This window comes from Amblyraja radiata, chromosome 33, assembly GCF_010909765.2.
Source record: "Amblyraja radiata isolate CabotCenter1 chromosome 33, sAmbRad1.1.pri, whole genome shotgun sequence".
In the NCBI taxonomy this organism is placed as follows: domain Eukaryota; kingdom Metazoa; phylum Chordata; class Chondrichthyes; order Rajiformes; family Rajidae; genus Amblyraja; species Amblyraja radiata.
Genome location: NC_045988.1, coordinates 23,113,097 through 23,257,275, shown reverse-complemented (window position 1 = coordinate 23,257,275; position 144,179 = coordinate 23,113,097). Strand labels below are relative to the sequence as shown.

Below are 144,179 nucleotides of genomic sequence, written 5' to 3'. Positions count from 1 at the left end.
CTGCCTCACAGCGCCAGAGACCCGGGTTCGATCCTGACTGTGGGTGCTGCCTGTATGGAGTTCCGAGTTTGTACATTCTCCCCATGACCTGCGTGGGTTTTCTCCAGGTGCGCCGGTTCCCTCACATACTACAAAGATTTACAGGTTTGTACACTAACTGGTTTGGTATCATTGTAAATTGTCCCTAGTGTGTGTAAAATGGTATTGATGTGCGGGGATCGCTGGTCAGCGAGGATCCGGAGGGCCAATGGGACTGTTTCCACGCTGTATCTCTAGACTAAACTAAACATAGCTTCATGTTGGAAATAGTTCATTGCTGAACTTGGCTTTAAAGACGTGTGAGGAATATTTGGATGTAATAAATGGGAATTACAATGCTGTATTATAGTGTACAGTTTACTTCAGACTTTATAGGTACAGCATGGAAAAAGGCATGTGAAGATCTCAGAGAAAACCCATGCAGTCGCGGGAGAACGTACAAACTCCGTACAGACAGCACCCATGGTCAGGTTCCGTCTGGTGCTGTAAGCCAGCAGCTCTACCACTGCGCCAACGTGCCACCCCAAGTTATCTGTGCTTATTCTGTTTGGTATAAAGTATTTCACACCTTTATCTGAAGCTCTTCAGCTCATACCTCAAAAACATTTATTTTTTTCAGGACCTTTCTTTGTACATTTTGAGGAATGCCTGATTCCATCAGTGACCACAATGAATGCCTGAACCAGCAGGTTTATTAGAACATCACGATGACTGCCTGACTTCGCTATCAGAAGTTGCTGATATTTCGCTTGGGTAGCTTACAACCCAGCGGTATGAATATTGGCTTCTCTAACTTCGAGTAACCCTTGCTTTCACTCTCTCACCATCCCTCCCCCATCCTAGTTCTCCGACCAGTCAGACTATCCTCTTGATTCAATTTTACATTGTATGCCTCGTTGTCACCTTGCCCGAGCTAACACTGATCTAGTCTACATTTTCCTTGACCTTCGTCCCCTTTGATCGCTCATTTTCACACCTTAACCTTCCATATCTCTCTGTCTCCCTCCCGTCCCCTGCCTCTCAGTCTGAAGAAGGGTCTCGACCCAAAACGTCACCCATTCCTTCCATCCAGAGATGCTGCCTGGCCCGCTGAGTTACTCCAGCATTTTGTGTCTATCTTCAGAAGTTGCTGAGTTGAGCCCCTGTCCCACTTAGGAAACCTGGATGGAAACCTCTGGAGACTTTGTGCCCCACCCAAGGTTTCTGTGCGGTTCCCGGAGGTTTTTGTCAGTCTCCCTACCTGCTTCCACTACTTGCAACCTCCGGCAACCACCTGGAACCGCACGGAAACCTTGGGTGGGGCGCAAAGTCTCCAGAGGTTTCTGTTCAGGATTCCTAAGTGGGACAGGGGCAACAATATGTGTGCAGGCAGCAGTTGTAAAATGTATGACTTGGACACACTCTGAGATCAACCAGCTGGGATGGTTAAAAACTATCAATCTTCCTTGGACAATATACATAACCCAACATATCAGCAACACATTGTGATGTTCATAAAACTTAAATGCTTCTGTGAACTGTACATTGTCAGTTGACATTCACAGTAATCACTGGTAAGATTATTTTAAAAACACTGACTGTCCTTGAAATCATACTCCATGAAAAACGTACGTGCAAAAATGTAAACCAACATCTGTGTTCAAAAGGGAACTGCAGATGCTGGAATAGTAAACCAACATCTGCAGTTCCTTGTGGCCCACGTTCTCTAGAGATGCTACCTGACCCGCTCTGTTACTCCAGCACTTTGTGTCTTTCTTTGCATACCAGCACCTGCAGTTCCTAGTGTCTACATCCATTGGCATTCTACTGTTCACTCTCAGTAGACAGAAACTAAGTTATGTTAATTACCAGGCTTACTTATTTTAATCTCTTCTGTTCGATTATGGGACTATAAAGTCTGTCGGTTGTGCTCGGGCACAGTATGTTGCAGCACAGAGTACAATGACCATAGATTTAGAAGCATAGATAATAGGTGCAGGAGTGGACCATTTGGCCCTTCGAGCCAGCACCGCCATTCAATGTGATCATTGCTGATCATCCACAATCAGTACCGCGTTCCTGCCTTCTCCCCATATCCCTTGATTCCGTTCGCCCTAAGAGCTCTGTCTAACTCTCTCTTGAAAGTATCCAGTGAATTGGCCTCTGAGGCAGAGAATTTCACAGACTCACAACACTGGGTGAAAAAGTTTTTCCTCATCTCAGTTCTAAATGGCCCACCTCTTATTCTTGTGAATACTGAGTACAGAACACAGTGGACTTTGGTGAGAAAGGGACTTCAGTGTGGCAGAGCCAATAGTGATACTTTCCACTGAAAAAATTAAAACAAACAAGATGAATTAAATAAATAAATTAAGACAGGCACGGCAGGGATGATGATGTCTTGCAGCTGGAGTTAGTGGGAGCCGAAGGAAGCCTTTGAGATCCAGAGCAACCGCATCTGTTGTCCATCTTGAGCAGCTTCAACTGCGAGATGGTGAGCTGGAAATTATAGGCCAGTGAGCATTATGTCAGAGGCAAATAAATGATTGGAGAAAATTCTCAGGGACAGCATATGCTTACATTTTAAAAACATGGACATCAGGGATAGTCAGCATCGGGAGGGTTATTGAGGAAATGGCAAAGATGACCGAGGAGGGTGCTTACATGGACTTTGTTGAAGCATTTGACAAGGTCCCTTACAGTAGGCTGGTTCAGGGGAAAGAGGATACGGATGATGTGCAGGCACATGGTGTAAGGAGGAACTGCAGATGCTGGTGTACACCAAAGATAGACACAAAATGTTGGTGTAACTCAGCGGGACAGGCAGCATCTCTGGATAGAAGGAATGGGTGACGTTTCGTGTGTTGAGATCCTTATTCATGCAATTTCCCTCTACTAACACTCTCCTCCGCCTTGCACAGTGGGTCCTCACTCTTAACTTCTCCTTTGACTCCCACTTCCTCCAAATCCAAGGGGTAGCCATGGGCAATGCCTGCCTCTTTGTAGGGTATGTTGAGCAATCCCTGTTCCAGGCGTACACTGGCCCTATCCCCAAACTCTACCTCCGCACACTGAAGAAGGGTTTTGACCCGAAACATTACCCATTCCTTCTATCTGGAGATGCTGCCTTTTCCGCTCAGTTACTCAGGGTAAACAGGAGACAAAAGTGAGACAGATCAGGAAAATAAAAGGAGTGAAATGTAAAGCCTGACGGAGGGATATAGGTGCACGGGAACAAGAGGGGACAGGAATGAAGAGGGGTTAAAGTGTAAATAAAGGGAAATAAATTACTCATAGATGGCAGGGTTGAGAGATGAGCAGTGGAAGGGAAAGGAATTGGGTGACAGGGTAGTGGGAGATAGACACCAAATGCTGGACTCTCACCGGGACAGGCAGCATCTCTGGATAGAAGGAATGGATGACATTTCAGGTAGAAACCCTTCAAGAAGGATCTCGACCCAAAACGTCTCCCATTCCTTCTCTCCAGAGATGCTGCCTGGCCCGCTGAGTTACCCCAGCATTGTGTGTCTATCTTTGGTGTGAACCAGCATCTGCAGTTCCTTCCTACATAGGGTAGTGGGATAAATATGTGTGCAGCAGGATGTGGGATAGGGGAGGATTATTTGAAAATGAAGAATTCAATGTTTATAGAATGAGCTACCCGTGGGATATGAGAAGTGCCGTTCTTCCAGTTTGCATGTGGCCTCATCCTTGCAATGGAGGAGGCCGAGGACAGAAAGGTCAGTATGGGAATGGGAAGGGGAGTTAAAATGGTTGGCAACTAAGTCATCTAGCAGCCCTTGGCAGACCGAGCACAAGTATTTAGCGAAATGGGTGCCTGGACTACACTTGGTGTCCCGAGGAGGCCATATACTATAGACAAGGTTGGATGAGATGCAAATAAACCTTTCTCTCATCTGCTGGGGGTCTCTGGATGGAAGTGAGAGAAGAGGTGCTGCTGTTCCATCTCCTATGTTTGCTGGGGAAATTGCCTGCGGATGGGACGGTTTGGGAAGGGAAGAGCAAACCAATGAGTTGCAGAGGAAGCAGTCTCTCCAGAAAGCGGAACAGGATAGAGATGGGAGGGTGTGACTGGTAGTGGGATCACATTGAACCTGTTGAAAATGCTGGGAATATTGTGTCGGGAGGAACTGTGGATGCTGGTTTAAACCGAAGATAGACACAAAAAACTGGAGTAACTCAGCGGGTCAGACAGCATCTTTGGAGAATAGGAATAGGTGACGCTTCAGGTTGAGACCCTTCTTCGGGCAGTCAGGGTGCATTTGTATGCTGTTCTGTTCTGTGATTCTGAGTTCGACAGCTGGACCAAGTCTGCCAGAACTCGTTGCACTACTTTGGGAAATAAACAAGCGCAAGAACAAAGCACCTTGGATTCGTTTGACCAGACTGTGAAATCTTCTAACACATCCCAGCTGCTATTTGCTGCTGTTTGCAATTTAAGGTACATTCTTGCTGTTAAATAGTAATAACGAAAACATCTAACGTAGCTGCAAAAGATAGACACAAAAAGATGTAGGTGGGACAGGCAGCATCTCTGGAGAGAAGGAAAATGTACTCTGTATATAAGTCTATGAGTGAGTGGAGAGGCTGGACGGGAGAACAGGCTCGGGGTCCGGAGATCCTGCTGTTCATTAGCAGCATCTCATTCTAAGTTTCTTGTTCTGTTTGTTACTGAGTGGCCAGATGCACTGCTAGAATGGTGGAGAGTCGATAAAGGGGCCAGATGGTTAGGTGAGGCGGAGGCAGCTTTAGGGATATCAGGAGCAGTGTGATGACAAACAGGAAGGGGAGAACAAATGAAAGATACTGCAATCGGGAGCCAAAACAAACTGCTCGAGAACTAGTTTAGTTCCTGACTAGTAGTTTAGTCTGAAGAAGGATCCCGACCCGAAACGTTACCTATTCCTTTTCTCCAGAGATGCTGACTGACCCGCTGAGTTACTCCAGCTTTTTGTATCATCTTAATTGCACTTTCTCTGGCGCTGTAATGCTTTAATGCAATTATACTGTATTCTGCACACTGGCATTTTTCTCTTTGCGCTACCCGTTGTACTTGTATATGGCTTGAATGTACTCATGTAACGTACATTTGACTGGAGAGTATACACTGCATCTCGGTACTCCTGTCAATAATAAACAAATACCAATGCCCACGCTGACCTTTCTGTCCTGGGCCTCCTCCACTGTCAAAAAGTGACGACACACACAATTTGGAGGAAAAGCACCTCAAATCTCGCTTGGGCAGTTTACATCCCAGCAGGATGAATATTGATTTCTGTAAATTCAAGTAAGCCTTGCATTCCCTCTCTCTCTGGCGCTCCCCCACCCGAGTCATCCTGCTAGTGTCACTGTTCGTATCCCTTCTTTATCATCTTGTCCACAGCCAACAATGGAACATTGTGGGCTCCATTTTTCCTGGGTCACCGGTACCGGCTCTGATTTGTTCTCTACCTATTCCCTCTCCCCTGACTCTCAGTCTGAAGAAGGGTCTCAACCAGAAACGTCAACTATTTATTTTCTCCAGAGATGCTGACTGACCCGCTGAGTTACTCCAGCACGTTGTGTCAAACGGCCAATGTACCAATACATTGAAGGGAGGATTAATTAATATTGACCACTGTAATAATCTTTATAAATTATCTCACACCTCCTGCACTTCTTAGAACAATTTGCTTACAGGTTACTGAGCAGTTAACAATGTGGAACATGGGGGAAGAACAATGGACAATGGGGACCCGGCACGAGGGGACCTGCGAGAGGGAGAGGTGAGGGGAGGGGGGGGGAGGTGGGGGGGGGGGGGGTGGGGAGAGAGAGAAAACGGTGTGCTGGCGCAGGGGGATTTATAACTTTGTAAGTGTCCTCCATGGGCGACTATTGCATACCTTGGCACGGTATGCAAGCAAAGAATTTCACTATGACTTATCATATGTGACAAAAAAGTATTCATTCATTCACATGGGACATGATTAAGGGTTACACATTAGGGCTGTGCAGACAGCATTGTGATTTTGACTGCTCCAAGCAGTGCTTCATCATTTTTAGGAATCGAGGCTAAATGAGAGCTCAAGAAGGTGCCTAGTTTGTCCTGCTAACAACTCCCATCGCCATTTCACTGCCAACTTTTACTTATACTCCAGCAATCAATTGTAAATCAGTTGTACTCCAGACAAGTAATTAACTAATGACTCAATGCTACCAGTGTTTATAAACAGTTGTGGGTGTGTGTGTGCTTAATGTTGTTTTACATTCCAACTAGCTGCTCATTGCCAAAAATATCTCTGACTAGTAAAATATATTTAAAAAAACATAATGAATCAAAATACTGTAATTTATACGGCATGATGCAGATCAGTTATGTTAAATACGGAAGATAGACACAAAAGGCTACAGTAACTCAGCGTGTCAGGCAGCATCTCTGGAGAAAATGAATAAGTGATGTTTCAGGTCGAGACCATTCAGACTGGAGTTCAGAATAAAGTATGAAGAAGGGTCTCAACCCAATATGTAGCCTATTCCTTTTCTCCAGAGATGCTGCCTGACTCGCTGAGTTACTCCAGCAGTTTGTAGCTACACAATGTGGTTTGGGTGATCGCTCTAGGCTAGCCTGTAATTCTGCCTCTAATAAAGCTGTTTGTCAACACCCATTGTCCAGATATGTTTCCTTTCAATACAGTTATGTTAAATACATCGTTATGGTGCTCTGGGAAGCTTCTCGTCCATTCAGTACAGATGGCATTATGCTGCATGAAATCAAACACTTTTGTCACATACAACTCAGATGTTTCTCATCGCACATCTTGTGATTGGAAACTATGCTAGGAGCATCCAAAACTTGGACATTTGTGTTGAGATATAGAGGAGAAACAAGGAATGAAGATGCTCTTTAACCAAAGAAAGAAGCTATGTGCTGGAGTAACTCAGAGGGCCAGTCAGCATCTCTGGAGTACAAGGACATTGGGCGACGTTTCGAGGTGGGACTGTTCTTCAGACTGACCTTTGTGTTGGTTGCACCAGTCTTTGTTAAATGCCTCAACTAAACTCTGCAGTTAGATAGACAGAGTTGACGTGGATAAGCATTTTCCATTGAGAGTAGGGAAGATTCAAACAAGAGGACATGATTTGAGAATTAAGGGACAAAAGTTTAGAGGTAACATGAGGGGGAACTTCTTTACTCAGAGAGTGGTAGCGGTGTGGAATGAGCTTCCAGTGGAAGTGGTGGAGGCAGTTTCGATTTTATCATTTAAAAATAAATTGGATAGGTACATGGACGGGAAAGGAATGGAGGGTTATGGTCTGAGTGCAGGTAGATGGGACTAGGTGAGAGTAAGTGTTCGGCACAGACTAGAAGGGCCGAGATGGCCTGTTTCCATGCTGTAATTGTTATATGGTTAGTGTGTTAGTCGGATGTTGTGAATGGCCTGTTCATGAATGAATGGGTTTCCAATTGTTGCCTGAGCTTGGGGAATAGTTTGTCGAGCTGATTCATGTATTATAGACTTCTTGGGATGAATCCAAACAAAAAGTCACTCCATTTCTGTCGAGTCTTTTGCAAAAACACATTCTGTGGGAATTGGGTGACAAATTCTTTCCCACTGCAGTCATCTTAACGGCAGCATGCTGATTGTGCAAGAACAATCTAAAAAGCTTCGAGACCCGGGTTCGATCCCGACTACGGGTGCTGTCTGTAGGGAGTTTGTACGTTCTCCCCATGACCACGTGGGTTTTATCCGAGATCCCTCCCATGCTCCAAATACATACATGTTTGTTGGTTAATTGGCTTGCTATAAATGTAAATTGTCCTTAGTGTGCGTGTAGGATAGTGTAAGTGTGCAGGGATCACTGGTCGGTGTGGACTCGGTGGGCCGAAGGGCCTGTTTACGCACTGCATCTCTAGTCTAAACTAAACACAATATGCTTTAGTGCCTTTATTGAAGGTTCTGCCTATGAGATTTTCTGTCATATGGCTCTGTCAGTCTTCTTGAGGTAACGTTGACAAAACCTTTTCTAGGAAGGTGCAGGGTGTTATATGCAGAACCCTGGTGACTTGGTATGGATCATGGTGCCTTTTCATGATAATAATTTACATTTGGAGAATAAACAGTACAGCACACAAACAGGCCATTAGGCCGACAATATACATCATGCCAAACATGATGCCAAGTTAAACTAGACTCATCTACCTGCATGTGGTCCATGTGCCTCCATTCCCTGACTGTCCATGTGCCCATCTGAAAGCCACATCAATGCCACTATCGTTTCTGCCACCACCACCCCTGGTAGCACGTTGCAAGCACCCAGCACTCTGTGTAAAAACTTGCCACGCATATCTCCTTGAAATTTTACCTCTCTTGAAGCTATGTCTGAAGACAGACTTTATTTATTCATGTGTGTATATATTTATATAATGGTATATGGACACACTGATCTGTTTTGTAGTCAATGCCTACTATGTTCTGTTGTGCTGAAGCAAAGCACGAATTTCATTGTCCTGTCAGGGACACATGACAATAAACTCACTTGAACTTGAGACTCAAAGTGCTGGAGTAACTCAGAAGGTCAGGCAGCATCTCTGGAGAGAAAGGCTGGGGTATGTTTCAGGTCAGATCCCTTCTTCCGACAGAAGAGGGGTTCCAACCCGAAACACCACCCATCGTTTTTCTCCAGAAAAGCTGCCTGACCTGATGAATTATTCCAGTATTTTGTGTCTATCTTCGGTATAAATCAGCATCTGCAGTTCCTGCAAAGGTTCTGATGGTCTACACTATCAATGCCTCTCATAATTATATATATTTCTCTCAGGCATGCCAGAAAAAAAACAATCCAAGTCTGTCCAACCTCTCGTGATAGCTAATACCCTCTAATCTGGGAAGCATTCTGGCAAACCTCTTTACAATGCATCGAAACATTCCAATTACTTCCAAAATATTTCACAAGATTATTACAGAAATATTAGGATCTAAGGCTTGGTCAAAGATGAGAGTTTTAAGGATCGTCTTAATGGAGAAAACAGAAAACTGAGATTTTATTTTGTAGGGTGGGGGGATTTCAGATCCTTTCATTTTGGCAGTGAAAGCAAGCCGCCATCAGTGGGGTATAATGTGAAGGTGATCAGACTCTACAAAGAGAGGTAAGGACACAGAACTCCATTGTGGAAATAGGTGGAGGTTGAGAAATACAGCATGAAAACAGGCCCTTTGGCCCACCGAGTCAACGCTGACCATAGATCATCCATTCACACAATTCTATGTTAACGTACCTTGATATAAACTTGCGACACACGTGTTGCGCAGCGGTAGAGTTGCAGCCTTACAGTGCTTACAGCGCTAGAGACCCGGGTTCGATCCCGACTACGGGTGATGTCTGTACAGAACTTGTACGTTCTCCCGTGACCACGTGGGCTTTCTCTGAGATCTTCGGGTTCCTCCCACAGTCCAAAGACGTACAGGATTGTCGGTTAATTGGCTTGGTGTAAGTGTAAATTGTCCCTAGCTTGTGTGAGATAGTGTTAATGTGCGAGGATCGCAGGTTGGCGTGAACTCGGTGGACCGAAGGACCTGTCTCCGCACTGTATCTCTAAACTAAACTAAACTAAACTAAACTAGGGGGCATTTTACAGTGACCAATTAATCTACAAACGTCTTTGGGATGTGAGAGGAAACTGGAGCACCCAGAGACAATAGACAATAGGTGCAGGAGTAGGCCATTCGGCCCTTCGAGTCAGCTCCGCCATTCAATGTGATCATGGCTGATCATCCCCAATCAGTACCCCATTCCTGCCTTCTCCCCATATCCCCTGACTCTGCTATTTTTAAGAGCCCTATCTAGCTCTCTCTTGTAACCATCCAGAGAACCCGCCCCCCACTGCCCTCTGAGGCAGAGAATTCCACAGACTCACCACTCCCTGTGAGAAAAAGTGTTCCCTCGTCTCTGTTCTAAATGGCTTTCTCCTTATTCTTAAACTGTGGCCCCTGGTTCTGGACTCCCCCAACATCGGGAACATGTTTCCTGCCTCTAGCGTGTTCAAACCCTTAACAATCTTATATGTTTCAATGAGATACCCTCTCATCTTTCTAAACTCCAGAGTGTACAAGCCCAGCTGCTCCAGAGAAAACCCTTAGGTCACAGGGAGGACATGCAAGCCCCACACACATATCACCAATTAAACCCGGGTCTCCGGCACTGTGAGACAGCAGCTCTACTGCTCTGCCACTGTATTACTCGAGATGGCCCACGGATGGTTTGAGACCATGGTAGGGTTTGAACACGGATGAGAATTCTAAACTTGAGACATCCTTCAATCAGATATCAACACGGAGTAGTCAAATCTGAGGGTAATGAAGGCTTGAAAAAGGCACAAAAATGTTAGAGGAAGTTAATGGAGTAATTCAATGTCAGAAGAATGTATTTCCGCACCTTACCCTTCCTTATCCCTGTGACTCCCTCTTCCCTGACTCTCAGTCTGAAGAAGGATCTCCACCCAAAACATCACCCATTCCTTCTCTCCAGAAATGCTGCCTGTCAGGCTGAGTTACACCAGCTTTTTGTGTCTATCTTCTGTGGGATAACGTGAATGGGTGATCGAGGGTCAGTATGGACTTCATGGGCTGAAGGGCCTGTTTCCATGCTGTATCTGTCTATCAGTCATTCATCCATTCATTCAAAGTACAAAATCAACATGGTAAAAATGTGAACATCTAGTTGTTAACCTTTAAGAGGTGCCGGTACACTGTACTAGTTTGCAATGTCACAAACAGAGCACTGGATATAATGTGGGCCGCAGAGAGACTGACATAATATTCTGCTGTAGGAAGGAACTGCAGATGCTGGATTAAACCGAAGATAGACACAAAATGCTGGAGTAACTCAGCGGGACAGGCAGCATCTCAGGATAGAAGGAATGGGTGTAGGGTCTCGACCCGAAACGTCACCATTCATTCTATCCTGAGATGCTGCCTGTCCCGCTGAGTTACTCCAGCATTGTGTGTCTATAATATTCTACTGAATTGAATCAAAAAGTGATTCCTTCCTCGTGCCAAAAAATGGGTTCAACTTTGATAGATTAAATAACTGAGAAAACCTACAGAGAAGTCAAATCAGCAAATAATACCAACATGTGAATAACTCTTTTCACTAATGTGAAAGCAATGTATTCTATGTAACTTAATTCAAGACATGTGTGATTACATGTATGTGTACATTGAGGGAACAAAGATGAATGGAATATGTGTACCTTTGAAGCTCTTCGTATGTTTATATTCTTTATGTGTAGGAAGGAACTGCAGATGCTGGTTTAAACCGAAGAGAGACACAAAAAGTTGGAGTAACTCAGCGAGTCAGGCAGCATCTCTGGAGAAAAGGAATAGATGACATTTCGGGTCGAGACCCTTCTTCAGTCTGAGAGTCAGGGGCAAGGGAAACAAGAGATATCGATGGTGATAATGAGAGATATAGAACAAATGAGTGAAAGATATGGGCCATTGCTAGCTGTGGCAAGGTGAAAATGTGTTACAAGCAACGAGACTAAAAAGACAACGTTGGGACTCAACAAGAACAGAGATGCTACCTGTCCCACTGAGTTACTCCAGCATTTTGTGTCTATCTTCAGTGTAAACCAGCATTGTTGGTGAGTCTTATCTTAAACTTAAATCAAGATACATTTTTAAAGGCATTGAATTTCATGTACATGAGCAGCACATTTAACTCCATGGAGATGGCACAGATCTAAAAAATGGGGAAATAAATGTATGAAAATGTAAAGTTGTCCAATTTTGCAAGAAAATGAAGAACACATATGTGATATGTGACTGGTGGAATGGTGGCACAGCGGTAGAGTTGCTGCCTTACAGCGCCAGAGACCCGGGTTCGATCCTGACCAAGGGTGTTGTCTGTACGGAGTTTGTACGTTCTCTCCATGACCCCGGGTTTTCTCCAGCAGCTACTCCGGTTGCCTCCCACGCTCCAAAGACATACAGGTTTGTAGGTTGATTGGCTTTGGTAAAAATTGTAAATTATCCCTTAGTGTGTAGGATAATGTTCGTGTATGGGGTAATACGCTGGTTGGCAAGGACTCAGTGGGCCAAAGGGCCTGTTCCCATGCTGTTTCTCTAAAGTCTAAAGGGCAAGAAAGAAATATTTTGGATCTTATAGAAACTTACAAAATTCTTAAGGGGTTGGACAGGCTAGATGCAGGAAGATTGTTCCCGATGTTGGGGAAGCCCAGAACAAGTGGTCACAGTTTAAGGATAAGAGGGAAATCTTTTAGGACCGAGATGAGAAAATCATTTTTTACACAGAGAATGGTGAATCTGTGGAATTCTCTGCCACAGAAGGTAGTTGAGGCCAGTTCATTGGCTAGATTTAAGAGCGAGTTAGATGTGGCCCTTGTGGCTAAAGGGATCAGGGGGTATGGAGAGAAGGCAGGTATGGGATATTGATTTGGACGATCAGCCATGATCATTTTGAATGGCGGTGCAGGCTCGAAGGGCTGAATTGCCTACTCCTGCACCTATTTTCTATGGTTCTATGTGATAGACTGCAACACGATGAGATGTGGAGTGATGAGCATCCTTGCACATGGGGTAGCACGGTGGCGCAGTGGTAGAGCTACTGCCTTACAGCGCCAGAGACCCGGTTTTGATCCTGACTCCAGGTGCTGTCTGTATGGAGTTTGCACATTCTCCCCGTGACCTGCCTGGGCTTTCTTCGAGATTTTTGGTTTCCTCCCACACTCCAAAGACGAACAGGATTGTAGGTTAATTGGCTTGGTAAGAATGTAAAAGTGGTCCTAGTTTGTGTAGGATAGTGTGTGCGTGCAGGGATCGCTGATTGGCGCGGGCTCGGTGGGCCGAATGGCCTGTTTCCATGCTGTAACTCTAAACAAAACTAAAAACCAAATTTCACAATGGCTACATCTAGAATAGCATGGACAAATTTGGTCTCCTTCTTTAAGGTAGGAATTCAGGAAGAGTTCCGCAGGTTGCTGTCAGGTTTAGGTGGGTGATCCGATGAATGGGTCACCCACCCACAATCTGCTCAATATCTGCTGAACTTTAGTAGAACGAGATAGGACTTAATTGAAGCCTAAAGCACCTGGAGGAGAATTTCCTCATGAAAGCATCGAAATCTAGGAATTGCTGTGGGATTAATGGGATGGGCCATTTAAGACCGTGATAAGAAATATTTTCTCTCGGAAGGATGTAAGTCTTTGGAATTTCCTTTATCAAAGGTCCGGAAGCAGTGCCTTTGCGTATTTAAGGCACAGGCAGATGAATTCTTGACAAATATGTGGATGAAAGGTTACCAGTGGAATGATTAGGCTTACGTTTAGGTTTAGCTATATATTATTGTCACGTCTGATGAGGTACAGTGAAAAGCTTGTTTTGTGTGCTATTCAATCAGATCAGCTAATACTATGTGTGCAGGAAGGAACTGCAGATGCTGGTTTACACAGCAGATAGACACAAAACGCTGGAGTAACTCAATGGGACAGGCAGCATCTCTGGATAGAAGGAATAGGTGGCATTTTGGGTCGAGACCCTCCTTGACTGATGTAGGGTCTCAACCCGAAACATCACCCATTCCTTCTATCCAGAGGTGTTGCCTGTCCCGCTGAGTTACTCCAGCATTTTGTATCTATCTTTAGCTAATACTATACATCAATTCAATCAAATCAAACTCAAATACAATAGGTAGAGCAAAGAAGAATGTACAGATGACAGAATATAGTACTCAGTATTGTAGTGCACCAGTTGCATAGACAAAGTACCATGCCTGCAATAAGGTAGAGCTGGATCCTGCAGTACCCTATGGAAGGACCGTTCAGAAGCCTGATAATGGAGGGGAAGAAACTGTTCCGTTGGTCTTATGTTGCAGCTTTCAAGCTTCTGTACCTACTGCCCAACAGGAGCAGGGAGTAGGAGGAATGACTAGGATGGGGTAAGTATTTGATTATGTTGGCTGTTGTCCCGAGGCAGCATGAAGTGTAGATGGAGTCAATGGTGGGGAGTCTGATCTCTGTGATGGACTGGGCTACATCCAAAAACTCTGCTATTTCTTGTCGTCTTGGCCAGAGTTGTTACCAGATCAACCCAACCGTATGCTTTCCTTGTTGCGTCTGTAGATGTTTGTAAGAGTCAATGGCGACATGCCGAATTTCCTGAGTCCCCTAAGGAAGTAGAGTCGTTGGGTGTGGATTCTTTCCTTTGCTTCAATCTGGATGTTCCATGACAGATCGCCGGCAATATTTTCTCCAAGGAACTTGAAGCTCACAATGAATGACACTTCAGCACCATTGATTCTCTGATTGGCGCATGTACTCCACCATGCTCTGATGTTTTGCTGACATTGAACGAGACGTCATTGTCCTTTTAAGTTGAGGTTATAGCCAGAACTCAGCCAGAATCTCAGTGAGTGCTGGAACGAGTTCAAAGAGTTGACTGGTTTCCTACAGCCCACTGCTTGTACATTGGTATCTTCATCTGTTGCTGTGGTTAATGGGAGAGCAAAGTGTGTGCAAAACCACCAGCCCAACGTGGATGGTTAAATTCATTAACAGACCTAATGAACAAAAAATAAAATAACAATTTCAGATGCTAGAAATCAGTAAATGCTGCAAACACTCGTCAGGTCAGGCAGCATCTGAGGAAAGGGAAACAGAGATAGCATTTCAAGTCAATAATCATTTATCCAAACTGGGATTATTTAGTTTAGTTTAGAGATGCAGCGGGGAAACAGGTCCTTCAGCCCATCGTGTCTGCACCGACCAGCGATCCTCGTACATTGACATTATCCTACATTAGGGACAATTTACATTTATGCCAAGCCAATTAACCTACAAACCTGTACGTCCTTGGAGTGTGGGAGGAAACCAACGTTCTTGGAGAAATCCTATGCAGGTCATGGGGAGAACGTACAAGCTCCATACAGACAGCACCCATGGTCAGGGTCGAACCTGGGTCTGGCGTCGTAAGCGCTGTAAGGCAGCAACTCTACCGCTGCTCCACTGAGCCGATTAAGAGAAAGTAAGTGGCTTTAGGTTCATAGTATCGGCAGGACATTTGGCACAAAGACAGAGGCACAAGGAGCTGCAGATGCTGGAATCTCAAGCGATGCACAAAGGAACTCCGTAGGTCAGGCAGCACCTATGGAGGGAATGGACAGACACATTTTGGGTCAGTGCCCTTCACGACTCATCAACTGTCGAGCAGAAAATGAAATGTTTTCTGTCCAATGCCCCAGGTACATCCAACTCCGCATTTTCTACCAATCCCAAAGTAATCTTGATTCACAGTTGCACGGTGCTGGTATCCATTGCTGGTGCCACTGAGTTTGTAGCAGGCTAATCAACTTTAAAGGCAATTATAGTCAGTTATGTTTGATGAAAAAGCAAGGGTCAAAGCTTTAGCTGAGTTTCTCTCTCTACCTGGGAGTTACTGACAATGAGTGAAACATGTAAGACGTCATTATGCAGCTTTCTAGGACTTTGGTTAGACCGCATATGGAGCATAGCACGCAGACCTGGTTACCTCATTACAGGAAGGATCAGGAGACTGTGGACGAGGTTTACCAAAATGCTGTCTGTTTTAGGGAGCATCAGCCACAAGAAGAAGTGTTCAAAAAGGAACTGCAGATGCTGGAATATCGAAGGTACACAAAATAAACGTCGCATATTTCCTTCGCTCCATAGATGCTGCTGCACCCGCTGAGTTTCCCCAGCAATTTTGTGTACCAGCCACAAGAAGTAGTTGGTCAAACATGTATTTTCTATGGAATGTTGGAGATCGAGGGGAGGCCTGAGAGAAGTGTATAAACTTATGAGAGGCCGCGACAGTCAGAACATTTTCCCCAGGGGTGGAGATGTCAAAAACTAGAGGGCACAGCTTGAGGTTAGATGAGCAGAGTTGAAAGGTGATTTGTGGAACAAGATTTTTTGCTGTGAGTATGGTGGCTGATTAGAACCCGCTGCCAGGGGTAATGGTGGAAGCTGATAGTAGCGTTTATGTGTCTTTTAGATAGATACATGTCCATGCAGGGGATGGAGGGATATGAATCATGCAGGCAGATGATTAGTTTGTCTTGGTATCATGTTCAGGTTGGATATTTTGGGCCAAAGAGCCTGTTCCTTTGCTGTACTGTTCTACATAAGAAGGAACTGCAGATGCTGGTTTAAATTGAAGATAGACACAAAAAGCTGGAGTAACTCGGCGGGTCAGACAGCTTCTCTGGAGAAAAGGAATAGGTGACGTTTCAGGTTTGAAGAAGGGTCTCGACCAAAAACGTCCCCCATTCCTTCTCCCCAGAGATGCTGCCTGTCCCATTGAGTTACTCCAGCATGTTGTGTTTATCTTCAGTGTAAACCAGCATCTGCAGTTCCTTCCTCCACACATATTTAATATTGTGCAGGAAGGAACTGCAGATGCTGGTTTACACCAAAGATAGACACAAAATACTGGTGTAACTCAGGCAGCATCTCTGGAGAGAAGAAATAGTTTGACGTTTTGGGTCGAGGCCCTTCTTCAGAATTCTTCAGATTTAATATGATTTTTCCATTGAAATTAAATTAACCAAGAACAGACATCATTATATTGGAACAATTACATTAAACCAGGACTGTGTATGTTTCAACTTATGACTTACTGAAGGGAATTTTTGCAGGCAGGGAGATGAGATCGTGTGCAGTAGATATAAGTCTGTTTAGATACACGTTTGAGAATGCGTCTGGTTTATAAGATAACCTTACAAATAGAGGGGACTGCTGATAAAAAAAACAAAAATGTCAAGGTGCTGACACAGCTCAGTTTGAACTCTCAGTGGAAATTACACCCAGTTTCCGTGTCGTTTCCTGACAGCCTCCCAGCAGCGGATAGACTTACATCCCAGACGTCCAAGCTGAGCTAAAAATAAAAACCATTCTTGAGGGAGCGAGAGCACAGCCGATCCTGCCGCTTACTCCCACGAACAGCGTCTAGAGCACAGTCCCAACGTCACACAACAAACTTATCTCACAGGCCAGAGGCAATCTGAGGATCAGAGAGGCTGCAAAATCTGCACCACACACTGAGTTGCAAACTTATCTGCAGGAGTACAGGTACACCGTCAGCATGTGGCTGGTGACACCGACTGCCTTTGGCACCCCATGATTTATGACCAGGGCCGGCATCAGTGTGGCTGTGAAACAATCCATCGTGTTAATTGATAAGGTTGACTGTTTCACCCAGACTCCCACTGCTGTGCTGCCATGCAGACCCATAGGGAAGAAGCTGTCTCTCAGCCGCTGTCAGTCTCCGTCTGTGTCTCCTGCAGAGCTCAAAACCCCTGATTCACTGACGTTATAGTCGTCTACCCTTTTTGTACAAGTGTGGTTTACTTTAGTTTAGAGATACAGGATAGAAACAAGCCCTTCGGCCTACCGAGTTTGGCTCACACCAGTTTGTTATCTCCCGTTCCCATCAACTCCCTACAAAATAGTTCATTTTGATTAAAAATAAAGATTTCTGAAGCAGAGAATATCATTGAGGAAACTCACCGTCAGAGTGAGGCCAAACACAAATTGGAGGAACAGCATCTCATATTTTGCTTGGACAGCTAACGACCCAGTGATTTTCTCTGCTTCAGAAATCTTTATTTTTAATCAAAATGAACTATTTTCAAAATAAAAAATATATACCAAACAAGAACTGTGAAAAATTCCTCCGTCATTCTTTGCTACATTTGTCAGCATTATATTTGGTAGTCTTCCCAAACAGCAATAGACAATAGATAATAGACAATAGGTGCAGGGGGAGGCCATTCGGCCCTTCGAGCCAGCACCACCATTCATTGTGATCATGGCTGATCGTCTCCTATCAATAACCCGTGCCTGCCTTCTCCCCAAATCCCTTGACTCCACTAGCCCCCTAGAGCTCTATCTAACTCTCTCTTAAATCCATCCAGTGACTTGGCCTCCACTGCCCTCTGCGGCAGGGAATTCCATAAATTCACAACTCTCTGGGTGAAAAAGTTTTTTCTCACCTCAGTCTTAAATGACCCCCCCTTTATTCTAAGACTGTGTGTGGCCCCTGGTTCTGGACTCGCCCAACATTGGGAACATTTTTCCTGCATCTAGCTTGTCCAGTCTGTGAACGGCAGAGGTGATGTGTGGTGTAGGAAGGAACTGCAGGTGCTGGTTTAAACCGAAGATAGACACAAAATGCTGGAGTAACTCAGCGGGTCAAGCAGCATCTCTGGAGAGAAGAAATGGGTGACGTTTCGGGTTGAGACCCTTCTTCATACTTCAGTGATGTGTGGTGTCTCAGTTTGAAGTGGCATCATGACACTGTCCATAAACACCCACAGAAACCAGTTGCCCAAAGTTCTTCGGCTGGAGGAGAGAGATCATGGAGTGATAGAAGCATATAGCATGGAAACTGCCCTTCGGCCCAACTTGCCCATGCTGACCCACTGCCCCGTCTACACTTGTCCCACCTGCCTGCGTTTAGCCCATATCCTTCTCAATTATCTCCTATCCACTTACCTGTACAAATGTCTTTTAAATGTTGTTATAGTACCTGCCTCAACTACACCTTCTGGAAGCCCATCCCATACACCCCATCAGCATCTGAGTGAAAATGTTGCTCCTCAGGTTCCTATAAAATCTTTTCCCTCTCACCTTAAATCTATGTTCTCGAGTTCTTGATTCTCCTGGTCAGTTTAGTTCAGTTTCAGTTCAGTTCAGTTTAGTTTATTGTCACGTGTACCGAGGTACAGTGAAAAGCTTTTGTTGCGTGCTATCCAGTCGGCAGAAAGACAATACATGATTACAATCGAGCCATTTACAGAGCATAGACACATGTTAAGGGAGTAATGTTTAGTACAAGGTAAAGCCAGCAAAGTCCGATCAAGTGTCGGCCAAGGGTCACCAAAGAGGTAGATAGTAGTTCAGGACTGCTCTCTGGTTGTGGTAGAATGGTTCAGTTGTTTGATAACAGCTGGGAAGAAACTGTCCCTGAATCTGGAGGTGTGTGTTTTCACACTTCTGTACTTTTTACCTGATGGGAGAGGGGAGAAGAGGGAGTGGCCAGGGTGCGACTCATCCTTGATTATGCTGCTGGCCTTGCCGAGGCAGCGTGAGGTATAAATGGAGTCGTGTGATGGATATAAGACTGTGCATCTACCCTATTTATTCCCCTCAGCAGACTGCAGGGGTATATCATTCAGAAAATGTCTGCTTTTCAACATCAATTTTGATCCAAACAAGCTTGTAAACGTCTTTCTGCCGCTGCAGTACCTTATACTTCCTTTCTGCTTTGTAATGTATGTAATCATGCTGCTTTGATGTATCCTGCATCCTCCTCTCTTTGCACAAGCGTTGCCTGAGACCCACTGACTATTTCCTGCATTTGTTGCATTTTTATGTATTCTTTTCAGATCAAACGTCTGGAGCTTTTTGCTGCCTCGATACAGAGTACCAGTCTGGTGGAGTCCATGATAAAGTCAGACATGATCAGATAATCAACGAGGAAACCAGATCCACTCTCACAAAGACAGACACAACATGCTGGAGTAATTTAGTGGGTCAGGCAGCATCTCTGGCGAAAATGGATGGGTGATGTCCTTTGGGTGACGATGGACCTGGACCCTTTTTCTGACTGAAAGTAGCTGGAGGCGAGAAAAGACCAGGAGCAGCCACAAATGAGCTCAGGCAGGGCGGTGCCCTAGTGGGCCCATTGTTGTCCAGGGAAGGTGTGATCTCAACAGGGAAACAATGTGGAGAAGTGTGGAACTGGTAAAATGACTGGGGTGGAGGGAGAGGGCAAGGGGGAAATGGAGTCAAGTCAAGTCAAGTCACATTTATTTATATAGCACATTTAAAAAAACAACTCTCGTTGGCCAAAGTGCTTTACATTTGTTATAAGAATAGTATAAACATACAAACTACATACATATATACATATAGACCTCGCTCAGTGGACGTCAGGAAAGGCTTGGGAGTATAGATAAGCTTTTAGTCTCGACTTAAAGGAGTCGATGAAGGGGGCAGTTCTGATGAGAAGGGGGATGCTGTTCCACAGTCTAGGAGCTGCAATTGCAAAGGCACGGTCGCCCCTAAGCTTATGCCTAGACCGCGGGATAATCAGCAGCCCCAAGTCGGCCGATCTGAGGGACCTGGAGGTGGAGTGGTGGGTGAGAAGACTTTTAATGTAGGAGGGGACAAGCTCATTGAGGGCTTTGTAGACATAGAGGAGGGTCTTGCAATGTATACGGAACCGCACATGGAGCCAGTGGAGAGAGGCCAGGATCGGGGTGATGTGGTCCCTTTTTCGGGTGCCCATCAGGAGTCTCGCTGCGGCGTTTTGAACCAGTTGCAGGCGGGACAGGGAAGATTGGCTGATGCCAGTGTAAAGAGAGTTGCAGTAATCTAGGCGGGAGGAGATAAATGTGTGGATGATCCTTTCGAGGTCATCAAAGTGGAGGAATTTTTTTATTTTAGCTATCGTCCGAAGCTGAAAGAAGCTAGCTTTTACCACGGCATTGATTTGTTTGTCAAATTTCAGTGCTGAGTCAAATATCACGGCGAGGTTTTTGATGTGAGGTTTGAGTAGTGGGGTAAGGCTTCCAAGACTGCCTGCTATCATTTTGATTGAGTCCGAGGGGAGGGGTAGATGTTACTCAGAGAATTCAATGTTCATACCGCTGGGTTGGAAGCTACCCAAGTGAAATATGAGGTGCTGTCCCGCGTGTGTCCTCACTCTGGCAATGGATGTTGTGTGAAGAAACGTCACTCATCCTTTTTCTCCAGAGATGCCACCTGACCCACTGAGTTCCTCCAGCACTTTGTGTCTGTCTTTGCTGTAAACCAGCACCTGCAGTTCCTTGTGCCTGCATTTTACTGTTCTGCTGTGAAGTCTCCCCAAAGTATGCCAGCTTTGAACTCCTCTCTCTGAAGAGAGTTCTGTGAGACTCTCACTACTCATCCATGCCAACCAAGATGCCAAGTGTCAAGGCAAGAGTCAAGAATGTCCAAACAAGTTCAAGTCCTCGGTGGGCGGCACGACTTTCGTCAGCAGCGGCCTCTGCAGTCCGTCTGCGTTTTTATTATTTTATGTCTATGTTTTTATGTAGTTTTTGTTATTTTTTGTTGGGGTATGTATGTGGGGGGGTGGGGGTGGTGTGGGGGGGAGGGGGTAACTTTTAAATCTCTCCCTGCACGGGAGACCCGACCTTTTCTTTGTCGGGTCTCCGTTGTCGTTGGGGCTGCAACGAGGAGCGGCCTCCAACAGGAAGACCGGGGGCTCTGGTGCCGACTACTCACCTCACCGTCGCGGAGCTGGCCTAGTCCAGAGCGGGTGGAGCTGTGGTGGACGCTGCTGCGGCCCGACCTCCGGAGATTCGGAGGCTGCAACTGCGGGTCTGGCGGACAGTGACACCGGGAGCCCGCGGGTCCCTGGGGGGAGACCGCTTTTCGGGGCTTCCGCAACGGCGACTTCTCCCGCCCGAGTTGCGGGGTTGAAGAGCACCTGGAGCGGGGCCTTACAGCACCGCCCCGCGCGGCTTGGAATGGCCGCGGGACTGCGAGCGCGCGCCGGGGGCTCTAACACCAAGACCCGGTGCGCGACCTTGCATCACCCGGCGTGGCTTTAATGGCCGCGGGACAATTCGCCATCGCCCGCCGGGGGCTTTGACTTTGACTCTGACATCGGGGGGGGGGGGGGAGAGTGCAGTGGAGAGAGAAGTTTTTTTGGCCTTCCATCACAGCAATGTGATGGATGTTTATGTAAATTATGTTGTGTCTTGGGTCTATTTGTTTGTAATGTATGGCTGCAGAAACGGCATTTCGTTTGGACCTCAAGGGGTCCAAATGACAATAAATTGAATTGTATTGTATTGTATTGTATTGTAAGTACAAGTTAACATTTATTGTCACATGCACCAATTAAGGTACAGTGAAATATGAGTCACCATGCAGCCATACAATCAAAAAGACACAATACACAATAGAATTTAACATGAACATCTACCACAGTGGAATCAACATTCTTCACTGTAAAGGAATGCAATTACGTTCAGTCAATCTTCCTCCTTTATTTACCCGTGGTCGGGGCCATGAACCCTCCGTTGTCGCCGCTACAGATGGCCCGATGTACAAGATGCTCGAAACTCCGAATTTGGGACGGGCGGAACACACCCTCCGCAGCTTGTATTTCCCAAATCAGCCACTTTCTTACCGGAGACCGTGGCTTCATGATGTTATGGGCCGCAGGCCGGCGGTCAGAACACTTCTTCTGGCGATCCCCGGCAAGGGATCGCCCCACTCCGCAATGGTAAGTCCGCCGCGCCTGCTGCTGAAGCTCTGGGCTGGTCTCCGAGAAAGGCCACACCAATCCAGTTGTTAGGCCGCGAGGGGGGGGGGGGGGGCCGAAGATGCGACAAAGAGAAAAGTCGCATCTCCCTCGAGGTAAATGACTGCAAATAGTTTTCCCGTATTCCCCCCTACCACCCCTCCACACTAAAACATACATTTAGACATACTAAAAACAAAAAAAAACTAAAGGCCGAACTCGCTGCTGGGGAGGCTGCTGATCGCTCGTGGCACCACCCGATGACAAACTACCAGAGCAGGTAGTCGAGGCAGCTACAATAACAACATGCAACATTTAAGACACACTTGGACAAGTACATGGATGGGAAAGGTTTAGAGGAAGGAGGGCCAAATGGAAGCACATGAGACTAGCTTGCATGGTAAGAATTTCATTGTTCTACCCTGCACCTTCTGAATGAAAAAGTTGCCCCTCAGAATCCTATTAAATCTTTCCCCGCTCACCTTAAACCGGTCCCCTCTGGTTCTTGATTCCCTTAACACGTGTAAAAGATTCTGTGATTTCATCTACCAAATCCCATCTTGATATATACACCGTTATAAGATTGCTGACTGCAGACTATTATCTCAATGTAGAGAGAGTGCAGAACAGGAGAGTCCAGAGGGATCGAGATATCCCTGAAATGCAAAGAATTGCAGGCAGGTGCAGCAAGCAGTTATAAACCCCAAATGCCTTTTAGCTGTCAATGCTCGAGGATTGGGGGTTGATATATAGAGAGGTATTTTTACAATTGCGCAGGATCGCTCCCAAAGTACTGTGCACAGTTACGGTCCCGTTGTATAAGAAATAATAAACCAACATTTAAGTTTAAATTAGTTTATTTTATTGTCACGTGTACCAAGGTACAGTGAAAAGCTTTTTTGCTGAGTGATAGCCAGTCAGTGGAAAGGCAATACATGATTACAATCAAGCCATCCACAGTATTGGAACAATGCTGGACTAATTTCTGGAATTAGAATTTTGATTAGTCATAGCAGTCATGATAACTAAAAATGGTAGATTTCTATTCTTTGGAGGTTAGAAGAATGAGAGGTAACAAATAAGATCTTAAGGGGGCTTGACGTGATGGAAGTGAAGATGATTTCACTAGTGGGAAGGATGTAGTTAGACGTTGTTACAGGATAAGGAGGTTATTTAAATTGGACACAAAAAGCTGGAGTAACTCAGTGGGCCAGGCAGCATCTCTGGAGAGAAGGAATGGGTGACATTTCTTCAGAAGAAGGGTCTTGACACAAAACGTCACCCATTCTTTCTCTCCAGAGATGCTGCCTGTCCCGTTGAGTTACTTGAGCTTTTTTGTGTCTATCTTCGGTTTAAATCAGCATCTGCATTTTCTTGCTACACATTATTTAAATTGGAGGTGTGTTGGGAATTGTCACAAAGGGTGACGAACACATCACCCAAGATGGCGCCAAAGTCAGGCGACTCTCTGAGTGCCGGTCCCAGAAATGGATCTGCAATCTTTCATTACAATCGCTCCACTCTTTTAAACCTCTACTCCATCAGCAGCATTTCTTATTTCAACAATGGTCTTCTTCATCTCCTCTCAGATCCGTCAATTCTCCGACTCCCGGGACCAGAAGACCTATGGCAATGACTCTTGTTGCTGTGAGGACCCGACCCAGCAAGGCCTAGCACAACTGTTGAGACCTGCGGCCTACCGACCTCTCAGAGCCTCTAACCAACTCTACCATCCCTCCCCTGGAGCTGCTGATTAGATTATTCATCATGCTGCTTCTCCCCTCTCCCATCAGGCAAGAGGTATAGAAACGTGAAAACACACACCTCCAGTTTCAAGGACAGTTTCTTCCCAGCTGTTATCCTATCAACAACTAGAGAGCAGTCCTGAGCTACTATCTACCTCATTGGAGACCCTCAGATTATCTTTAATCTCTAACTTTACTGGACTTTATCTTGCACTGAATTCCTTTATTCCCTTTATCCTGTATTGGTACACTGTGGATGGCTCGATTTTAATCATGTATAAATGCTGGAGTAACAGTGGGACAGGGAGCATCTCTGGAGAGACGGGATTACAGCATTGTCTATATCATCTCGTTTCCCTTTCCCGTGACTTTTAGTCTGAAGGACTATATTTCTCATTTCCCTTGTCCCTAACTAGTCTGATGAAGGGTCTCGACCCGAAAGGTCACCGATTCCTTCTCTCCAGAGATGCTGCCTGTTCTGATGAGTTACTCGAGCATGATGTGTCTACCTTCCACAGAATCCAATGTTCTTCTTCAGAGACCATGCCATGTAGCCAGATAAGGAACAGTGCCAGACATTAGACGTCAGAGACCAAGGTGAATACAACTGTATTTGAGTTGCTGCTAAAATTAAGAGTGCATGGAAACACAGTTTGAGGCATCTGTGGAGATAACATGAATACGAATAATATCTAGATTTGGATCTAATTGAGGTGCAGAGTTAATTGTAATGGTAAATTCAAGATGTTATATTGATACAAGATTCTTGGTAAATTAGCTTTGCAGCTTGAGTTTCAATTAGCTCTGATCTTGGTTTCACATATTGGAATACAAAAGCTATGCACGTTCAGTTTAGGAAGCGTTAGAACATTGGTATTAAAAAAATATGGTTTGTAGAGGTCAGAGTGATCTCTCACAAGAACGCCTCATTTTCATTATTCATCATTAGAACAGTGGAGTTCAGGCTGAAAGAATCAGGTAACAATAACTTACAATAATCTTTTCCCTGGTAAACAAAGTTTAAGGCGGCACGGTGGCACAGCGGTAGAGTTGCTGCCGTACAGCGTCAGAGACTCGGGTGCGATCCTAACTACAGATGCTATCTGCATGGCGTTTGTACGTTCTCCCTGTGACCGCTTGGGTTTTCTCCAGGTGCTCTGGTTTCCTCCCACACTCCAAAGACGTACAGGTTTATAGGTTAATTGGCTTCTGTAATGGTACCATGTCCCTAGGATAATGCTAGTGTGTGGGGATGCTGGTCGGTGCAGAATCAGTGGGCTGAAGGGCCTTTTTCTGCACTGTATCTCTAAACTAAATTCAACTTGAGTGTGCTGCAAGCATACGCTTTCTCCAAATGAAATGCATGTTGTCACAATGCGACACTTGCTGAGATAAAATCAAAGTTCTGTAGTGGTTTGCTGTTGCCCCACTTTCGGATGAAATTACTGAACAGGAACATTGGCAGATGTGTGGAGATTGTGCAAATTGTGCTTCTAAATCTTAATCTGACCTTGCGCCTTCTGAGTTTGCAGTGCATTGTGCAAATGGAATGACCTCTTTCTCGTTACTGTGTCACTTGCAGTCGGTTACTATAGCACCAGTTGGAGAAAGTGGTTCTGTTTCTGTGGGGGGCCCTAAGATCGAACATTGGCTTCCATCAGGTTTCCATGTCCTTCTATAGTTTATTTTAGTTTAGTTTAGAAACACAGCGTGAAAACAGGCCCTTCAGCCCACCGTGTCCGCACTGACCAGCGAACCGCGCACACATAGTTTTAGAGTTGTTCCTTTCCTAAGATTTCTACCTTTCCATCAATTTTAATAATATCCAGTAAATGCTCTGTTCTTCACGGTCATATGAGATAACAGATTTTTTATGCAATTTTCGAAATTCAGAGGATACAAAATTTGAGACCGTTGTATACTGTTGACCAAAAGCTTGCCCCGTGAGATGAGTTTTAAGTTCCTCCTATATCTCAAAGACTATTGTAGGTAGACAAAAATATTGGAGAAACTCAGCGGGTGAGGCAGAATCGATGGAGTGAAGGAAATAGGCAACGTTTTAGGTCGAAAGCCTTCTTCAAAGACTATTGTTTTGCACTGTTAATGTCTATGTGTCTGTTTGCTTTTAAAAAGTTCAGAATATTTTTTCTCCCGTTATGTACTTTGTTTACATTTCTGTTGTGCTGCAGCAAGCAAGAATTTCATTGTCCTATCTGGGACACGTGACAATAAAACACTCTTGACTCTTGACTCTCTTGTCTTCCTGATTCAATTTTATCTCTGTACGCTTCGTTGTCAGCCCCAGCTAACAATGATCTATTCTACATTTTCCTTGAGCTTAGTCCCCATTGATGTCTCGTCTTCACACCTTACCCTTCCATTCCTCTGTGTCTTCCTCTCCCGTTACTCTCAGTCTGAAGAACGTCACCTACTCCTTCTATCCGGAGATGCTGCCTGTCCCGCTGAGATACTCCAGCATTTTGTGTCTATCGTCAGTGAACACCAGCATCTGCAGTTCCATCCTACACATTAAATTGTTGCATCTGCTATAGAGGCGAAGTGCTTTAAATTATTATTATCAGTTATGTCACTGTGCAGATGCACAAGGTTGCCAATATTGACCTCATTGTTACAACGCAACACCTTCCACACCCTTCATTAACAGCGAAAAGCAGTTAATCAGCAAAATAGTTCAGACTATTCTAATGCTAAATAGATCATCCACACATTTTTCTCCATTATCTTTTGGAAGAGGTTCGCTTTTGTGGGACACTGGGTAGTTTGAATGAAACCTGTAAAAATTGTTCAAGAGACAGTTCTTAGCTGTTTGTGGAGACAGTATTTGTGACATTCCTGCATATGGATGTCTTAAAAATAAAAGAAGGCGCCCTAAACAGTTGCATAGCAGAAGACTCTGATTTACAGGTTGTTCCCTGGTACGAGCTCAAAAGCCGCTGGAAGACCATTGTCTCACTGAAAGATGCTCTTTGGTCTGCCGAAGGTCGGTCGAGGACAAACCGCCGAGAATAAAGAAGGGCCCGGAGTGGGGGGGCGCAAAGAATAGAGAGGGACCCGGCGTGGGGGAGCTGCCAAGAACAAAGGGGGGCCCGACTTCAGGGAGAATGCTAAGAACAAAGAGGGGCCCAGCGTGGAGGGGCAACTGAGAACAAAGAGAGACCATTGGGTACTACGTTGAACACTGTAACTTTGTCGCTGCCCTATAGGTTGTGGCTCTTTGCATACTTTGTGTATAGTATGCAAAGAATGTCACTGTGACATGTCACATGTGATAATAAAGTATTAATCAATAACCATGTTGGATTTCCATGTACAACGCAAGTCTCAAGGATAAAGAGCAGGTGGAACAACTAAGGCAAGAAATTGTCAATGGCCTGGAGAACATCAATCAGACCCTACTGCCTGGGAAACTGAAGCTCTGGTGCCTACAGTTTGGACTCCTTCCTCGGACAATGTGGCCACTGACCATTTATGAAGCCTCAATAACAACTGTGGAGAAGATGGAGCGAACCATAACTTCATACGCGAAGAAATGGCTCGGGGTCCCACGATGTCTAACTAACATCGGCCTATATGGCAAAGGGGTCCTGGAACTACCTCTCACTAGTCTAACAGAGGAATACAAGTGTTCTAAAGTAAGACTTCAGATGACACTGAGGGACTCTAGAGACAAGACCATCAGTGCTGTTGCGCCGCCCCTAGTAACTGGCCGGAAGTGGATGCCATCTGATGCAGTACAGCAAGCTTCATCAGCCCTGAGACACAAAGACATCGTGGGGCAAGTCCAGCAGGGAAGAGGAGGCTTTGGCCTTACGACAAGTAAACCAACTTGGCGAAAGGCCACAACATCAGAGCGGAGGACATTGGTGGTCGAGGAGGTGCGGCGACAAGAGGAGGCCGCAAGAAGTGCAAAGGCGGTCTCTCTTGCCAAACAGGGGCAATGGATGCAGTGGGAAGGTGTGGAGCGGAGGAAGATCAGCTGGAAAGAACTATGGGAAATGGAAGCAAGCAAGATCAGCTTCATCATCAGAGCGACTTATGACGTGCTTCCATCACCAAAGAACCTCCATCAGTGGTACGGCGAGGATCCAACCTGTGCCCTCTGCCCAACTCCAGCGACCCTCAAGCACATCATGGTAGGCTGCAAGACCAGCCTCACACAAGGGAGATACACGTGGCGGCATAATCAGGTACTAAAAAGCCTGGCATCAGCCCTTGAGAACAGGCGGTGTGCGACCAACTCCTTGCCTCCGAGAGCAAGCAACCCCCTCCCCCTAAGGGCAACAACCTTTGTTCGAGAAGGACAGAAAACATCTAAACATCCTTCCACCAGATCAGAAGAAGGAAACCTATGCAGGGCCCGCGACTGGAGGATGCTGGCGGACATCGGCCGACAACTAGTTTTTCCACCTGAAATTGCTTCCACCAACCTCAGGCCAGACTTGGTGTTCTGGTCCCCTTCACAGAAGACTGCTTACATCATAGAGCTCACAGTTCCATGGGAGAACTCTGTTGAGGAGGCCTATGAGCGTAAGAAGCTGCGTTACGCAGAGCTTGCAGCAGAGGCAACGCAGCGTGGCTGGAACACCAAAGTCTATCCAGTTGAAGTGGGATGCAGAGGATTTGTTGCGTCATCTACCATCAGACTGCTGAAGGAGCTTGGAATCCACGGTCAGGCTCTGCGGAAGACCATAAGATCACTCTCAGAGGCGGCTGAAAGAAGCAGCCGGTGGATTTGGCTCAAGCGGAAAGACCCATGCTGGGCCCCAAGTATTTCAGGGTGAATCTTTGGGACGGTTTGACACGGGACACGCGCTGAGGGCTGATCATCCTGCAGCGGGCCGCCCTTGTGGAGGGTGTATAGTGTTAAAAGGCCGAAACACCCAGTGATGCAAGGGTACACTACTGATGATGTGTCCTGTGCCCAACTGTCCTGAAGGTTACCCAGGCCAAGATATACGTATCCACTCCCCCCCCCCCCCCCCCACAGATGTTGAGCGTCTACCACTCTCAACAATCAACGAATGTCGTGAAATGCTCCCCACCTATTGGCACAAGGGGCTTCTTAACATCTTGTCCTGTGTATTTGATTCTCATGTGATAATAAAGTATTAATCAATAACCATGTTGGATTTCCATGTTTGAAAAGCTGCCTATCCATATCATCCAGAGATGCTGTGTGACCCGCAGAGTTCCTCCAGCACTTTGTGTTTTGCTTAAGATTCCAGCATCTGCAGTAACTTGTTTCGCCTTCTTCCTTTGCTCATTCCATGCCCACTGACAGCAGTTATTTTCCTCTGGCCCCTTGGTGCCACTGCAATGCAGCCTTGAAGTCAAGGACATTCCACGGGGTAAGTGCTGTTTGATGCTGCTTGGCAACTTCCATCACTTCTTTGTTGATGATCAAGAGAATTCATCGGGTTTCTGAACAGTTCTTCCATAAGCCAGGGGACTGTCTGATTCACCTCTTCTACCCCTAGTGGACATTGGACTTTGTCTCTGGAACTGGTGCGTTTCAATGCTGAGAACTGTATTCTGCACTCTGTAGCTTCCCCTTTGCTCTCTATTGTACTTGAGATTAGCTTGATGGTATTTATGGAAAGTATCATCTGATTTGATTCGATAGCATGAAAAACAAAGTTCTTCTTTGGTACTTGGGACCGCAATAAAGCAGAGCCAAAACCTAAACATCAGGAACTGCAGATACTGGTTTACACCAAAGATAGAAGCAAAATCCTCGAGTAACTCAGGAGGTTGGGCAGCATCTCTGGAGAAAAGGAATCGGAGATGTTTCGGGCCGTGCAAAGCAAAACCTTTCACTGACCCTCATACACGTGATAATAATGGCCTCATGAACGAGTTGTTCGGCACGGACTAGAAGGGTCGAGATGGCCTGTTTCCGTGCTGTAATTGTTATATGGTTATATGGTTATGACCTAAAATTTACTTTGTAAGCTGGCACAGATTCAATGGGCTGAATGGCCTCTTTCAGTATCATAAGCAAATGTAGGAATTTGGATTCCATTAATTCATCAGGTTGACCGGTCAATCCACAGAACTCTGGAAAACTACAGCCTTACATGGATGAAGTGTTATATTGATGCATGTTCTCTGGAGGCAGAATGCTATAAATTATGATGATGAGTCTGTAGCCTCCTTTTGCTCTGGTATTTTATCTCATTCACATGTTTAAACTATAATGTTTTATTATCAATGTTTATGTTTTATGTGTCATATGTCGTGTTGTTACTTGGGAGCGGAGCACCAAGGCAAGTTCCTTGTATGTGTACATACTTGGCCAATAAACATATTCATTCGTTCATTCAGATAAGTCACTCACTGTCTGAAGAAGGGTTACCACTCGAAACGCCACCTATTTATTTTCTCCAGTGATGCTGCCTGACCCACTGAGCTGGCTCACCATCAAGGGCAATTTACAGTGACTGATAATGAGAGATCAGTAAGAACATTTCCCTCTCAAAATAAACACAAAATGCTGGAGTAACAGCGGGACAGGCAACGTCTCTGGAGAGAAGGAACTTGTGACATTTCGGATCGAGACCCTTCTTCAGACTCCAATCTCCAAACCTACACCACCCTGGCCACACACTCATTTCACCCCTGCCTTCGGGAAGAAGGTACAGGAGCCTGAAAACTGTAACGGCCAGGTTCAGGAATAGCTACTTCCCTACAACCATTAGCCTATCAAACACGACAACCCTAAATAAGGTCTGAACTACATTGACATTATTGCACTATTATTGATTTTTGTCAGAACTGAACGAGGAGGAGGACACAAATGCAGGCTCAGACACAGGGCAGATCAGTCTTCGGCGTTTAATCGGTCCAAGTCAGTACACAGGTAGGCAAAACAGAGGCAACAGTACCATATAGGAGCAGGCAAGAATCAGTGGTCGAAAATACAGGCAAAGGTCGAGATCACAAGGTCACAAGATTTCGAGAGCAGGAACGAGGTGATACCAAGTAGCATACACCACGAACTGGCAATGGGAACTAAAACACAAAAGGCTTAAATACAGACTAGCAGGGGATAACGAGACACAGGTGAAACACATCAGGGCGTGGCCAACAATCACATGAGGGTAAACGACCTGACAGGAAATGGGACCTGAAACAAGAGGAGATGTGAGACACCAAAATAAAACAAGAATGCAAACTCTAATACTAAAAACCAATAAGAAACAGAAACTAGATCAAACGCGAGACCTGACAGTACCCCCCCCCTCCACGGCCGGCTCCTGATGGCCCAGGATCTTCAGGATGTTGGCGCCGATAGTCCCTGATAAGTTCCGGGTCGCATATGTTGCGAGCTGGCACCCAAGACCGCTCCTCAGGTCCATACCCCTCCCAATCCACAAGATACTGACAACCACGACCACGCCGGCGCATCCCCAGCAACCGGCTGACCGTAAACACTGGACCCCCATCAAGGAACCGGGGGGGCGGAGGGGGTGTGGAGGCAGGGACCAGAGGACTCTCCTTAAATGGCTTCAGACGGGAGACATGGAAAGTAGGGTGGACCCTCATGGCACGGGGGAGTTTGAGACGAACCGCCACAGGATTGATGACCTTCGATATGGGGAAAGGACCAACAAAACGAGGAGCCAGCTTCCGGGATTCCACCCTCAGCGGTAAGTCTCGAGTGGAGAGCCACACCCTTTGACCAGGCGAGTATACTGGAGCCGGCGTTCTTCCACGGTCAGCCATCCTCTTGTAACGCGCCGAACTGCGCAACAGCATCTGACGAGCCCCATTCCAAACCTTGCGACAGCGACGGACGAGAGCCTGAGCGGAGGGCACACTGGACTCCTTCTCCACAGCAGGGAACAATGGCGGTTGATAACCATAGGCACACTGGAATGGAGAGAGACCAGAGGATGAGCAAGGAAGTGTGTTGTGTGCATACTCCACCCAAATAAGGTGTTTGCTCCAAGTTGAAGGGTTCTGTGCCACCAAGCACCGCAGTCCTGTCTCCAATTCCTGGTTAAGGCGTTCAGTCTGTCCATTGGATTCCGGGTGATAACCAGATGTAAGGCTGACCGTGGCGTCCAACAGAGAACAAAACTCCTTCCAAAACCTGGACACGAACTGAGGCCCCCGGTCAGACACAATGTCTCTGGAAAATCCATGAATGCGAAAAACATGAGACAGCATGACCTCTGCCGTCTTCTTGGCGGAGGGAAGCTTGTGCAACGGAATGAAATGGACCATCTTAGAAAATCTGTCCACTACAGTCATGACTGAGGTGTTACCTTCAGAAGAGGGCAAGCCCGTGACAAAGTCCATGGAGATGTCTGACCAGGGGCGTGAGGGGACAGGCAGCGGATTCAGGAGGCCAAAGGCGGCCCGACGGGAGGTCTTGTTCTGAGCACAAATACTGCAGGCGGCGACGTACTCCTTAATCCCCCTCTCCATGGAAGGCCACCAAAACCGTTGTTTGGCCACAAACAGGTTTCGGCGGACACCAGGATGACAGGAGATCCGAGACGTATGAGCCCAGTGAATCACCTGTGAACGAAGAGACTCGGGAACAAACAGACGATTAGAAGGACACCCTAGCGGAGACTGAACACCAGCAGTTGCCTCGGAAACTCTCTTCTCAATCTCCCAAGTAACCGCCCCAACAAAACAGGAAGCAGGCAGAATGGGAGTTGAAACCTTAGGGGATGGGTCAGGATCAAACTGTCTGGAGAGAGCATCAGGTTTGCCATTCTTGGCACCAGGGCGGTAAGACAGTACAAAATCAAATCGATTAAAGAAGAGAGCCCACCTTGCTTGGCGCGAGTTGAGGCGTTTGGCTGACTTGATGTATTCCAGGTTTTTGTGGTCTGTCCAAACTAGAAACGGCTGCTTGGTACCCTCCAACCAATGTCTCCATTCCTCCAAGGCTGTTTTAACCGCTAGCAGTTCACGGTTACCCACATCGTAATTTCTCTCAGCAGGAGAAAGCTTCTTTGAGAGGAAAGCGCAGGGATGTAATCGACCATCTGTGGGGGATTTCTGTGAGAGTACGGCCCCGATGCCCACACCCGAGGCGTCCACCTCAACCACGAACTGGAGTGACGGGTCAGGGTGAACCAGGATGGGGGCTGAGGAGAGGCTCCTCTTGAGTCTCAGAAATGCAGTTTCTGCTTGAGAGGACCAAGAGAAAGGCACGTGGGGTGAGGTAAGAGCATGGAGTGGTGCAGCAGTGACACTAAAGTTCCGGATAAACTTCCTATAAAAATTAGCAAACCCAAGGAACCCCTGAAGTCGCTTACGACTGGAGGGTGTAGGCCAGGTGGCCACAGCACTGACCTTGCTCGGGTCCATCTGTATACCAGCAGGTGATACAACATAACCAAGGAATTGAACAGTGTTAACATGAAATTCACATTTCTCAGCTTTCACAAACAGATCATTCAGGAGCAAACGTTCTAGCACCTGGTGTACATGCTGCACATGGGAAGTCTCGTCTGGAGAAAAAATCAAAATGTCATCAAGGTACACAAACACAAATCGGTTCAGCATGTCCCGTAATACATCATTAACCATGCCTTGAAAAACTGCTGGAGCATTAGTAAGACCAAACGGCATGACCAGATATTCATAATGACCACTGGGTGTGTTAAACGCAGTCTTCCATTCATCCCCGTCCCTTATCCTCACCAGATGATACGCATTTCTAAGATCTAACTTAGTGAATACTGCAGCGTCTTTTAACAGTTCAAATGCAGAGGAGATAAGAGGAAGAGGGTATCTGTTCTTAACAGTAATGTTATTGAGTCCTCTGTAGTCAATGCAGGGCCGAAGTGTTCCATCCTTCTTATCCACAAAGAAGAATCCAGCTCCTGCAGGTGAAGAAGAAGGTCTGATGATCCCAGCAGCAAGGGCATCGTCAATGTACTTTTCCATGGCGAGCCGCTCAGGTGAAGACAAGGAGTAGAGATGGCCCTTAGGAGGCGCTGTACCTGGCAGAAGGTCGATGCAGCAGTCGTACGGTCTATGCGGCGGAAGAGATGTGGCCTTGGCCTTGTTGAACACCTCCTTTAGGTCTAGATAATACGAGGGAACCTTGGTGAGATCTGGAAAATCCTCCTCCCTTGAACGGGGAGGCTGCCGGAGGGTGGTCCTGGAAGATCCCAGCAAACTGCTCCTTGACGGATCCTTCATAGACTCAGGAGAAGAATCATGCAGATAGATGAGTTTACAGTTATTCCCCCAAGAAATTACTTCCCCAGTACCCCAGTTCATGTGAGGATTATGGTAAGACAGCCAAGGGAGCCCCAAAACCAGAGGATGAAGAGGACAGTCGAGGAGATGAAAACTGATGGTCTCCAGGTGATTACCTGCCACGATGAGTTGAACAGGTTGAGTTCGGTGAATTACCCTGTACAGTAGGCGCCCATCCAGTGCACTAGCCTCCATAGGATCTTGAAGCTGTTCACGTTCCAGCTTCAATTCATCAGCCAAGCGAATGTCCATGAAGTTCTCATCTGCCCCAGAATCAACCAAAGCCTGCAGGGAGTGCCACTGGGAATGCACCAACAATTGTACCGTCGACAATGGACGAGAGGAACGGCTCATAGGAGTGGTACAACTCACCAATGTCCTCTCTTTCATTGGTGAGCTTTGTCTTTTACTGAACAGCTGTTCACCAAATGTCCCAGTTCACCACAGTAAAAACACCTCATTTCCCTTAGGCGGTGCTGCCGTTCCTCCGGACTGAGTTTGGCTCGTCCCACCTGCATGGGCTCCTCCGAAGATGCCGGTGGCGCTGTAGGCTGACTGGACCGGCCGAGAGGGAAGAAGTCCCGACTGGAAGGTGAAGGGCGACGCTGCCGCCACTGCTGGGAGGAGGACCGAACTGCAGCCGATCTCCTCTCTCGATCTCTTTCTCTGAGCCTAGCGTCAATTTGGATAGCCAGGGAAATCATAGACTCGACGTCGGAAGGCAGGGTTAGAGGAGCCAATTGATCTTTGATAGCTTCAGACAATCCATTGCGAAAAGCATCCAACAAAGCAGCCTCATTCCATCCACCCTTAGCAGCAACAGTTCGAAAGTCAATAGCAAAATCCATAACAGAGCGATTACCTTGTTTCATGGAGACCAGGTTATGTGAAGCCTCTCGGCCAGGATTGGAGTGATCAAACGTGCGGGACAGAGCTTCCATGAACAGGACCGATGTCTGGCAAACAGGAGAATTCCGAGACCACTCCGCTGTGGCCCAAGCCTCCGCCCTACCCGACAGGTGCGTGATGATAAAGGCTACCCTTGAGCGTTCTGATGAAAAGGAAGCCGCTTGAAGTTCGAAATGCAGTCCACACTGAATCAAAAAAGGTCTACATTTCTCCGATTCCCCCGAAAAGTGTTCCGGTCTTGCCAGGTGGACGAATGGAGATGCTGCAGCAGCCGCGGCCATCGGAGCTCCTGGAGACACAGACAAGGAAACAGACTCGGCAGGCACGGGAGCAGCAGCAGGAAACAAAGAATTCAGCCGAGTAACCAGGTCTTCAAACCGAGAACTTAAAGTGTTCACCTGTGAACCGATGTCTGCCTGGAACCCCTGCTGACGCTCGCCGAGATCCCGGAACCCGGCGACGATCGAGGAGAGTTGACCCTCGTAATGCGAGATGCGCTCCTCTTGCTTCTGGAGCACTGCACGAAAAGGATCAGAGCCCGCTGAGTCCATTGTTGGCCAGTTCGTAATGTCAGAACTGAACGAGGAGGAGGACACAAATGCAGGCTCAGACACAGGGCAGATCAGTCTTCGGCGTTTAATCGGTCCAAGTCAGTACACAGGTAGGCAAAACAGAGGCAACAGTACCATATAGGAGCAGGCAAGAATCAGTGGTCGAAAATACAGGCAAAGGTCGAGATCACAAGGTCACAAGATTTCGAGAGCTGGAACGAGGTGATACCAAGTAGCATACACCACGAACTGGCAATGGGAACTAAAACACAAAAGGCTTAAATACAGACTAGCAGGGGATAACGAGACACAGGTGAAACACATCAGGGCGTGGCCAACAATCACATGAGGGTAAACGACCTGACAGGAAATGGGACCTGAAACAAGAGGAGTTGTGAGACACCAAAATAAAACAAGAATGCAAACTCTAATACTAAAAACCAATAAGAAACAGAAACTAGATCAAACGCGAGACCTGACAATTTTTTGGTGCTTACATATGTGTGCGTGTATGTGTGTGTGTGTGTATATATGTATATATATCCTATATTCTATATACAGCATATGTGTATTTGTGAGTATGTGTACATATGTATACACACACTGAGTGTCAGTTTAGTTTAGAGATACAGCGCGGAAACAGGCCCTTCGGCCCACCAGCTATCGCCACACATCCTACACACACTAGGGACAATATTTACATTTACCAAACCAATTTACCTACATACCTGTTTAAGAAGGAACTGCAGATGCTGGAAAATCGAAGGTAGTCAAAAATGCTGGAGAAACTCAACGGGTGCAGCAGCATCTATGGAGCGAGGGGAATAGGCAACGTTTCGGGCCTTACCTACATACCTGTACGTCTTTGGAGTTAGATTAAATTGTTTACAGTGTACTATGTTTACATATTCTGTGGTGCTGCTGCAAGTAAGAATGACATTATTCTATCTGGGACAGATGATGACAATAAAACACTCTTGACGCTTGGACAGTACACTCTGGCCAACGCATTGTATTCCCGGTCACCGTAACACCGTGATACACACAAAAATGCTGGAGTAACTCAGCGGGCCAGGGAGCATCTCTGGATAGAAGGAGTGGGTGACACTTCGGATGGAGACCCTGCTTTAGACCATGTGTGTAGGAAGGAACTACAGATCCTGGTTTACACCCAAGATAAGACACCAAAATGCTGGAGTAACTCAGCGGGACAGGCAGCATCTCTGGGTAGAAGGAACGGGTTGGGACCCTTCTTCAGACTGAAAGTCATGGGAGAGGGAGATACAGAGATAATGAAGTGTGAGTTCTTTATTTTTGGTGATATTTTTGGTCGTGTGACGCTGAATGGTGAGCGTGCAGAAGCATTTACAAGCAGACCAGTCCCGGGTGGGTCACGATTCCTGTTTCAGGAAGGTTGGGATCCGGTAGGACGTGATGCAAGTGACAATGACTTGTTAAATAGGTCGAGCCCACGCAGTGTCCGGGAACAGTCCGGCCCCGAGCGTCCTCTCTCTCTGCGCTCTCACCTCTACTCCATCAGTCTGAAGGAGGGTCCCCACCCGAGTCTTGCCAATCTCCATTCCCCTCCACACAACCATCAAGGCACCGTGGAACTACTGCTGCCCCGACGCGCTGAGTTCCTCCAGCACTTTGGTTCCAGCTCAAGGTTTCAGCTGTTGCCGTTTTCCGTGGGTGTGAAGGTCGGTGGACGACGAGGAGACTGCGGTGCCGGCAAGTGAAGGATTGAGATCGCCAGAGATAGCTACTTCCACAAGCAGAAAGGAGAGGAGTGCAGGAACGCAGTGCCGCACAGAACCACCAGGTACGAGTTGTTAAACCTATCTCCATTATCACAGTCATAGAATCACACAACGTGGAAACAGACCCTTCGGCCCAACTTGCTCATGCCGCCCAACATGTCCCATCTACACTAGTCCCACCTGCCTGTATTTGGCCCACATCCCTCTGTCTGAAGAAGGGTCTCGATCCGAAACGTCACCCATTCCTTCTCTCCAGAGATGCTGCCTGTCCCGCTGAGTTACTCCAGCTTGTTGTGTCGATAATCAGTTTAAATCAGCATCTGCAGTTCCTTCCTGACCCATATCACTCTAAACCTGTCCTACCAATGTACTTGTCTAAATGTTACTTAAACATTGCGATAGTACATGCCTCGATTACCTCATCCGACAGCTTGTTCCATACACCCACCATGTAAAAAAAAATGTTCCCCGTTGGGTTCCCATTAAATCTCTCCACCTTCACCCGATGTGTTCTAGTTATCGATTCCCCTACTCTGGGCAAAAGACCCGGTCCATTCCCCAAATCGCGTACGCAGAGATCGTAGGATTGATTTTATTTTAAACCCCCCGCTGATATCACTGGTGGTGCCAGGTGTAGAGTTGTCAGTGGAAGCTAGAAATTGCTAACTAGGAATGTCCCGTTTAAAGTTCCGAGCCCACCGGCCACACCAGCTCAGGCGGCTCTGCGACAGTGACAATAGACAATAGACAATAGGTGCAGGAGTTGGCCATTCGGCCCTTCAAGCCAGCACCGCCATTCAATGTGATCATGGCTGATCATCCCCAATCAGTACCCCGTTCCTGCCTTCTCCCCATATCCCCTGACTCCGCTATCTTCAAGAGCCCTATCTAGCTCTCTCTTGAAAGTATCCAGAGAACCGGCCTCCACCGCCCTCTGAGGCAGAGATTTCCACATACTCGCAACTCTGTGTGTGAAAAAATGTTTCCTCATCTCCGTTCTAAATGGCTTACCCCTTATTCTTAAACAGTGGCCCCTAGTTCTGGTCTCCCCCAACACCGGGAACATGTTTTCTGCCTCTAGCGTGTCCAAACCCTTAATCTTATGTTTCAATGCCTTGAAACAAATGCCCTGATCAAGTCCCAAAACACAGGTACCATCCAATCAGTGCATGTCATCCTGCATTGAACAGTCAAGTGGGTCAATACTCCAGCATTTTGTGTCGACCTTCGTTTTAAACCAGCATCTGCAGTTGTTTCCGACACAATCCTCCATCAATGTTCACCTTTGAGCAATGCTCAAGTACCTTCATCGTTGGGCATGCGAATTACAGACACCATGGACAGCATTGTGTTAATTAATTACATCAGTGAGGGTGAATACATCAGACATCGCACACAGCACCGTGCACAATACTGTGCACAACTGGAGTAACTCAGTGGGACAGGCAGTATCTCTGGAGAGAAGGAATGGGGTGATGTTTCGGGTCAAGACCCTTCTTCACCATTGCACCCGAAATGGTTTACTGATGCAGAAGATGCCCAATCCATGGCGCTCGGCCCCTTTAGCAAACATATTCCAACACGGAGACACATGAAAGAGGCATTAGGGTAGATATCCGGCAGCCTGACGAAAATACATACGTTTTAAGAAACATCCCAAAGCAGGAAAGGGAGGTGGAGAGGTTGAGAGAGGAATAACAGATCTCAGGGCACTGGAAGCCAGTAAGTAATTCAGTGATCAGATGTAGGGTTCATAGAGTCATACAGCATGGAAACGGGTTCTTCAGCCCAACCTGCCCATGCTAAAACCAAGATGCCCCATCTGCACTAGTCGCACCAACCTGCGTTTGGCCCATATCACTCTGAACCTTGTAGAAACAAGGAACTGCAGAAAATGACACAAACTGCTGGTGTAAATAAGCGGGTCAGGCAGCATCTCTGGAGAATATGGATAAGTGATCCCCCCCCCCCCCTCCTGTGTTCACCTATTACCTGCCACACTTTGTCCTGCCACCCGTTCCTTCTCTTCAGAGATGCTGCCTGTCCCGTTGAGTTTCGCCAGCAATTTGTGAATATCTTCAGATTCAGATTCAGATTCAGATTCAACTTTAATTGTCATTTTCCGTGTACAGTACAGAGACAACGAAATGCATTTAGCATCTCCCTGGAAGAGCGACATAGCATATGGGTGACATCGCATATGTCTTCGGTGTAAACCAGCATCTGCAGTTCCTTCCTACACTATTTGACCTGCCTCTTTCTTTCTCTGCTTTCTTCTTCTCCCTCCTCTCCCCTACATTCAGTCTGAAGAAGGGTCCCGAACCGAAACAAAACCTATCCATGTCCTCCAGGGATGCTGCCTGACCCACTGAGTTACTCCAGCAGTTTATGTCATTTTATCCCTCTAAACCTTTCCTATCCATGTACCTGTCCAAGTGTCTTTTAAATGTTATTATACCTGCCTCAACCACCTCCTCTGGCAGCTCTTTCAATATACCCAACACCCACTCACTGTGCGGAAAAAAGCTGCCCCTCAGGTTCCTATTCAATGTTTCCCCTCTCACCTTAAACCTATTCCCTCTGGATCTTGATCCCCTAACTCTGGGTTAATGACATTAATCTGTGCAAATTCATCTACATCATTGAAACAATGTGTGAACAATGCATACTCGTAGTAAGCAAGAGTCTGTGTCAGTCATTGTGCAGAACAGAACATATGAAGCATTGAACAGAGCAGAAGGTGTGATTCACTGTACATGACAATGTGAACAGTCGTTCGGTTCAATTGTCCCCTCGACAGCCTGAGGCAATGACAAAACTGCTCACAGATCACCACCCTGCAGGACATCACGGTGATTCAGTTCAGTTTAGTTTGTTGTCACATATACCGAGGTAGAGTGAAAAGCCTTTATTGCGTGCTAACCAGTCAGCATAAAGATTTAAAAATTGGAGGAACAGCACCTCATATTCCGTCTGGGGACCTTGCGTCCTTATGGCATTAACATTGAATTCTCCCAATTTGGCTAGCCCTTGCTGTCTCCTCCCCTTCCTTAACCCTCTAGCTGTCTCCTCCCACCCTCCCATCCGCCCGCCCTCGGGCTCCTCCTCCTCCTCCCCTTTTCCTTCTTTCTTTCCCCACCCCCCATCAGTCTGAAGAAGGGTTTTGGCCCGAAACGTCGCCTATTTCCTTCGCTCCATAGATGCTGCTGCACCTGCTGAGTTTCCCCAGCAATTTTGTGTACCTAGCATAAAGACAATACATGGTTACAATCGAGCCATTCACAGTGTACAGATGCATGTTAAGAGAATAACGTTTAGTGCAAGGTAAGGGCAGCAAAGTCCGATCAAGGATAGTCCGAGGGTCACCAATGAGGTAGATAGTATTCTAAGACGGCTCTCTGGTTGTGGTAGGATGATTCAGTTGCCTGGTAACAGCTGGGAAGAAACTGTCCCATAATCTGGATGTGTGCGTTTTCACACTTCTATACCTTTTAGCCGATGGGAGAGGGATTGGCATGAACACTCGTGCTGAAGACTCTTGGCGATTTTATTTTGAGACGGGGATTGTTCTCATGCCACAGAAGGCTGTGGAGGCCAAGTCAATGAATAATTTTAAGACGAAGATTGACAGATTCTTGATTAGTAAGGGTGCCTGAGGTTACGGGTTGAAGTAGAGTCCCTGGTGGACTCTTCGGGAATGATGACCACAGGAGAATGGGGTTAAGAGGGAAAGATAGATCAGCCATGATTGAATGGCGCAGTAGACTTGATGGGCTAATTCTGCTCCTCGAATCTATCAACATATGAAGCCCGCAATCATCTCCAAAAATGAGAGGCGTGGCAGGAATGGTGATTTAAAAATAAAATAAAAAATAAATAAAGACCAGAAAGCCATTCCCACCTGCCCACCTTTCAACTGGTAACAAAGGGAAGTAACAGCAGATAAAGGAGATGTGTGGCAAGTTTTGTTGGTACAGAGAGTGGTGGGTCCCTGGAACATGCTGCCTACTCTGGTGGTGGAGGCAGGTGCAATAGTGAAGTACATGATGCTTTTAGGTAGGCATATGCATATGCAGGGAATGCAGGTATATAGAGTCATATAGTGTGGAAACAGGCACTTCGGCCCAACCTTCCCACACCAACCACCATGTCCCACGTTTGGCCCATATCCCCCTGTCCTATCCATGTACCTGCCTAATTGTTTCTTAAACGTTGCCATAGTCCCCGCCTCAACTTCCTCCTCTGGCAGCTTGTTCCATATACCCACCGCCCTTTGTGTGAAATTTAATTACCTCTTAGAAACCTATTCAATCTTTTCCCCTTCACCTTAAACTTATGTCCTCTGGTTCTGCGTATGCAGGATGTGCAGGCAGAGGAGATTAATTTAAGAAGGAACTGCAGATGTTGGAAAATCGAAGGTAGACAAAAGTGCTGGAGAAACTCAGAGGGTGCAGCAGCATCTATGGAGCGAAGGAAATAGGCAACGTTTCGGGACGAAACGTTGCCTATTTCCTTCGCTCCATAGATGCTGCTGCACCCGCTGAGTTTCTCCAGCACTTTTGTCTACCGGAGATTAGTTTATGTTGGCATTATGTCCGGCTGTGGGCCGAAGGGCCTGGTCCTGTCCTGTGCAGTTCTGTGTTCTATGTTTACCTGCAACCTGCTGTTTGAAAGGTCTGTCCCACGCAGTATCTGTGTCGGAACAGTGTGTGCCTCCTCATGTTCACAAGCACTTAACAAAGCAGCGCGCTACTCACCTCATATTGACCCCATCTTTTACTACAGTGGTCATATTAAATACATAACATACACTTCAATTATTGTTAAACAGGATATCATGTCGTCAGCTGTAAAGCGGGAACGCATTGCCAGAAAGCATGTGGTGGGGACTGAATGTTGTATTTTGATTTTATATAAATGTGTGCACAAGAGCAGTCCATTAAGAAAAATAACTAATTGTGAAATATGATTAAACTACATTGATGTTTCCCTTCTCTTGGGACAATTGGAGGATCTAACAATTAAAAAAAGCATTTGGTTTCTTGTGGTTTTTGGCAGATCTTAAAGATGAATTATTACACTGAGATAATGGCTGGAAGCTGCACTTCCTACCCTCAGCTTTACATGGGACAGATGGTAAGTTGTATCGACTTCCAGGCAATCTGTGCTTCGAACTCTGAGAGGAGCGGGGAATGGGAAGAAGTACATTGTGCATAGTGCTGCACAGTGGTGCAGCGGTAGAGGTGCTGCCTTACAGAGCCAGAGGCCCGGGTTCAATCCAAACCACAGATGCTGTCTGTACAGAGTCTGCACGTTCTCCCTGTGACCATGTGGGTTTTCTCCGGGTGCTCCGGTTTCCTCCCACACTCCAAAGGCTTACAGGTTTGGAGGTTAATTGGCTTTGGAAAAAAATCGTATATTGTCTGGAAGTTAACTGGGAAGAATATAAAGGGCCCGCAAAGTGTGAGCATAAAGGTGGGAGCGTAATATGAAAGACACCTTACCCTCTGCGCCATCAAGGTCGGCTGCGGGAGGCATCCCTGGGGCACAAAGGTACCCGGGCAAGGAGAGGGACGAAGGTTCGCTGAGCGATCCAGATTAAGATGATGGCTGGAGTCCCTGCAGCACCATAGGGCTTGTCTTGATCGGGCGCCACTCTGGTTGACCCCTAAGGCAGCACAGTGGAGCAGAGTTAGAGTTGCTGCCTTACAGCGCCAAAGGCCCAGGTTCCACCCTGACCATGGGTGCTGTGTATGGAGTTTGTGCATTGTGCAATTGTGTTTTCAAGGAATTAACAGAGAGAGTCCATGAGGGTAATCTGGTTGATATAGAAATGGAGGTTGTAAAGGGATCTCATACAGGCATTTAAAGTCATGAGCTATATAGACCTGGGTTCGATCCCGGCATCGGGTGTTGGCTGTGTGGACTTTGCAAGTTCTCCCTGTGACCATGTGGATTTCCTTCGGGTACTTAGGTTTCCTTCCACATCCCCAAGGCATGTGGGTTTGTAGATTACATTGGCCTCGGTAAATTGTTCCTGATGTGTAGGGAGTGGATGGGAAAGTAGCATAACATAGAACTGGTGTGGACGGGTGATCGATGGTTAGCATGGACTCGGTAGGCCGAAAAGCCTGTTTTCCTGCTGTATCTTACAATCAAAATAAGTGGATGGTTAATAGTGGTATGAAGAAAATTACCTTGATGCAGTGAGTGGCTGGGGTCAGAAATCTCCTGCCTGGGGTAGGAGTGGGGGGGGACACACATACAATTCTAGTGTCAAAAGTAAACTGGATATGTAGTCAGTTTAGTTTATTGTCACGTGTACCGAGGTACAATGTTATCCAGTTGCGTGCTAACCAGTCAGTGGAAAGACAATATATGATTACAATTGAGACATTTATGGGCCAGTCCGTCTTTAGGCGACTGCCAGGGACTAGTTTTAATGGAATTCACCTACGACAGCACCTACGTCAAAGTACGACAGCAAAAATGTCAGCCATCGGCGAAAAAATTTCAACATGTTGAAAATTTCACGGCAGTCGCCTGTAGTCGCCCCAAAAATTGCCTAAGTGGGACAGGCCCATTACGGCGTATAGAATTATGATAACGTTTCGTGCTAGGTAAAGCCAGCAAAGTCCCATCATCCAGTATCATCCAGTCCAGTCCAGGAATGAAAGTATTTGCAGACCACGGGGGGAGAGAGTTGAGCTGGACTAAGTAAGAAAGAAATTGTAGGATATACAGTCTATTGATTGGGTAAAATACATGTGCTGGAAGATCAGTGATAGTATACACCATTTGGGCTGAAAGGACTGTTTGTGCTGCCGATATAATTCTAGATGACCAATTACTCTGTAGCTGCTTTTATGATACAGATTATTCTGGTTGTCAGCACAACAGTAAGGTTTATTCCCTTCGTTTTTAATTGCAGCTTTTATATAAGTTCAGAAGTTTAGGAGTCATTTAGCCCATCAAGTCTACTGCACCATTCAATCATGGCTGACAATTCACAATCATTACTGAAGCCTATTAACCTGCAGGCCTGTACGTCTTTGGATTGTGGGGATAACGTGGAGCATCTGGGGAAATCCTATATGGTCACTGGGAGAACGTGCAAACTCTGTACAGACAGCTCCCATAATCAGGATCGAACCCGGGTCTCTGGCGGTGTAAGACAACAGCTCCATCGCAGTGCCACCATGGTATGTGCTGGTAGAATCAATAGTGTCATTTAAGAGTCTTTTAGATAGGAACATGGACATGCAGGGAAGAGAGGGATATGGAACGTGCAAGCAGAAGTAATTAGTATAAGAAGTTCTGAAGAAGGGTCTCGATCCAAAACGTCACCCCTTCCTTCTCCCCAGAGTTGCTGCGGTCCAGCTGAGTTTCTCCAGCATTTTGTGTCTATCTGCAGTTCCTTCTTACACAGTTTAAGAAGGCATCATGTTCGGCACAGACATTGTTGGCTGAAGGGCCTGGTCTTGTGCGTACAGTTCTATTTTCTATGTGAAGATATGTTGTGGATTGATAAAGAACATATTCAAAAGAATGATGGAGTGAGCTCCTAAAGATCAAGACACACAGCAAGAAATGTGGAGATGGAACTTTACTTCGTATCAAACGCATGCTATGTTTTCATCAGACTGTTTGATAAAATGATGCCAAGGAGCTTTACATTAGATCTGTGTTAACATTTTTTTCCTAAAAATCATGTACAAAACAAGAACTGTGCAGAAACTCCTCCGACATTCTCAGCGTCTATATATTAAGTTCGGTTGACTTTGCAAACTATTCTTGAACCAAGCACCTGTGCCACCCATGTGGCACCCTGGGGTGATATCCCTTCCATTGTTTGAAGGGTGTCCCCACCTGACTCTGCCCCCCCCCCCCACCCCCAATGTCCAGCAGCGGAAGGACCCTAGTATGTGGTCCTCCCCCACAGAGCCTTGGCGTTGGCTGCACCAAGCTTCAGTGAGTCCCTCAGCACGTACTCCTGCAGTCTGGAGTGGGTCAGTCAGTAACATTCCCCGACGGACATCTCGCTCTGCTGGAAGGTCGACAGAGTTTGGGTAGACCAAAGAGCACCTTTCACCGAGTTGATGATCTTCCAGCAGCACTTGATGTCCATCTCTGAATGTGTCCCTGGGAACAGTCGGTAAATCAGAGAGCCCTCTGTTACGGGGCTGTTTGGGGTGAATCGTAACAAGATCCTTTGCTTCATTCTTCAGACTCCCTTTGCAAATCCACACTCTGTTCCAGAGACGTTTACAAGGGGTGGGGGACGGGGGGAGTGGAGAAGGATCTTCATTCCTTGTTGAACTCATACGCCACACTTCAAGTGGGAGTGCTTGATCTAGTCATTCTGAAGAAAAGATCCTCTGCATATCTGGTGGGCAGAAAGCGATTCTCATTCTCCATAGAACAACGTGTTAACGGTTTTTATCTTTGGTTCTACACTGTTGCTATCATGTTCCCTATAAGAAGTTAGTTACCAAGACTTGTCAACATCTGAAATGTGTAGGAAGGAACTGAGGATGCTGGTTTACACTAAAGATAGACACTGAATTCTGGAGTGACTCAGCGGGACAGGCAGCATCTCTGCATAGCAGAAATAGGTGACATTTCGGGTCGAGACCCTTCCATCCAGTTCAGTTCAGTTTAGTTTATTGTCACGGAAACGTTTTTGTTATCCAGAGCCATCCAGGGCAAAAGTTATCCAGGGATGCTGCCTGTCCCGCTGAGATACTCCAACATGTTGTATCTATCTTTGATGTAAACCAGCATCTGCAGTTCCTTCCTGCATCTGAAATGTGTTGCTCTAAAATGAGTTGTTGCTTCCTGCGTTTCAGAAGCAACTCCCTGTAGAGGCGAGTGAGATCACATCTACAATTGGATTTCCTGATAACTGCTACCAGCAGAGATTTTACTGGCAACAGCAGGGCGAGCTTGCAGCACAAGAAGTACCAACTGGACACGAGTACTGCGCTCCAGGTAAGACATAGATGATGGCTTAACTTGCCAGCTTAAGTGCTTGGAAATTTCATCTCCAAATGTAAATTGAATCATCCTACCACAACCAAAGTGCAGTGTTGAACTACTATCTACCTCTTTGGTGACCCTCGGACTATCCTTGATCGAACTTTGCTGGCTTTACCTTGCACTAAATGTTATTCCCTTATCATGTATCTGTACATTGTAAATGGCTCGATTTTAATCGAGTATTGTCTTTCTGCTGACTGGATAGAACGCAACAAAAGCTTTTCACTGTACCTCGGTACATGTGACAATAAACTCAACTGACCTGGCTTCATTCTGGGAGCTACCTGGAGGAGAAGGTAGTAAAATTCAAGATTTGTCTTTGAAAATGTGTCTATATCGACACTGAACAGAAGGAAAAAAGCTTCCTCACTTGAAAAGTTATGTTATCTTTGAAAAGTGATGTTATCATTGAAGGAGAGATTAAATAGACTGGCCTATACTACAGTATGTAGGGTTCAACTGACTGAGAGGTAACCTCATTGAAACATACAAAATCCTCACAAGGCTTGAGAAGGTAGATGCGGAGATGAGGTTGGGTTGTCTGGAATGAGGGAAGTTATAGAGTCATACAGTGTGGAAATAGGCTCTTCGGCCCAACTTGCCTATGCCGACCAACATACACCATACTAGTACCACCTGCCTGCGCACACTAGTCACACCAGAGGTAGGTACTTCCATAAGGAGAAGTTAGAGGACTGCAGCACACAGTGCTTGAAGAACTCAACGGGTCAGGCAGCATCTGTGGTGGGAATGGTCAGATGACATTTCAAGCCAGATTATACAAATGAAGATTTTTCAAAAGGGATAACAGGCAAAAGTGGCATATTGTCTTCATGCAATCAAGGGATGTGTACTTCTTAGGCCAAACCAGCTTTGTAATTACTCTCTCCTAATTCTGTTTATTCTGATACAAACAGACAGAAGAAGCGAGTTATCTAAAACAAGGGGTTTTGATCTTGAAGTCCTGCAGGTTGCAATGCTTTTGCTTGATTTCTTTTGTGAATTGCTCTTAAAAATACAGACCTGCATTTCATTTTCACATTCTCTTTTACACGTCCATTTCCGATCATCCACTGATTCTTCACTCTCATTTTCACTTGGTTTTCCACTTTTACTTTCCTTTCCATATTTGTTACTACATATCTTGACGGCTGTCATTTTGTTTTCCTCCTTCCTCATGTTCCATTCTCTTTCCTATAATTGTAAATTCATTTTTCATATTCTCTCTTTCAAATCGACGTCCTGTTGAATTGCAAGCTCCCATGTGTAAGGAAGGCACCATGATCAAGCATCCCTGGAGATAGAGAGTCAAAACTAGACAGTGCACAAAGACATTGAAACCAGGAAGAATATTTATTCTGCTTTATTTCAGTAGTTGAGATAAGTTGACTCGTGGTTCATAGATCAAGTGAAAAAGGTTGACAAAAATGCTGGAGAAATTCAGCGGGTGAGGCAGCATCTATGGAGCGAAGGAATGGGAGACGTTTCGGGTCGAGACCTTTCAGACAGTATAAATTCATTCCGTACGACCCCTAATCATTAGTAATACAACCTATTGAGACAAACGTGTAACTAAATGTGACAAGTTGTAATCACCAACTTTTCTGAGGTACTGTGTGAATTATAGTCAACTATTGTTACTTGTCTGTCAGTGAATTAAATCTTCAACTTTACAAATGATATTGGTCATTTAAAATCTCCTTTTTGACGTACATTTGTTGATCACAAGCTTAAACTTTCTAATCTTCCCCCCCCCCCCCCCTAGTGTTAATGTACCTCCATGTGTAAAGAGAGGTTTTTTGCCTCGTGTTGAATCAATATCCATTTGTCTGAGAGCATGAGTTAATTATGAACATAACTGCGATATTGTCATGTATTCCTTTTAGCAACTGCAACTGATATATATTTGTCACATCCTTCGCAGGGCCTCAGGGCATCCCAAAGCTCTTCACAGCCAATTAGTCACTTTTGAAGCACTCTATTGTAATGTCGGCATACTCAATAGCCAAATAACCCAAGGCCATGTCCCACAAAGAGCAATGGGACAAATAACCAGTTAATCAATTTTCATCATTCTAGTTCAGGGATGAAAGTAGGCCAGGGGAACTATGTTGTGGAGGAAGGAACTGCAGATGCTGGTTTAAACCAACGATAGACACTAAATAAGCTGGAGTAATTCAGCGGGTCAGACAGCATCTCTGGACAGCTGGGATAGGCGACGTTTCAGATCGAGACTCTTCTTCAGACTCAGGGGAACTATCTTACTCTGCTTTAAAGAGTGGCATAAGATCATTTATATCATCGGGGAGTAGATGGAACCATGTTTACTATTTCAGCCAGAAATGACCATGTTTCAATAGCAACCAGCCATTGAAACATGGAGTCATTTTCTGGAGGTAATGTCACAATGATAAAAAATACTTCCGATAAATACTGCATTCAATCCCATTACCAACACAATGGGAGCGACATAGAGCCATTCAGCATGGAAACAGGCCCTTCAGCCCAACTCACGCATGCAGACCAAGATGCACCATATAGGCTAGACCTATTTGCCTGTATTTGGCCCATATCCAACTGAACCTTTCCCATCCATATACCTGTTCAATGACTTTTAAATGTTGCTGTTGTACCAGCCTTGACTACTTCCTCTGGCAGATACCATCACTCCCTGTGTGAAGAGGTTGCCCCTCAGATTCCCATTAAATCTTTCTCCACTCACCTTAAACATATGCTCTCTAATTCTTCATTCACCATATATAAGCCCCCTCATGATTTTACACACCTCTATGAGATCACCCCTCTTGTGTCCTTCAATCTGAGGAATAAAGTCCCAGCTGCCCAACCTCTCCCTATAACTCAGACCTTCAAGTCCTCACAACATCTTTGCAAATCTTCTCTGCATTCTATCCAGCTTAATGGCATCTTTACTACAGCACGGTGACCAAAACTGAACACAACACCCCAAATGCAGGCTCACCGACATCTTGTACAACTGAAATATAACATCCCAACTTGGATACACACAAAAAGCTGGAGTATCTCAGCGGATCAGACTGCATCTCCGGAGAAAAGGACGTTTTAGGTCGAGACCGTTCACGTAGTCTCATTCTGAAGAGGGGTCTCGACCCAAAACGTCACGTATTCCTTTTCTCCAGAGATGCTGTCAAACCCGTTGAGTTGCTCCAGCATTTTGTGTCTATCTTCGGTTTAAACCAGCATCTGCAGTTCCTTCCTACACTTCCCAAATTGTATACTTGCTTGGGAGAGTCTAGGACTAGAAGTCATAGCCTCAGAATTAAAGGAGGTACTTTCAGAAAGGAGATGAGGAGGAATTTCTTTAGTCAGAGGGTGGTGAATCTGTGGAATTCTTTGCAACAGAAGGCTGTGGAGGCAAAGTCAGTGGATATATTTAAGGCAGAGATAGTTAGATTCGTGATTAGTACGCGTGTCAGAGGTTATGGGGAGAAGGCAGGAGAATGGGGTTAGGAGGGAGAGATAGATCAGCCATGATTGAACGGCAGAGTAGACTTGATGGGCTGAATGGCCTAATTCTATGCCTATCACTTATGATTTCCCTGATTGATAAATTCCAGCGTGTCAAAAGCCTTCTTTATCACCCTATCTATCTGTGATGCTTTGGTGGGAGAATGGATTGTGCTTGTGCTTGTGGTCCCAGATGGAGCTGTTCCCAATTGGTTAATGCTTTGTATAAACTGAGTTCTCATCCACTCAGTCTTCTTGTGGAGTCATGGATCTGCAGATCCTGGTTTACCAAAATAAGGCATAAGTGCCTGAGCAGATTAACGGGTCAGGCAGTGTCTCTGGAGAACATGGATAGATGACCTTTTGGGTCGGGATCCTTCTTCAGACTGACTGTAGTAAGGGGGAGAAAGCAGAACAAAGTCTGGCAAGTGATAGGTGGATACAGGTGAGCTGGGGGGTGGGGGGTGGTTGAGATGGTGAGACAAACGCCAGAAAAGACAACAAGTGTGAGATGGGAGGACAGGTGTGAAATGTGAAGCCTGAGGTAGGAATGTAGGTCATGGGGAAAGGGGGAAATGGGTGCACATCCAGGTGGAGCGCAGGGAAGAGAGGGAGAAAAAGGCTCGAAGGAGGGGGGGGGGGGGATCATTCTCCTTTGTAAATCCAAACACTTTGCTGATTTCAATGGCACTATACATTGAGCTATCTGTGTTTTGGCATTGGTTTTTGATTGTCACATACACTGAAATACAGTGAAAATTTTTTGAATGCTATCCAGCCAAATCAAACTATACATGAGTACAATCAAGGCATACACAACATGTAGTGCAGATTTACAATGAAATAGCAATATAGTTACAGACAAAGTGCAATTTTTTTTTTAAAGTGCCAGGTCTGCAAAGAGGTAGGTTGGAAGATGGAGACTGCATCCTAGCGCATGAGAGGACAGGTAGTCTTGTAACAGCGGTTTAGATGCTGTTCCTGAATCTGTTGGTACATCAGTTCAGTTCAGTTTAGTTTATTGTCAGGTGTACTGAGGTACAGTAAAAAGTTGCGTGCTAACCAGTCAGAGGAAAGACAATATATGATTACAATTTAGCCATTTGCAATGTATAGATACATGATAAGGGAATAACGTTTAGTGCAAGGTAAAGCTAGTAAAGTCTGATCAAAGATACTCCAAGGGTCACCAATGAGGCAGATAGTAGTTCAAGACATCTCTGTAGTTGCGGTAGGATGATTCAGTTGCCTGATAACAGCTGTGAAGAAACTGTCCCTGAATCTGGAGGTGTGCGTTTTCACACTTCTATACCTTTAGCCTGATGGGAGAGGGGAGAAGAGGGAGTGGCCAGGGTGACGTTCACCCTTGACCATGCTGATGCAGCGTGAGGTATAAATGTAGTCAATGGAAGTGAGGTTGTTTTGTGTGATAGTCTGGGATGCGTCATCACCTTGATGCAACTTCTTGTGGTCTAAAAGCTTGAAAGGTTTTATATCTGTCCAGCTGGAGATGGGAGAAGGTGGACTGATTTGGGTGAAAATGGTCCTTGTTTATCAGATCATCGCAATATGTACTTTTGGTTTGATGGTTTTTTTGTACGAATCTCGCCTATTGATAGTCCTTATTTGCATTAAACCATGGAACTGCTAGTGTGATTAATCTAAAAGGTCATACGCAAATTGCAAGTTTTAATTTTTTTATCAGAGTTGGGTTTTCAGCATTATGTTCTATGGTTCTCTGGACCGGGTATGCACCTGCCTGGGATTATCATTGAGAGCTGGCACATGGTGCAACAAGGATGAATCATCTCACTCAGAGAACCCACAGCAGGGCTGCTATGCTGAATGGAAAATGTCACGCAAGAGCAATGAAGAGATCGTTTTTTGAGGTTAGAACTAGATGTATTGCTGAAGAAACCCATGCGGTCACAGGGAGAACATGCAAACTCCTGGGTCTCTAGCGCTGTGAGGTAGCAACTCTACCAACTCCGCCATTGTGCCATACCTACATTAAATTAAAATTATCTCATAGCACTTACAAGTAATAATTAGGCAAAATAGCCATTTCATTTTGCTTCCTAATCCTTGCCTAATAGGGGCTTGGATTCTTTGTGTAGGAAGGAACTGCAGATGTTGGTTTAGATATAGACCAAAGACAGATACAAAATGCTGGAGTAACTCAGCGAGACAGGCAGCATCTCTGGAGTAAAGGAATGGATGACGTTTTGGATCGGGACCCTTCTGAAGATCTCGACCCGAAACATCACCCATTCCTTCTATCCAGAGATGCTGCCTGTCCCGCTGTGATACTCCAGCATTTTGTGTCTGTCTTGGATCCTTTGCCAGGCATAATGTCAGATAGGCTGCGAAACAAACTGGTGATCTGAATCCATTAGTAAGTACACCCACCAGCCTAATGTAAAACAAGGAACAGCACAGCACAGGAATGGGCCCATCAGCCCACAATCTTTGTGCTGAAGTTGATGCCAAGTTTGATTGTTCTCATCTGCCTGTACATAGCCTTGTAGCAGGATGCTCTCTGACAACTCATGAGAACAAAAAGGCAAGAATTCACAGCACGACGTGAGTTTAACATGAGGAATGGGGAGAAATTGGTGGCTTGTCCTGGAGGTTGTGTGTTGGTTTTCTCCTGGTACTCTGGTTTCCTCCCACATTTGAAAGATGTGCAGGTTTGTAGCCTAATGGGCTTCTGTAAATTGTTCCTAGCATCTAGGATAGAACTAGTGTATGGCTGATCATGGTTGGTGTGGACTCGGTGGGCCAAAGGGTCAGCTTCCACACTGTATCTCTAAACTAAACTAAACTAAACTAAAAGTTAGATAAAGGCAGAGAAGTGGCAGATCCTGGATGCGCCTGGTCAGTTTTAATCTGTGGAAGACTGTGAGTTCTTCATATTTCTGTTGTGAAGGTGAAGGTGGATGAGACAGAGGATAAGCATATTTATAAAGATGATTACTGTAGAGAAACTAAGTTGGGATTACCTTTGCATTTCACCATTTTTCTGTACGTTTATCACTTTTGGAGGACAGGACAGGGCTCGGAGAACTTAGTACAATGCCCACTGCCTATAAGTGATTATAAAAGAAATGCCAATTTGACGAAGGGTCTCGACCCGAAACATCGCCCATTCATTCTCTCCAGAGATGTTGCCTGTCCCGCTGAGTTACTCCAGCATTTTGCGTCTGTTGCCAGTTTGACTGATTGATTATATGTGAGATAGCAACTCACTAGCTATGGTTGGATGGTGTTTATTGACCTTCTCAAGTTATCTTTGCAATGGTGGTGATGAGGTGCCTTCTTAATGTGCTCCAGTCCATTTAGTGATGTTACTGCCACAAAGATTTAGTGCGGGTATTCTAGGATTCAGGCCCAGCGAGCTGAGTTTGCCCCTTTGGATACTCAGCATCTGACCTGCTTACGACCATTTTATTTATGTGGATAATCCCGTTAAGACATTGGTAAACCTGATATGTGGTGAGTGGGAGACTTAAGGGCCTGTCCCTCTTTCACGACTTAATTCAAAACCTCTGCCGAGTTTAAAGGACCTAAAAAAAAAAAATCAAGATCGTGGTAATCTACGAACTCCTACGACCTTCCACGACTATGTTCACGAACTCCTACGAGTATGTCTACGAATTCCCACGACTATTTCGAAGCCCTCCTTACGAGTAAAAAGTTGCAATTTCTTTCATCCCGACCATTTTTTTACTCATGGACATTTTCTATCGGGCTGGAAAAACGCCCCGACTTATCTGATGCCATGAGTACCTACGGCTAGCATAACGAGCTGCTACGATATATCTACGACCTCCTACGGGCTCGTTACGAACATTCTGCGAGTTTGAATTAAGGGGAAAACTCGGGAGAATTCGTGAATAACTCGTGAAAATGGGACAGGCCCTATATTGATGAGAATGCCATTAAATTTCAAGGTTAGGTCATTTGACTATTTTTGGAGAAACCATTCGCTGGGACTTGTGGCATGAATTAGCTCAGACCTTTAAACTCCACGGGACTTTCTTCTCTTGATCTTAATAAGGCACTGAATATGATAGCTATGCAATGGAGACCAGCCAGAGTTAGTGGGTGTAAATTATTTAAGGAGGACCAGGGCTTCGGCATAGGTTCTTCATACCACAGAAAGAAGGTAATGGGTTTAGATGGAGTGGGGTTCTAAACCCAGTGAGTGAAAAATGTCACAAGAAGGTGATCGGAGACAGTGCTATCTGTGATTGAGATGATAAGTTTTAATGAGGCCAAGTGAAATGCAAACAGCAAATGGTGATCATTAATAAGAGTTGGAGAGTTGATCTGGTGAGAGGGGTTAGGGACAGAGAGGAGAGCTGTGATTACAGGAGACATCAAATAAGATCAATTGAGATAGGGAGTTGAAGTCACAAAGGGTGAGTTGGTCTGATTATGTAAATGGTTCGATATATCTCTAAAGATAGATACACAAAGATGGATCAGACAGCATATCTGGAGAAAAGGAGAAGGTGATGTTTTGGGTCGAGACCCTTCTTCAGACCCGACCTGACCCGGACGTCTCAACCCAAAACGTCACCTATTCCTTCACTCCAGAGATGCTGCCTGTCCCGCTGAGTTACTCCAGCATTTTGTGTCTGTCTTTGGTTTAAACTAGTTTCTGCCGTTCCTTCCTACACAAGAGTCAAGAGTGTTTTATTGTCACATGTCGCTGATTCTTACTTGCATAACAGAATATGTAAACATAGTACATTGTAAACAATATAATAAACAAGAAGAAAAAAAGGTTCAATGTGTATGTATATACACATACCCTCACAGACATGTATGTATATGCATATATATATACACACACACACATATATATATATATACACATATACTAACACACCCGCGCATATCCGTACACATCTAAAAAACAATAATAGTGCAATAATAACAATAATAGTCTATGTAGTTCTGAGCTTATTTGGAGGTTGTAGTGTTTATTAGCCATTTAGGTAATAAAGAGAAACAAAAATGATCCGCTACTCAAGTGATCAGGAAAAATGGACCATGAAGACCGAATCTGGAATTGAGAGTTTGTTGAGAGTGGAATTAGTTTTAGTTTAGAGATACAACATGGAAACAGGACGTTCAGCCCATCGAGTCCACAATGATCACCCGTTCACACTTGTTCTATGCTATCCCACTATTTTATCCACTCCCCACATGCGGGGATCACTTTTACAGAGCCCAATTAACCTGCAAATCTGCATGTCTTCGGGATGTGGTAGGAAACCGGAGCACCTGGAGGAAACCCACACTGTCATAAGGAGAACATGCAAACTCCACACAGACAGAATCTAAGGTCGCGATTGAAGTCGGGTCTCAGCCACGGTGAGGCAGCAGCTTTGCCAGCTGCGCCACTGTGCCACCCTATTTGCGGGTGTTGGGGAAGGGCCATTGTAGCTGAACTGTGAGTCAGGTTAAGTTCTACAATAATAGAGTGGAGTGTTAGCTTGTAAAAGGGGGTGGAGGTGTGTGTTTGCATGTGTGGGTGAGGGGAAGTGGGGGCATTGTGTGGGGTTGTAATGTGGGGCATGCAGATTATAGAAGTACTAATGTAAATAGTGCAAATGCAATGGATGGAGAATATGAAAGGTGACTGATAGCTGGGTCGTTTGGATATGCGTCGTTTAATTTAGTTTATTTTATGATTGTCACACGTACCAAGGTGCAGTGAAAAGCTTTTTGTTGCATGCAATCCTGTTAGAGAAAAGACTACACATGATTACAATCAAGTCGTCTACAGTGTAGAGACAGAGGGTAAGGAGTACAACTTCTGTGATAGAGTGTTGTCAGTAAACTAAGTCAGGGTGAATCTAGTTAGCGAGGGTACGTTAGAAGAGGGAGCAGAGTGGAAGAGGGAATGTGATTGAAGAAATAACATTTGTCCAATCTGGATAGATGATGAAAAGCAAATGTAATTATTGGCCTTTTATTTTATAACGTTTAAAACAGTAAGCAGAATATGTTGCTTTAAAAGATGAGGTAATATCTGTGAAATGCTGACCAAATGTGTGACTTCACCCTTTGGAATTCCCCTTTGTGCCCTTGTGCTCTCGTGCTTCTTTTCATGATAATTAAAGTCAAGAGATGCTGTGAATTTTGCAAAATTAATTCAAAAGTTCTCTGTAACGAGTCATTTTCACATGAAAATCTTGTGATCAGGAGCTGAATAAAGCACCTTGAGAACTTTTTGAAACTGTCGGTTGACTTCTGCTAACTTTGTGGTTTGAGCTAACGGTCTTGTTGCTCGGCCGACCCCCGCACACTCCAACTTGGCAGCAGTCATTCTTCTCTCATTGCTGGGGCTTGTACACGGAGACTACAGGGGAGTACACTCACCATTTTCCATCCCGTGGTTGTATAATGGCACATGGAGTGACACAAAGGCACTTTGGAACTCTTTAAGTACTTTTGAAATGTTAATACTGTTGTGATGTAGAAAATGCAGCAACCAATTTTTGAACAGTTAGCTTTAGACTTTAGACTGTAGAGATACAGCGTGAAAACAGGCCCTTCGCCCCATCGAGTCCACGCCGACCAGCGATCACCCCATACACTAGCACTATCCTCCTATATACTAGAGACAATTTACAATTTACAATTTTAGACTTAAAGGGCCTGTCCCACGAGCATGCGACTCCATGCGGGAAGCGCGACCTAATGTGGTCGCTTGAGCCATACGGCCTCGCGAGGCCGGTCCCACTTCGATCGGCGGAGCCGTATGGAGTTGTGCGGAGCTGGTCCCGACATCGCGCGGGGCTCCAAAAAACTGACCATGTTCAAAAATTCCACGCGGCAACGGCCTGCCGGCCCGCAGCCATCTCGAAGCCGTACGCACCGCCTCGACGGGTATACGCAGCATCTTGACGCCGTATGTCACGCGCAAACTTCCCGCGGACTTCGCTCGAACTTCACGTCACTCCCTCGACCTCTGCACGGCCCCCTCTTCCGGTTTGGTCGCGCTCGCCGCATGCAGGCGCATGTTCGTGGGACAGACCCTGTACGGGGATCACTCGACCTCCGCACGGCCCCCGCTTCCGGTTTGGTCGCGCTTGCCGCATGCAGGCCGCATGCTCGTGGGACAGGCCCTTTACTTTTAGACTTTGGAGATACAGCATGAAAACAGGCCCTTCAGCCCACTAAGTCCACGTCGACCAGTGATCACACAGTACACTAGCACTAACCTACACACTCGGGACAATTTGCAATTTTTTACAGAAACCAATTAGCCTACAAACCTGTATGTCTTTGGAGTGTGGCAGGATACTGGAGCAACCGGAAGAAACCAATGCCATCACAGGAAGACGTACAAACTCCATAGTCACCCATAGTCAGGATTGAACCCGTGTCTCTGATGCTGTAAAGCAGCAACATTACCCCTACACCACTGTGCCGCCACAATTAGCTCCCATTAACAGTTCATAGAACATAGAACCATCCAGCAAAGGAACAGGCCATTTGTTGATCAATATCCATACTGAACATGGAACGAATGAAATACAAGGCACAGAGAAATTCTTTCCTTGCGTACCCAAGGTATGCAAATAATGTGCACCTACGGCGCTGACTAAGTTACAAAGTACACTGGCTGTCTCCTACTTTGTTTCCACCCCCCCACCGCAGTTCCCCCACGCCGGGTCCCCATTGTCCATTGTTCTTCCCCCTCCCTCACGGCGGTCCCCCCGGGCTTTCATCAACCGCCGACCAAGGTTTTACCGCTGCGGGGGGCGGGGGGGACAAGATAAACTAATCTCCTCTGCCTGGACGTGATCCATATCCCTCTATTCACTGCATATCCATGTGCCTATCTAAACGCCTCGTGTTAATGGTAGGAGCAGAATCTAAACGCCTCGTGAATGTCGCTATTGTATCGACCTCCACCAGAACCCCTGGCAGGGAATTCCAGGCACTCACCACGCTCACCTGGAATAAATAGTGGGATCATCATACTGTGATAAATAGTAACATTCACTGTTTGGTAACTGGAGGTGGGTGGAGGGAGGAAGCGGGGGGGAGGGGGGATGCCAAACTCCTTCAATATTTGCAACAGTATAAATTAGGAAGATAATGTTATGCTGGGGGGGGGGGGGGGGGGGGTAGATTGAATTACCTGAGACATTAGAATGATTGATGCCAATGAGTCAAGCTGTCACTAATAGCGTTTGTCACAATAAATTTATTAATGCCTCGTTTATATTATTATCATATTTCCCGATACATAATCATAGTGTCACAGAGTTGTACAGCTTAGAAACGGACTCTTTGGCTTTACGTCCACTCCAAGCAAGACTAAACTCCATCGAAACTAGTTCCATTTCCCCGCTTTTGGCCCATATCCCTCGAAACCTTTCCCATCCTTGAACCTAATACTGGGTCAATTTGATTTACTGCCGTTGAACTCAGTTTTGTTTAGTTTAGTTTAGAGACAGTGCAGAAACAGGCCCTTCGGCCCACCGAGTCCGACCAGCAATTCCCGTACACTAACACTATCCTACACACACTAGGGACAATTTACACATGCCCCAAGCCAATTAACCGACATATCTGTACGTCTTTGGAGTGTGGGAGGAAACCGAAGATCTCGGAGAAAACCCACGCGGTCCTTGGAAGAACGTACAAACTCCGCACCCGTAGTCGGGATGGAACCCGGGTCTCCAGCGCTGCAAGTGCTGTAAGGCAGCAACTCTACCGCTGGCCCAGTTGCATCACCAAACGTGGAAGAGAGGTTCATTAATGGTAGGAGCAGAATTAGGCCATTCGGCCCATCAAGTCTACTCAACCATTCAACCATGGCTGATCTAAATTTCCCTCAACCCCATTCTCCTGCCTTTTCCCCATAATAACTGATACCCGGGAAGCACAGTGGTACAGTGGGAGAATTGCTGCCTTACAGCGCCCGAGACCCGGGTTTGATTCCGACTATGGGTGCTGTCTGTACGGAGTTTGTATGTTCTCCCTGTGACCTGCGTGGGTTTTCTCCAGGATCTCGGGTTTCCTCCCACACTCCAAAGACTTGGTTAATTGGCGTGATAAAAATTGTAAATTGTACCTAGAGTGTGTAGGACAGTGTTAGTGCAGGGGGATCTAAAAACTAACCAAGATTCTGTCATCTCCACCTTAAAAATATCCATCGACGGCCACCACAGCCTCTGTGGCAATGAATTCCATAAATTCACCACCCTGGTTCTAACTGAAGAATTTCCTCCTCATCTCCTTTCGAAAGGTCTGTCCTTTTATTCTATGGCTATGGCCTCTGGTCCTGGACTCTCCCAATAGTGGAAACAACCTTTCCACATCCATTCTATCCAGGCCTTACACTGATCGGTGTTCTATGTCTTGATGTTGTGACTGAGTCAGGTAATGTCTCCCAAATCTTCAACAAGTATTGCCTATTTACACCCATAGATTCACCCGGCCATCTGAGAAACCAATTTCATTTTCTCATTAAACCCTGCTACTACCTTTGCGGTGAGATACTTGATTAGTTTCGCATCCTTTATGTGTAACAAAGATATTGAGTAATTTATTTTTTACCCAAGGCATTGGATTAGTGGGACCTTCCCGCAGTTACTGTAAAGTTGGGTAAACAAGAAATTGGTGGGGCTTTTGTAGAGGAGATGTGGAAATTTGTCACCTGTCTCAGCTTCCATCTAGGTAACTTCCACACACCTTACATTCAGTCCCCGAAGAAGGGTCTCGACACAAAACATCACCTATTCTTTTTCTCCAGAGATGCTGCCTGACCCGCTGAGTTACTCCAGCTTTTTGTGTCTATCGTACCCCTATCAGTCCCTATGGATACTACCTAACAGGTTGATCAATTACGTTAAAGAGTACACAAACTCAACAACAGCAGTAAGTGTAACACTCAAACCTTACAAATATTAAGGCACAATGGTAAAATCTTGATTAAAAAAAGTGATTGTGAAGGAGTATTTTGAAAGGTCTAGTAAAGGAATCCTGGAGCTAGCAGCAGTGGTGACACAGCAGTAGAGTTGCTGCCTCAACAGCCTGTCCCACTTAGGCTATTTTTAGGCGACCCTCCGCCCCCCCGACATAAAATTTGAAATAAAATCATTATTTTAACAACAAACAAAACCGAAGTCAGCACCACCTACGTTAATCTGGCGACAACTATGGCAGTGCCTATGTCAGGAGAAGTCAAGCTATGCTCATTGGCGTCAAACCCACTGTCGCCGACTGTCTCAACATGTTTCAACATGTTGAAAATCCAACGGCGACCAGAAAGACGCTACGACTCTTTGGACGACTGAGGAGACTACTCACAACCATATATGCGACACCCCCGGCGACAGCCTAGTCGCCTGTAGTAGCCTAAAAAATAGCCTAAGTAGGACTTGCCCTTTATAACGTCAGAGACCCAGGTTTATTGTCTTCTGTAAGTTGGTCTTGGGGTGTAGGATGCAAAAATGTGATAACATGGAACAATGGTGTGGCTAATCAATGGTCGGCATTGTCTCGGTGGGCCGAAGGGCCTATTTCCACCCTGTATCACCAAACATAAACTTAAGCCTGTTCAGATTCATTTAATAACTATGAGCAACGTAAATCAAGAGGGCTGATTTAATGGGACACAAATTTCAAAGACTGTTCTATGATTTGTTGTGGAGATTGGGACTGATGAGTTCATTGTTCTGTTCTTCAAATTTATAACTTAAGAAACTGAAGATGCTGGCTTGCTGAACAAACACAAAAGTTCTGGTGTAACTCAACGGGTCGCGGAACATAGAACAGTACAGAAGATAGACACAAAATGCTGGAGTAAGTAACTCAGCGGGACAGGCAGCATCTCTGGAGCGAAGGAATGGGTGACGTTTCGGGGTGAGCCCGAAACGTCACCCATTCCTTCTCTCCGGAGATGCTGCCCGTCCCGCTGAGTTACTCCAGCATTTTGTATCTGTCTTCGATTTAAACCAGCATCTGTGGTTCTTTCCTACACATAGAACAGTACAGAACAAAAAGAGGCCGTTCGGCCCACAATGCTTGTGCTGTACGCAATGCCAAGTTAAATTGATCTCACCTGCCTATACATGATCCATATCCTTCAATTCTTTGCATTTCCATTGTGATGCAATGTAAAATCCTGCTTATGTAATGCTTATGCTAATGTGAAATCCTGGGTGCCTGGAACCAACTACCAGGGGTAGTGGTGCTGGCAGATGCAAAAGGTGTATTTAAGGGACTTTTTGATAGACACGTGATACACAGAGAATGGAGAGATATGGATCACGTGCAGTCAGAGATCAGTCTGAATCAAAGATCTTATAGTTGGTCTGAATAAGGGTCTCGCCCAGAAACGTCACCTATTGCTTTTCTCCAGAGATGATTTCTCCTGACCCGCCGAGTTACTCCAGCTGTTTGTGACTATCTTCGGTGCAAACCCGCATCTTGCAGTTCCTTCCTACAGAGATCAGTGTATCTTGGCATTGTTTGCGCACGGACATGGCGGGCTGAAGGGCCTGTTCCTGTGCTGTACCTTTCTATGTGTAGGAAGGAACTGCAGCTGCTTCTTTACACCGAAGATAGACACAAAATGCTGGAGTAACCCAACATTTCTGGATTTCAGACTGAAGGATCTCGTCCCGAAACGTCACCCATTCCTTTTATCCGGAGATGCTGCCTGTCCCGCTGAGTTACTCCAGCATTTTGTGTCTGCACTGTTCTATGTTCCATGTCAACGAGTATCTTTAATCCCATGGCAATGCCCCCCCTCGGTTTAGAAAGCAGAGCACACAACACAATGCTGAAGCTGAGGTGGGAGTGGTGCTGAAGGGGATGTCTGGCGCTTATACAATATTGATAGTGGATGGCGAGTTTTGCAATTCGTGTTATTCTTTCTCTGAGAAGCAGCTGGCCCGCTGAAAGCGCGGGGCTGCGGAGAAATCCCAGACTGCAAATCACTCACATTTTTTCCCTTTCCCAATATATTTCAGTGTAAACACATGAGCCGCAAGGTCCGGGAGGTTATGGGAAGAGAGGAAACGGCGATTGTAATCTGTTAAAACGCACACACTTCCCCCAGAAGAGACAGCGAGCTGAAAAAAAAGCAATATATGTACGTCGGGGCGTCACATCCGCCTGTTTGAAGCCAGAAGGGGGGAGTGGGGGGAGAGATTTAATTACTAGGCTAGTGCAGAGGGAGTCCTCGCTGGGAAGTTGACAAGTAACAAAACAAAAGTGGCTGTTTGAGGAGATTGAGCCCGGGGTTGTGTGAGTGTGTGGAGAAGACCTGGGAGAGCTCAATGCGAGCCCAACCCAGCCGGCACACTGGAGCAGTGAACTACACGTCCCAAGTCAGTCCGCAGCTCCGCCTGTATCACTCAGACCTCTGTAGAATACAGTAGAGGAGAGAGTGAGTGAGAGAGAGCGGCGCGCCAGCCCAGCCCATCCCAGCCCAACCCTGCCGCCGCCAGCACCTCCAGAAACTTTTCCAGCGGTCTGTGCCAACTTGTGGTGCCTAAGTACCCGGCTCCCGGCGTGTGAGGAGAGGAGAGGACGATGAAGGCAGCTGTCGACCAGCCGACTCTCACCATCATTAAGACGGAGAAGGCTGACGGTGAGTGTTGGCGGCGGAGCCCGCTCTCTCGCTGCTTCGGGTGGGTGTGTGAATTAGTGAGTGAGTGTGCGAGTGAATGTGTGAATTAGTGAGTGAGTGTGTGAGAATGTTTGAGTGAGTTTGTGAGGGTGTGTGGGTGAGTGTGACTGAGTGTGTGGGTGAATGAGTGAGTGCGAGTGTGTGGGTGAGTGTGTGAATGAGTGAGTGCGAGTGTGTGTGGGTGAGTGTGTGTGTGTGTGAGTGAGTGAGTGAGTGAGTGAGTGACGGACTGCGAGCTGTCATCCGCAGCCGGCACACTGCAAACCCCGGCCTCCTTTGCCTGCTGCCGGCCCCGGCTGCTGCTCGCAGCTCCGGGTTAGGGGTTCGATGCCCCGGTGGGGTGCAGCTTATCATTTCAGCCTGAAATTGTACACTCCGCGCTTCTTGTAAATACAGAAGATTGAACCGGTTCTGCGGTAATTTTGTTGGGCTAGATTTGATGCGAATCTGTGCGTCTCTATCTGGTTTCATGGGTGTGTGTGCGTGTGTATGTGTGTGCCCCAGCTTTTATATGTGTGATTTGCCCATTTCTCCATCTCTGTGTGTCCCTGTGCGAGTTTCTGTGGGTGTGTGAGTGAATCCCTGTAAAGAGTACCTGGCGTGAGTGTGTCCTTGGATGTATATATGTGTGTGGGTGTTCCCGTTTGATTATATTTGCGTGTCCCTGTAACAGGGTGTATGTGTGTATCCCTGTGTATGTGCGTCTGTGTGAGTATCTGTGTGTGTCTTTATCTGTGTGTGAGTGTGTTTACCCCTGTGTGTATGTGTGTGTGTGTGTGTGTGTGTGTGTGAGTGTGTGCTAGTGTCTCAGCGGGTGCCGCGCTGGGGATCTGTCAGACCCCACGGCCGGCCGCTGGACCCGGAGTCTCATTCTGGAGGTGTCAGGCGAGTCTTCTCCCCCGAGGCTGAACGCAGAGCGAGGGCATAATGCCCTGATCTGAAGATAGACATAAAAATGCTGGAGTAACGCAGTGGGACAGGCAGCATCTCTGGAGAGAAGGAATGGGTGACGTTTCGGGTCGAGACCCTTCTTCAGACTTTACACATGCCCTGATCTGAACTCGAACCTTTCCTTTCGACCATTTTCAACTGGGATGGTCACCCCTCTCAACGTTTTGACCAGTTGGCTCAGCTCCAAGCTCTGCAGTGGATGTTTATTGCATTTATAGCTCTTAAAATCACGGATCCAGTGGCAGCAGCTCTGGGCAATGTTAGACTTACAGCCTGCGTTTCAACCACTTTGCCGTTACACATTAACCTCTTGCAGCCCCTCTCTGATTTATTCTGCAGTGTGGGGGTTGGTTTAGGTTCTAGCGATCACAATAGGAGGATGGGGGAGGGGTATCACCGATCTTTGGTGAAGGCGTATACTGTATTGGCATTTGTTTGAATAAGTCGTGAGGGACCAATTTCAGAGGTTAAATCTTCAGACCGCAGCAGTCTTTGTGGGGGGAATGGACGGAAGAATCCAGTATACACTCGCTCAGGCCCCGGGTTGTACCTGCGGGGTTGATCTCATTAGTCAGTGCGCGCATGTTAAGACACAAAACAAAAACACGTAGAAACATGGAACTGCAGATAGACACAAAATAGGAATCCGGGGGATAACCTTTTCACATGAGAGGAATCACGAGAGGAATAGATCGGGTAGATGCCCAAAGTAGGTGAATCAAGGACCGGGTGACATAGGTTTAAGGTGGAAGTAGATAAAAATGCTGGAGAAACCCAGCGGGTGAGGCCGCATCTAATGGAGCGAAGGAAGGTTTACGGTGAAATGATTTAATAGGAATCTGAGGGGTGACATTTTCATACAAAAGGTGGTGGGTGTATGGAACGAGCTGCCAGAGGAGGTAGTTGTGGCAGGGACTATTCCAACGTTTAAGAAACAGTTAGACAGGTGCACGGATAGGACAGGTTTGGAGGGATATGGGCCAGACCGGGCAGGTGGGACTAGCGTCGCTGCGGCATGTTGGCCGGTATTGGGCCAAAATGCTTGTTGACTCTGTATCACGCTATGAAAAAATGCTGGAGTAACTCAGCGCGTCAGGCAGCATCTCTGGAGAAAAGGAATAGGTGAGGTTTTGGGTCCAGACCATTCTTGAGACTGCAGATGTTGGTTTACAAATAAAAACACATTGCTGGAGTAACTCAGCGGTTCAGGCAGCATCTCTGGAGAAAAGGAATAGGTGATATTTCCAGTCTGAAGACATTGAGGGGAATATGTTGGGGGAGTCCAGAACCAGGGATCACAGTTTAAAATAAGGGGTAGGCCATTTAGGACTGAGATGAGGAAAATCTGTTTCACCCAGAGAGTTGTGAATCTGTGGAATTCGCTGCCACAGAAGGCAGTGAAGGCCTATTCACTGGATGTTTTCAAGAGAGAGTTATATATAGCTCTAATGGCTCACGGAATCAAGGGATAGGGGGGGAAATCAGGAACTGATTTTAGATGATCAGCCGTGATCATATTGAATGGCGGTGCTGGCTCGAAGGGCCGAAATGCCTACATCTGCATCTATTTTTCTGTGTCTATGAAGAAGGGTTTCGACCCGAATCGTCGCCTATCCAGGTTCTCCAGATGTGTGCAGGAAGGAACTGCAGATGCTGGTTTAACCCGAAGATAGACACAAAAAGCTGGAGTACCTCAGCGGGACAGGCAGCATCTCTGGATAGAAGGAATGGGCGACGTTTCGGGCCGAGGCACCGCTTCAGACTTCCAGAGATGTTGCCTGACCCGCGGAGTTACTCCAGCACTTTGTGTCTTTTCTCGGGCTGAGAGCTTCTTTCTATGCGAGCTGTGGACCTGATACGGTGCATTCAAACGTTTAGCAACATAAGCCGAAGGTGCGAACTGCGGCCTTGCTTCTGAAAGGGCTGTGGTTTCAGTCTCGGGAGTTCTGCAGCATTGTACATCATATCTAGGTGGCTGTAACTTCGGTTGTTACGTGAAATTCTGTTAAAAACAAAAAAAACACACAATTTCCAGGAACTCCCTCCCCTTCTCCGGCACCGAGTGGGAGTTAACGCGTTTAGCTATATATTGTTAATTGAAAAAACAAATATAGCGTCTCCGATTTTTTTTTTCTGACCTATGCTGTTGAAAGAGCAACTTAGCTGATTTAGAGCTTTTAAAAATAACTCCTAATTCAGCCACCAAAACCATAAGTGAGTTGGATGATCAGCCGTGTTCATATTGAATGGTGGTGCATGCAGGCTGGAAGGGCCGAATGGCCTACTCCTGCACCTATTTTCTATGTTTCTATAAAATAGTTTTAAAGGAAATAAAGACGCCAAGTGCTGGAGTCGCTCAGCGAGTCCGAAGGACTTAGGAAAAGAATGCTGGTTTAAATCGAAGGTGCACACACAATGCTGGAGTAACTCAGCGGGACAGGCAGCATCTCTGCATAGAAGGAATGGGTGACGTTTCGGGACGAGACCCTTCTTCAGTCCCGGCCGAAGACGTCACCTATCCATGTTCTCCAGAGATGCTGCCTGACCCGATGAGCTACTCCGGCATTTTATGCATTTAAGAAGATGCTGGAAAATCGAAGGTAGACAAAAGTGCTGGAGAAACTCAGCGGGTGCAGCAGCATCTATGGAGCGAAGGTAATAGGCAACGTTTCGTCCCGATCACCTATTCCTTGCCTGTCCATATCCGTTATCGATGCCGACCCCCCCCCCCTTCTCTCCAGAGATGCTGCCTGTCCCGTTGAGATACTCCAGCATTTTGTGTTTAGCATTGGTGTCCTCTTTGAGTTTAGGTACAGTGAAAAGTTGCGTGCTAACCAGTCAGCGGATAGACTCCACATGATTACAACCGAGCCATTAGTGCTCAGATACATAACAAAGGAAAAAATGCGAATAACGTTTAGTGCAAGATAAAGTCTAATCAAAGATAGTCCAAGAGTCTCCAATGAGGTAGATAGTAGCTCAGGACGGCTCTCTATTTGTTGGTAGGATGGTTCAGTTGCCTGATAACAGCTGGGAAGAAACGCTGTAGGAAGGAACTGCAGATGCTAGTTTGAACTATAGGCAAAAAAACCTGAAGTAACTCAGTGGGTCAGAGACAGCATCTCCGGAGAAAAAGAAAAAGTGAAGTTTTGGATCCAGACCATTCTTCAGACTGCCTGAAGAAAACGTCACCTATTTTTCTCCACAGATGCTGTCTGACCTGCTGAGTTACTCCAGCCTTTTGTGTCTATATTTGGGAAGAAACTGCCTCTGTTTCCTCTCTTGTTAATTCTGGGACTGGGGCACTACACCAGATGAATGGGCAGGTCACCAGTGTGGGCAGTGGCGTTTTTTTTTGAGAAATCCATGAAGCCTGAATTAACACCAGGGTAGAAGGGACTGAATCAGATCAGGGTTAGAAATCCTGCTACCTCTTGCCTCTTCCAGTGAAGGTGCATGGAAGTCAGGTACGGCAGTTTAACATGATAAAGGGAATAACGTTCTATCATATCGTTAACATACAAAGAACAGATCAAAATGTCAGAAAAGACACAAAGTGCTGGAGTCTCATCAGGTCAGGCAGCATCTTTGGAGAACATGAAGTGGTGACGTTTTGAGTTGGGACTCTACCTCAGTCTAATTGCCCGAGGTGGGAAAAGGCTGGAAGAGAGGTGGGGCCAGGCCAAGCTAAGCAAGTGTTCAAGAAGGAACTGCAGATGCTGGAAGATCGAAGGTACACAAAAATGCTGGAGAAACTCAGCGGGTGCAGCATCATCTATGGAGCGAAGGAAATAGGTGACGTTACGGGCCGAAACCCTTCTTCAGACTAACCAAGCTAAGCAAGCGATAGGTGGATACAGCTGGGGGGGGGGGGGTGGGGGGGGGGGGGGGGGGGGGGGGTTTAATAGATAAAAGGCAGGACAAAAGCCAGAGTTGATGAGGTAAAAGGTGTGTGAGATGAGAATAGAGGAGGTGAAGCCAGAGTAAGGAATATATGGGGAGGGGTGAAATGGGGAATGGCCAGTTAGGGAATAGGGAAGTCTGAAGAAGGGTCTCGGCCCGAAACGTGACCCATTCCTTCTCCCCATGGATGCTGCCTGCCCTGCTGTTTTTGTCTATCTTCGGGGAATAGGTCAGTTACCTCAAATTTGAGAATTCAATGTTCATACCATTGGGTTGTAAGCTTCCCAAGCGAAATATGTGGTGCCTTTCCTCCAGTTTGTGTTTGGCCTCACCCTTGCAATGTGGAAGATATGGACAGGCAATGATTCAGGTCAGGATCCTTCAGAATGCAGGAAGAGCCAAACTCATCCAGGTGATTTGAGTTGGAGGGAACTGCAGATGTTGGTTTACACCGAAGATAGACACAAAGTGCTGGAGTAACTCGGCGGGACAGGCAGCATCACTGGATAGAAGGAATGAGTCTTAAGAATAAGTCTGAAGGAGGGCCTCGACCTGAAACATCACCCATTCCTTGCCTGTCCATATCCGTTATCGATGCCGACCCACTGAGTTAACCCAGCACTTTGTGTTTTGATGAAGATTGGAGTTCACGGAACTAACTTTGTAATGTAGACTTGCACTCGGCCCACCAAGGCCTGCTGGATCTCACGGTTGCTAACCATTTTAACTCCTCTTCCCATTTCCAGCCTGACCTTTCTGGTGTCATTCAAGTGATTTGATCAGTTGTACCCCACTGCTCTGAGTGACGCTGATGGTCCCCAATAGAAGTTCCAGCTTGCATTGCATGGGCACAGAGGAATCAGGGACCACATTACTGAAGGCTCCTCAACCCCGCATTCACTGTCATACTGCTGCCAGCCACTCCATGCACCCACAGCTCACACTGTGTATTGTGAGCACTATGTCACAATGTACAGATGTATACTGCCCACACTGGCCCTTCGTCACATGCCCAGACACTGCTGCAGTAAACCTGCCTCCACTTTCAGCCCCACTAACTCTTTAGACATTAGACATTTACTTTAGAGTTTAGAGATACAGCGTGGAAACAGGCCCTTCGGCCCACAAGTCTGCCAGCACTAGCATGCTAGCCCTATCCTGCACACTAAGGATAATTTACAATTTACTACCCTGTATGTCTTTGGAGTGTGGGAGCACCTGGAGAAAACCCACGTGGTCACAGCCAGGATCGAACCCGGGTCTCTGGTGCTGTGAGGCAGCAACTCTACTGCTGCAACAGCCTACGCAGGCTGTACTTTCACAGGGTTGTCCTAGTTCACACCTGTGACCGTTGGAACCTCATCAACAAGCCTGTACTGTGCCTGCACTATGTTCACCTTTACTCTCAGCCTCATGGTCTTGCGACCAGCCCATGGCTGGTGAGAAGTGTCTTCTCTCATGGTCTGCTGTTCACACAGAATCATAGCCAGATAGCACAGAAACAGGATCTGGCCCCAATCCGCCCATACCAAGCAAAATGTATTTCTAAACTTGTCCTATTGGCCTGCATTTGTCTTAATTGCCAAATCATTTGGCCTGTGGTGGCCAAATCAATAGATATTTTAAGGCGGAGAGTGACAGATTCAGGATTAGTTAGGGGTTATGGGAAGAAGGCAGGAGAATGGGGTTGAGAGGGAAAGATAGATCTTCAATGATCGAATGGCAGAGTAGACTTGATGGGTCAAATGGCCTAATTCTGCTACTAGAACATATGAACTGATACAGCAAACATATCCATGTCCCTTGGCAAATATCTTTTAAACATTGTCATTGTACCCGTTTCTGCAGCTCCTTCTGGCCATTCAATCCACATGCCACCACCCTCATTGTGGAAAAAGTTGCCTCATGTCCAATTTTAATCTTTACCCTCACTGTAGTTTGCATATTCTCCCTGTCATCTTGTCGGTGAGATGGTGTGAGACCTGTGTTCGAATCTACCCTGACCGTGATCTTGAGTGTGGAGTTTGCACATTCTCCATGTGACCATGTGGGTTTCACCTGAGTGCTCCCACATCCCAATTGGCCTCTGTAAATATCCCTTGTGTGTAGGATTTGGATGAGAAAGTGGGATAACATAGAACTAGTGTGAGTAGGTAGAGCCTTCTTCAGACTGACTGCAAGTGTAGGAGGAAAGAAAGCTGGAAGTGAGGGGGGGGGGGGGGGGTGTGGGGCAAGACAAAGTGTGGTAAATCTCTGACTCAAAATATCACTATCCATGTTCTCCAGGACCTGTCGCATGACCTGCTGATGTCTCCAGCACTTTGTTCCATGTTTTAGTTCTCAAATGTATTAGTCATTAGTTTAGAAACTATTTAGTAAACAGGTAATCTACATTCCTGTGACCATTTTATCAGTATGCCAGTCTCGGGAGGGGGAGAGAGATTTTGAATGCATTTTTAGCTGAGTGTTAGAACCATTGAGACAGGACCTTGGACCCACCTTGTCCACACTGATTATCAAGCAGCCATTAATAGTAATCCCAATTAAGAATCCCGAGCTTACCATCAACTTTCCCCGGGTTCTACACTTACTTGCTTGCTAGGGACAGTCAATGTGACAACTCACTCACAGTTGATATGTGGGAGAAAGTGCATGTAGTTACAGGGAAGTTGTGACAACACCAGCCGTGGTCACAACTGAATCTGAGTTTCAGGGGCATCAAAGTGGCACAGAGGTAGAGTTGCAGCCTCACAGCGCCAGAGACCTGGGTTCGAACCTGACTACAGGTGCTGTCTGTACGGAGGTTATATGTTCTCCCTGTGACCACGTGGGTTTTCTCTGGGTGCTCAGTTTCCTCTCACACTCCAAAGACATGCGGGTTTGTAGGTTAATTAGCTACTAAAATTACAAATTCAATGAAACTCTATTGTAACATGTACCTAGATACAGTGAAAATCTTTGTTTTGCATTCAACCCAGTAAAACGATACAGCAGAGCTCACCTGGGCAGTGTGCGCAAGTGTACGGGCTGTTTGCTGGTCCGCGCGGACTCAGTGGGCCAAACGTCCTGTACCTCTAAATTAAGCTACCATTCCGGGGCTCTGAGACAGTAGTTCCACTGACACTGTCACTGTGATGCCCCCGGGCTTCTGGCTTCTAAATTTATCTTTCCCATAAATACTGGTGCTGTGTTTTATTGCAATTAGATTACTTTCTAACTGTGACCCTTCAGCTGATTGGCATGAAGTTAACAAAGTTCCGTATGTCAAATGAGATTAGTTGACCTAATTCTGCTGGAATGCAATGTCCATTCAGTTTCATTCCATGCAATCGCAGAATACAAAGTAAGCAGGAAAGAACTGCAGATGCTGGTTTAAATCGAAGGTCGACACAAAACACTGGAGTAACTCAGAGGGACAGGCAGCATCTTTGGAGAGAAGGAATGGGTGACGTTGCGGGTCGAGACCCTTCTTCAGAAATAGAAATAGAAAGTAAGATCAGTTGGTCGTTTCATTTACTAGGAAGGATCTGACAGAAGGTTCTGAGGAAGAGACCCCGTCCTGAAAGGTTGACAGGGCTTCTCATTCCATTGATGCTACTTCACTGAATGAGATCTTCCAACATTTCCACGTAAATCTTCTCTGCACCCTTTCCAGCTTGACAACATCTTTCCGATAACATTCTTATAACATGACAGTACTCTAAATGTGGCCTCACCGACGTCATAAATGATAGGAGCAGAATTGGGCCATTCGACCCATCAAGTCTACTCCGCCATTTAATCACGACTGATCTACCTTTCCCTCCCAACCCCATTCTCCCCATTATCCCTAACAACCTCTGTATTATAAGAACCCCTGTCTTATACAACTGCAACATGACCTCCCAACTTCTATGCTCCAACGTTTGTTGTTTCATTAACTATGAAGCATCTGACATAGGGTTCTGGGGAAGAGACCCCAACCCAAAAGATTGACAGGGCTTCTAGGTCCACTGATGCTACTTGACCCGATGACATCTTCTAGTTTTTATTTGTAGTCACTTCCTCATCCTGTTCATTCAAAAGAAAGGGGGAAGCACCTCTGTTCATTGTAAGGTAGTGTTAAATGTTGACTGTGAGGGAGATTGAGATCTGGGCCATTATACAAATGGCGGAGAGACAAGTGTTTTACTGGGGTTTCAGGGGTAGGTACCTTCATGAGAAGAGTGGAGGGGATGGAAGGAAAGTGCCGTATCATTTAAACAAAGTGTGGTTTACAAAACCGTATCATAAAGAAAATTATAGCACACAAAGTGTCCATTCAACCCATAGTGACCAAAGCGCTCAATCTAACGCGGCACAGTGTTGCAGTGGTAGAGTTGCTGCCTTACAGCGCCAGAGACCCGGGTTCGATCCTGACTATGGGTGCTGTGTGGACACAGTTTGTACGTTCTCCCTGTGACTTCGTGGGTTTTCTCCAGATGCTCCGGTTTCCTCCCACACTCCATAGAATTGTCCCTAATGTGTAGGATAGTGCTCGTATGCTGGTCGGTGCAGACTCAGTGGGCTGAAGGGCCTGTTTCCACGCTGTATCTCTAAAGTCTAAAGTAAAGATTTTTTTATGTTTATGGAAAGTGCTTTGCAGCATGGAAGTCACTCTTTAAACTCCATCGCTGTTAACATAGAAAACATAGAAAATAGGTGCAGGAGGAGGCCATTCGGCCCTTCAAGCCAGCACCGCCATTCATTGTGATCATGGCTGATCGTCCCATATCAATAACCCGTGCCTGCCTTCTCCTGCAGATTAGTCCTGGAGTTAGATGTGGCCCTTGTGGCTAAAGGGATCAGGGGGTATGGAGAGAAGGCAGGTACAGGATACTGAGTTGGATGATCAGCCATGATCATATTGAATGGCGGTGCAGGCTCGAAGGGCCGAATGGCCTACTCCTGCACCTATTTTCTATGTTTCTATGTTTCTCCCCATATCCCTTGATTCCACTAGCCCATGTTTCATCATTGAAAATTGTAAAAGAGCAAGGATATATTCCACAGTGTCCTGGCTACTATTTATTCCTAACCAATATTGCCAGAGAAAGAATATTGCATCGATGTCACTATTTGAAGCAATCCTTCACCTCTTGCTGGTGTTAATACCCTCGCAAGCCTTATCCCATGTTTCTTCACCTGGCAACCTAGCTTTATGTTCTCCAAAGACAGACACGAGAAGCTTCAGTAACTCAGCGGGTCAGGCAACATCTCTGAAGAAAAGGAATAGTGACTCTTCGGGATGAGAACCGTCTTCAGACTGAGAGTCAGGGGAGAGGAAAATGAGACATACAGACGGTGATATAGAGAGATATGCTCTATTTGTTTGTTCACTTATTCTATATCTGTCTCTGTCACCATCTGTATCTCTCGTTTCCCTTTCCGCCTCACTCTCAGTCTGAAGAAGGGTCTCAACCCGAAGCATCACCTATTCCTTTTCGCCAGAGATGCCGCCTGACCCGCTGTGTTACTCCAGCTTTTTGTGTCTACCTTCCATTTAAACCAGCATCTGCAGTTCCTCCCTACACACTTTATGTTCGCCAACATGTAGTCAAGCTTGTTTCTCCACTGCTAATCACATTGCTTGTGGTTTGTAGGTTGTTTACCTCATCGCTGTTTCTGGGGACATGTTGATGTTGTAAATTGACTGCTGCATTCAATTGCAAAACCATACATCAAAAGCTCTTAATCAGCTGTGAAGTGCTTTAGGGTGTGATGGGGCTGTTGAATGAGAAGTGCTAATGCTAATTCATTCTCTGATCAAGGTCACAGTAACTGAAATAAGTAGGTAAGGAAGACATTTGCAAGGTGGAAAATGGTCCTTCAGCCAGGCTTATATCAATTTGAGTGCATGTTTGGTTAGGTGCCTCTAATGACTATTACAAACTTCACCAGATGCACCGGGAGAGGAAACTATACTGCCAGGTTGCCTCTCAGCTTGGTTTGGGAACAGCTCTGTCCGAGACAGCAAGAAATTGCAGAGTTGTAGATGTAGCTCAGTCCATCTAAGTGGCACAGACTAGACTCCCCATCATTGACTCCGTCTTCACTTCACTCTGCCTCTGAAAAGCAGCCAATGTAATCAAAGACTTGTCCAATCCTGGCCATCCCTTCTTCTCCCTGATCCCATTTGGCAGTAGGTACGTAGGTTTGAAAGCGCACACACCAGATGCAGTTACACCTCCCTCCCTGTTATCAGGTTTCTGAACTGTTCTGCCATAAGCTAAGGATTCACCTCTGCCCCATAGTGGATATTGGACTTTGTCTGTGGAACTTCTGCACTACAATGCTGAGGACCATATTCTGCACTCTGTGTCTACCCCTTTGCTCTATCTATCTTTGCTCTAACTTGATTGTATTTATGTATAGTATATCTGTTGTGTTTGGATAGCATGTTCTCGCTGTACCTCAGTAAGCTAAACCTAAACCGAGTTTGAAGAGACATAACAGATCTAAATAGTTGACGTCTAATAGGGGGTCTTTGTTTGATGTGGAGGGAAAGGACAGGCGGCGTTTCAGATTGGGACCCTTCTTCAGATGCGTAGTCACAGCATGAGTGCCCAGCATTTGCTCCATGGTTGCGTTGACCTTTTGCGATTGTGCAGCTCCACTGACTTCAAGGCCACACACACTGCTGCGGCTTTTCCAGAGGGTTAGAGCAAGCTGTGGGTGACAAGTAGGCCTCCAATGCAAAACCTGACGCTCTGCCCATGGATCCTTGCTCCACTGTCACCTCCTGCCGTGTTGTGTTGTCAAAGGCCTTTGCACTATTTCCAAACCTCTCTAACAAGCGATGCACAGATAACCGATGGCTGAAAAATGCTGAGATAATCATTTCGATTTAGTTGATTGTCACGTATACAGAGGTACAGTGAAAAGCGTTTGTTGCGTGCTAACCAGCCAGCAGAAGGACAATCACGCCATTTACAGTGTATAGATAACTGAGTATATATTATTTTTTAATTATTATTTTTATAAAATGTATATATTCCCATTACAATTTATTTTTCTGATGTAAAATAATTAAAATATTAATTATAATCAAATGAAAGAAAAACATTTCTAAACATATTTTTAGAGATCCCCATCAAATGATTTTTAAAAGTTGTACTGGAGAAGGGTCTCAACCCGAAACGTCACCCATTCCTTCTATCCAGAGGTGCTGCCTGTCTCGCTGTGCTACTCCAGCTTTTTGTGTCTATCTTCGACTTTTAAAAGACATTTGAACAGATGTATGGAGAGGAAGGGTTTGGAGAGCTGAGGGCCAAATGCAGGCAAATAGGACCAGCCCACGATGCCAGCTTGGTCAGCGTGGACAACGTGGGCCAAAGGGCCTGTTCCCATGCTGTATGCTCTATGACTCTAAATGAGGGAGACCATTTTGGGATGGCAAGATGTGGCTCCTGAGCCAAAGGCCATCACCTTTGTGATAGAAAGGGGGGTGAGTGCAGGAGGTCAGATAACTAATCTCTTCCACATTCTGATTGTCTGCACTGGTGTGTGTGGACGCAGAAACCTGCGATGGGTTGCCACACATGCTGGTGTAGGAAGGAACTGCAGATGCTAGTTTACACTGACGATAGACACAACATACTGGAGTAACTCGGCGGGACAGGCAGCATCTCTGGACAGAAGACATTCTTTCTATCCATGGATGCTGCCTGTCCCACTAAGTTACTCCAGCATTTTGTGTCTACCTTCAGCCTATGTCTGATGTTTAAGGTATAATGTACAAGGTGTTAAACATGTGGTCGGTAACACTTTCTATCTCGGGCTCACAGAAAACTAAGAAACAGGTGTCCCACAAGTTAAAACCGGTTGCAGCTCCCTCAGCTCTTCCTCATCAGATACTGTATCTGCGGAACAGATACCATACTGTTTTGATGCAGATTAGCATTCTCCTGTTGCTTAAAAGCAACATTAATGTCACCCTCAAGACCATGTAGAATGTCAGCGAGTTTGACATATTGTGCACCGACTCACAGTCTTTTGCCAAGAGTAGGGGTATCGAGAACCAGAGAGCATAGAGGAAAGATTTTACAGGAATCTGAGGGGTAGCTTCTTCACTCAAAGGGAGGTGGGTGTGAGGAATGAGTTGCCGGAGGAGGTGGTTGAGGCAGGCACAATCACAATGTTTCAGAACCTTCTTCCTCTTGCGTATGGCGTGCACAGCCTAAAGTTGTCAGACAACTTGTTCTATTTGATCTTATTTGATTGTGCACGTTGGGTTCATTGCATTAGTCTTGACTGTGGACGACCTGGCTAGGGAGGACCACTGTGAGGGATGGGGGAGGGGAGGGAAGAACAAAGGAGGAACTGATGCTGGGGGGGGGGGGAATTTGTAACTTTGTAAGCGCCCTTTATGGGCGACTATTTACATACCTTGGGTACGCAGGCAGAGAATTTCACTGTGACAATAAAGTATTCAATTCAATTCAGTTCAATTCAATCAATCTATACTCCAGGAATGCTGCCGGTCCCGCTGAGTTACTCCAGCACTTTGTGACATTCCTGTACAGTTCCATGTTTTTATGATGGGCTCTCAGCCAGGCCTACTGCGAGGAAGCTGGCTCCTGGTTTGTTGGCAGGGTCCCACATGTCCAGAGACTCTGTGAGCAAAGCTGATATGTTGCAGCCCCTGATAGAGGCAAAAAGCTGGAGTAATTCAGCGGGACAGGCAGCATGTCTGGAGAGAAGGAATGGGTGACGTCTCAGGTCGAGACCCTTGTTCAGTCTGAAGGAGGGTCTCGACCCGAAACGTCACCCATTCCTTCTCTCCAGAGATGCTGCTTGACCCGCTGAGTTACTCCAGCATTTTGCATCTATCTTCGATTTTACACCAGCATCTACAGTTCTTTCCTAAACATGTTGCAGCCCTTGCTTTGGTGATAGTCTGTGTAGCCCCTCCCTACACTAACTGGCCCATGAAAGCTGTCATTGAGAAACGCAGACCAGCCTGGACGTTGTATTTGCTCTCTGGACTAAGTTCAGACTCACCTTATTTATACCCCAGAGCTGGAACACGGTGCTTACATAAACCCTGCCCCACCCACCAAAATAAGAGCTGCATTCGTGAACTGTCAAACCTGTCAAAAAAACTATGAACTAATAAAAATGAATCAAATTATTAAACCTTGAAAAAAGTCACTTAAAAAATAATATGTAAAGAAACAAACATTTTAAGGCTCATAAAATATGAAGCCTTAAGCCTAATCCCCCGATATTGATTTCTTCCAATGAAATGAGTGGATGAAAAGTTTCCGACCCATGTCCAACCTGGTTCAGATTGTATAATTGTGTAGGAAGGAACTGCAGATGCTGGTTTAAACCAAAGATAGACACAGAAAGCTGGAATAACTCAGCGGGTCAGACAGCATCTCTGGAAAAGAGGAATAGGTGACATTTCGGGCCGAGGCACTTCTTCAGACTAATTTAGTTTAGTTTACTTCAGAGATACAGCACGGAAACAGGCCCTTCGACCCAACGTGACCGCACCGACACACTAACACTATCCTACACACACTGGGACAATTTTACATTGATACCAACCTGCAGACCTGTAGCTCTTTGGAGTGTGGGAGGAAACCGAAGATCTCGGAGAAAAGTCATGCGGTACATGCAAACTCCACGCAGACAACACCTGTGGTCAAGATCGAACCCGGGTCTCTGGTGCTGTAATGGGCCTGTCACACTTAGGCGACTTTTTAGGCAGCTACAGGAGACTATACGGTCGCCACATGTTCGCGGGTAGTTGCCGGGGAGTCGCCTTCGTGGTCGTGAGGAGTTCTCGCAGTCTGGGAACTAGTCGCGGCCTCATTATGGTCACCGCAAATTTTTCAGCACGTTGAAAAATGAGCGGCAACCCGAATGAAGCCGCCATGGAGAGTAGCGAGAATTCTCGTGCCATAGGTGGGTCGCAAGGAAGTCCTAGTGGGTTGCCAGGAGGTCAAAGGTACTCGTAGGTTGTAGCCGGTGATGACCGGTGAATTTCATTGGCTCATGGGGGAAAAAAACGTAAACAATAATTTTTAGAACCAAGGATAACCGACCGGTAATGTTAATGTCCAATGTTAATGTCCACCGAGCTTCACAGCCGTGTACGAGCTTCACAGCCGTGTATCTCTGGCTTCTTAAAAGTTTTCTCCACTCCTTCTCCCCCCCCCCCCCCCCCCCACTCCTCTCCCCCCCACTTTTAAAGGACACCGTACCCTGTGCTTTAGCCGTCTTCATTACAGCATCATTCCTGTTCATCGCGGTGTGTGTCTGTATCTCCTTGGCTTTGCACCGTGTAAATTTCACTCAGGCAGCGCTCTCCCACTTGCCCTGTCCCCCACCTGCATAACGGGCTGGTGAAGGATGCAATGTGTGCGTGTGTGTTCCACTCTGACAGTCGCCGTTCCAGTTGCCGGTTTTTCAGGCGACTGCCGGCGACTTGACAGTCACCTGAAAAACGGCTGAAGTAGGACAGGCCCATAAGGCAGTAGCTCTGCTGTTGCACCACCGTGCAGGTTTAAACATCAGAATGTTGAAGCATTTTCCGCACTGTGAGTGGGAAGTTGCCCCAGTTCTGCTCTCCATTGACAGACGCAGAGGAGTTTAGCGTTAGGCTGCAGCCAAGGCAGCATTGGCAAACGGACGCCAGCAAGGTTGGGACTTTTGCATTCATCGCGCCTGTGTCGAAATCCCAAGCTGCTTCCTGTACTAACCTTCCTGCAACACCATGCTTCCCGGCTTTTCCAGTTTACTGATCCAAAGTGCGATCTCAATCGCAATATCTGATGAAAAAGGCTTTTTCCTCAGGGTGAATTTAAGGAAGGACATCTTGGAAAGAGCTTAAAGTAGACAAAAAATGCTGGAGAAACTCAGCAGGTGAGGCAGCAACTATGGAGAAAAGCAGTAGGCGACAATTCCATTCGAGACCCTTCTTCAGACTCTTGGAAAGAGCTTGTTTAGTTTAGTATTTTTTTAGTTTAGAGATACAGCGCAGAAACAGACCCTTTGGACCCCTGGGTCCTCTCCGACCAGCGATCCCCGCATATTAACACTATCCTACACATACACACTAAGGACAATTTTTACATTTACCAAGCCAATTTACCTACATACCCGTCCGTCTTTGGAGTTGTAAAGCAAAGAGGAAGCCTAATGTCTCTCTCCTAAACATCCCCTCCCATCTCCATTCTCCATCAACACCAAAGATAGACACAAAAAACTGGAGTAACTCAGCGGGAACAGACAGCATCTGTGGAGAGAAGGAATGGGTGATGTTCCGGGTCGAGACCCTTCTTTATACCCTTTTGTCCACTCCATCAACACCATTCCCATTAATGTGGACCTGATGCATTGCAGGTCAACGCACCATATCCACATCAGACTCATGTGTCGTTTAAATATTGGCCCTAGATTTCACAGCATGGAATCAGGCCAATTGGCTTCCCTGCTGTATGCCAGTGTTCATAATTCACAAAAGCCTCTTCCTCTCCTGGTGTCAGACTGTGGCAGAGAGACGCCTTGCCTGAATGTGGTGTTCAGACGTGCTTTATCCATCTGAAGTTCACGGGAGATCACTCGCTCCACTGCCCAGGGCACTAATGCTGAAATTCGGCAAGGCTTTGGACGTACATTGCCAGCTGGCATGCTACCATTACACCACAGTAACTCCTGGCAATGGGCCATCTTCATTAGCTGCAAATGTTAGCGATTTCCCTTGACATTCAGTGGTATTACTGTTGCATATTTCCCCCAACAGTAGCAGTCCCTACTCACCAATACCAGAAATGTATCTTCACTGATCAGTTACTGTAGCCACAGAAGCAAGCTGTAGTTCGTGTTTATCATATTGAGGGACTTGACACTGCAGGAGTACGTGCTGAGGGACGCGCTGAAGCTTGGCATAGCCAACCCCGAGGCTCTGTGGGGGAGGACTACAGACTCGGGTCCTTCTGTGGCAGGACATTTGGGGGTCATGGTGGAGACACCCCGCAAACAAAGGAAGGGATGTCACCCCAGGGGGTGGCCACATAAGTGACAAGGATGCTTGGTATAAGAATGCTTTGTGAACACTACCAAAATAACACTAATGAATAGGAGTTTGACAAAAGTGCTGGAGAAACTCAGCGGGTGCAGCAGCAAGGAAATAGGCAACGTTTCGGACCGAAACCCTTCTTCAGACTGATCACTAATGAATATATGAACGGCGACAATGTCGGAAGAGTTCTTAAGTTCTAGGAGCAGAATTAGGCCATTTGGCCTATCAAGTCTACCCCGTCATTCAATCATGGTTGATCTATCTTTCCCTCTGAACCCCATTCTTGTGCCTTCTCCCCATAACCCCTGACTGATCAAGATCCGCCTTAAAAATATCCATTGACTTGGATTCCACAGCTGTCTGTGGCAATTAATTCACAGAATCACCACCCACTGGCGAAATAAATTCCTCCTCATCTCCTACCGCAAGGTATGTCCTTTGATTCTGAGGCTATGGCTTCTGGTCCTAGACTCTCCCACTAGTGGAAACATCCTCTCCACATTCACTGTATCCATTCACCATTCGTTAAACTTACCCCGTAAGTTTCAATGAGGTGTCCCCCCCCCCTCCCCCCACCCCACTCTTGTTACATATATCGCAATTGCAATTGTGGTTTGTGCATTGATATTCCAGTAGTAGCCTCTTTCCAATTGTGTGATTATTATGTGTGAGGATTCTATACATCTCTCAACGCCGACAGACAAGAAGCCCTTTCATCCTACTTAATTGAGGACAAATGAAGCTACTCACTGTCCCAAGTGGATGAGGAAAACAGAGCCCACAATGTGCCACAATGTGAGCTGCAAGCTGCCGCATGCTCAGTGACAAGGGCCAAGTCACCCTGGGTCAGGCACCACAGGGGCATTGCCCGCAACCACTGGTAGCACACTGAACTCACTGTTCTTTCTGTAGCTTGAGACACAGTGCTAGTTTGGGGGGAGAGACTGATTGTCCCTTGGGATTTGGGATGTGCTCTTCCTTCCGAGGCCTGTACAATGAGCGTTTAAGTCGGCAACACCGAAAGTAAATTGTGAATGAGAAACATTATTTACAGAAGAAGTGGTCGTTTTCGTCCTGGTCATGTTATGCCCCTGTCCCACTTAGGAAACCTGAACGGAAACCTCTGGAGACTTTGCGCCCCACCCAAGGTTTCCATGCAGTTCCCGGAGGTTTTTGTCAGTCTCCCTACCTGCTTCCACTACCTGCAACCTCCGGCAACCACCTGCAATCTCCGGGAACCGCACGGAAACCTTGGGTGGGGCGCAAAGTCTCCAGAGGTTTCCGTTCAGGTTTCCTAAGTGGGACAGGGGCATTATGTTCGCCATGATTGAAAGATACGGATGGGATACAGGCCCTTCGGCCCCCAAAGTCCTCGCTGCCCATCCGACACCCGTCCGTAATGGCCCTATGATATCCCAGTTTCTTATCCAGTCCCCATGCACCTGGGGCAATTTACAGAGGGCCAATTAACCTACAAACCTGCATGCCTTCCGGGATGTGGGAGGAAACCGGAGAACCCGGAGGAAACCCTCACGGCCACGGGGAGAAGGTGTGAACTCCACACAGACAGCCCCCGAGGTCAGGATCGAACTGGGCTCTCTGGTGGTGTGAAGCTGCACATCTAACTGTGGTACACCACTGTGCCGTCCATCAATTGAATGGGGCAGCAGGCACGAAGGGCTGAACGGCCTACAACTCCTTCTATACCATGTCCTTAAATAGTGCATTTTCCCAACCACCCTTTTCCTTCTTGGATTCTATCTGCCTCTGCTTTTTGTGTCGGCAGCGAGCTCTGATGATTTCGTTTAGTTGAGTTTGGAGATACAGTGTGGAAACATTCCCTTCGGCCCACCGAGTCCATGCCAGCCAGCGATCCCCGCACACTAACACTATTCTACACACACTAGAGACAACGTACAATTTTACCAAACCAATTAGCTGACAAACCCGTACGTCTTTGGAGTGTTGGAGGAAACTGGAGAACCTGGAAGTGCTGGGTGGCACGGTGGCGCAGCGGTAGAGTCGCTGCCTTGCAGCAATTGCAGCACCGGAGACACTGGTTCGATCCCGACTATGGGTGCTGTCTGTATGGAGTTTGTACTTTCTTACCGTGACCTGCGTGGGTTTTCTCAGAGATCTTCGATTTCCTCCCACACTCCAAGGGTGTACAGGTATGTGGGTAAATTGGCTTGGTAAATGTAAAAAGAATTGTCCCAAGTGTGTGTAGGATAGTGTTAATAAGTGGGGATCGCTGGTCAGTGCGGACCCGGTGGGCCGAAGGGCCTGATCCACCATGTATCTCTCAACTAAACTAAACTAAAAACCCATGCAGTTCATGGTACAAACTCCGTACCATCAGGATCGCTGGCGCTGAAAGGCAGCAACTCTACCACTGTGCCACCGAGAATCTGGGTAGAATAAGGATATTGAAGCAATATGTTTAATAATTATTGAAAAGGGATAACAGTACAGCCACTTCTGGTCCTCAATAACTGAGCTGTGAGCAGTAAAGCAGAGAATTGGTAGATAGGCACAGAAAACTGGGGTAACTCAGCGGGTCAGACAACATCTCTTGAGAAAAGGAATAGGAGAAGTTTCAGGTCGGTTTCAATGTCACCTACTGCTATTCTCCAGAGACGCTGTCTGACCCGCTGAGTTGCTCCAGCTTTTTGTGTCTCTCTTTGGTTTAAACCAGCATCTGCAGTTCATTCCTACAGAGAGTTGGTGGGGCAGGATTGGGCATGGCTGACAACTCCCGCCATCATGTTTGGACCAAGTGAACTGGGACAGGTCCCAGCAACAGGGGAGGAAACACATTGTTCCTGTCAGTTGGTACATTTTCTAAACTTACTGTGAAGCTTATGAAGTAACTTCCATGTTGGTGAGTCTGCATTTTTGTGCAGTTCTGGCCGCCCAGCTATAGGAAAGATGCCACTAAGTTGGAACGGGTGCTGAAAAGATTCACGAGGATGTTTCGAACTCTGGAGGGCTTGAATTATAAAGAGTGGTTTTTGTGGTGCAATGGTAGAGTCGCTGCTTTCAAGCTCCAGAATCCCGGGTACGATACTGATTACGGGTGCTGTCTGTTCGTAGTCTGTACCTTCTCCCTGTGACCACATGGGTTTTCTCTGGGTGTTACGGTTTCCTTCCACATTCCAAAGAAGTACAGGTCTGTTGGTTAATTAGCTTCAGTAAAAAAAAAATTAATGTCCCAAGTTTGTGGGATAGTTAGTGCTAATGTATGGGTGATCGCTGGTCGGCGCAGACTTGGTGGGCTTGAAGGGCCCGTTTCCGCGCTGCATCTTTAAGTCTAATGAGTGGCTGGGTAGGCTGGGGCCTTTATTCCCCTGGAGCTGAAGGGCAATTTATAGAGGTAGTTAAAGTCACGTGGGGCATAGATTTTCCCAGGTTAGGGCAGTCTAAAACCAGAGGACATGATTTTAAGGTAAGAATGGGAAGATTTAATGGAAAGGGTGCAGACCTGAAACGTTGCCTGTTCATGTTCTCCTGAGATGAGTTTAGTTTAGTTTGGAGATATAGCACGGCAACAGGCCCACCGGCCAGCGATTCCCGCACACTAACACTACCCTGCACAGGCTAGGAACAATCTTATATTTATACCAAGCCAACTAGGCTTCAAACCTGTACATCTTTGAAGTATGGGATGAAACGGAAGATCTTGGAGAAAACACACGTAGGTCATGGGGAGGACTCCGTACAGACAGCACCTGTAGCCGGGATTGAACCCAGGTCTCTGGCGTTATAAGGCAGTAGCTCCACCACTATGCCACCGTGCCACCCATCCCAGATTGTTTTAACCTTCTCTGTCAAGTTATTTTCCTGAAATAATAAGAATGTCCAGGATGCAGATAGTTTGGAAATATGGTTTGGAAAAAGTGCAAGATGGCACCGGGGGGTGTGGACTCTTTGTGAGCTGTTCCCAGAGAAAATATACTATCATACATCAAAATCACTTTACTCTTTTAAACCTCTACTCCATTTGAATATCTATGAGAATTTCCAGCTAAACTACATTCTCCTCTCTGGTATTTTTCTTTTTTGCACTAACTGTTGTACATGTGTATGGCTTGGTTGCACTCAGTTATATTTGTATCTAATTTAATTGGATAGCGTGCAAAACAAAGCTTTTCCTATACCTTGGTACACAAGAGTCATAGAGTTCTACAGCGTGAGAACAGTCTCTTGCCCACACTGGCCAACATGTCCCATCTACACTAGTCCCACCTGCCTGCGTTTGGCCCACATCCCTCTAAACCTGTCCTATCTGTGTACCTGTTTAATTGTTTCTTAAACATTGCAATAGTCCCTGCCTTAACAACCTCCTCAGGCAGCTCGTTCCATACACCCACCAGCCTTGGTGTGAAAAGGTTACTCCTCAGGATCCTATTAAATCTTTGCCCCCTCACCTTAAAATAAGTCCTCTGGATCCTGATTCCCCTACGCTAGGCAAGAGACTCTATGCGTCTACCCGTTCTATTCCTCTCAAGATTTTAAACTTATCTACAAGATCACTCCTCATCCTCCTGCACTCCAAGGAATAGAGTCCTAACCTGCCCAACCTCTCCATATACTCAGGCCCTCGAATCCTGACAACATCCTGGTAAATTTTCTATGCACCCTTTCCTGCTTGCCAACATGTGACAATACAAACTGATACCAATACCAAATAGTTATTTCAACCTGTTTTATCAAGCCCTGCTTCATTTGCTATAGAAGCTTGCTCCTAACCACTTGAGTTAAGGTATCAAACTCAACCCTGTCCAATCATGTTAACAGCTGGTGAAAAATCCTACTCAATCCTTTTAATACCTTGAAGCCATGCTTGTCCAATTCTGTAACATTCAGTTGCTGGAGCTGAGTGTGTTTTTATTCCATGAGGATGCAGGCACAGGAGTCTGGTAATCAGCCGGGACTTCTGTGCTGTCCAGTCCCATTGATGAATCACTGAATGAATTGACCCTGTTCACTTCTGTTTACATCTGGAGATCTTCCCAGTCATCTTGAGCCCTGACCCTTTGCCACCCGGAGCATCTGGAGCTGCAGCTCCCTTCACAACTGTAGGGACACGATGGCGCAGCGGTAGATTTGCTGCCGTATAGCACCAGAGGCCTGGGTTTGATCCTCCCTACCAGTACTGTCTGTGCGGAGTTTTTGTACATTCTCCCTGTGACCGCGTGGGTTTTCTCCGGGTGCTCCCGTTTCCTCCCACACTCCAAAGACGCACAGGTTTGTAGGTTAATGGGCTTCAGTAAAATTGTGCATTGTCCCCCAGTGCGTAGAATAATGCTAGAGTACTGGTTGATCGCTGGTTCGCGCAGTCTCGCTGGGCCAAAGGGGCAGCTTCCACGCTGTATCTCTAAACTAAACTACATACAAACCCACTGACTACCACAACTATCTCGACTACACTTCTTCCCACCCTGCTTCCTGCAAAGACTCTATCCCCTACTCCCAATTCCTCCGTCTACGCTCCATCTACGCCCAAGATGAGGTGTTCGATATTAGAACATCTGAGATGTCCTCATTCTTTAGGGAACGGGGGTTCCCCTCTATCATCATAGATGAGGCCCTCACTCGAGTCTCCTCGGTACCCCGCAGCTCTGCCCTTGCTCCCCCTCCCCCTAGTTGCAACAGAGACAGAGTCCCCCTCTTCCTTGCCTTCCACCCCATCAGCCGTCGCACACAACACATAATCCTCCAAAATTTCTGCCACCTCCAACGGGATCCCACCACTAGTCACATTTCCCATCTCCACCCCTTTCCGCCTTCCACAGAGACTGTTCCCTCTGCAACTCCCTGGTTAACTCATCCCTTCACACCCAAACCACCCCCTCCCCAGGTACCTTCCCCCGCAACCGCAGAGGATGCAACACCTGTCGCTATACCTCCTCCCTCGACTCTGTCCAGGGACCCCGACTGTCCTTTCAGGTTAAGCAGAGGTTCACTTGCACCTCCTCCAACCTCATCTACTGTATCCGTTGTTCAAGATGTGGACTGTTATACATCGGCGAGACCAAACGCAGACTGGGCGATCGTCGCGCGGAACACCTTCACTCAGCCCGTGTGAACCAATCTGATCTCCCGGTTACTGGACATTTTAGTTGTTCTTCCCATTCCTACACAGACCTTTCTGTCCTTGGTCTCCTCCATAATTCACTAGGGAAGCTATGAATTTTGATTTCTCTCACTTCAGGTAGCCCCGACATTCCCTCTCTCTCTATCCCTCCCCCACCCAAGTTGCACCAGCTTCTCGTTTTCACCCAACAAACAGCTTACAATGGCCTGATTCCTGTATCATCATTAATTTTTTGCATATCTTTCATTCATTGTGCATTATCTCTCCACATCACCGTCTATATCTCTCGTGTTCCTTATCCCCAACCAGTCTGATGAGGGGTCTCGACCCGAAACATCACCCATTCCTTCTTTCCAGAGATGCAGCCTGTCCCGTTGAGTTACTCCAGTTTTTTGTGTCTTTCTTCGTTCTAAACTAAAGTAATAACTGCAGAAACAAGGAACTGCAGATGCTGGTTTACCAAAAAAGACACAAAGTGCTGGAGTAACTCAGTGGGTCAGGCAGCATCTTCGGAAAACATGGATAGGGGGGCTGTAATCTTTAGTCTGTAATCTGTAAATCTGAATAAGGGTCCTGACCCAAAACACCGCCTCTCCATGTTCTCCAGAGATGCTGCCTGACCCGCTGAGTTGCTCCAGTACTTTGAGCCTTTGTTAATACCACAAACCTGCTCCCTCCCTTATTTAAGAAAGAACTGCAGATGCTAGAAAAATTGAAGGTGGGCAGAAAATGCTGGAGAAACTCAGCGGGTGAGGCAGCATCTATGGAGAGATCCCTTCCACACCTTAGTTAGTTTAGTTCAGTTTAGTTTAGAGATACAGTGCGAAAACAGGCCCTTCAGCCCACAGAGTCTGCACCGACCAGCGATCCCCGCACTCTAACACTAGCGGCAATTTTACATTTTATTCCAAGCCAATTAATCTACAAACCTGTACGTCTTTGGAGTGTGGGAGGAAACTGAAAACCACAGGGAGAAGGTACAAACTCCGTACAGACAAGCACCCACAGTCAGGATCAAACCCGGGTCTCTTGTGCCGTAAGGCAATAGCTCTACAACTGCACCACTCTGCCTTTTATTCTAGAACACTGGCTTTGCCACTCCCACAAACATCTTGCTGTCCCTGATCTGTCCTCTTAACATCAGACCCATCTACTGCTCACATCAGGAAGCTCCAACATCTGGAGCCTGGCATCATTTTAACAGCAGGAGGTCTGGGCCCATCTAACCTGGTTAACATCTGTCCACTCCTGTTAGTATCGAGCCTCTGTAGTTTTGTTCGACTCTTTGACCAGCCTTGCTCCGGTTAAACCTAGCCCTGTCCCTGTCCATTGATGTTAGTACTGAAAATATGGAGAAATAATTAAATGCCATCAATAGAAACTCAGAATGCAAACTAATGGGTGTAAAAGAGGCATAGATAGTGTAGACAGTCAGAACCTTTTCCCCATGGTGAAAATGTCAAAGATTAGAGGGTTAGCTTTAAAGTGAGTGAGGCAAACTTTAGTTCTCAGTAATACGACTGGACAGTTGTTAATGGAGAGAATTTCACTTCATGATGCAACATATGATATATAATGCAGTTAGTTGACATGGATATCACTAGCAGTGCCTGCAGTTATCTTGTAGGTATAAGGAGACTGATAAAGATTTACCGTAATGGTGGGCCTACAATCATCTAACACTCCAGCTTTATTTAATTAGGGTGGCACGGTGGCACAGCAGTAGAGTTGCTGCCTCACAGCACTTACAGCGGTGGGGACCTGGGTTCGATCCCATCTACCGGTGCTGTCTGTACGGAGTTTGTACGTTCTCCCCGTGACCGGGTGGGTTTTCTCCGAGATCTTCAGTTTCCTCCCACACTCCAAAGACGTGCAGGTTTGTAGCTTAATTGGCTTGGTATAAATGTAAAAGATTGTCCCCAGTGTGGGTAGGATAGTGTTAATGTGCGTGGATCGCTGGTCGGTGTGGACTCGGTGGGCCGAATGGCCTGTTTCCATGCTGTATCTCTAAACTAAACTAAACCTTGAATCTCCATTCTCCAACTGCGACAAGGTGGTTTGAACTCACGTCTCTGGATCTCTGGCTACCAACCAACTAATGCTTCCATAACAAGGGTCGGAATGTTTGGTGTTAAGTTGTCTGAACAGGGCCAGAACATCAGTGTTTACAAGGGTGAAGTGTATGTGCCTATACACGCAATCTAACCACAGGCTAGTTTCCGAAGATAGACACAAAAAGCTGGAGTAGCTCAGCGGGACAGGCAGTATCTCTGGAGAGAAGGAATGGATGGCATTTCGGGTCGAGACCCTTCTGCCTACACAGGCTAATTTCCTATATGTTGTGATTTTGTGATGATCCAGTCAGTATTGTGTGCGGCTTTAAAAACAACCAAGTTGTGCAGCTTCAGTTAAGGCTTTTTGAAATGATTGCTGCAGATGTCCTGGTTTTGCCATGTTGGAAAGGGTACAGTGAAGATTTACGAGAATTATGCCAGGACCCGCTGTCTGGGCTATAGGGAGAGATCGAGCAGGCTGCGACTCCATTCCTTGGAGCGCAGGAGGATGAGGGGTGATCTTATAGAGGTGTACAAAATCCTGAGAATAGACACAAAAAGCTGGAGTAACTCAGTCTGAAGAAGGGTCTTGACCCGAAACGTCACCCATTCCTTCTATTGTAAATTGTCCCTTGTGTGTATGATGGTACTAGTGTATGGGATGACCCCTGGTCAGCGCGGACTCGGTGGGATGAAGGGCCTGTTTCTGCGCTGTGCCTCTAAACTCTAAACACTAAAATATGTTCCCAACCCGAGACGTCGCCTGTCTATGCTCTCCAGAGATGGTGCCTGTCCAGCTGAGTTACTCCAGATGTTTGTTTCTATCTTTGGTATAAACCAGCATCTGTAGTTCTTTCCTTCACATGAGAGGAATATATGGGGTAAATGCACAGAGTTGCTTGCCCCGAGTAGTGAAATCGAGAACCAGAGGACATAGGTTTAAGGTGAAGGGGGAAAGATTTAATAGGAACCTGAGGGATAACATTTTCGCACAAAGAGTATATGGAACAAGCTGCCAGAGGAGGTAGTTGAGGCAGGGACGATTGCAATGTTTAAGAAACAATTGGACAGGTATATGGACAGGACAGGTTTAGAGATATATGGGCCAAAGGTGGGGCTAGTGTAGTTGGTCCGAATGGGTAAGATGGGCCGAAGGGCCTGCATTTCACGCTGTATGACTGTATGACTGCGCTATCTGGCTGGGATGTGTACATTCCCAGGCTAAGCAGCTGACCTAATGCTAATCGTATTGTCAGCAGCCGTGCTCAGTGATTTTGTCCATGTTTGGCATGTATCTTGCGTTTGTGGTGAATGACCAACAGTTCAATGTCCTGGAGCAGCTTGGCCCCTGATTCACATCAGCCCGTGGCCTTTGTGAGCTGCCAGATGGATCGCTGTGGGTTCAGCATATGTTTGTACACAAAATCTGCAGCACTGCTGCTGTTTGTGCCGGTGATGGGTTGAGGAATGTTGCGTCAGGGGAATGCTGGTACAGCAGCAATGGGCTGGAGATTCCCTGAGAATAGACAACGTTCCTTTTTATCGATGAACCTGTGCAAAAATTGGCGTGTCTCAGCGTAATGTCTGAAGGATAACATAATGAAATAATGTTTTGTGTCCCTTTCATTTTCTTACAATTATGTTACTGTTTCTCTCTCTTTCCCGCTCTCTCTCTGTCTTCTCTTCTTCCTCTATCTCCATCCGTTCCTCTCGAAGCCCTCTCCGTGACTTCCCTCCACTCTCTACCCATTTCTTCCACCATTTGATCTCCCATCAACTGAGCGGCACAGTGGTGCAGTGGTAGAGCCACTGCCTTACAGCGCCAGAGACCTGGGTTCAATCCTGACTACGGGTGCTGTCTGTACGGAGTTTGTACGTTCTCCCCGTGACCTGCATGGGGTTTCTCCAAGATCTTCGGTTTCCTCCCACACTCCCAAGACACACAAGTTTGTCGGGTAATTGGCTTGGTATAAATGCAAATTGTCCCTCATGTGTGTAGGATAGTGTTAGTGTATGGGGATCGCCGTGCCACTGTGTAGCCAGATGATCATCTTGTTTACAGCGATTCCCAGATGGGATGTAAATAGATTGTTGGAAACTTGTCCTTTTGACTTACTGACCTTTGAGTATTTTGTGACTGGCCACAAAGCACGTATCGTGTATCAGGCCAATTCATGTAAGAGTGCGCAAACTGCACGTGTAAAATTCTTCTGGGATTGGACAGGCTCGATGCAGGAAAAATGTTCCCCATGTTGGGGGAGTCCAGAACCAGGGGTCACAGTTTAAGATTAAGGGGTGGGCCATTTAGGACTGAGATGAGGAAACACTTCTTCACACAGAGAGTTGTGAATCTGTGGAATTCGCTGCCACAGAAGGCAGTGGAGGACAATTCACTAACGGAATCAAAGGATATGGGGAAAAAGCAGGAACGGGGTACTGATTTTAGATGATCAGCCATGATCACATTGAATGGCGGTGCTGGCTTGAAGGGCCAAATTGCCTACTCCTGCACCTATTTTCAATGTTCTAATATATTATGAAACTGAGACGACGTGGAATGAAAACTATAGGGGTTGGAGATTTTTTCGGCGACGTATCAGGGCCGCTGAAAGATCTTGAACATTTCAAAATCCAGTGGCATCAAAAAAAATGTTGCGACACCTGAGGAAACACCGCACGTCAATACGTTGTCACGCCGCATCACGCCGCAACTTTTTCGGTGACCTGAAATGTCAGTCAATGATGTCGGCAGTCGCCGAAAAAAATCGCCAAATGGAACAGGTCCTTTTTCTCTACTGCTTTGAAAACACTGTTTACAGCAAGCACTATTCAATTCCATTCATCTTGCAATAACTTTTCAGGGCCAGATACTACAATCAAATAAATAACTCCAATTGGTTCAGCTTCCATGAGATGCGTCAGAAAAGTTTCTAAAAGTTTTACTAACTTTTTACTTAATTGGCTTTGAATGAAAACACTCGCTACTGTTTTCAAAACAGTGTTTGCAGCAAGCAGCATTCAATTTGATTCATATGCCAATAATTTTTCATGGCAAACTGTTACAATCAAATAAATGACTCCAACGGATTCAGTTTCATGAGATGCATCGGAAAAGTTTGTTCACAACACATTTTTATGAACTACTTTCTAACCTTTGAGTATTTTGTAACTGGCCACATGGCCAGTTCATCTGGTATCAGGCCAATTCATGTGACAGTGTGTATACTGCTCATTCAAAATAATAAAACTGAGGGGATCTGAAGAAGTGTCTTGACCAAAAGATCACTATCCATTTCTTCCACAGAGACTGCCTGACCCGCTGAGTTACTCCAGCACATTGTGTTTTGCTCATGATTCCAGCATCTGCAGTTCCTTGTGGCTCTATTATGAAACTGAATTGCACCCGTGAAGATGAATTCACTGCTGTCCTTCAGATTAATTAACTCTGCCCTTCCTCACCGCTCAGGTTTCAGTTTGGAGATGGACGTAGTGAGCTAGAGTATTGCAGGGTGGTGATTCTATATGTTCCTGTAACCAAGGATCTGGTAACTCCCTCCAGCTTTAGTTTAGTTTAGTTTAGTTTAGTTTAGTTTAGTTTAGTTTACAGCGTGGAAGCAGGCCCTTCGGCCCACTAAGTCCGCCTGGTCCGGCGATCACCGCATATTAATACTATCCTACACACACTGGGGACAACTTTACATTTACACCTGCAAACCTGTACGTCTTTGGAGTGTGGGAGGAAACCGAAGATCTCGGAGACAACCCATGCAGGTCACGGGGATAGGATCGAACGCGGGTCTCCGGCGCTGTAAGGCAGTAGCTCCAGCGCTGCGCCACTGTGCCGCCCTTTCTTTATCAGTCCTTTCACTCGCTCCCTTGTGACGCACTGCACTGCTTGCTCGTTCATCATTCTGCTCCTAAATGACTTTATTCACCCATGGTGGAGTGGACCAGTGCTATGAATATAGGCTTTGTTAATTGAAAAGCATCTGGATTCACTGATGAATGACTTGCACTGATTTCCTCCGCCAGGGATATCCATCATATCATCCTTACGAGTGCCATGGCCTGCATGATCTAGCTCGCAACTGTGAATGTACCGGTGGAATTGCCACTTGAATTGAATTGTCCATTGCCCTGGTTCCAAACACCTGTCCTGCTCACACTGTTGACAATTTGAGATTGATACCAAGGCAAAACTGCATGCCTTAGTATTGTCGGAAAAAACCGGAGCACCCGGAAAAAATCCACGCACGTCACGGGGAGAACGTACAAACTCTGTACAGACAGCACCCGTAGTCGGGATTGAACCGGGGTCTCTGGCGCTGTTAGGCAGTAACTCTACCGCTGATCTGGAGCACTTGGCATGGGATTGGAAATCTTAAGGCCGTTTATTAGGAGCACCCAGAAGCCCTGTGTGAGCGGTGGATGCAGTGCATCACCCCAAAGTCCACCCTCTGCTTGCTAATTCAGCCATCTTGCCCCATCTATGGAAGAGTTCCATGTTGACCTGAAAACCCACCGGATTGTAATGGAAGCAAGTCATCCAGATTCCATTGGACTGCACAAGACTGGATTTGTGGATGGAATGAAGTTGGTGCTTGAGATCTACAATCCTTACAGCACCGGCGACCCGGGTTTGATCCTGCCGCAGATGCTGTCTGTACGGAGTTTGTACGTTCTCCCCGTGACCACGTGGCTTTCCCCTGGGTGCTCCGATTTCTTCTCACTCCAAGGTTAATTGGCACGGTGAAATTGTGCCCCTTGTGTGTGTAGCATAGTGTTAATGTGTGGGGATCGCTGGTCGGCGCGGATTCAATGGGCCGAAGCGCCTGTTTCAGTGCTGTATCTCTAAACTAAACTAAAGAGATACTGCGTGAAATCAGTCCCTTCGGCCCACTGACTCCATGCTGACCAGCGATTCCCATACACTAACACTAACCTACACACTAAGGACAATTTACAATCTAAAACTAAACTGATCTGGTAAATTGAGGAGCTGATTCCCTGCGTAGATGCTGCCTGAACTGCCCATTATTTCTAGTGCTGTTTACTTCTATTTCATATGTTCAGCATCCAATGTGCCTCACCTACACTTCATTGCAAAGTGAGGGAGACCTCTCTCACCTTCAATCTCAAGTTCAAGCTGACTAATGATCCCACCACAATCATTACTGTGTGAGCGAGCCTTGCCTATGAACCGGTTAGTTTGGTTTAAGGATACAGCATGGAAACAGGCCCTTCGGCCCATCGAGTAAGCACCGAGCATCCACTCCCGACACACAAAGGGCAATTTACTGAGGGTGATTAACCGACAAACCCACACGTCTTTGGGATGTGGGAGGAAACCGGAGCACCTGGAGGAAACCCACGCGGTCACGGGGAAAACGAGCAAACTCCACACAGACAGTGCTCGGGGTCAAGATCAAACCTAGGTCTCTGGTGCGGTGAGGCAGTAGCTCTACCAGCTGCGCCACTGTGCAGTCATCGGTTAAAGGCTAACTGAGTACTGTTAACTGGTTAAAGAAAGCTGTGTGAACCAGTTACTATCTCCAGGCCTTTTGTTTCTGTTGCATCGCCACTGTTGAAACTTCAGTCCAAAGTAGTTATCCTGACAACAGACCATCATGGACCACCTTTTGCACATCTTTTCTAATTGTCCCTTTTTGTTCTAATGTCTTGTATTTTGCAGTCTTTTTCTTTCACTGTCTTGAATAATTGATGTATGATTTATATTTATGTGTGATGCATGAGTCTATGTGCCTGTGATGCTGCAAGCAAGATTTATATTGAGGCTGTACCTCACTGTATTTGTGCGTAAGGCAATAAACTCAACTTGACCTATGCTGCAGTAACTCAGTGGCTCAGACAGCATCCCTGGAGAAAAGGAATAGGTGACATTTCAGGTTCTTCAGACTTTGGATGCTCTGCTTATATCATGTACACAGTTGACCAGCAGCCCAGAAAATGTAAACAAAATGCTGGAGTAGCTCAGCGGGACTAGGCAGCATCTCTGGATAGAAGGAATGAGTGACGTTTTGGGTCGAGACCCTTCTTCAGACCCAAAGTGTCACCCATTCCTTCCATCCCAAAGTGTCACCCATTCCTTCCATCCAGAGATGCTGCCTGCTCCGCTGAGTTACTCCAGCATATTGTGTCTACCTTCGGTGTAAACCAGCATCTGCAGTTCCTTCCTACACCACCCCAGAAAATGTCCTTGCCTCTTTGCAGATCCAAAGCGATGCGTTCTGAATCTAGGATGCTTCGTGACAATAGAGATAAAGACGCATTTCTTTTTCTTTCAGATGTGGAATGTGGGGATATACCATTACTGACTCCCAGCAGCAACAAGATGATGTCTCAAGCCCTGAAGGCCACGTTTAGTGAATTCACCAGAGAGCAGGAGAGACTGGGAATACCAAAAGGTAAACATTACTACTCACTGCAATGTAGATCTTCTGGTACAGATAGATCACCTTGGGTTTACTTTCGTCAACTGTTAGACTTTCTTTGCTCTTTAGAGGGAGGGCAGGGCATTTACACACCGCTAACATCATTATATAATGTATGACATGAAAGTTAATAACATGGCAGGGCAGGGCTGGGAGTGGAAGCTACATCAATGTCTGTTTGAATGTTCAATATCCATTTGTTTTAAATAATCAGAGATTCATTTCATTGGGAAACAAAAGGGTTTAGACACGCTAGAGGCAGGAAACATGTTCCCGATGTTGGGGAAATCCAGAACCAGGGGCCACAGTTTAAGAATAAGGGGTAAGCCATTTAGAACGGAGATGAGGAAACACTTTTTCTCACAGAGAGTTGTGAGTCTGTGGAATTCTCTGCCTCAGTGGAGGCCGGTTCTCTGGATACTTTCAAGAGAGAGCTAGATAGGGCTCTTAAAGATAGCGGAGTCAGGGGATATGGGGAGAAGGCAGGAATGGAGTACTGATTGGGGATGATCAGACATGATCACATTGAATGGTGATGCTGGCTCGATGGGCCGAATGGCCTACTCCTGCACCTATTTTCTATTGTCTTTAAAAGTTGGTTTGGTTTTGGGAAGGAAACAGGGAAAGGTGTACAGGAATGACGGAACAATTGATGGGAAAGACACAAAATGCTGGAGTGACTCAGTGGTACAGTGGGACATCTCTGGAGCATATGGACAGATGACAGACATTTCAGGTCGGAACCCTTCTTCACAATCACACCTGCATTTTAACCTCACGCAACAAAGGCCAATGCATCTTTAGCCTTAACTACTTGCCATACCCACATCGGGAATTAGTAGCAAAACAAAATTCAGATCCCGGACTGCCACTGTCTGAAATAATTGAAGCAAGCAGCCTAACGTCATCAATTTAGGGCGACAGACATTGGCTTTTCCAGTAACCCTGATCCCAACGATTCATCTAAAGGGTACTTCCTCTAGTGTTAACTTTGTCTGCCCTGGATAACACAGTGTCTACCTTGAGTACTGTGGCGCAGCGGGAGAGGTGCTGCCTTACAGCACCAGAGACCCGGGTTCGATCCTGACTACGGGTGCTTATCTGTACGGAGTTTGCACATTCGCCCCGTGACTTGTGTGGATTTTCGCAGGCTTCTCGTGTTTCCTTCCACACTCCAAAGACATACAGGTTTGTAGGTTAATTGGCTTTGGTAAAAATTGTAAATTGTCCCCAGTGTGTAGGACAATGCTAGTATACAGCGATGGTTGGTCAGTGTGGACTCGGTGGGCCGAAGGGCCTGTTTCCGTGCTGTATCTCTAAACTAACCTAAACTGCCTACTCTATCTATCCTCTCATAATGGCAGCCCTTAGCCTTTTTTTTTACCTGGGAAAATAGTCCCAGACTATCCAAACTCTCCTTATAACTCAAACCCTCTGGTTTAGGCAGCGTTCCAGCACTCTCTCCAGCTTAATCACGTCCTTTCTAGATATGGAGATTATACTCCAATTGTGACCAAAACAAGGATTTGTAAAACATTAACAAGATGTACCAACTCCAGAACTCCTTGCCTCCGCCAATCAAGGCTGCGCACCATACACTATCCTTATCACTTAAATGGGGTCAAGGAAAGAGTCGCGGCTCTGTTTTCACCAATCTCTCCACCACCACGCACAAGAAGCACAAGACAGACACCATTGTGTGCAGATGCCAAGAAGTGTGTTCTCAGCTCTGGCTGAACAACTTCTAATCGTGTGTGTGGACCCGATAAGAAGAAGAAGGCACCTTAAATATCCAAATACATTTACACAGGAGCCCAGAAAGGCCACACTTGGAGCATTGAGCATGGTTTGGGTCTCCTTCTCCAAGAAAGGATAGTCTTACTGCGGCAAAGGTTAACCAGGTTGATACATGGGGTGATAGAACTGTCGTGAGGAAGGATTGGAGGTGACTGAACCTGTATTTATCACAGGCTGGGAGAATGCGAGGACATCCAGGCATGGCCTGACCGCTTGAATGCATATTTCCCCCTGGCTGCGTGTCTCACAACATGGATTGAGATATTTTTGGACCTCTATTCATGTCATAAGGCGATAAGTGATAGGAGTAGAATTAGGCCATTCGGCCCATCAGGTCTCAGTCTGAAGAAGTATCTCGACCCGAAACATCACCCATTCCTTCTCTCCAGAGACACTGCCTGTCCCGCTGAGTTACTCCAGCATTTAAAGGTTGCTGGCCTTGTTCAGTTACATGGTTGGCCCCTTGTGATATTGGCTGCCATCCTTTGACTAGTCGATGAACTTGTGTGACTCGAAGGTATACAATTACAAATGCTTGGGGCGACTTTTCTTACAGACGTGGGTGGAATGAGCCTAATTTTTATTCTGCCTTCAATTTCCCTCAGTTTTGTGTGACTCTCTGCTTGGTCTCATCCAAACTGTGAGTTCAGTCTCACTCGATCATCTGTGTGGCATCATCGTTAGTCAGCTCAGTGTGCCTCAGCCCTGAACAGGCCATTCAGCCCACTATGTTTGTGCCGAACATGGTGTCAGGTTAAACTAATCTCCTCTTCCTGCACGTGATCCGTATCCCTCCATTTCCTGCATGTCCAGGTGCCGACCACAAAGTCTCCTAAATGCCACTATGGCGTTTGCCTCCCACCACCACACTTTCTTTCATCAAAATAGACTTTATTCAAGTTTAATAAATATACACAATACAGCAACCGTGGAAAATATTCATCCGACATTCTCGGAGTCTATACATACATTCAATACGGAGGCCGGTTCTCTGGATGCGTTCAAGAGAGAGCTAGATAGGGCTCTTAAAGATAGCGGAGTCAGGGGATATGGGGAGAAGGCAGGAACGGGGTACTGATTGGGGATGATCAGCCATGATGACATTGAATGGAGGCGCTGGCTCGAAGGGCCGAATGGCCTACTCCTGCACCTATTGTCTATCGTTTACTGTCTATTAATCTTTACCAAAATCAAAATTTTACCCCACACCCATGCCACTCATGTGGCCCATTGGCCTGAAGTCCCTTCCCTTATTTTGAGGGGCGTGTCCACCAAACCCTGCTGCAGTCTGGAGCGGGCCAGTCGGTAACACTCCCCCGCGGACATCTCGCTCTGCTGGGAGGTCAACAAAGCTCGGGCTGACCGTAGAGTCTTTCACCGAGTTGATGACCATCCAGCAGCACTCAATGTCTGTCTCTGAATGCGTCCCTGGGAACAGTCCACCACCACACCCATCGACGCATTCCAGCCACCCAACACCCACCCTCTGTGTAAAACAACATGCCCCGCACATCTCCTTTGAACTTTGTTCTCCTCACCTTAAAGCTGTGCCTTCCCTCCAATATTTAGAAAAAAACAGTTCAAAGAAAATGAAGTAGCATGCAGCCCTAGAAAAGCGACCTCATAGCATGGTTTATCACTATGTTGCATGATTGATGGCGCCCTAACCTTGGAGTGAAGTGTGGTGTCAACAACATCTAGGCCATCTCTAATCATTCTGATTGTTTGACCTGATTCACATCAAGTGAAAGTATGTCATCTCCACTCCAACCCCCATTGTTCACTCAGCAGACTTTACAATGCTCATTGTTGAATAGAAGAGCACAGGAAAATTGGATAAGGTTCAGCTGGCCCCTCAATCCCGCTCCACTATTCAACGTGATCGTGTCTGATCTACCTTGTTTTCTGTGCCTTAGCCTTCAATTCCCTTAATTCAAACATGTATTACCTCCATTTTAGATATTTCAGAACACTTTGGGACAGAGAAGTCTTTAGACTTTACTTTTGTCTTAAGAGATACAACATACAAACAAACCCTTCGTCCCACTGAGGCCGAGCCGACCAGCAATCACCCTGTACACTTACAGTATCTTGCATAATAGGAACAATTTCCAATTTTTTCTCAAAGCCAATTAGCCTACAAGCCAATCTGTCTTTGGAAACCGGAGCACCTGGAGAGAGCCCACGTGGTTACTGGGAGAACGTATAAACTCCTTATAGACAGCAGCCTTGGTCAGGATTGAACCCGGCACTCTGGCACTGTAAGGCAGCAACTCCACTGTCCACCCTAGTCCAGGGCTTTTTTGTTCTCTGTGAAATAGAGATCTGTGATCATAGAAATTTCTATGTGCCTCAGTTTTAATTCACCAGCTCCTTATGATTGAACTATGTCCCCTCATTCAAGTTTCTCCCACTGGTGAAAACATCTTAACATCCACCCCAATTCTCACTCATTCTATAGTCTAAACTCAATAAGATCACTCCTGACCCTTCTAAACTCCAAAGACGACACACCAAGCATCTCTTGATAAAAAGGGTCCAGAGGTGGTTTACGAGAATGATCCCAGGAATGAGTGGGTTAACATATGATGAGCGTTTGATGGTACTGGGCCTGTACTCATTGGAGGGGTGACCTCATTCAAACTTACTGAATAGTGAAAGGGTGTGAAGAGGATGTTTCCACTGGTGGGAGAGTCCTTGGACCAGAGGCCATAGCCTCAGAATTAAAGGACATACATTTAGAAAGGAGATGAGGAGGATTTCTTTAGTTAGAAGGCAGTGAATCTGTGGGATTCATTGCCACAGACGGCTGTGGAGGCCAAGTCATTAGATATTTTTAACGTGGAGATTGACAGATTCTTGATTAGTACGGGTGTCACGGGTTATCAGGAGAAGACAAGATAATGGAATTAAGAGGGAAAGATAGGCCAGCCATGATTGAATGGCGGAATAGACTTGATGGGCCGAATGGACTAATTCTGCTCCTAGAACATATGAACTATTGATAAGACAGTCAATGCTTTGCTGTGGTACTTAGGCCTGAAGAGGCTGTTGTTGATCATTCCCAGAGCAACTGAGGCTGCGGACCATAGCATTGAACCTGCTTGGCCAGAGAGAGTCACATACATACCTATCTTTTGGAGCAACACCATAATACTGCATGTTTAACAAGGAACTGCAGATGCTGGAAAATTGAAGGTATACAAAAGTGCTGGAGAAACTCAGCGGGTGAGGCAGCATCTATGGAGCGAAGGAAATAGGCGACGTTTCGGGTCGAAACCCTTCCTCAGACCATAATGCTGCACTTCTCTTCCCCCCTTGATGTCCCCCCCAAAGCTACTCCCAATGCCTCCAAGATCCCTCTCCCCAATCCTTCACAGGTTCCCAAACCAACCGTTTACCAAAGCCCCCATTCGAGCCTCTGATCATTCATACCCCAACTCCAGATCTGACCCATGATCCCAGCTGGCTTTTGCCCACCAGCCCTCCCTCTGTCTCCATGTTCCTTTCAGCCCCAACCTTCATATGGGGTGGCATATTTTCATTCTGTAATCAGTAAGGAGCCTTTTACTGCTGTGACATATTTGGGATGATCTGGACCCCAGCTGTTTTTTTCTTGGAAAAACCCATTTGACATTTTTCCCAGCTAATTCTTGAGGCACTGTCTAGAAATGTATTCATTTATTGCGAAATAAACCGGAGCAATTTGAAGTTTAAGAGTTTTGGGAGAAACGGGCTCTTTGGCCCGCTGAGTACATGCCGACCGTCAATCACTCGGTCACACTAGTTCTTTGTTGTCCACTCAATAATCCACTTCCTACAAACTGGAGACAATTTACGGAGGGCCCATTAACCCACAAACCCGCACGTCTTTGGAATGTGGGAGGAAACCAGAGCACCCAGAGGAAACCCACATGGTCACAGGGAGAACGTGCAAACTCCCGCATTTAAAATGAGGAAAAACATTTTCACCCAGAGAGTAGATGAGTTGTGAATCTGTGGAATTTTCTGCCACAGAAGGCAGAGGAGACCAATTCACTGGATGTTTTCAAAGGAGAGTTAGACTTAGTTCTTAGGGCTAATGGAATCAAGGGATATGGAGAAAAAGCAGGAGTGGGGTACTGATTTTGGATGATCAGTCATGATCACATTGAATGGTGGTGCTGGCTCGAAGGGCTGAATGGCCAACTCCTGCACCTATTTTCTATGTTTCTATGTAAGACCAAGGTGAGGATTGAACCCAGGTCTCTGGCGCTGTGAGGCAGCAGCTTTGCCAACTGTGCCACTCTTCTCCTGTGCCAGCCATGGCGATCACTGAGTGGGCAGTACATCCAGTGCTGTGAGGTTGGCGATGATGGCAGTGGGAAGGAATCAATCGCCTGTTTTTGTTGTGATGCTCCGCAGACCCTCGAGAATGGCAGGACGAACATGTCAGTCACTGGTTGGCCTGGGCCGTCAACGAATTCAGCCTGAAGAACGTGGACTTCCATCAGTTCCGCATGGACGGGGCCACTCTGTGCGCCTTGGGCATGGACAGCTTCCTCGAACTGGCGCCCGACTTTGTGGGCGACATCTTGTGGGAACATCTGGAGCAGCTTCAGAAAGGTAAACGTCTTCAGAAAGGTGTTTCCCCTCCAAACTCCGATGGCATAGAATTTCCAATATTGTTTTGAGGTTACTGAGCCATGAATCCACCACCACGCTGTTTCACTCAATGCGATTTTGCAATGGGATTTATGCTGGTTTTATGCTACATTTCATCGTCCAAATTCCATCAGTCCTATTCACCTCAACTGAGATGCAGCGAATAGAGTCATAGAGTGATACAGTGTTGAAACAGGGCCTTCAGCCCAACTTGTCTACCCAATAGGTTCCAGTTACACTAGTCCCACCTGCCTGTGTTTGGCCCATGTCCCTCCAAACCTGTGCTATCCATGTACCTGTCTAACTGTTTCTTTAACGTTGGGATAGGAACAAAGAGTGGGTAGTTTGTACAATGTGATGTTCATAGTGTGAAGAAGGTGCACTTGTAGTTTGGACTAAACCACATTTTAGACACAGTGAGAAGAATATCCGTGCTCTTGATGGAAGTGTTGAGGGGTGGAGAAGGTGGGGAGAGAGAAGGAGGATGGGGGGGGGGGGGGGAATCTGCTGAACCCTCTTAATCTCTATCGTTTCACTGTAAGAACTGAGTTTTTGAATACTGATACTGGATTTCTGGTGCCCTGTTCTTCATTTTCTCTTGATAAAGCATATAGAAATCTTAAATTGTTTGCTGAAAGTGTGACTTTGATTTCTGCCAGAATGCCAGGAGGATGTAAAGCCCTTTGCGGTGAATGGAGTAGTCTCCAATTACACGGAGAACAGCCTCTTCTCTGCCTATTCTATGGGTAAGTTACAGGTCGACACCGTGGCATTCAGTTCAAGGTGACAAATGTCTGGGATGAGTGGGTACTTTGGGGAGACGGACGCCATTTACATCATGGTTGGGTCTCTGGTCCAGATCTGTGTGTGTAGGGTCCATACATAGCACCCTGCATGTGTGGGCCTTGGGCTCAGCCCATTATTTATGCAGGGGCACTGAACGCAACGATAGATTTTAGCTTCCAGTCCAGATGTGGCCATTGTACATGTCTGGTATCTGTAATTGAAGATAGACACAAAAAGCTGGAGTAACTCAGTGGGTCAGGCAGCATCTCTGGAGAAAAGGAAAAGGTGAAGTTTTGGGTTGAGACTGTTTGTCAGACTAAGAGTCAGGGAAAAGGAAAATGAGAGATATAGAAAATGAGTGTTATAGAGAGAGATAGAACAAATGAATAAAATATATGCAAAATGGTAACGATGATAGAGGAGACAGGCCATTATCTGTAATTGTTGGGCTTTGGTGTAGTTACAGGTATGAGGTCAATCGATGAAGTGGGCTTTGGCTTAGTTCAGGCGTTGCCTGGCTCCACACATGTGGGCTTCAGTGCACGGTGCATTGTGGGTATGGTGCCCCTACATCACGTAGGCCGACACCAAATGCTGGAGTAACTCAACGGGACAGGCAGCATCACTGGATAGAAGGAATGGGTGACGTTTCGGGTCGAGACCCTTCTTCAGACTGAATCAGGGGAGGGGGAGGTACAGAGACAAGGAAGTGTAAGCTGTGAAAATGAGACAAAGGAGATGCAGATCAAGGAAAATGTAGAATAGATCACTGTTAGCTGGGAGAAGATAACAAAGCAAACAGAGATAACATGTAAGCGAGGACAGTCAGACTAGTCAGTGTGTTTATCTTTGGTTTAAACCAGCATCTGCAGTTCCTTCCTTCAACATGTGGGTGTTGTGCTCTGTCCCCTACTTGGGTCATCGGCTCCCGCCCAGATATAGTTGCCAGAGACTGCCCCAGATTCACATTCTCTTGTAGATTAAAAGCAATATTAAAGTCAGTTACAAGCAATGTTAATCAGGGAGGATGTGAACTGGGATAGCATGAATTGGGGCAGAATAAGTAGTGGGATTTGTTACACATGATGATACGACTCAGTGGTGTTAGCCGGAATGGGGGGGGGGGGGGGGATAGGTGGAGGGTGGGGGGGCACACTGGTGCTGTGAATCAAGATCTACCAAGAATGTTTGAAGTCTGAAGACCCGGTCTTCAGAGTGTAAAGTGGAACAGTGTGAATTCGGAATGGTACTAATCTGGGAAAGGTGATCAGGCAATAGACAATAGACAATAGGCAATAGGTGCAGGAGTAGGCCATTCGACCCTTCGAGCCAGCACCGCCATCCAATGTGATCATGGCTGATCATCCCCAATCAGTACCCCGTTCCGTTCCTGCCTTCTCCCCATATCCCCTGACTCCGCTATCTTTAAGAACCCTATCTAGCTCTCCCTTGAAAGCATCCAGAGAACTGGCCTCCACCACCCTCTGAGGCAGAGAATTCCACAGATTCACAACTCTCTGTGAGAAAAAGTGTTTCCTCATCTCCTTTCTAAATGGCTTACCCTTTATTCTTAAACTGTGGCCCCTGGTTCTGGACTCCCCAAACATTGTGTAGATCGCAGAGTGTGGACCTCAACAGAATGAATGAGGGATGGCTGGAATCAGGCGAGGTGCTTCAAGTAGGAAGAGTGTGATCCAGGGCTGGTGTCTGGTTGCCCCTCATACCATATTTAGACACAAAAAAACTGAAGTAACTCAGCGGGTCAGGCAGCGTCACGCCACTGGAAACAACACCAATTGAAGCTCGCCTCCAGATGTGGAAGAACAACTAGCCACTGCCTCTATTTCCACCAAGATGGGCATATACCAGCAGCAGAGCGCTTACCATCAGCTGCTGATGAACACTAGCTGAACTGGAGATGTCTCAACCGACGGTGAACCAGGGTCGGGCGGTCAAGGGTGACAATGCACAAATGGGGCTACATCGAGGGTACACCAACCTGTGACTGTGGCACACAGACCCAGACAATGCAACACCTACTGCAATGCCCATTGCTGGATAATCCATGTACTACTGCAGACCTTGTACTTAACACTACAACAGCGCAACGTACAGCAGCCACTATATCGCATAAAGCCACGAAAGAAGAGGAAAAAGGGCTGGTGTGAATTAGTGTGATGGGTATCAGAGATGATGTCAAACAAGGGCAGTGTAATTTGGAAGATGTGTGTCAGAGATGGTATAAATCAAAGAAGGAGATTTTGGGTGGCCCAGTGGTGCAGCGGTAGAGTTGCTGCCTTACAGCATCAGAGACTCAGGTTCGATCCTGACTACGGGTCCTGTCTGTATGGAGTCTGTGCGTTCTCCCTGTGACCGCGTGTGTTTTCTCCGGATGCTCCAGTTTCCTTCCACTCTTCAAAGGCATACAGGTTTGCAGGTTAATTGGCTTTGGTAAAATTGGAAATTGTCTCTCGTCTGTTGGATTGTGTTAGTGTACAGGATGATTGCTGGTCGACGCGGACTCGGTGGGCCAAAGAGCCTGTTTCTGCACAGTATCTCTAACGTCTAATGTGCTGGAGGAACTCAACAGGTCAGGCAACGTCCATGGATGGAATGGATAGATTAAGTTTTTGGTCAGGACTCTTCTTCTGAAGAAGTGTCTTCCCTCCATTCCCTCCACAAAAGATGCCTGACCCCATTGGGATCTTCCAGCATATTCTTCTTTGCTCAAGTTTCCAGCAACTTCAGTTTCTTGTGGTTCTTGAGATTCAGGTTCGATCCTGACTACAGGTGCTGTCTGTATGGAGTTTGTACGTTCTCCCCGTGACCTGCGTGGGTTTTCTACGAGATCTTCGGTTTCCTCCCACACTCCAAAGACGTACACGTTTGTAGGTTAATTGGCTTGGTAAATGTAAAAATTGTCGCTAGTGGGTGTAGGATAGTGTTAATGTGCGGGGATCGCTGGTTGGCATGGACCCTGAAGGGGCTGTTTCCACGCTGTGTCTCTAAACTAAACTTCTATACTCAATACACTGACTGATGAAAGCCAATGTTCCAAAAGCCTTATTGACCACCTTATTTACCAGCGACTCGACCTTCAAGGAACCATGCAACTGCATTCCTAGATCCTTCTGCTCTACAACACTCCCCAGAGGCCTACCATTCACTCTGTAGGCCCTGCCCTTGTTGGATGTCCCAAAATGCAACACCTCACATTTCTCTGTATTAAATACCGTCAACCATTCCTCAGCCCACTTGGCTAATCATTCAAGATCCTGCTGCAATCGTTCAAAACCATCTTCACTTTCTACAAAACCACCCGCTTTTGTATCATCAGCAAACTTGCTCTTGCCCTGAATGTTCTCATCCAATTCTTTAATGTTGATGACAAACAGTAACGGGCCCTGCACCAAACCCTGAGGCACGCCACTAGGCACAGACCTCCAGTCTGAGAAGCAAAACCTTCCACCATCACCCTCTGCTTTCTTCCATGAAGCCAATTTGCTATCCATTCAGCTTTCTCTCCTTGGATCCCATGCGATGTAACCTTCCAGAGCAGCCTACCATGCGGAACCTTGTTGAATGCCTTACTGAAGTCCATGTACACAATATCTTCAGCTCTGTCGGCAGCGACCTTTTCGGTCACGTCTTCAAAGATTTGGTTCTGATTACACTCTCTCCCCACAGGCTATGGCATTGAGCATGCCCAGTGTGTCCCTCCGTCAGAGTACTCCGACCCAGGCTTCATCACCGAGTCCTACCAAACCCTGCACCCCATCAGCTCAGAGGAACTGCTCTCGCTCAAGTACGAGGTGGACTATCAGGCCGTCATCAGCCGGGATGCTCCCGCAGACTCGCTGCAGTCCGAGTATTACGTCAAGCAAGAGGTGGTGTCACCCGACAACATGTGTGTGGGCCGCATCAGCCGAGGTAGGTTGGCATCACCGGGAGATGGGTGGTGTTGTGCCACGTGGACAGTCCCATGGCATTCCTTCTGGGATCAGAAGTACTCGGGATGATGGGAGCAAGAGAGGTTTAACCACCCTTTAGATATGCACAAAATGCTGGAGTAACTCAGCGGGCCAGGCAGCAACTGGAGAGAAGCAATGGGTGATGTTTTGGGTTGAGACCCTTATTCAGACTGAGAGTCCGAGGAGAGGGAAACGAGATATGGAAGGGTACAAAGATCATGTAAGATTGTTGAGAGTGCCAGTCAGTAGCGTTACTCTGAGGCCTCTAATTGGTGTTGGGCGATGATCACCAACCACTGGAAGTGACTCTTGGGTGAAGACCTTTGGGGAGAATTACATTTCTTCAAATGATGGCCTGTTCTTAAATCTATCATTTACTCCCTTCTACAGTTTTGATGATGAGGGAAGCTGTGTGGACAGTTGTTTCACCAACAGACAAAATGATTCCACTTTGATAAAGTTTGTTGTCAACGGCATTGCACCAGGAGACCAGGAGACCTGCAGATGCTGGTTTATTACTGAAGGTAGACACAAAATGCTGAAGTAACTTAGCGGGCCAGGCAGCATCTTTGGAGACAAGGAATAGGTGATGTTTTAGGTCGGAACCCTTCTCAATCTTAAGATGGGTTCCAACCTAAAATCCCAGCTATTCCTTTTCCCCAGAGTTGCTGGCAGACCTGATGAGTTACTCCAATGTTTGTAATGACCTGGTGGTCATAGTTCTCAGGCATTTGTACCTTCTTCCCAATGGTAGCAGTGAGATGAGAGCATAGGCAGGGTGGTGTGGGTCTTTGACGATGTTAGCTGCCTTCTTGAAGTAGCACCTCCTGTAGATCCTTAAGATGGTGGGATGGTCAGTACCCATGATGGACTGGCTAATGTCCCTCTCTTTCTGCAGCCTGCTTTGTTCACAAGGAACAAGCATGCATCATCTGTTAAACTACGGACAATCCTTCCCTGGCCAACAAAAGGAGTATCGTTCTCTCATGCATATGTGGCAGAAAGTTAGCAAACCATCAGCAATCCGGCTTTTTCCAGGACTGCCTAATACAAGCATTTTTTAAATTCTTGTTTAAATTAATCTCCTCTATCTTTTCCGTGTTTTGGATATATAAACATAGTTATATTTTTATATCATGTCACGGCGTCGTTGCCTCCAGCATGCTCTTCATAACTTTCCATGCATGAATCTGATCCCCGATACGTTAATACGTTCCACGCTAATGGTAGGAAAAAGCGGTGTACATTCTCAGGAAAGTTTGAGCAAGAAATTTGGGAAACACTGCTGTTTTGAAAAACGATGGCCGGATTGAAGAATCCAACCAAAGTTCAAGGTCGTAACCAGAGGCAGGTCCCTCCGATACTATGGTGGTCCTCTGTGAGAATTGGGATGTCGGCCAGGCTAACATGATCAACTTCTACAATTGGACTTGACCCAAGGATTGTGGCGGGATCAGTGACTTTAACGGCACTGGGAGCATTTCCAAGCCAAAGCTTTGTCAAGATTTAGTTTAGTTTGGAAGATGATGGACACAAAGTGCTGGAGTAACTCAGCAGGTCAGGCAACATGTCAAGAGAAACGGATGGTTGACATTTCGGATCAGGACTCTTCTTCAGACAGAAAAATGTTTAGATTACTTTAGAGATGCAACAGAGAATCAGGCCCTTCGGCCCACCGAGTCCCACGCTGACTAACCATCACCCGTTCAAATTAGTTCTATGTTGTCCCACTTTCCCAACCACTCCCCACCACACCAGCGGCAATTTACGGGTGCCTATTAACCTACAAACCCGCACGTCTTTGGGATGTGGGAGGAAACGGGAGCACCCATAGGAGACCCACACAGTCACAAGGAGAATGTGCAAACTCCACACAGACAGCAGCTGATGTCAGGATTGAACCAGGGTCTCTCGTGCTGTGAGGCAGCAACTCCACCACCATTGTGCCACCTTCATAGTCCCATATCCATGTCCTTTCTCTTATTTATTTTTCTTTTTTTATTATTATTTTTCACTCACCTTACAAAGCTGCAGTGGATTCTGTTCCTATTATTGCCTCTGATTTTGCATTCTATGACCACAACAATCCCACATAAAAAAAACATACTGCCTTCCAGCAATGAACTGAAAGCAAGGTGCACCAATCGCTGAAAAGCAAAGATAAATGCAGATGCAAGAAATCTGCAATAAAAAAGCACAGGAAATGTTCAGTTGGCCAGAAATGATCTGTCGAGAGATGTACAGAGTTAATGTTTCAGGTCAGTGACCAACAGAGGGATTATTAACCTGATGAAAGTCTGTGGACCTGAAACATTCATTCTGCTTCTATCACCAGAGCTTCTGCCTGGGCTGCTCAATAGGCCATCACTTGCTCTCTGGAGCTTCCCCAGGTACTCATTTGCTGGCCAATGTAAGTTGTGTATAGTTTAGTTTAGTTTAGAGCAACAGTGCGGAAACAGGCCCTTCGGCCCACCGAGTCCGTGCCGACCACCGATCCCCGCTCACTTACACTATCCCACACACTAGGGTCAATTTTACAATTATACCAAGCCAATTAACCTACAAACCTATATGTCTTTGGAGTGTTGGCAGAAACTGAGTGATCCCGGACAAAACCCACGCAGGTCAACGTACAAACTCCGTTCAGACAGCATCCGTAGTCAGGATCGAACCCGGCTGCACCGTGCTACCTGATGTAATACATCCATCTTCTTTGTTTGTGGCGCAGCTGGTAGACCTGCTGTCTCACTGAGCCAGAGACCTGGGTTCATACCTGAATTTGGGAGCTGTCTGTGTGGTGTTTACCCCTTTCTCCCTGTGACCACGTGGGTTTCTTCTGGGTCTTCCACTTTCCTTGCACATCCCAAAGACGTGCAGTTTTGTAGGTTAATTGGTTTCTAGTGTGTCGGGTGTGGATGTAAAAGTGGGATAACATTGAGGAATGTTGCTGCATGGGTGGTGCAGCGGTAGAGTTGCTGACTCACATCGCTAGAGAATCGGGTTCGATGCTGACTACGGGTGCTGTCTGCAAGGAGTTTGTTCGTTCTCCATGTGACCTGTGTGGGTTTTCTCCAGGTGCTCCGGTTTCCTTCCACACTCCAAAGATGTACAGGTTTGTAGGCTAATTGGCTTGGTAACATTTTAACATTTTTCCGAGTGTGTGTGTAGGATAGTGCAAGATTGCGGGAATCGCTAGTGGATTCGGTGGGCCGAAGGGCCAATTTCCGTGCTGTATATCTAAACTAAACTAGTATGAATAGTTGATCAATGGTCTGCACGGACTTGGTGGGCTGAAGGGCCTGTATCTGCACTGTATCATTAAACTAAACTAGTGTGAATCAATGGTCGGCATGGACTCAGTGGGCCGAAGGGCCTGTTTCCCTGCTGTATCTCTCAAACTAAGCTAAGCCCAATTCTTCTTCCCAAAAAATAGCCCAGTTCTCATCTATTTTTATCCATTTTCCACTTGATAATACCATCGTGAATCACTTCTGCGGCCTTTCCATAAACTTAATATATCTCCAGACATAAGGTATGGTAGTTGTTGCTAATTGAACTAAGTATAAACTATCAGCAAATGCCACCAAGAACTGTAGCCTGCTGCTATGGCACAACTCCATTTGAGATCGAAGGTAGACAAAAGTGCTGGAGAAAATCAGCGGGTGCGGCAGCATCTATGGAGCAAAGGAATGGGTGACGCTTTGGGCCGAGACCCTTCTTCAGACTCCTAGTGTGTTGGATGTGGATGTGAAAGTGGGATAACATAGAGCTGTAAAGAAGAATGGTCTTGAGCCCAGAACGTCACCCATTCCTTCTCTCCAGAGATGCTGCCTGTCCTGCTGAGTTATTCCAGCTTTTCGTCTATCTTTGGAATTCATACGTATTAGTTTGGAAACCTTTCATCAGAACTCTGGACGGTCACGGTGGGGCAGAGGTAGAGTAGAGTTGCTGCCTTACAGCGCTTGCAGCGCCGAGACCCAGGTTCGATCCCGACCAACTGTACGCTCTCCCCGTGACCGCGTGAGATCTTCAGTTTCCTCCCTCACTCCAAAGACGTACAGGTTTGTAGGTTAATAGGCTTGGTGTATGTGTAAATTGTCCCTAGTTTGTGTAGGATAGTGTTAATGCGCGAGGATCGCTGGTCAGTGCGGACTCATTGATCAGAAATTTCAACTCTGTTTCTCTCTCCACAGATGCTGCCTGACCTGTTGAGAATTTACAATGTTTTCAGTTTTTTATGACAGAGGCATTCCTTCATTCCCTTCAGTTCTTTTGTCAAGGCTGGAGAGGGAGGTTCGCGCGGTGCACACACTCACCCTGATGGACCTTTATCCTCTTGTTCCTGTAGGTAAGCTTGGTGGTCAGGATTCCTTTGAAAGCATTGACAGTTTTGACAGCTGGGACCATTTAGCACAGTCCTGGAGCAGCCAAAGCTCGTTCAACAGCCTCCAACGGGTGCCGAGCTATGACAGCTTTGACTCGGAGGATTATTCTAGCAACCTGCCCCATCACAAGCCCAAAGGAACGTTCAAAGACTACGTGCGAGAACGAACCGACCTAAACAAGGACAAGCCAGTGATCCCTGCGGCTGCCCTGGCTGGCTACACAGGTAGGGTTCACCCTCACCCTGGGTTTAGACACAAAATGCTGGAGTAACTCAGTGGGACAGGCAGCATCTCTGGATAGAAGGGGTGTATCGAATGAGGTTCCATCTGCTCCCTGAGATGGATTTTAAACATAACATGCTGCATTTCAAAGAACAGGGAGTTATTCTGTTGGATGGTATTTGATATTCAGCTGCATTGGAACATCTGACGAATATCATTGCAATCTTTATTAAGAGAGCTTGGTGTTTACTAACTAGTTGTTACATTTCTTACTTAACTCCATTGAGTGCATCTCAAGAGGTATTTGACTGAAAGACCACAGGAGGATCAAAGATGTATTAAAGAGAAACCGTTGAAGTTGTTTTATAGCAAAGAGAGACACAAAGTGCTGGAGTAACTCAGCGGGTCAGGCAACAGCTCAGGAGAAAATGGATAGGTGGCGTTTTGGGTCGAGACCCTTCCTCAGACTTTATGTCCAAGCCTCTTAAGACATTGGCACTTTAGACATTAGAAATTAAGGCACTTTCGGAGCAATCCCATGTTTCAGGGAGCCGATTCACTATCACCTTCTCAAGGCCAAGTCTGGAAAAGGGTGCTAACACAAGACGTTGTCTGGCCATTTCCCTCCACAGATACTGTCTGGCTTGCTGAGTTCCTCCAGCAGTTTTATTTCAGCTCAAGACTCCAGCACCTGTGGCCTCTTGTGTCACTTGCGAATAATTTGCAGAATTGAGCAGATCATAATCACAGCACTAGTCCCTGACCTCTGCACGATCGGACTGGATGCAGAGAGACAGATGAACTCTGTCTTCAACCTTGGCAGCGGGCTGGTGATCATAGCAAGGGTAGCTGCCGGGATTCACCAGGAGGTGAAATGTGTTGGAAGGAACTGCAGATGCTGGTTTACACTGAAGATAGACGCAAAATGCTGGAGTAACTCAGCGGGACAGGCAGCACCTCTGGAGAGAAGGATAGAAGGAATGGGAATCAGCTCCCATTCCTTCTATTCAGAGATGCTGCTTGTCCCGCTTCTATCTTCAGGATTCACCAGTAACCAGGCTTGAGTCGACCAAATAAGATAAACAATCTTTCAACTGAAGTCACTATTACAGTAATGGTGATTTCAGGACAAACAGCAATCTTCTGAAAAAAGAAGTGAGCTAGTGACCACATAATTACCTAGAAGTTGGATATGACTTTTAAAGGTGCTTTAAAAGTTTATAAAACTGTCTGCAAACTGGTGCAAGGAGGTTACCAGAATGCTGCCTGGAATAGTGGAATTAATGGAACAGGTTGGACAAACTAGGATTGTTTCCTCTGGAACTCTGGAGATTCTAACCTCTGGTGCTGTCTGAGAGGAGTTTGCACGTGCTCCCTGTGACCACATGGATTTCCTTTGGTCCATTCTCCGGTTTCCTCCCACATGCCAAAGACATTCAGGGTTTGTAGGTTAATTGGCTGCTGTTATTTGTCCCTAGTATGCACGGATTGGGGAAGTGGGTGACCAAATTAACGTATAATGTTTTATTTTTAATTGTCTACTGTATATCGTGTTGCTACTTGCGAGCAAAGCAGCAAGGTAAATCCCTTGTATATATACATACTTGGCTAATAAAATGTATTCAATTCAATTCAACTAGTATGTGTGTGTGGTCAGTGTAGACTCAGTGGGCCAGGGGGTCATGTTGTATCTCCAAACTAAATTCATACAGCTTAATGCTGGACTTACCTTGATAGCGATGCTTTTTATTTAATTCTAGTTAAGAAGACGGCACAATCAGAAATGCCCTTTGATTGCCCAGCCCTGTTTGTTCTTTGAAAACCAGAGAGTTGTCTTCTTAGATTAATGCACATGATGTGGTTCAAATGTTGCCATTAATGAGGCAATATTTTTGCGGATGGCTGTGTCATTAAATCAGATTCCATCCCCTTCCTTCCCGTCATCAGTGTTCTGGAACCCTTATGGTTATTTTCACTTCAGATTTTATTTTCATATTTATTTTTAAAACAAATTCAACTTCTCAACTGCCTTGGCAGAATTTGACAGGTTTTTTTCAGATTACTAACCTGGAAATATAACCTCACTCTTAGCATCAAGGAAAATAATGAATCAAAAGAACTTGAAACATCTATTTATATAGATAAATATATAGAGATAACGATAGATAAGTATTTTATATAGATAATACATAAGCAATTCTATTTAAATGAATAACTAGATGAATATATCAATGATTTATGTAGCTAAGTACAGCACCAGAGTTGCACGGTAGCTCAGCAGTAGAGTAGTTGCCTCACAGCACCTGAGACCCGGGTTCGATCCTGGCTACGGGTGCTGTCTGTATGTCGTTTGTACGTTCTCCCCGTGACCACGTGGGTTTTCTCCCGGTGCTCTGGTTTCCTTGCGCACTCCAAAGACGAGCAGGTTTGTAGGTTATTTGACTTCAGTTAAATTGTAAATTGTGCAGGATAATGTCCGCGTGCAGGAATCGCAGTTTGGCCCAAGTGCCTGTTTCTGCGCTTTTTCTCTAAAACAAAAAAACTACAATATTAAAAAAGACACAAAGTGCTGGAGTAACTCAGTGGGTCAGGCAGCATCTATGGAGAACATGAATAGGTGATGTTTCGGACAAAGAAGGGCTAACTGGTATTTCATTTGGATTAAGTATTGGTCACTTTCTTCCTTTATTACAGTTGATATTTTCCTTTTAGTCGATTGATTCAAATTTTCAAGTCAAGTCAAGTTTATTGTCAAGTGCACGTACGATGGGGGTACAGGAGCCATGAAACATCTTGACAGCATGCAGCAGCATCGGCATCAGACAACGCACAAAAAAACACTATCAATTATGCATAAATTACATGTAACATTTCTAAAAGAAAGAAGACTGCAAAAAAAACATAATTAGTGCAAAACACAATTAGACAAACAAATTAGTCCGCAGTAGTGCAAGAGGCGTCTTGTTGAGTCTCATTGTCTGTAACTTGTTTTCACCTAACACACACCTAACAATGGCTTGTTTCCTGCATCATCATTACTTTTTTGCATATCTTTCACTCACTGGTTCTATGTATATCTCTCATTCCCATTCCCCTGGATCACAGTCTGAAGAAGGGTCTCGACCAGAAACGTCACCTATTCCTTTTCTCCAGGGATACTGTCTGACGCGCTGAGTTACTCCAGCATTTTTGTGTCTGTCTTGGGTGGACTATAGTCTTTTGCTGTCGAGGTAGGAATAGCATTACGCATGTTGGGGGAAGAACTTGGGAGCTATTGCTGTTCCTGAACCTGGACATCTGGCTTCTGTACCTCCTGCCCAACAGCTGTAGCAAGAAGAGGGGATGGTGGATGGTGGATGGCTCGGATGGTGGGGATCCTCAATGATGGATACCTCCTTCTTGGGGCAGCGTCGTGTGTAGATGCTTCTGAAGGTGGTGAGGGCTCTGTCCGTGATGAACAGGGCTGAGTCCACCACTATCTTCATTCCCGTGTGTTGGAATTTCCATAAAGAGCATAATGCAACCAGTCAGGATACGTTCTACTGTGCATTAACAGTATTCTGTTACATGCCAAATCTATCGAAACCTCTAAGGAAGAAGAGGCGTTTGAGTGCCTTCGTTGTGATTACATCTGTGTGTTATTTGCATTCAAGTACTTTCCTCCAAGATTCTTGAGTTGACAGTTGGCCAGCAAAAGGCACCATCTTCATGGAACAACCATACCCTTGGTTTGACTGTAAATTCAAGGCTTAGAAATGCACCGTGTGGTTCTTTTGATTGCCTTAGCTAAATTCTCAGAAACATAAAATAGCGAGGTCTGGATCACAGCAGCTGGTAACGTGCGATGTTGCATTTTATGGAGTCATAGTGATAGTCATACAACGTGGAAATAGGCCCTTTGGCCAAACTTGCCCACACCGGCCAACATGTCCTATCTACACTAGTCCGACCTGTCTGCGTTTGGCCCATTTCCATCTAAACCTGTTTCTTAAACATTGTGATAGTCCCAGCCTCAACTACCTCCTCTGGCAGCTTGTTCCATACACCCACCACCTTTTGTGTGAAAAAGTTACCCCTCAGATTCCTATTAAATCTTTTCCCTTTCACTTTAAACGTATGTCCTCTGGTCCTCGATTCACATACTCTGGGCAAAAGACTCTGTGCGTCTATCCGATCTATTCCTCTCATGATTTTATACAACTCTACAAGATCATCTATTGTTGGTATTGTCCCAATGGAAGACAAGAGAGAGCGCAGTGTGTGTGGCTCCAAGTACATGCGCTTCAGGTGTCAAATATTCTTGCAAAGAGACAATTACTGCTTAAAACAATAGTTTGTTTTTTCTCACCTTCTTTGGTTGCCACAGAAACCAACCCCTTGGCTAGAAGTAGGTCAGATTGTGGAGACTGATAAAAATCACGTACTATTTTTTAAGAGAAAAGTGAATGATGTAGAACTGCGTTTCTACTTTGAGCTGCCTTTGTGTGAGTCTTGATTCAGAGTGAGATATTGACTGGTTGCATCTATCCACCCCTCAACCATTTGCCTCCTGTGCTATACTTTGATGTGTTTATATGTGGAACACCAGCGCTGTTGATGTGAAACAGATGCATTCTAGCGTTAGAATCACGGAGGCCAACATTGTGTTTTTATGTAGGAAGGAACTGCAGATGCTGGTTTAAACGGAGGATAGACACAAAAAGTTGGAGTGACTCTGCGGGACAGGCAGCATCTCATTCCTTCTCTCCAGAGACGCTGCCTGTCCCGCTGAGTTACTCCAGCTCTTTGCGTCTATTGTGTTTGTGTGTGCGGCCTAATGGTGCTGCCAGTAGAGCAGCTGCCTCACAGCGCCGGAGACCCAGGTTCAATCCTCATCTCGGGTGCTGTCTGTGTGGAGTTTGCACATTGAGACTGCATTGATTTCCACGGGGTGCTTCGGTTTCCTCCCACATCCCAAAGTCATGTGTGTTTGTAGGTTAATTGAGCCTCTGTAAATTGCCCTGGTGTGGGCATGTGGGATGACATCAAACTATTGTGAACGGGTGATCGATGGTCAGCGTGGATGGTCTCTGGACCAAAGGCCTGTTCCCATGCAGTATCACTAAGCTAAATCTTGATTAGATGTTCAAGAAAAAAACATTCCTTTACTCAATTTGCGGTGTTACGCTGAGAACATTGGAATTGCTGAGTTTTCTGTTGCATGTTCCATGTACCCAATGCATATGTGCACGTGGTCTCATGCACTGGTATCTAAGAATATGCCTCTGCGTGTGACCTGTGGTAATTTATGCGTGCTTGGCTCAAAAACAAACCCTGCTACTCATGCAAAGGTAGGTCTCAGTAACACTGAGCTCGAGCTATCGGTGCCGAATCTAGCCTGGGGATTTGAGTATTCAGAACTGCCAGCATGTTGTGGTCCACCTTAGCTGTAAGAAGCTTATTCTTTGTGGTAGTTCTTCCAGGTCGCTCCCTGACCTCCATACTTCTAATCGAAGTGCCATCTGAACTCCTTTTGGTCCCCCCACCCCCTCACCCACCTAAAACCAACCATGATCCTCCTTCGCCCTCAGTTCCCCTCTCCATCCCCTGGTTCCGATGCTCCCAGCCGAATCCCAGATGCACTGCACTCCACATTCATCCCACAAAACCCCTATCTGCCCTGCAATCCTCCATCCCCAACAGCCCAAATACTGCAGGAGGGTCTCGACCTGAAACGTCACCTATTCCTTTTCTCCAGAGATGCTGTCTGGCCCGCTGAGTTACTCCAGCTTTTTATATCTATCTTCAGTTTAAACCAGCATCTGTAGTTCTTTCCTACACACAGCCCAATGCTATGTGTTTATTGTTTTATCACTATACGATTCAATTCAATGATGCTTAATTAAGGGCCTGTCCCACTTAGGTTCTTTTTTAGGCGACTAGGCTGTCACCACATGGTTGCCGGGGTGTCACCTGTATGGTCGTGAGTAGTCTCCTCAGTCGCCCAAAGAGTCGTAGCGTCTTTCTGGTCGCTGCTGGATTTTCAACATGTTCAAAAAATTTCAGCAACAGTGGGTTGATGCCAATTAGGGTAGCTTGACTTCTCCTGACGTAGGTGCTGTCGTAGGTTATTGCCAGGTGACGTAAGTTGTTGCCGGTGCTGACTTTGGTGAATTCCATTGGCGACTACCTACGTCAACCTACGTCAACCGGCGACAGGTACCGGCAACTGAATAGCCTTCAGTTGTTGCCGGCAGGGTCGTAGCTTGTCAAAGCTTGTCATAGCTTGTCATGGACGGACGTAGGTTGACTTCGGTTGCCGTAGCTTGCCTTTGGTTGTCGTAGGTTGTCGCCTGTATGGTCGTAGGTGTGGTCGTAGGTGGACGTCCTAATGAGTCACCAGTTGTCGGTAGTTTGTCGTCGACTAGGTGGTAGGTTATTGTAGACATTGTCGTAGATATTGTCGTATGGGGGGGGGGGGGTCCAGTTGCCGTTTTTTTGGCGATCTGCTACGACTATGACAGTCGCTGGCAGTCGCCTAAAAAATTGCCTAGGTGGGACAGGCCCTTTATTGTCATAAGTAGCTAGGTACAGTGACATAGTTTTTAAGAAGGAACTGCAGATGCTGGAAAATCGAAGGTGGACAAAAATGCTGGAGAAACTCAGCGGGTGCAGCAGCATCTATGGAGCGAAGGAAATAGGCAACGTTTCGTCCCGAAACGTTGCCTATTTCCTTCGCTCCATAGATGCTGCTGCACCCGCTGAGTTTCTCCAGCATTTTTGTCTACCTTGGTACAGTGACATGCTTGGTTTTGCATACAATCTGGTTGGGTCGTACAATAGACCTCACCTAGGCAGTACACAAGCGTGGCCACGTTTCTGGCACCGACAAAGTTACTGTACAAATGTTCACCCAACACTGTACAATGCTGCAGTGAGCAAAGGCAGGATAATTGAAGGCATCAAGCCCACTGGTCCTTCCTAACGCCCCCGTGCCTTGGAACACCCATGCAGTGAATACATAACTAGTTGAGCCTCAATTAAAACATTATTTGGTCCACCCCACACCACCTTTTTGAGAAAGTATTAAAGTATTTTAAGTCATTACGTCTAATGGCGGGAGAGGATGTTCCTCGGATGGTTCTTGGGTTCTGACTGTGTGGAGTTTGCACGTTCTCCGTGTGACTGTGTAGGTTTCCGCCGGGCGCTTTCCTCACGCATTCTAAATACATGCGGGTGGGACTTCAATTGGCGACAGTGAATTATCCTCAGTGGATAGGTGGGAGACAGGAGAATGCGAGGGATTTAGTTTAGTTTATTGTCATGTGTACCGAGGTACAGTAAAAAGCTCTTGTTGCATGCTAACTCATCAGCGGAAAGGCAAAACATGATTACAATCGACCCATTTACAGCGTATAGATACATGATAAGGGAATAACGTTTAGTGCAAGGTAAAGCCAGCAAACTCCGATCAAGGATAGTCCGAGGGTCACCAAAGAGGTAGATCGTAGTTCAGCGCTGCTCTCTGGTTGTGCTAGGATGATAACAGCTGGGATGAAACTATCCGTGAATCTGGAGGTGTGCTTTCAGACATGGGAGAGGGAATAGGTTGGAGGGAAATCAGTGAGGGAACGGGAACAATGGGATTCCTCTGAGATCCAGCATGATGGGCCGAGTGGCCTCTTATGTCGTAAGGAAATACACAAGATAAATGAGAGATGTGCAATTGTAATGTTGAGGATGAGATGAAGACTAGAGATGAAGTTTTGTTGAGTTCACTGTCATCTGTGCCGAGGCATAGTGAGCAGCTTTATGTTGCGTGCTAACCCATCAGCAGCTAGACTATACTTGATTACAATCGAGCCGCCAACAGTGTACAGATGCATGATAAAGGGAATAGCATTTTGTGCAAGATAAAGTCCAGTAAAGTCCGATTAGAAATAGTCCGTGGGTCTTCGAATGAGGTAGATCGTAGCTCACGACTGCTCTCTAGTTGTTTGTAGGAAAGTTCAGTTCTCTGATAACAGCTGGAAAGAAACTGTCCCTGAATCTGGAGGTGTGCATTTTCTCACTTCTGTACCCCTTGCTTGATGGGGAAGGGGAGAAGGGAGTGACTGGGGTGAGACTCATCCTTGATTATGCTGGCAGCCTTGCAGCATAAAGTGTAGATGGAGTCAATGGATGGGAGGTTGGTTTGTGTGATGGTCTGGGCTTTGTCGACAATTCTCTGCAATTTCTTGTGGTCTTGGATGGAGCTGTTCCCAAACCAATTGCAGTAATTGCCTGAAGAAGGGTCTTGACCCGAAACATCACCCATTCCTTCTCTCCAGAGATGCTGCCTGGCCCGCTGAGTTACTGCAGTATTTTGAGTCTATCTTCGATTTAAACCAGCATCTGCAGTTCCTCCCTAAACTATCTTGGGTCTAGCTTGTGACTCACTCGATTGAGAATGTTCAGTAACCACCAACTGGTAGGGTTTGGACAATCTGTGTGTGCAATGAGTTACTTTTGCCTGCCTGTGCTTCATTGTGTGCACAACATTCACCCAGATCTTATCTGTGATAAAAGTGGAACCCAGTGTTGTCGTCAATCAGCCACTCAAACAGGTTTGTGGTAACGTGTATTCATCCGAACACTTGTTGTCTTGGCCTTGATGTTATTTTTGCCTGATGTTAGTTTTCTGTGAGTTTTTAATTAAAAAAAGACCGGCTACATCTTGGCATTTGGCTCAAATCGCTTTTGCAGTTCAATTAGACCATAGAGCAGTACAGCATAAGAACATGTCCTTCAGCCCACAATGTCTGTGCCGAAAATGATGCCAAGACCATCACTTATCTACCTGCACATAACCCATATTCCTCTATTGCCTGCATATCCAAGTGCCCATCCAAAGGTCTCTTAAATGCCAATATCGTACATGTTTCAACCATCACCCCAGACAACGCGTTCCAGGCATGTTCTGTGCAAAATCCATTTACGAAGATGTTGCCTGGACTAGAAGGTCTGAGTTATAGGGAGGGGTTGAGTAGGCTGGGTCTCTATTCCTTGGAGTGCAGGAGGATGAGGGGTGATCTTATAGAGGTGTATAAAATCATGAGAGGAATAGATCAGGTAGATGCACAGAATCTCTTTCCCGGAGTAGGGGAATCGGGGACCAAAGGACAAAGATTCAAGGTGAAGGGGAAAAGATTTAATAGGAAACTGAGGGGTAACTTTTTTCGCACAAAAGGTGGTGGGTGTATGGAACAAGCTGCCAGAGGAGATAGTTGAGGCTGGGACTATCCCAAAGTTTAAGAAACAGTTAGACAGGTACATGGATAGGATAAATTTGGAGGGATATGGACCAAGCACAGGCAGGTGGGACTAGTGTAGCTGGGACATGTTGGCCGGTGTGGGCAAGCTGGGTCGAAGGGCCTGTTTCCAGACTGTATCACTCTATGACTCTATGACATGCCCCTCACAACTCCTTTAAACTTTCCCCCTCTTACCTTAAAGCTCTGTCCTCTAGTATTTTATCCTGGGATAAAGATTCTGACTGTCTACCCTAAGTATACCTCATAATTTTATACATTTCTATCAGTTCTCCTGGTGATCCAGCAAAAACAATCCAAGTCTGTCCATGAAGGGCATCGACCCAAACCGTCACACATTCCTTCTCTCCAGAGATGCTGCCTGTCCCGCTGAATTACGCCAGCTTTTTGTGTCATTTTTAAACCAGCATCTGCAGTTCCTTGCTCCACAAGTCTGTCCAAACTCTCCCAGTAGCTAATACCTCCTAATCCAGGCAGAATACTGGTAAACCCACTCTGCATCTTTTCCGAAGCCCCCACATCCATCCTTTAGCTGATTGATCAGCTGAGAAGGTTATTGGCTTACAACCTTCCTTTCATTGATGAACTGTACACTGCAAGGTCCAGGAAGCGAGCGGGCAAGATCATCTCTGACCCCTCTCACCCTGGCCACAAACTCTTTGAATCACTTCCCTCTGGAAGGCGACTCCGGACTGTCAAAGCTGCCACAGCCAGACATAAAAAGTTTTTATCCACGAGCAGTAGCTCTACTCAACAGCCCAAAATCTGTAGCCTCCCTTTGATCTGGTATTTTGTTGGATCACATGCTTGATCAATGGTGTTTTATCATTAATGTTTTATCATTATTATTAATGTTTAGTGTTTTCTGAGTCATTCGTAACTGTCACAGTATGTCATGTTGTTACTTGTGGGCGGAGCACCAAGGCAAATTCCTTGTATGTGAATACTTGGCCAATAAACTTACTTACTTACTAACAGCACGGAAACAGGCCCTTCAGCCCACTGAGTCTGTGCCAACCAGCGATCAACCCGTACACTAACACTATCCTACACACTCGGGACAATTTACAATACCCAAAAATATGAAGGAATTTGGGACTTGGGTCACTGGCAGCGATGTAGAATGAGGTCATGGATGTCTTGAAAGTCAAAATAGACTTGAGGTTAATGGACCAGCTCTGCCCTCAATGTTCCTACATAATGGAAACCTTTTACTGATCAAAACCACTTGGGTTGGTTGCCCTGGGTAAGATTGAGCCCTTTTCGGACAGGATGAGCTCGAACGTGGTGTTGTGGCTTCTGATACTGACCTCAAAGGCAATTCTTGAGAAGATAGTTGGAGAGTGTGGGCAGGCTAACTATGTAGGATAGAACTGCAGATGCTGGCTTAAACCAAAGATAGACACAAAAAACTGGAGTAACTCAGCGGGACAGGCAACATCTCAGGAGAAAAGGAATAGGTGACGTTTCGGGTCGAGACCCTCCTTCACTGTCTCGACTGGAGTTAGACTGACATTCAGACCATGAGGTAACGCATCAACTAGACATATTTTCCTGCAAACTTAGCTTTGACAAATTAATTTCTGAAACTATTCACAGCAAAATGGTTAGCTGGACAGAAACAGAAGAGTTTTTAGTTTAGTTTAGAGTTTCAACGTGGAAACAGGCCCTTTGGCCTACAGAGTCCGCTACAACTAGTGATCCCCGCACACATAGACTATCTTACAATCACACACGTACTAAGGACAATTTACAATGATACCAAGTCTATGAACTTACAAACCTGTAAGTATTTGGAGTGTGGGAGGAAACCGGAGCTCCCGGAGAAATGGGGAGTATATACTCCGTACAGACAAGCACCCATAGTCAGGATTGAACCAGGGTCTCTGGCGTTGTAAGGCAGCAACTCTACCGCTGCGCCACCCATTCCTTCCCTCAAAATGGTGTCTGTCGAAAATGGCGATCAACGTGCTTTTTCTGCTCTTACTTTTTTCTTTTAATCACATGTAGAGCACTCTGCCTGGCTGTGATATTCTCACCCATTCACTGAATCCGTAAATCGCAGCATGTTTTCTCTCTGCTTTGCCTGTGGCAGGGAAGTGATTGAATGAATTTCCGAAGCTTTCACTGTGAGCCCATCAAAGACTAGAGGGCTCAGCTCTAAGGTGAGAGGGGCAAAGGTTAAACGAGATGCGTGAGACTAGTTTTTTACACAGTGGCTGCTCGCAACACGCGACCAGAGGTGGTGGTGGAGGCAGAGATACAATAGTGGCTTTTAAGATGCTTTTAGGATAGGCACATGGATGTGCAGGTAAGGGATAGATATGGATCATGTGCAGACAGAGGAGATATGTTTATCCCGACATTATGTTCACGACAGACTTTGCAGGCCGAAAGGCCTGTTCCTGTGCTGTAGGACTTTTCCATGTTGTTCGTTCTATCTCTGATTACCCAATGTCCAGGCTTTCCATCCCCCTCCTCACCATCATTGGCCATCACCACATCTCCATTCTGAGCCGCAGGACTCCTATATGTCGGCGAGGCCAAGTGTAGGCTTGGCGATCGCTTCGCTGAACACCTCCGCTCAGTCCGCCTAAACCCACCTGAACACCCGGTTGCTCAACACTTTAACACCCCCTCACATGCTCACACTGAACTTTCTGTCCTGGGCCTCCTCCATTGTCAGAGTGAGGCCCAGCGCAAATTGGAGGAACAGCAGCTCATATTTCGCTTGGGCAGCTTACACCCCAGCGGTATGAATATTGACTTCTCTAACTTCAAGTTTTCCTTGCTTTCCATCTCCCCTTCCCAGTTCTCTGACCAGTCTGACTGTCTCTGACTACATTTTATCTCTGTTTGCTTTGTTGTTACCTTCTCCCAGCCAGCAATGATCTATTCTACATTTTTCCTTGATCCCCATCCTCTTTGTCCTGTTTTCACACCTTACACTTCTTCATCTATGTATCTCCCACTCCCCTGACATCAGTCTGAAGAAGGATCTCGATCCCAAACGTCACCCATTCCTCTCCAGAGATGCTGCCTGTCCCGCTGAGTTACTCCAGGATTTTGTGTCTACAGCAGGACAAATGGATTTCAAGAAAGGCTGGGTGATTTGTTGATTCTTACCTTCCAAATATCTTCTCATCCCAGTTCCAATATTTTTGTGATAACTAAATAGAAATGATTATATTGATTCATTGAATTTTCACCCCTAATTTTATCACAGACTTGTCAAGGAGATTAATTATTAAATTCCTGGAAATCCCAGATCAATTCTAGCTATTTTAGTGGAAACATTTGCTGAATTTGAGGCCACCTTTGTACCAGATGCCGTAACTTACTTTGAGAAATAATTTGTTTAGTTAACTTTAGAGATACAGTGAGGAGACAAGCCCTTCGGCCCATTGAGTCCGTGCCGACTAGCGATCATCTCTACATTAGTTCCATCGTACACACTAGGGACAATTTACAGAAGCCAATTAACCTACAAACCTGCACGTCTTTGGGATGTGGGAGGAAACCAGAGCACCTGGAGAAAACCCTCGCAGTCACAGGGAGAATGTGCAAACTCCTTACAGACAGCACCCGTAGTCAGGATCGAACCCTGGTCTCTGACGCTGTAAGGCAGCAACTCTACCGCTGCGCCACCGTGCCAACTTTGGTGAAGCCAATAGGGACAGGTGGAATGCAGTAAGAAAGAACTGCAGATGCTGGTAAAATTGAAGGTGGACACAAAATGCTGGATCAACGGGTGAGGCAGCATCTCTGGAGAGAAGGAATGGGTGATGTTTCGGGTCAGGTCTAAAGAAGGGTCTCGACCCAAAACGTCACCCGTTCCTTCTCTCCAGGGACAGGTAGGACTTGGTTTCCTCCCAAAGATAGAATCAAATGCTGGACTAAATCAGCAGGTCTGCCAGCGCCTCTGGAGAAAAGGAATAGGTGACACATATTCCTTTTCTCCAGAGATGCTGCCTGACCCGCAGAGTTATTTCAGCATTTTGTGCCTATCTTCGGGTGATGCTGCCTGACCCTTCTTCAGACTGCTGTCAGGGGAGAGGGAGATACAGAGATAAGGAAATGTAAGGTGTGAATATGAAACAATGGTGATGGAGATCATGGAAAATATAGAATAGATCACTGTTGGCTAGAAGAAGCTAACAATAAAGCAAACAGAGATAAAATGTAAACAAGGACAGGCAGACTAGTAGGGTAACTGGGAAGGGGGGAGGGATGGAGAGAGAGGGAATGCAAGGGTTACTTGAAGTAAGAGGAGTCAATAAATGAATTTGAACCACATGTTCTGTGGTTTTGGCAGGAGATGAGTTTTTGTTCAATTTAATGTACATCAGTGTGCCTGAGTATTTATGTACGTATGTGTGCATTTGTGCTTTCATATGTATGTTGGACAGCGTGCATTGAAAATTCTGCTCAGCAAGTGGAATGATCTATATCTAATTTATTTTAACATTGCAATTAGCGGTTATAGATAGACATTGAGTCATGCGGCATGGAAACAAGCTTCGACCTAACATGCCCATGTTAACCAAGATGCTCCATCTATTCCAGTCCCACCAGCCTGCATTTGGCCCGTATCCCTCTAAAACGTTCCTATCCATGTACATCCAAGCATTATTACAAAGAGTTATTGTAACTCTTTGAACATCCCACTGGTTACGTCCAGTACTTTGGTTCAGTTACGTTTCAAGAACTTTGCAAACATCTCAGGAATGAGTGGGTTAACATATGATGAGTGTTTGTCGGCACTGGGCCTGTACACGCTGGAGTTTAGAAGAACGAGGGGGGACCTCATTGAAACATACAGAATAGTGAAAGGCTTGGATAGGGTGGATGTGGAGAGAATGTTTCCACTGCTGGGAGAGTCTTGGACTAGAGATCACAGCCTCAGAATTAAAGGACGTTCTTTTAGAAAGGAGATGAGGAGAAATTTCTTTAGTCAGATAGTGGTGAATCTGTGTAATACTTTGCAACAGAAGGCTGTGGGGGCCAAGTCAGTGGATATATTTAAGGCAGATATAGATAGATTCTTGATTAGTACGGGTGTCAGAGGTCTGAAGGGTCATGACGTGAAATGTCATGCATTCCTTCTCTCCAGAGATGCTGCCTGTCCCGCTGAGTTGTTCCAGCTTTTGTGTCCACCTTTGATTGAAGCCAGCATCTGCAGTTCTTTCCTACACTGGTGTCAGGGGTTATGGGGAGAAGGCAGGAGAATGGGGTTAGGAGGGAGATAAGATCAGCCATGATTGAATGGCGGAGTAGACTTGATGGGCCAAATGGCCTAATTCTGCTCCTATCACTTATACTCTTATGGTATATGGGGCAATTCTCCAGTCTGAGATAGGCACAAAGTGCTGGAGTAACTCAGCGGATCAGGCAGCATCCCTGAAGAGAAGGAATAGGTGAGTTTTGGGTCCAGACCCTTCAACGGACCCTTCAGCCAGCCTGAGCATTGGTTTGCGGGCACAGATATTTTATGGGCTTCATCCAGTTTCAGCTGCGAGGGTGGGACTCGGCTGAGTTTGCTGTGCATGTTGATCACTAAGTAGGCCACCCAGATGCAAAAGGCTCTTTGGTCTCACAGTGAGACGCACTCCTCCACAGTCACATGATGCGTGCCTGGGCTGCCCACCCTAGCAGAGCTCAGATGTGGTGCTGCCCTGGTTGCAGCGAGGCCCGTGCTGCCATTCGCAGTCTTCTTTATTGTTGCACGTCTGACCACACTCTCGGCAACAGTGAGAGCTGCTCGACTCTGCACCATTTAAATGTGAAGCTGTTTCACAACTGCATACGTGCGACATTTTTTAAATTTTGATATTTGCAACGGCATGTTACAGGAAGAAGCCAAAACTGTATTCCTTTTCTCTTAATGCTGCATGGGGAAATTAAATTTTTTTGTTTAGTTTACGCAGTAACAAGCCCCTCTGCACAATGTTTCTGCTTCCACCAGCGATCAGCCTGCACTCTAACCCTGTCCAACACACCAGGGACAATTTTTACTATTTTACCAAAGCCAATTAACCTCCAAACCTCTTTGGAGCGTGGGAGGAAACCAGAGCACCTGGGGAAAACCCCCGCAGGTCACGGGGAGAACGTACAAAGTCCGTACAGACAGATGCTTTTTCGCTCATTAATAAAATATAATATGAAGCAACAGCAGATGTTGTAATTTTGAGCAAAATGCAAAGTGCTGGAGGAACGCAGCAGATCAGGCAGCATCTGTGGAGGGAATGAATTGGCGACATTTCACGTCAGACTGTTCATTCCTTCCACGAGTGCTGCCTGCCTCACTGAGTTTGTTGGAACACAGAATATATTATATGATATGGCAATATCAGGCAATGATTGCCGAAATATTATTCTGTATATTGCAATGATTTCACAAATATAGAACTAGCTCTTCAATACATGACCTAGAACATTGCTGCATTTCACAGAGCAGGCTTTATATCGGATAGTACAATGTCATGCCCAGTGTTGTATTGCAGGAACTGGTCACACAAATGAAAATCCAAATGTACACAAATTCGCCCACACATTGCATAATAATTTTCCACAATAGTAGGGTGTCACAGTGGCACAGCGGTAGAGTTGCTGCCTTACAGCCCTTACAGCACCAGAGTCCCGGGTTCAATCCAGGCTACGGGTGCTGTCTGTACAGAGTCAGTTTGTTCCCCCCGTGACCCGTGTGGGTTTTCCTCGAGAACTTTGGTTTCCTCCCACACTCCACAGACGTACAGGTTTGCAGGTTAATTGGCTTGATATAAATGTAAAAATCCTCCCTAGTGTAGGATAGTGTTAATGTGCGGGGATCGTTGGTCGGTGCAGTCTCTCTCGGTGGGCCGAAGGGCCTGTTTCCACATTGTATCTCTAAACTAAACTAAGTAGTAAAATGTTTTGTGGTGTTCATTAATGACGGGAGACTTTATCTATTCCATTAGTTTAATTCTGTGAAGTGTTTGTGTGAATATTCAATGAAATGAAAGAATTATAGCAATGTATGTAGAGTGATACAACGTGGGTAGCTACAGAAAATGGGCATTACTGACTTAGGAGGAAATCAGCTTACAGCTTAGTTCGTTTAGTTTAGTTTAGGTGAGTGATTCAGTATGGAAACAAGCCCTTTGGCCTGCCCAGTCCGCGCCAACCAGCAATTACCCCGACACTGGTTCTATCCTAGAAGCCATTAACTTGAGGGAGTTAGATGAGGCCCTTGTGGCTAAAGGGATCAGGGAGTATGGAGAGAAGGCAGGTACAGGATACTGAGTTGGATGATGAGCCATGATCATATTGAATGGCTGTGCAGGCGCGAAGGGCCGAATGGCCTACTCCTGAACCTATTTTCTATGTTTCTATGTAACTTACGAAACTGCATAACTTTGGCATGTGAGAGGAAACCGGAGCATCTGGAAAAATCCCACGCGGTCACAGGGAGAACGTGCAAACTCCATACCCACAGCACCCGTGGTCAGGATCGAACCTGGGTGTCTGGAGCTGTGAGACAGCAGCTGTGCCACTGTGCCGCACAGTTAATGTTTCAGGTCATCAGCAGGTTGACCAGGTTGGAGTTTAGGTTACATCACAGGTTGTGCTTATACAAAATAAATAATGGAATCATTCACTAAGAATGTTGTTGTGAGCTGACACCATATGTGTGGCTGGTGGTGTAGTGGTGAAGTGATGGGGCCAGTAATTCTCATCGGCTTTAACCAAAGTCACAGCGGAGTGGGTTCTAATCCCACCATGGCAGGAAGTTAAATGATTGTCCTTTTTTAAATTGGAACAGCTGGTTCCCAAATGCCCTTCATCGAAATAAATCTAAATTAAAATAAATATCGTCCTAGGTAGCACAACTTCGATTTTGGGGGAAATGTATAATTCTGATCACTTTATCTGATTCTCAGTCCATGTCCAATGCATTCTTTCTGAGGTATAACATCCAGAACTATATTTTTATTTTATTTTTTAGTTCTAGGAACAGAATTAAGCCATTCGGCCCATCTTCTCTGTCATTCAATCGTGGCCAATCTACCTTTCCCTCTCAACCCCATTCCCCTGCCTGGCACCCTGTACAGTGTTGAAGGGTGATGTAAGCAGGAGTTTGTACATCTACAGCAGGTCTCCTATGTCTTAAGCACTGGTCCTGGAGATAGTCCAGCATTCAATAAGATTTTTACAATTATTTCCTGTATGTGTCCATGTTATTTGATGATCCATGTACATGAACCCACAAGGCCTTGCTTCCTCTACCCCCTCACTATTTACTGAGCCCTCTCTTCCATACTTTTTATTTTATTTTAATTTTTTGGGATGGCACGGGTGTGTAGCGGTAGAGTTGCTGCCTAACAGCGCCAGAGACCCGGGTTTGATCCTGACTACGGGTGCTGTCTGCACAGAGTTTTATATGTTCTCCCCATGACCTGTGTGGGTTTCCTACAAGATCTTCGGTTTCCTCCCACACAACAAAGGCGTACAGAATCGTCGGTTAATTGGCTTGGTTTAATTGCAAATTGTGTAGGATAGTGTTAGTGTGCAGGGATTGCTGGTCGGCACGGACTCGGTGGGCCGGAGGGCCTGTTTCCGCGCTGTATTTCCAAACTAAAACTAAACTAAACTAAACTCAAGCCAGCAGCTTCCTTGCAATGAAATCCATTCGCCACCACTTCACCCTTTCACCCATTCACTTAATTGTTTGATCTCTTTGAAGTTTAATGCTTCTGTCTGCACTGCTTATGAGTGCTATTAACCCATTTCCAAAACGTGGTTTTCTTTGCTATCTCCAAAATTGTTGCAAATATGAAGAATTGTTCATCCCCGTCACAGCTCCTGCAATTCAGAGTGTCCACCCAATGGTCCTGGGCCTACATCTCAGCCAGTTTCCTTTCAATTCCACTTCCAAGCTTCAGCTTCAGCTACAATTCCAAGCTTCAGCTTGGCCTGTGATCGCTTATGAGGCGGCCTCAGTGAAAAGAGGAACCGAGTTGTAATTTCAGGTCGATGACCCTTCATCAGAGCTGGACAAGTGAGAAAACAAAAGATAGACACAAAAAACTGGAGTAACTTAGCAGGTCAGGCAGCATCCCTGGAGGAAAGGAATAGGTGATGTTTTGGGTTGAGACCCTTCTTCAGACTGAGAGGCAGGGGGAAGGGGGGAAAGGAGAGGTGTAGACAGTGATACAGAGAGATATAGATCAAGTGAATGAAAGATATGCAAAAAAGTAATGATGATAAAAGAAACTGACCATTGATGCAGTGGGCTAGGTGAAAATGAGTTACAGACAATGAGACTGAATGAGACTTATCAAAGCGGGTTGAAGTTGGAGGTGGGGTGTGGAATGGATAGGACAAAGGGGAAATCTATGCCTAGACTGGAGGCAGGGGGGGGGGGGGGGGGGGGGGGGGGGGGGGGGATGGATGGCTGCCGGTGATTAATAAAATAAAGAGGAATACTAGAGAGAGAGTAAATAAAGGAGCATGTGAAAGCTGTGAAACGTGGTTCAGAACTGCTGTGGAAAGCTAAAATCAAAAGGACAATACCCGGTGGATCAGGCAGTGCCTATGGTGAGAGACAGATAATGTTATTGGCAGCATTGGCAGTTCTAAAGTTCACAATGTGGTCAAGTTGGTGACATAAGGAACTGCAGATGCTGGAATCTTGAGCAAAACACACAAAGTGCTGGAGGAACTCAGCGGGTCAGGCAGCATCTGCGGAGAGAATAGACATGTGAGGTTTTGGGTCGAAAAGGGGTCGCGGCCCCGAACATCGTCTGGCCATTTCCTCCACAGAGACTGCCTGACCCACTGAGTTGTTGAGTCGGAGAGTCACACAGCATGGAAACAGGCCCAGTCCCCTCAACTAACACTAGGTGTGGGCTTTCACATTCACTCATCTAATTACTGCACCCGGACGAAACCCATGTGGTCACAGTAGAGAACGTGCAAACTCCACATAGACTGCACGTGTCTGTGGTGCTGTGAGGATACAACTCCACTCGCTGCACCCCAGTGAGCAGTCAGTTAATACAATGCAACTTGGCCCAACCGATACATATGGTCCTCTGCCATAGCCTTGAGTCAAGGGTTTCGACACGAAACGTCACCCATTTCTTCTATCCAGAGATGCTGCCTGTCCCGCTGAGTTACTGCAGCATTTTGTGTCGATCTTCAGTGTAAACCAGCAACTGCAGTTCCTTCTGCATATTGAGACAGCTGCATTTCCTTTCCCTCGCTAGAGACACTGTCAAGTCGGCAGCAGTCACTGCACCACGTTCCATAGCCTTATAACTCTGGGTGAAAGTGTGACTCCTACGTTTGCCCCTCTGATCACTTGCTTTTAGTTTAGTTTTGTTTAGTTTAGATACAGTGCGGAAACAGGCCCTTCAGCCCACCGGGTCCGCGCCGACCAGCGATCCCCGCACACTAACACTATCTCCACACACGAGGAACAATTTTTACATTTACCAAGCCAATTAACATACAAACCTGTATACAGTTATGTATATTGTTTGTTCTTAATATAGAAACAAGGAACTGATGGCATGGTGGCGCAGCGCTAGAGTTGCTTCATAACAGTGTCAGAGACCCGGGCTTGATCCTGACCTCAGGCGCAGTCTGTATGGTGTTTGCACGTTCTCCCTGTGACTGCATGGGTTTTCTCCGGGTGTTCTGGTTTCTTCCCACATTCCAAAGACTTACAGGTCTGTAGGTTAATTGACTTCTGGAAATTGCCGCTAGTTTGTCGGATAGAACGATTGCACAGGTAATTGTTGGTCGGTGTGGACTCAGTGGGTCTAAGCGCCCGTTTCCACAAAGTATCTGGTTTACGCTAAAGGACGCAAAGTGTTGGAGTAACTCAGCGGGTGATGCAGCATCTCTAGATGGATGTGACGTTTCGGGTGGAAGAAGGGTCTTGACCCAAAATGACACCTATTCATGTTCTCCAAAGTTGCTATCTGAGCTGCTGAGTTACTCCAGCATCTTGTGTCCCTTTGTTCATATTCGTTTGGTTCCATCCACCTAGTCATAAATTGAGCAATTTGGTCAAATTGTTGTTGAATTCCCTCTGCTCCGTGAAAATAACCCCAACATGTTTCAGGTTTGGAGAGCAATAAGTCATGTGATAGGAGTAGAATGAGGCCATTCGGCCCATCAAGTCTACTCTGCCATTCAATCATGGCTGATCTATCTCTCCATTTTCTTGCCTTCTCCCCATAACCTCTGACGCCTGTACTGATCAAGAATCTGTCTATCTCTGCCTTAAAAATAACCACTGACTTGGCCTCCACAACCTTTGTGGCGAAGAATTCCACCGATTCACCACCCACTGAAGAAAGAAATTCCTCCTCATCTCCTTCATAAAATCTGAGGCTATGACCTCTAGTCCTAGACTCTCCCACTAGTGGAAACATCCTCTCCACATCTACTCTATCCAAGCCTTTCTCTATATTGCATGTTTCAATGAGGTCCCTCCTCATTCTTCGAAGCTCCAGCGAGCACAGTCCCAGTGCTGACAAACGCTCATCGTAGGTTAACCCACGCATTCCTGAGGACTACCATCCTGCAGGGCACGACAGTGAGTGGATCTGAAGAGGATGTTGCTGGCAATTTTACTTTAGGATCTAAGCCGCTCAACATCTGTACATTTTACTGCCACTTGCCTCAAACCCTCTTTCACTGTCTGCTTGCATTCTTGAGGAATAGGATCATCGCAGCCATTGAGGGTTTGTTAGTAAAATGAGAGACCTAAAGAGACCAGCACTGTCACCTCGTCCGAGTTGCAAACACTGACTCGCTTGTGATTATCTCCAAAAACTGCATTTTTCACAGTCCCATCAATACGTTCCCTTGTTACCAAATGGGGGCTGTGAGACACAAATACTCCATTCCCCACATAGTAATAAAATGATGCCACCGTACGTCTGGGACTTTGGCTGAATTTTTTCCTGCATGAACTTTTTTATTTGCGGATGTTGTTCGGCAAACACTATGCTCATTGTGGGTAATGTTTAGCACGTGATCCCTGGCCTCAGCTCTATTCTTAGGCTTCGGATAGAAAGGCCAGGGTTAATGGAGTGTGAAGTGTGTGGACCTTATGTTTTGGATTGCGTTGACTTTTGGACGGGTGTGAGCATTTGGGTTGAGATTCCTTAATTCTGCACATTTTGGCTCAGTGGGTAATCATCGCAGCCTTTGTGACAAAAGATGTGGCTTCACCCACCACGGCACAGACTTCATTTTACTACTCTGAAGAAGTCTGAAGAAGGGTCCTGACCCGAAACGTCACCCTGTTTGAAGAATGGTCTCGACCCGAAACGTCACCCTGTTTGAAGAAGGGACTTGCTCCGATACGCCACCCATTGCTTCTCTCCAGAGATGCTGCCTGTCCCGCTGAGTTACTCCAGCTTTCTGTGTCTATCTTCGGTTTACACCAGCATCTGCATATTCCTATACATACTTTATTTTATTATGGTGTTTATTACTTTATAACTATGTGGAAACTATTTGTGACCCTCTGCTCCCCATTTGAGTTGCGGTGGTACAAATGGAAGTCTTTTGGCAGAGGTGGCAATTCACAGTCTTCACCTCTCCTCTCCTCTCGTGAGTGGGAACTATCTCAGGCACGGTTTAATTGAGAGATACGGCATGGAAACAGGCTGTCCAACCCACTGAGACCACGCTGATCATCGATCACCCGTTCACACGTGTTATACGTTATCCCCCTTTCACATTCACTCCCCCTGCCTAGACTCCAAGGGCAATTTACGGAGACCAATTAACCTCCAAACTGCACATCTTGGGTAGACACAAAAAGCTGGAGTAACTCAGCGGGTCAAACAGCATCTCTGGAGTAAAGGAATAGGTGACGTTTCGGTCGAGACCCTCCTTCAGACCTTCAGAATGCTCCGGTTTTCCTCTCGCACTCCAAAGATGTACAGGATTGTAGGTTAATTGTCTTTGTTAAAATTGTAAATTGTCCCTAGTGCGTAGAATAGTGCTAGTGCACGGGGTGATCTCTGGTTGGTGGGTTTCCACGCTATATCTCTAACGTCAGTCCCACCCTATATTTTCTGGGAAATGTTTGCATGCTTTAGAATCACTTCCCTCTCTTTAAGCTAATATGCTAAAATTAATTTGTAGTGCATGAATTTATATTTGTTTGTAGACAAAATTGCTGGAGAAGCTCAGCGGGTGCAGCAGCATCTATGGAGCGAAGGAAATAGGCAACGTTTCGAGCCGAAACCCTTCTTATGCTGCTGCACCCGCTGGGTTTCTCCAGCACTTTTGTCTACCTTTGATTTTCCAGCATCTGTAGTTCCTTAAACATTTATATTTGTATTTCATGTGGAGGCTGCAGCTTATCAACTCTGTTTATACATGTGGTTCACTTCATTGGAGAAACCCCCTCTTGCAAATCTTTAGGAAGGCAGATACTGGTTTAAAGCAAAGATAGACACAAAAAGCTGGAGTAACTTAGTGGGTCAGGCAGCATCTATGGAGAAAAGGAATAGGTGACGCTTCGGGTCGAGATCCTGACCTGAAACATCACCTATTTCTCTTCCCCTGTTGCCGATGTTAACCTGTGCTGAGGGGTGATTTTGAGTGTTCTTTGATTAAGAATGAATGGTTACAGTAATTATACTGTAGTTTCAAAATCAGAAATTCTGGAAGGATTCAGTCCATCGAGCAGTATTTGTGGAAGGAGGAACCTGTTGATATACCAGTCAGTGATCCCACTTCAGGCCATTAAATGCTAGTGGAACTCAGCGGGTCTGGCAACATCACTATTATTTTTCCAGATTCATGTTCGTAAGTTCAAAAGTGATAGGAGCAGAATTAGGCCATTCAGCCCATCAAGTCTACTCCGCCATTCAATCATGGCTGATCTATCTCTCCCTGCTAACCGCATTCTCCTGCCTTCTCCCCATAATCCATGACACCCGTACTAATCAAGAATATCTATCTCTGCCTTAAAAATATCCATTGACGGGCTCCGCAGCCTTCTGTGGCAATATATTCCACCGATTCACCACCCTCTAAATAAATAAATTCCTCCTCATCTCCTGCCTAAAGGAACGTCCTTTAATTCTGAAGCTATGACCTCTGGTCCTAGACTCTCCCACTAGTGAAAATATCCTCTCCACATCCAAGCCTTTCACTATTCGATAAGTTTCAATGAGGTCTCCTCATCCTTCTAAACTCCAGCGAGTACAGGCCCAGTGCCGTCAAATGCTGGTCATGTGTTAACCCACTCATTCCTGAGACCATTCTTGTAAACCTTCTCTGAATCCTCTCCAGTGACAGTACATCCTTCCTCAGATATGGGGCCCAAAACTTCTCACAATACACATCCCAGCACCTGCAGTTTTATTTGTTTTCCATTAAAGTAGTTGCACCTGTTTGCTGGTCTTTGTTTTATTCTGATCCATGTGAATGTGCTGGGTCCTCTTCCTTATCCAAGGCCACAAGGAGAGATACAATCAAAGACTCAGTTTGCCAATTACACCGCCAGTATACACATCCACCAACAATTTTCCAGCGCCGTTGGTTCCAGAGCTTTTCTAGATTTTCCGTTTTGCCGGACCAACCAAGGTCACGGACTCTGCGAGTCATCGAATGGTACCGGAACGGTCCGCCGAGGGGCCGAGTTACCGGCCCGTAAAGTCGGCCTTGGAAGTCAGCTGTGGGAACGGATCTGCTGGCTCTGGCCGGGCCAGAGTTCCAAAGTCCCGGCTGCAGGGGGGCAGATTCGACACCGTTCGGCCGTGGAGGCCCGATGAGGTCGAGATCCACCACTTCACCCAGCCGAGGTGTCCCAGTTTCAGGGGGTCTTCTGGGGTGGGATTTCAAGTACTTTTACCTAGATTATAGGAAGTTCTGGACCACCATTTGCTGGAAGATCGATGGTGGATCGGTATCTTTCACTTCCCCATCTTGTATTCAAGTGAGTTACCTTTAATACAAGCTTTCAAACATTTTACATATATCGGTGAGACTTTTTGCCAGAGGGGTTTGAAGGACTTGCTCCATTATCTGTCAGGTGGTTAATGAATTGGCACCCTGGAATGTTAGTAAATGTCTTGGATTGGAAAACAAGATTAAACTGTCTCTCTTTCCCCATTTCTTCCTTCTCAACATCCTCAACACCTGGTCTTTTCTACCTGCCCTGCATCCTACCCTTTCTTCACTTTCCCTCTCAGCACCCACCAACACCCACCCCTCCCTGCTAACTTTCAACACCCTTCCTCTCTCCAATCCTCCATCTGTCCCATTGAAGCATTGTAAGAGTACAGAGGAGACATGTGAACAATTAATGGTGTTGACTTTTGCTCTAAGGCCATAGTCGTAGAGTCATACAGCGTGGAAACAGGCCCTTCGGCCCAACTTGCCCACACAGGCCAACATGTCCCAGCGACACTAGTACCACTTGCCTACTTTTGACCCACATACCTCCAAACCTGTCCTATCCAGTTCAGTGTAGTTTATTGTCACATGTACCGAGGTACAGTGAAAAGCTTTTGTTGCGCGCTATCCAGTCAGCAGAAAGACATTGTATCCGTGTAGCTGCCTTAACTGTTTCCTAAACGTTGGGATAGTCCCTGCCTCAACTACCTCCACTGGCAGCTCATTCCATACACCCACCCACCTTGTGTGAAAGGCCGATGAGATTTATTTTTTAAACCTCTTGATTGTGCACTTTACTGACCCGAGGACATAGGTTTAAGGTGAAGGGGGAAAGATTTAATAGGAATCTGAGGGGAAACGTTTTCACACAATGGATGGTGGGTGTATGCAACAAGCTGCCAGACGAGGTAGTTGAGGCTGGGACTATCCCAACGTTTAAGAAACAGTTAGACAAATAGGACATGTGTGGAGGGATATGGACCAAATGCTGGCTGGTGGGACGAGTGTAGCTGGGACATGTTGGGCAAGTTGGGCCGAAGGGCACGTTTCCACGCTATGACTCTTTGACCACAGAACTGTGTTACGGGCAAAAGCCTTTGATCTCTCGGGGATCTGTTAATGAACAAGTTCTTCTTTCCGTGACAGGCAGTGGACCCATCCAATTGTGGCAGTTCCTGTTGGAGCTCCTGACGGACAAGTCTTGCCAGTCGTTTATCAGCTGGACGGGAGACGGCTGGGAATTCAAGCTGGCAGATCCCGATGAGGTAACAATGCAGTGATTATTGATCCCGCTTCATGTGCTTCTTGTTATGAACGTGTTGGAAACATAGAAAATAGGTACAGTAGGCCATTCGGCCCTTTGAACCAGCACCGCCATTCAATATGATCATGGCTGATCATCCAAAATCAGTACCCCGTTCCTGCTTTCTCCCCATATCCCTTCATTCGGCTAGCCCTAAGAGCTATATCTAACTCTTTCTTGAATACATCCAGTGAATTGGCCTCCACTGCCTTCTGTGGCAGAGAATGTTAGGGATTTGTTTAAATTCCCCAGCAAAAACAGGCTCAGAACACAGTGCCCCGAACATCGAGTTGTAGTGTCATAGAATCAACATGGAAACAGGCCCTTCGGCCCAACATGCCAATGTTGACCAATGTGCCTCATGTGCGCTACTCCCACCTGCCTACATTTGGCCCATGTAGACACAAAAAGCTGGTGTAACTCACCGGACCAGATAGCTTCTCTGGAAAAAAGCAATTGGTGACGTTTCGAGTCGAACCCCTTCTTCAAACTGAAAGTCAGGGGAAAGAGATGTTTCTCTATATCTCACGACATCACCGTCTATATCTCTCATTTCCCTTTCCCCCGACTCAGCCTGAAGAAGGGTCTCGACTTGAAACATAACCTATTCCTTTTCTCCAGATAAACTGTCTGACCTGCTGTTACTCTAGGTTTTTGTGTCCCTCTATGGTTTAAACCAGCATCTGCAGTTCCTTCCTATACATTTGGCCCATACTTTAGAGATACAGCACGAGAGTAACCTTTCCAGCTTGACAACATCTTTCCTACACTCCTACAGCAAGAGGAAACTCAGGTGGTCACCGGTGGAACGTGCAAACTCCACAAAGATGGCACCCAAAGTCAAGGTTGAACCTGGGACTCTGGAGCTGTGAGACAGCACCTCCACCACTGTGCTGCCCTTGCATGTTATAAGTAGTCCCCTTGGCCTTCTTCTAAGCCTCAACAAAACCAGAAGATGTGTAAGTTTATGTTCGTCTCATCTATTTTCAGGTTGCCAGGCGCTGGGGGAAGAGGAAGAATAAACCAAAGATGAACTACGAGAAGCTGAGCCGCGGCCTACGCTATTACTATGACAAGAACATCATTCACAAAACAGCGGGCAAACGCTACGTGTACCGGTTTGTCTGTGACCTCCAGAGCCTGCTGGGCTACACCCCAGAGGAGCTTCACGCCATGCTGGATGTCAAACCAGACGCTGATGAGTAAGGAGCAGCCACGTATGGACTGGACTGCGGACTCTAATCCGTGCTCACTCCCAAGACTTGTATATGATTTGTTTGCTTCAGCTTGGTATAGACAGTCAAGATACATCGCTTTGAAGACGGGCGTTGAGGAACAATGCGCAACGCCACAAAAGACAAACAAAACCAGTCGTTTCTCCTTTCCAAAAAATGTTTATTTTACTTGTTTTTGGTTTTGTAAACTCTTTGTTTAAAATCCTGCCTTAATATTACAAGGTGGACAGAGCAAGGATTGTGTTAACATGAAGCATTGTGGGATATGGAACAGGCACTATCACCACGGCAACATCGTTACCACCGTTGGGCAGCTGCCATTGTTGGCAGGCCATTGCCGTCAATGGCCTTGGCCATGTTGGTGGACCGTGACTGGTGTTGCGGCTAGTTTACCGTGTTCCTTACGCGCCAGTATTTTTGCCTTAGGTTGGCCTCAATATTTGCAGTATTGTATAAGCCATTGCCAGCTGCTTGGATGAAGTGTTAAAAAGATCTATAGATCATGTCAAGACACTCGATGAAGAGCCAGAAAGCGGTTTGTAACCGAATGATGTGCCAAAAAACCCCATCTCTTAAAGCCAAGCCAGCTGGAATCTGTGTTTTGCTATTTGTCTAGTGTGACAATCAATGAGGTTAATTATATCATAGAGTCATAGAGTGATACAATGTGGTAACGGGCCCTTTGGCCCAACTTGCCAAAAACCGGCCAGCATGTCCCAGCGACACTAGCCCCACCTTGCCTGCATTTGGTCCATATCCCTCCAAACCTGTCCTATCCATGTACCTGTCTAACTGTTTCTTAAACGTTGGGATAGTCCCAGCCTCAACTACCTCCTGTGGCAGCTTGTTCCATACACCCAGCACCCCTAGTATGAAAAGGTTACCTCTCAGATTCCTATTAAATCTTTTCCCCTTCACCTTAAACCTATCAGTTATTATTTTTCATATAGGGGATTCGTCATCCAAAGTTGAGAAGGATCGACCCTGAACCACTAATACTATGGTCCACGTCAAACACCTGGTATGTCATGGCCTATCTCCCAGTCTCACCATTCTAAAGCCTTTATATAGTATTTATCTCACTGTTCCCGACTATAACTGCCCATTATGAAAGTGTGCATATTCTATGCAACGCCATCACTTGTTGGGACAGTACCTGTAAAAAGCTGATCAAAAAGTAGTGGTCATAGTATTATTGCAGGAAGGTGAAAAGAGACGAGGAAAGATTGGCATCAGTTTTTAAATCTAGTAAAATTCACCACATTCGCGTGCCATCAGAGAAGTGGAATTAAGGACGGAGATATTCCTCAGGCCATCTCTAAGCTCCGCAGCCTTGCAGGTGAAGTACGTTGAGACGCTCTTTCTAATCTGCAGGGACAATAGAGGTTGCCTTGAATGAACGGACATTTTAACCCTGAAATCTGAAGAATTCTGGTCTGAAGAAGGTTCTCGACCCAAAACGTCACCTATTCCTTTTCTCCAGACATGCCGCCTGACCTGCTGAATTACTCCAACTTTTTGTGTCTTATCTTCAGTTTCAACCCTTCAAACTGCTCAAAGTTGAAGAGGCAGGCTGAAAATCTGTTTGTCGAGTTGACTGAAGTTGAGGAGAAACTCCGTTGTTGAGGCTATGCAAGGACCCAGACCATTATTTCTCATGACCCTTCGAACCATGAATTCAGGATGCTTTATGCTCACTGTTTCTTTGCCATCTTCGACAAGGTGAATACTGTTTTGTGCCTTCACTTCTGAAATTTTCCACCAGAGTGTTCAGATGGTATTCACAGCGAGAGTTTGTTGCAAGTTTCTGTTCTCTTTTTGCATTGTTAAAGATGTGTTTGTATCAGTTATCGGTATGTGTAATTATGCCATCTGTGAGACTTCTGTGGGCAATGTATTCTTAGAGCCATAGAGGGTTACAGCATGGAAACAGGCCCTTCGGCCCAACTTGCCCACACCGGCCACATGTCCCAGCTACACTAGTCCTGCCTGCCTGCGTTTGGCCCATGTCCCTCCAAACTTGTCCTATCCATGTGCATGTCTAACTGTTTCTTAAATGTTGGGATAGTCCCAGCCTCAACTACCTCCTCTGGCAGCTTGTTCCATACACCCACCACCCTTTGTGTGAAAATGTTACAGCTCAGATTACTATTAAATCTTTTCCCCTTCACCTTAAACCTATGTCATCTGGTCCTCGATTTACCTACTACTGGGCAAGAGACTCTGTGCATCTACGCATTTCTATTCTTCTCATGATTTTATATACCTTGATAAGATCACCCCTCATCCTCCTGCGCTCCAAGGAATGGAGTCCCAACCTACTCAACCTCTCCCTATAGTTTAGACCCTCCAGTCCTGGCAACATCCTCGTAAATCTTCTCTGTACCCTTTCCAGCTTGACAACATCTTTCCTATAACACGGTGACCCCAACTGAACACAATACTCTAAATGTGGCCTTACCAACGCCTTAATCGACTGCGTTTCTCTCTGACCATGCTGAGCGTCTTCTTAGTGAAGAAGTGAGATCTTGCAGTGTATAATGTCGGGAGATTCACATTTACTGGGTCCACAAGGCAAGTTGCATTTCCGTTGTGTGCAGCCAACTCTATCACAAGTGGCAATAAGCAAATGAGTCTTGTCAGAATAGTAAGAGCACGTGTGAAATTCAGTACACTCTGCCAATGAGAGATAATTTGTGCTCCTCAAATAACTTTTCCCAAGGGCACCCTTTCTTCTGAGGATTCAGGCCACAAAACAAAAAATAGACTTGTATTCATATCTCTTTCAAGCCCTCAGGCTGAGCTGTGAAAGCCTATGTCCCGCTTCAGTTGAGAAGGCAGTGTGGCATCATTTGTCCCCAAACAACTGAGAAATAATGGCCAGATTATCAGTTTGTAAAGACTGGATGCGGGACAAATACCGACCAGATATGAGTGTGCAGATGTGTCAGAAGCAACTGCAGATGCTGATTTATACCGGAGATAGACACAAAATGCTGGAGTGACCCAGCAGGCCAGACAGCATCTCTGGAGAGAAGGGATAGGTGGCTTTTTGGGTTGGAACCCTTCTTCAGACTGAAAGATAGAAGTGGTGGTAGGGGGAACTAACCTTAACTCAAATTGAATAGAAGTCTCGACTCGATTTCTCCTCCCCCCCTCCCCCCCCAGCCCCACTTCTACCTTACAGTCTGAAGAAGGGTTCTGACCTGAAACTTCACCTATTTCTTTTCTCCAGGGATGCTGACTGACCCATTGAGTCATCCCAGCATTTTGTGTCTATCTTATGGGTGTGTAGATGCTGCTTCCTGCGCACATTGAATTCTAATGTTCACCTTTTCCACAAAGGCTGGTATTATGTCGAGGCCCGTTACTATGTAGAGAGAGGGAAAGCTGCAGCTGAGGTCGACACAGTTTCAGTGTGCTTGTAGCAGGCTGGTGCAGGGGTTGATACAAACAGGCTTCCAGGTGGCCAGCTAGATAGCACCTACCAAACCCACCACCTCCATAAGCTAGGAAGACAAGGGCAGCAAAGGCCTGTGGACACCACCAGCAGCAAGTTTCCCAACAAGCCAGCCGCACACTCCCATCTTGAATCCTTCACCGTCTCTGGATTGAAATCCTGCAACAACCCCCTGACGATATTGTGGTGTACCCGACCTCAAGGACTGCAGCACTGCAAGAAGCCAATTCACCACCATCTTGTATAAGACTCTAACTGGTGAGGCCGCATTTAGATTAATGTGTTCAGTTCTTGGCACCATGTTGTAGGAAAGATGTTGTCAAGCTGGAAAGGGTACTGAGGATTACAAGGCAGCGTGGGACAGGAACTTATGTAAATGCAGATGCAGCCTGGAACCATATGATGAATTTGATGAATATTTGTTTTTAAAGTGCCTTCTGTTATTTTCCTTCAAAGCAAAGTGAGGAGAGAGAACATCACTGAATCGTAGGCCCAGGAAGAGTGAGGCTTTGACTGATGGCCAGAGGTGTATAGAGCAGTACATCGTACCTGAGAGATGTAGGAATCCCAGCTGCAAATGCCCTAAGATTAAACATCCTGACAGAGGTTGAGAGGAAGCTCACAATGTGTCTGCTTTCTGTGGATGTTTAAGATGGCTGAGTTCTTGATTAAGAATAGCGGGGGATAATATGACATTTAGGACGATTATTAGACAGTGAGCGGGAACCGAAGTCTGAGAAGTGTTTCTAGAGTATAAGCACAGTTAAGAGATGCATCGTATGACCAAAGCCTCCTCAATAAGGGGCAGAGTACAGTCGATCCAAACAGACTTGTATCTCTCTCTGCAGGTATGAGCAAAGTGTGTGATATGTTGCAAGTTTCATGAAAGTTCGAGGGATGATCTGCACACATACTGTACTGCGTAAATCCAAAAGCACTGCGATGGCACAGCTGTTAGAACTGCTACCTCACAGTGCCCGAGACCCTGGTTCGATCCCGACCTCGGGTGTTGTCTGTGTGGAGTTTGCACGTTCCCCCTGTGACCATCTAGGTGCCCCGGTTTCCTCCCACATCCCTCAGACAGGCTCGTTTGTAGACTAATTAGCCTCTGTAAATTGGCCTAGGTGTGCAGGGAGTGAATGCAACAGTGGGATAACATAGACCTAATGTGAACGAGCGATCAATGGTCGGCATGGACTCGATGGGCCGACGGGCTGTATCTTTCAATCCATCAAGAAACATTGCTCCAGATGTGTTGTCACCGATATTGCTCGATCATAGATTCCATTGGCTCTGAATTTTGTAATCAACGTGAATGGCCTCGACACAATAAATGATTACTTTCTGCAGGTTCAAAGTCTAAAATAGTTGATATAATAAAAGATGTTTTTATGTATTTTGTTTAAAACATATTTTTTAGCTTTTTTTAAGAATAATTTATATTTTTTAAAAGAACAAAAAAGCAAAGAAAGCTGGTGCTTTGGAACTAAACTAAAGTAGCTTAGAGATGTAGCGATATCATCGGGGCGGAGTGAAGATTCCTATAAATGTAGTTGTTGATGCTGGCACATCATATTGTTGGAGATATTTTATATGACTGTACTCTTACTGCAGTTCAAGTATGTCACAAATTGTGGTAATGGTTCGTTAAACAAAGAGCTGTGAAACGTGGATTATTTTTTACTCCAATGTAATACCAGTGCCAATGTTATTCAAAGAGTTTTACATCAAAAGTGTTAGAAACTACCTCTAGTAGCTCCAATCCAAACTGCCCTCTGTGGCCTCGAGGCAGAGTACTTTGTGCTTCAATATCCATTTGAGATGGAACATAAGACATTATGATCTTATGAAGTTTAAGAGTTATTTCAATAAAAAAAGTGCTTATTCTTTATATTGTGTTTGGTCATTCTTTTTTAAGGGCCTGTCCCACTTTCATGACGTAATTCACGGCCACTGCCGAGTTTGTCCTTGACTCATATTCGCAGCATGGTCGTCACGAGGTTGTAGGAGGTTGTAGGTAGGTCGTAGCAGGCCGTGATGCCAGTCGTAGGTACTCGTGGCATCAAGTAGGTCGGGGCGTTTTGTCTAGCGTGATGAAAAATGTCTACGAGTAAAAAAGGTCGTGAATTAAGTCGTGAAAGTGGGACAGGCCCTTTAGTATCCTGCATCGAACATGTCATAAAGGACCTGTCCCACTTGGCGATTTCCTTCATCATTGTTACTTTAACTAGCATCTGCAGTCCCTTCCAACACAGAGATCTTTGGACTTACATACTATACTTACATCACTCTACATCTTCTAATACTAAGCTAACTTTGGATCGAATTAACCAGCTTCTCCAGGATCTCACTGGCTCCAACTCTTTGGATTAACCTTCTGCATGGACTCGTCAGAGGACTACTGATGTCTTGAAAACCACATCAACCACCCTGTCCTTATCATTAAACATCCTCGTCAAAAATGCATCAATATTAGTCATTTTGGAACTGAACAACTACCATTCTCACTGACTAATTCCTGCCTATCAATGTATATATATTAATCTTGTCCTATGGAATTTTTTTCAACACCACCAGTGACACAGCGGTAGAGCTGCTGCCTGACAGTGCCAGAGACAGTGCCTGGGTTTGATCCTGTCTACAGATGCCACCCGTATGGACTTTGTACGTTCTCCCCATGGCCGTGTGGGTTTTCTCTGGGAGCTCGGGTTTTCTCCCACACTCCAAAGACATATATGTTTATAGGTTGATTGGCGTTGGTAAATTGTACCTAGTGTGTAGGATGGAACGAGTGTACGGGTGATCGATGGTCGGCATGGACTCGATGGGCCGAAGGGCCTGCTTCTGCTCTGTATCACTAAACTAAATGAACTCTCCTGACCAATGTTAGTCTCACTGGCTTGTAGTATCTGGCAAGCCCAGCTGCCCTTTCATGAACAAAGTTTCCATAAGTATATATAGACTTAAATAAGGTAGGCAGTCTTCATCTTCTTATCGAGTCCACACACAAGATTGGAGGTTGTTCAGCCGGACCTGAACACACTTCTCGGCATCTGCATACAATGGAGTCTGTCTTGTTGCTTCTTGTGCTTCTTGTGCGTGGTGGTGGAAAGATTGGTGGAAACTGCTCCAAGACATGAACGCTCTCTCCTTGGCCCCAAGGTCGACAGTCAGAACACCTTTTTTCCAGGATTGAAATGTCAAAGACTAGAGAGTGTAGCTTTAAAGTCAGATGGGCAACGTTTAAAGGAGATGCAAGCGTCAAGTTTTTTACAGAGTGTGATGGGTGCCTGGAACGCGTTGCCAGGAGAAGTAGTGGGGGCAGAGGCGATCGTGGCATCAAAAGGCTTAGATAGCCACATGGATATGCAGGTAATGGAGGGATATGGATTACGTGCAGGCAAATGAGATTAGTTTAAGTTGGCATTTTGTACGGCACAGACACTGTGGGCCAAATACCATGTCCCTGTGCTCCACTGCTCCACATTCAGAGTTCTATTTGCTGTCTTCCAGTCATTTGACACATCATCACTACCAGCAGAGACTTAACATCGATGTCAGGGACCTCAGCCCATCTCATCAGCCACTGGGAATGTATCCACTAGAATGCTCACTAAGACTTTCATACCTCCTCATTAAACCTAACATGCTGTCAAAATTCACCATCCTAACTGAAATGACCAACTGCAATGAAGGAACTGCAGATGTTGGTTTATATCAAAGTTAGACACAAAGTGCTGGAGCAACTCAGTGGGTCAGGCAGCATCTCTGGAGAACATGGACAGGTGACGTTTCATGTTGGAACCCTTCTTCAGACGGCAAAGACTTTCTCCTTGCTGAATAGAGTTCAGAAATATTCATTTAAACCCTCCCCATGCTCTGACAACATTCA

General features: G+C 46.2%; 1 protein-coding gene across 3 annotated transcripts; it reads left to right on the top strand.

Moving 5' to 3' along the window:
* The first annotated feature begins 37,293 nt into the window (after positions 1 to 37,293).
* Positions 37,294 to 137,409, top strand: ets1 (ETS proto-oncogene 1, transcription factor). 3 transcript variants are annotated; one of them, XM_033050015.1, is made up of 10 exons: positions 37,294 to 37,633; positions 42,630 to 42,707; positions 46,421 to 46,562; positions 94,132 to 94,251; positions 100,480 to 100,680; positions 101,379 to 101,457; positions 105,188 to 105,435; positions 109,825 to 110,085; positions 135,436 to 135,554; positions 136,583 to 137,409. In XM_033050015.1, exons 2-10 carry the CDS (start codon positions 42,639 to 42,641, stop codon positions 136,796 to 136,798), a joined length of 1,455 nt encoding a protein of 484 aa, XP_032905906.1. In that variant the 5' UTR covers positions 37,294 to 37,633; positions 42,630 to 42,638; the 3' UTR covers positions 136,799 to 137,409. The 3 variants fall into 3 exon arrangements, with proteins under 3 accessions (XP_032905906.1, XP_032905904.1, XP_032905907.1); XM_033050013.1 differs by having other exon boundaries at positions 101,379 to 101,465; positions 105,193 to 105,435; XM_033050016.1 differs by lacking the exons at positions 37,294 to 37,633; positions 42,630 to 42,707; positions 46,421 to 46,562 and adding an exon at positions 62,160 to 62,730 and having other exon boundaries at positions 101,379 to 101,465; positions 105,193 to 105,435.
* The last annotated feature ends 6,770 nt before the right edge of the window (positions 137,410 to 144,179 follow it).

What these genes read in the sequence shown, in the direction of transcription:
- ets1 (XM_033050013.1), top strand. Translation starts at nt 42,639, where the DNA reads ATGAATTATTACACTGAGATAATGGCTGGAAGCTGCACTTCCTACCCT. An exon ending in ACACGAGTACTGCGCTCCAG is followed by an intron (nt 46,563 to 94,131) that starts GTAAGACATAGA and finishes TTTTTCTTTCAG; the next exon opens with ATGTGGAATGTGGGGATATA. An exon ending in AGCTGGCAGATCCCGATGAG is followed by an intron (nt 135,555 to 136,582) that starts GTAACAATGCAG and finishes ATCTATTTTCAG; the next exon opens with GTTGCCAGGCGCTGGGGGAA.